We start from the raw sequence: 144,179 nt of genomic DNA, 5'->3' as shown, positions 1-144,179 counted from the left end.
TCGACCCTAACAAACAGAAAATCTGGCATCTGACGTATCTCCTTATGGACTCTTCAGTGTCCAACGGCTCCGCATCTTTGATACGTCGAACCCAACCAAGCTTTATATAGGATTTCGAATTACCACTGACTACTGGTTCACGTCCAAATACTGCCATGCTCTAACTATGAACGAAGTCACTATTACTGTCAGTCCATCCACTCACAGGTTCTCCATCGATTGGTAAGCCAAATATATGTGCGACATCTTCCAATGTCACTGTAACCTCACCCACCGGCAACACAAAAGTGTGACTCTCCGGCCTCCACCTTTCAACCAAAGCAGCTAATAAGGGGTGAAATCCTCTTATCACCCCAATCCTCGATACGTGGTAGAATCCCGTGGCGCGTAAGTAGTTTTCCACCATCGGATTCCACGTCTGTGGCGAATCCAGTTTACGCACCAACAAATTCCTGTTAGGCTGCATTAACAAAAATATATTTATTAGATAAATTATAAATATAAATTTTTTAATAAACAAATATTAACATTTATTTTAATATTTTATTTATTAAAATCATTAACGTATATTTCAAAAGTTTATGCATATATTTATTAAAACCGTAAACCATATATTTATTAGGATACAAAGTACAAACCCATTTAAATCGATATACGTGTATATATATTATTATTGTTAATAATAATAATAATAATAATAATAATAATAATAATAATAATAATAATAATAATAATAATAATAATAATAATAATAATAATTATTATTATTATTATTATTATTATTATTATTATTATTATTATTATTATTATATTTTTAAATTAATATTAATATAATAAATGATCTCAGGCGATATTTTTTTCTTCATGCAACTATATATTTTTTTAATATTTAATAACAATGCATATCTAATATTTATTTATTTATTATTCTAACAGTTATTTATTTATTTATTTACAGATTATATATATTTATTTTACTATATTATTTTTATATTTTATGGTAGAAAAAAATATTTTATTATAGAATTTTTATTATTATATCATATAATATACATTTTATTATAGTATATTTTTATAACATAACACTAATCTAAAATTAACAGAAAAATAAAATATAATTCTAAAATAATATGTTAAATAACAAAAAAAAGAAATTTAACACATAATAAAAATATAAATTACCAACTTACATAAATTGGATGATCCAAATAATTTATAATATGTTCCTCCGGAGCACAATAATTACGAACCATTTCTTCAAATAAAACCAAATTATTTTTTTTTTCTTATTTTCCAACCTTTCTCTTTTTTCTACAACAACCTTCTTCCCTTCTATGTTGAACCCAAAATCACCCTGATAGTGAGACACTCTTTTTTCTTCTACTCTCCCTAACACCTCTAATCTATCTATCACAATACGCTTCTACTGCTTTTACTGCTTGTATATATAAGCAGGGGAACGTTGTGAGGCTAGCTTCTTTGCTGTTTTCCAGGGAGGAAGACTGTTCCCTGCATGGACAGCAGTCAACATGCCCCCCCGTGGTGCAGAACATTGGAACTCCGCGACGCCACGTCCTCTACGCCCCCCCCCCCCGGTGGTGCTCGGTCTCCTGCATGCTTGCCGCATCACCATGCCCCTGCGTGGTGCTTGGCGTCTGACACGCGGCTGAGGAGCAAGTGCAGCACGCCCCCTGCGTGGAGGATGCTCCCTCCATCCTTCGGTAAATCACCCCATTCCCCCATAACCTGCAAATACACCAACACCTTTTCCATAACAAAAATAATTTCCGTGAGATCCTAACTCAAAATTTTTAGATAAAATAAATGGTGTTTGCTATAGTGCCTAAAAAGTATTGTCTAACTAGTAAAATAGGTAAAATAATTAATTTTAAATTTAAAAGTATAAAAGTTAAAAACCTTTAAATATTTTAAAATTACTATAAAAAATAACAGAAAAGCTCTGCATACAAGCCATTAGGGCTTGTATGCTTTACAAGTTCATTAAGCAATAAAACAAAAAAAACGCGCTGCTCCACATACGTTGTATACACGCGCTATATAAGATCCCGCGTATATCTAACTACCAAATTTAAAAGATTTGTTTCCTTATTCGTTTTCGTTATTTTGAGATTTGGTTGTTCTTCTTCTCGCACGTCTTCCCTCCTTCTTCTCCATCGTTCTTTTCCTCTCATTTTCTCACTGGTATGTTCTTCGTTTACGTTACTTTCCTCTCTCTGTGCAACTCGAGTTTCGTTTTCTATTTTGATTTGTTGTTTTCTGAAATCAAAGTTTGAACTCATTTTGAAGATAATGGATCATTCAACCTCGGATTGTCAGCTGAATCCAGGCGAGGTGGATTGTGAATTTGAATCTAATGAAGTTCCTGAGGTTTGATTTACATAGGATTAGTATGAATTTTCTTGCAGTAATTTGTATAACATTGTGTAGTTGAAAAATTGCTGAACATTGACTGTGAAACTAACACGTTAACATGAATCTGTCGATTCAATGTATTAGTTGTGATTAATTATCTGGAATTTATAGCAGACGCTCGGGTGTAGATCAGGTCTTTTTTGGGTGTATTTTTGCTAGAAGTGTGGGTGTATTTACACTTTATTAGTTTTTTGTTATTTTAATTGAGTTATTGTTGTTCAGGTGTATTATATCAGACATGATTGGGTGTGTTTTTAGTTTTTGACATGGTGTATTCTGCAGCCTGTGTATTTACACTATAAAGGCATTATAAAGGGATTCATTATCCTCTTGCTTAAAGCCTTGGATGTCCAGCCTTAGCTGTGTCATCCTCTTTGGAGGGTAAAAGTGATTCAGGAATTTGTCTGATAACTGTTTCCATGTCTTTATGCTTGCTGTAGGTTGGTTATTCAACCACCTCTTAGCTTGATCTTTTACAGCAAATGGAAATAGTAATAGTCTGTAGACATCCTGATCCACCTCTTTATCACGTACTGTGTCAGCAATTTGCAAGAACTGTGCCAGAAACTCAGTAGGCTCTTCTTGTGGAAGACCGGAATACTGGCAATTTTGCTGCACTATGATAATGAGTTGAGGATTTAGCTCAAAGCTGCTTGCTTTGATGGGAGGTGTACAGATGCTACTCCCGTATGCAACTGCAATGGGGTTAGCATATGACCCCAAAGTCTTTCTGGACTGCTCAATTCCACTTAGGTCCATGATGGAGAAAGGGAATATGATATGAATTCACAAGCAAAGTATTTTTATTTTTTTTTTTTGAATTAACCGAAAAACAGAATAATAAAAAAAACAAAAGGAGAATAAAAATAAAAAAAAATCGAAAAGTAAAAGAAAATAAGATCAAAACAAATTGAAAACTGGATCAATTAGTTAATTAAAAAGATTTTGAGATTAGCAATTAAAAAGATATGATTGAAAATTATTTTGAAAAAAAAAATTGATCTTTGAAATAAGGAAAGAGAAAAACACAAATTGACACCAAACTTAAAATTTTTAGAAAATCAAACACTAATTTTCGAAAATTTTAAAGGAAAAACACAAGGAGGACACCAAACTTAGAATTTTTAAGGATCAAAAAGGGACTAAAGACATGCAAATTCGAAAATTAAAAGAAAAACAAAAGCATGCAATTGACACCAAACTTAAAATGTGAAACTAGACTCAACTAAAAGACTCTAAACCAACAAAAATAAAACAGTCCTAATCTAAGCAACAAGATAAGCCGTCAGTTGTCCAAACTCGAACAATCCCCGGCAACGGCACCAAAAACTTGGTGCACGAAATTGCAATCACACTTTTGCAACCCCGCACAACTAACCAGCAAGTGCACTGGGTCGTCCAAGTAATACCTTACGTGAGTAAGGGTCGATCCCACGGAGATTGTCGGCTTGAAGCAAGCTATGGTTATCTTGTAAATCTTAGTCGGGATATCAATAATTATCAGGGTTGATTGTGAAAAGTAAAAGAACATGAAATAAGTACTTGTTTTGCAGTAATGGAGAACAGGTTGAGGTTTTGGAGATGCTACATCTTCTGAATCTCTGCTTTCCTACTGTCTTCTTCTTCAAACACGTAAGGCTCCTTCCATGGCAAGCTGTATGCAAGGGTTTCACCGTTGTCAGTGGCTACCTCCCATCCTCTCAGTGGAAATGTTCAACGCACCCTGTCATGGCACGGCTATCCATCTGTCGGTTCTCAATCAGGCCGGAATAGAATCCAGCGATTCTTTTGCGTCTGTCACTAACGCCCCGCCCTCAGGAGTTTGAAGCTCGTCACAGTCATTCAATCATTGAATCCTACTCAGAATACCACAGACAAGGTTTAGACCTTCCGGATTCTCTTGAATGCCGCCATCAGTTCTAGCTTATACCACGAAGATTCTGGTTAAGGAATCCAAGAGATATCTACTCAATCTAAGATAGAACGGAGGTGGTTGTCAGGCACACGTTCATAGTTGAGAATATGATGAGTGTCACGGATCATCACATTCATCCGGGTTAAGAACAAGTGATATCTTAGAACGGAAGCAAGCATGATTGAATGAAAAACAGTAGTAATTGCATTAATCCATCAAGACACAGCAGAGCTCCTCACCCCCAACCATGGGGTTTAGAGACTCATGCCATAGGAAGTACACAAAGAAACGTGTAAAGTGTCATGAGGTACCGATACAATGTCAAAAGATCCTATTAATAGTAAGCTAGTAACCTAGGGTATACAGAAATGAGTAAATGACGTAAAAATCCACTTCTGGGTCCACTTAGTGTGTGCTTGGGCTGAGCATTGAAGCTTTCATGTGTAGAGACTTTTTCTGGAGTTAAACGCCAGCTTTCATGCCAGTTTGGGCGTTTAACTCCAATTTTTATGCCAGTTCCAGCGTTAAACGCTGGGAATTCTGAGGCTGATTTGCAACGCCGGTTTGGGCCATCAAATCTCGGGCAAAGTATGGACTATTATACATTGCTGGAAAGCCCAGGATGTCTACTTTCCAATGCCGTTGAGAGCGCGCCAATTGGGCTTCTGTAGCTCCAGAAAATCCACTTCGAGTGCAGGGAGGTCAGAATCCAACAGCATCTGCAGTCCTTTTCAGTCTCTGAATCAGATTTTTGCTCAGGACCCTCAATTTCAGCCAGAAAATACCTGAAATCACAGAAAAACACACAAACTCATAGTAAAGTCCAGAAAAGTGAATTTTAACTAAAAACTAATAAAAATATACTAAAAACTAGTTAAAATATACTAAAAATATACTAAAAACAATGCCAAAAAGCGTACAAATTATCCGCTCATCAGCAGCAAACGAAACACGCCTCGCTTAACAAACTACATACACCCAACGTGATCAACAAAATATACCCAACTCGAAAAAGAAATTACACCCAAGTATGGTACTTACTTTTTCCCCTTTTTGCTAGGGTGTTTTCTTCCTGAATCCTTTGAGTCTTCTTGAGTCTCAGACTCAGAGGTAGAACTGTCACTGTCAGTAGTTGTTTCTGTCTCCGAAGACGATGTTGAACTCGCCTTCCTTTTTTTGTTTTTTTTTATTTCTTGTTTTTTTTTCTTTTTTTTCATTTTTTTTCATTTTTTCTCTTGTCTCCGCCATCTTCACAATCCCCTGAAAGATTAGATATTTTAGTTAGCAGCATTCAGGTAAATAAAATACATCCAACATATTATGTTTACTTACCAAAATTTCCTCTCTTTCTGCAGTCATTCTTTCCACCAACTGCTCCTTACTCCAGTTGGCAATCCATGGTTTTTGTGGTCTTTCAGCCCTCTTCTTCCCTTTGTTTTTTGAAAGATAAAAGTAAATTATCATCAGGGCAAAGAGGCAGCCATCAATTTCCTTCTTCTTTTTCTCCTTGTAGTCTGTGATGCCCTTGACGATGAAGGTCAAAACATGCCCCCCCCAGTTTCGCTCTGTGATGCTGTCCATCTGAAAAATTAAGGGCAGGTGGATAGGCGAGATTTTGTTTATCGTCGTTGCCAAAAGGAACGCCATCTGTATATAGAGGATGAATATCCTCTTGAACATCAGGCGTTCCTCTTCGTTACCAATGCCGATTTTCATCATCTCATCGGTAAGACTTTTGAGGGTCTTACCCTGAAATCTTCTAAAAATTATTTTGTCATCCTCAGAAAGTTTCTTATAGTCAACTTTCTCAGGAAATAGATCTCCTACGAAAAGGAAAACAACAAAGTATCAAAGTCAGTTCAAATACACCCAAGCATCAACTTAAAAACACCCAAGCATCAACTTAATATACACCTATAATTTTGAGCTAGTTACCTGTTGCATTGATGCCAAGCGCATGACCTATCTTTCTTGGTGTTATTTTGAAAGAACCATATCCTGTTTCCAGTCTGTTCTCCCCAAGTTTGAAGTTGTTTGCTAGCTCCCTTAATAGTTGGTGATGCACCCTTAGTGGTGGGATGTGCATCAACCCACCGAATTCGAGATCCCTCACAATCGCCTTCTTCTCCTCACTCATGTTTCTGAATTTATCACTTAGGAGATGTGTGGCACACTTAAGGTCTTTTGTTTGGTTTCTTGCTGCCATTTTCTCTGAAACGAAAAATACACCCAAAGAAATCAGTAAGATACACCCATATATATGAGTCAGATACACCCATTAATAACAGTAAGATACACCCATTGATAACAGTAAGATACATCCATATATATAAGTCAGATACACCCATTGATAACAGTGAGATACACCCATAAATATGATTCAGATACATCCATATATATCAGTCAGATATCACTCAAACATGCTTCAATATCAAGCAACATTACAAGGTCAAGCAGTATACACCCCCAATATACGGAATATACCCCCAAAAATTAGTTACCATAAGATCTAGAACAACAAGAATAACAGGAGAACTTAGAATAACAACGTAGAAGAACAGTGTAACAAAGAAGCAAGAATAATAGTAAACCCTAGAAAAACGACGTAGAAGAAAAGTAAAACCTAGTTCGTAATCTGGAAAATATACAGGAATCTTAATGAACTTACCTTGAGTATTGTTGCTTTGTTTTCTCTTCAGATTCTTGATGGAGAGTTTGATGGTGTGTTGATGGAGGTTTCGAAGGTTAGCGACGACTTGTATATTTTGAACTTTGATTTTCGCTCGAAAATGGAAGGGTTGCTTTGTTTTCGAATCACTTTGAGAAGTGGAAGAAGTGGAAGAGTCTGCCATTACTCGTAGCGTGCGTAACCGTTTGAGTGGCGAGCGCGTGAATGTGACGCTCCATTCAATCCGTCTTCATGCGCGTGAGTTGTATTTGGGCTGGGCCAACTTGTAAACTTGTAAGCTTGTATGTGTAGCAGGCCCGAAAAAATAATTTAAGCAAAAATTAGACACCAAACAAAAGACACCATAGAATTGGCCAAAATAAAGAGATTATACTTTTTGAAGTTTGAACTATAGCACGTTGCCCTCCTTCTATTATTATTAATTTGTTACCATCTTATCTTTTTAATTTTTGTTATAGACTAATGTAATATTTTACAATAACCTATTTCACTTAAAATAAATAAAAAATAAAATAAACCATATACTATAGGAAAATTCAAGTACTAAAAAAATTTTGATGTTCCAATGATTTTAGTTGCAAATATCGAGTTAATATTTAAAATAGCCTCTGAAATTTGATCCCGATTCAATTTAGCCCTTAAATTTTCAATTGACCTAAATTATACCCTGAAATTTTAACGCGTGCCTCAAATTGGCCCTTCTATCCATTTCCATCACCGCAAAGCTAACATGACACAATTAAACAATATCGTTTTGTTATTTGTTCCAAAACGACGTCATTTGACTCTCCCTCTTTTTCTTCCTCCTCCTCAAGCAACTATGGCTTGGGTACTGCTTCGAGCTTCAGAAACCTCAAGTATGGTCTCATCCTCAACTTTAGACTCATCTTTTCTTCTTTGTTCATTCTCTCTCCGAATAGCCGTTAAATCCATCACTCACACTCTCTCCTTTTTTCCATGGCTTTTCTCCAATCCGATTTCGGTGATCAAGTAATCATCATCACCTTCATCTACACATGCATGAGCAACTACTTCATTCACAATAATAACCACAACCGCAACCTCTTCTACTTCCTCCATTTCACTTCAATTGATTCTTAATTATCATTATTATTATTATTATTATTGAAAAAGAAAATACAAAATGGGAGATAGGGTTCCAGTGCAATACTACAACATCAACTCACCCTCTTACTTCATCGGGAGTTTCCTCCATGTTCTCAAAGTCGTCGACGCAGGAACCACTGTCCCCTCCCCATTATTCCTAAAGCTTTTTATGTGATTGAAGTGGCTGATTATTCTGGCCAAGACAAAATGGATAAGGAAAAAAAATAAGAAAGAGGTAGCAATGATTACGAATACGGCGGTGGTGGAAGGATGTTGCAGGAGCTTCTTGTTGGTTTGTTTGGATTTGGCACCATGGAAATTTGATACACCCCTTTAGTGATTAAGGAACAGGAAATTGGGGTTTTGGAAAACGCCGTCGTTTTTCTTGTGCCACTACAAGGTGTCAACTAAATTTGTCACATCATTTTTTTGGTGACGAAAATGAACGGAAGGGCCAATTTGAGGCACGCGTTAAAATTTTATGGTATAGGTTTAATCAATTGACAATTTAAGAGTTAAATTGAATTAGAAGTTAAATTTTAAGGGCCATTTTGAGTATTAACGTTGTGAATATCATTACCTAAAATTGTTCTTATACTATATAGTCTGTAACTAAAATTTATACATATGAATAATTTTAGTGTGAAACATGAGAATATTTGATTATTTAATTTTGACATTTTATCTTACTATAATGATAAAAAAAATTTAAATTATCAAAAAACAAAATTTTACTGATGTTTTGGAAAAAATATTATTTTAATTATTAAAACAAAATATTGCTGATATTTTGTAAAAAAAATATTATTTTAATTATGAAAAGATAAAAAGTCACTTACATTTTGTTAAAACCACAACTTATAACACATAACACATAATTAAGGTCACCTTTAAAAAGTTCATCACTTATAATCCAATATAAAAAAAATTCGTTAATTGTTTTTACTTACTAGCAATGGCTAATTATTAATAAGGGGGAAGAGCTCTTAACTACTAACAATATTCTTGTTCTTGTAAAGGTGAAGGTTGGCCGCCGTATAATTCGTCCACCGATGAGTAATTATAAGTTTTTTTCGTCGGAATGAGTTATACTTTGGCAACGAGAGAACAAGAGATGGGTACTTACAAAAAGCACTCCGACACTTAAGTTAGTAAGTGAATAATAAGCTTTGCAAATTGCAATATATCAAAATGATTTTCTTACCTTCCTTTTATATTTAGAATGAGATGTATTGGTTACTCACTTGAATGAGGAATAATAATGTTTTAGAATATTATTATACGTTTTGGTATTTTTGTAACCGAGTTATAACAGTTATATCATAACCCTCAACCTTGGCCTGGTGATATTCTGATAAAGCAGGTTGAGCTTTTTGAGTTATAACTCGGTGATATAAATTATAGGTATGAAGCCCTCAAATCAATTTACTTTATTAAAATAAAATAATTTAAAAATAGGAGATGATTGAAGTTAACGTGTATAGAAAAGTGTAGTAGTCTTTTCATTGATTGTACTCTTTGTATTTTCCAATGCAATCTAATTTGTTGACGTGAAAGGAAAGTAACAGTCAAGGATTTTTTATGGAACTGAATGGTTTCATTAAATATGGTATTTTGAGTTGTTATCGGAATCCTGAAGGGATTCATAAAGACAATTTTACTTTCTTTGAAGCGATTTGTGAAGTCATAAAATCATGAATAAAAGAGGTTAGTTTGCTTTATTTATTTCTCTGTTCTATCGTTTCTTCTTCTTCTCCATTTTTCTTTCGAACAAATTATGGTGAGAAAAAGAAAAAGGAGAAACTAAAAGATGATGACGATGGATCTTACAAATGGGTTAGCAAGGATATTAAAATTCGAGGTTCTCTTTTTGTGGATATGAATAGTGTGGGTGAGATTGGCATTTCAAAAATAGTTAGGAGAGATTCTGGAGTGAGGGTTGAGTTGCTACCACGCGCCAGGGTTGATCGTGTTTTTCATAGAAAATTAGATTTTGAGTATTTTTACATGCATAGTTGTGTTCTTAAAGAGTTTCGCATAAAATTGTTATTTACTGTTTTTGAATGTGATGTGTTGAAACAATTAAACTGTGCGTCTTCTCAACTTCATCCAAATGGTTGGGGTTTTTTTTAATATTTTGAAAATTTGATGGAGTTTTTGGAAATAAAACCCTCTATTGAGTTGTTCTTTTTTGTTTCAAGCTAAAGGGTTTGGAATGGAGTTTGGGTTAATCTGAATAGTGCTCCAGATTTTGCTGTTTTCAAACTCTATAAGTTATCCTTTAAATATTTCAAGGAAATATTTTTGAAAATAAAGTCGATCGACGAAGATTTTTCCTTCTATTTGGACGAGCACTTAGGTGAGAAGTTCTCTTTGTTTAAGAGTTAACAGTCACAACATATTTTAGGTCCAGAAGAGATAACTCCTCGGAATGAGTGTATAATAGGGTATTTGGTTGAGGTTGTTGATAGAAAAAACTTAATATCTATCTTTGATTTGCTTCCTTGGGAGGAAGATAGAACGTCGATGGTGAACTATCTCGGTGAGAGTTAATAAGTTATTTTTGAAGATGTGATAGTTGGCTATATTTTTTAGATTATTTCATTGTTTTATAGGTGAAAAGTATCCAGGTGTATCTACAGCGAGATTGAAAGCTTGTCTGAAGATGAGAAATTTTGAGAATGAGGGGTCGTCTTCAAATCCCAGAAAAATTGATGGAGAAGGAGAGGTAAATCAACCAGTCCCAAGAAGAAGAGCTTCATTTTCAAGAAAAGGAAAGCCGATATTATCAACTTAGGTGATGATATTGCTGAGAAAGAGAGGAAGATTCTTTTGGAAGAGATAACTATGTTTGTGAGAAAGCAGGAGAAGCTGCATAGTTTTTTCGAGGATAGGGATAGTTCCTCAGTGTGGGATAAGAAGTTTCCATTTATCGTCGTGGCGAACAAGGTATTGCAGGCATCTTCTGACATTTTTCTGATTGATGAGGTTGGAGATATCGCGGTTGACCAGTTTCTACAAGTATTAGATTGTATTTGTTTGTAGATGTTTGATAGTAATGAGTTATATGTTGTATAACTTCGATGATTGTGTAGGTTTTGGGATTCTGTTTGGCTAGCATTAGTCGGAGCCAGGAGAGGAGGCATAAGAAATTGCTACAGAAGAATGATAAATCGATGAGTTTGAAGGAAGATCTTGATTTAAAAGAAATTGTAACTGATGATCTGAGAAAGAAGTTGGCTGCAAATGAAGAAGAGTTGAAATCAGAGAAGAATAATCATGACAAAGTTATAGAATTGTTGAAGAAAAAGGAAAGTGATATTTCCAATATGAATAATCAAATTGGGAAGTGACTGTGAGTTGAAAAATATGGAGAAGAGTCGGGAGACTGAAATTCTCAATGCTTTTGCTAAAGACTTTGAGCGTGCTATTACCCAATCAACGCTATTGGTTTTAGATAGTGACCTTTCAGCGATGGACCCGGGTAAAGTTGTTCAAGATGGAGTGTTAGTAGATGACGATGAAGCGAGGATAAAGATGACAACCTGACAGATTAATATTTATTTATAATTTAGTTTTAGTACTTTTGATCATCAATGATTTGATAAATTTGGACTTAACTTTTGCCAATCTATTTTGGCTATTTTAGATTGTAATAAGTAGTTTTTTGAACTTATTTTGTTTGGATAATATCTAATGAGTGTTTGATATGTCATGAACTTTTGATTTGTGGATTGATTACTAGGAAATGACTATTTTAGATTGCAGGGAGTTGGTATCGTATTATACCAAACTTTTAGTCCCTATTTATCATAGGTTTGATGTAAACGCACTTAGATTTGACGAGAATATCTCGTTCGTTGAACTTTGTTTGATAATTGAGTATAATCAAGTTTGATTGCACATGTTTAATCATTGCAGTTTTGAATTTGAAGAGTTATCATTAGTGGATAAATCTTTGGGTATTTATTCGGTATGTGATTGAATGGTTTAGTTGACTGCAAATAGTCATAGGTCAGATTGATAGAGATCGGATGAAAGAAGATAATTAATATAGATCGGCCTTTCTTGAGCCATAATGGATTGTCATATAACTTTTGTTTACAAAGGTTCAAGTAGGCTTGCCTCGTTAAAACCTCTCCAAGCAAAACCTTCTTTGGAAAAAATCTTGTGACTAGAAAAAAGAGTGCAAGCTTGTCCCTGTCTTTTAAATGTAGTATTGCTTTAAATATGAAATATTCCAACTGTTAGGTAAAATTGTACCATCTAAAGATTGGAGTTTATATGCTCCATTTCCTAGGACATCAGCAATTTGGAGTGGGCCATCCCATTTGGCTGCAAGTTTTCCATGAGATGGAGGTCGTCTGGCTTGCTCAGTTTTCCTGAGTACCAAGTCGCCGACTTGAAATGAGCGAAGATTGACCTTGAGGTTATATCGCTGAGCTATGTAATGCTTCATTGTTCAGTGATGAAGAGTGGCTATGTCTCAGATCTCTTCAATTGAATCTAACTCAAGCCTCCGAACTTTATTGTGATTGATTGCTTGCGTTCTTAGCAAGAATTTAGATATCTCCAGAAGAATCATAGTATCAGACCTATAGACTAAACGGAACAAGGTTTCCTTAGTAGTAGAATGTGTAGTGATGTTGTATCCCCAAAGAATTTCAGGAATCAGCTCAGCCCAAAGTCCTTTTGCATCATCCAATTTCTTTTAGAAAGCATGTAAGACAACTTTATTGGAGCATGTTTTTGACAGTTTGTACAGTTTTTCATCTTTTGATAACAGTCTCTCTGTAAGCTCGGCCAAAAAAAGCCGATACGGAGAATTTTTTAGGATAGACTCTGTGCCCCTACATGCGTACCACATATTCCTTCATGGGCCTCGGCTAAGGCGAGATCAGCCTCTGACCTGTTTAGACATTTTAATAGGGGACGAGTATATCATCGCCTATATAAGTTATCATTTAACAATGTAAAGAATGAAACTTGTCTCCTGAACTTCTTCAAATTATTAATTTCAGGCGAAATATTTCCAGTTTTCAGATACTAGATATCAGGCCATCGCCATTCATTATCTTTATGAATGTTGCAAATATCAATGAAATTGATGTTTGGTGTAATCAGAGTGGATTGCAAGAGAGTGGCAGTGTGTGATTGTGTATTGGCAAGCTTTGACAAAATGTCAGCTCGGTGATTTTGTTCCCTTGGAATATGACGAATTTTAAATTTTAAAAAATAAGATATGAGTGATTTGACAACATCTAAGTATTTTATTAAGAGAGGATCTTTGACTTGAAAAGATTGATTTACCTGTTGTACTACTAATAAAGAGTAACGGTGTATCTTAATTTCAAAAATATTTAACTCAATGGCTAACCTTAAGCCTGCAATTAGTACTTCATATTCGGCCTGATTTTTGTTGGCCTTGAAGGAGAAGCGTAAAGAGTGTTCCAAAACAATTCCATTATCATCTTTAAGAAAAATTTCAGCTCCTAACCCTTGGGAGTCAGAGGTGCCGTCGAACGTATAGTGTCCATTCTGCTGGCATATTATTGGAATTGGGAGCAGTAAACTTGGCAATAAAGTCGGCAAGGTATTGTGATTTGATGGATCCTCGGGCTCGATATCTGATATCAAACTCAGATAGTTCGATGGACCATTTTATTAATCGCACAGCTAATTCTAGTTTTGTCAGTACTTGTCGTAGTGGTTGCTCAGTTCTAACATTAATGATATGACTCTGGAAATAAGGTCGGAGACACCTAGTTGAGAATACTAAGGTAAGGGCGAGCTTTTCTATCTTTGGATAGCAAAGCTCGGTATTTTGCAGAGATTTGATAATAAAGTAAACAGGCTTTTGCATCTTGTCCCTTTCTATAACAAGAATAGAACTAATTATCCAGTCAGTAATGGATAGATAAAGATAAAGTTCTTCTCCAAGTTCAGATTTTTGCAAAATGGTAGGTTTTGAAAGAATAGTTTTTAGATTTGAAAAGCAGTTTCACATTTATCATCCTATTTGAAGTTATTTTTCTTTTTGAGTGATTGAAAAAAGCAAAAAGTGTTGGAAGCCAAACAAGGTAAAAATCTTGATAAAGTAGCAAGTCTCCCTGTTAATCGTTGGACCTCCTTTACTGTTTGAGAACTTTGCATTTCTATAACAGCTCGACATTTTTCAGGATTTGCCTCTATACCTCGGCTCATAAGCAAAAAGCCGAGAAATTTACCTTCTTGAATACTAAAGACACATTTCTCAGGGTTTAATCTCATGTTGTATTTTTTGACTTGTGCGAAAATCTCCACAAGGTCGTCTATGTGAGACTTGCCGGTTTTGATTTTTGCGACCATGTCATCAACATAGACTTCCATGTTCCGACCAATTTGCTTGGCAAACATTTTATCATAAGTCGTTGGTAAGTAGCCCCTGCATTCTTAAGGCTAAAAGGCATAATTTTATAGCAAAAATTACCATATTTAGCTATGAAAGTAGTTTTATCTTGGTCCGATTGATGCATTAGGATCTGGTTATAACCAGAATATGCATCTATAAAACTTAAAGTGCCAAAGCCAGATGAATTATCAACTAAAGTATCAATAGATGGTAAAAGGTATGCATCTTTAGGACATGCTTTGTTTAAATCAGTGAAGTCGATGCATCTGCGCCATTCAGCATTATGTTTCTTTATCATTACAACATTAGCTAACCATGTTGTGAACCTTATTTCTCAAATGAAATTGGCATCAATAAGCTTTTTTATCTTCTCCAAGGATGCTTGTTTCTTTTCCAAGCCAAGGTTGTACTTTTTCTATGCTATAGGTCGGATTGATGAGTTTATTGCCAACTTATGAGATATTACAGAAAGATCAATGCCGGACATGTCGATGGAAGTCCAAGTGAAGAGGTCGGCATTTTGTTGAAGAAATCGGTTGAGCTTCTCTTTCTCGTCTTCCTACATGGCTGAACCTACAAAAGTGAACTTGTTTGGACCGTTAGTTAAAGGAATTTTTTGTAACTCCTCCATTGGGGTGGGATGATTTTGAAACTCGGCTCGTGGGTCTAACTCGGCTAAGGATGGAAGCTCGAGTGAGTTGTAGACGACATCTATTTTCGCACCTATAGTTCGGTTAGATATAGGCATTTTGAGACTAAAAGCGTGAGATAGAATCTGCAAGCAAAGAGAAAAACCAATCAAGTGCAGAATATTTTAATATGCTTTTTTGGATCTCCCATGCTATCATAAAGAGTTAGTGTCATCGGTAACATAAAGTTCCTGGGCAATTTAAAATCCATGACCTCGGCTGTGAATGGTCCAACTGCGTTGTCCGATTCATTGCATTCATTGTTTTGTTGATCTCCCTCCGGTTGTTGAGTTTCAGAGATATCGTTGGATCAGAGTTTTCTTCCTCGTCATCTTGTCGTTCATTGAGATCATCGTTATGAGCAATCCGAGCATTGGTTAGCTCGACTATTTGATTTACCATTATTTTGTTTTCTTCTTCCATGCGCTGATTAGCCTGTTGTAACTCTGTTACCATCCGAAGAACCTCGAAAGGTGTGGGAGGAGGTTAGTCAGCCATAGGCAGATCTTTTGGGACCTAAAGGAAAAAAAGGACTTTTATTTCTAGGCCTCATGGTGGGCGCCAATTATTCTTGTGGAGGTTGGCCGCTGTATAGCTCGTCTGCCCATGAGTACTAACTGTAAGCTTTTTTGTCGGGATGAATTATACTTCGGCAATGAGAGAACAGAGGGGTGATTACCTGCAAAAGGTACTCTGACGCTCAAGTTAGTAAGTGGATAATAAGTTTCGTGAATTGCAATATATCAAAATGATTTTTTTTTTACCTTCCTTTTACATTTGGAATGAGATGTATTCAGTTACATTTTCAAAAATCTCACTTGAATGAAGAATAATGATGTTTTAGAATGTTATTATACGCTTTTAGTATTTTCATAATCGAACTATAGTATTTATAGCCGAATTATAACGTTTTAACCGAATTATAACAGTCACATTAATTCTTAAATATGTTTGACTTATTATCACTGTTTTAATTGTCCAAATAAATATAATATTTTAGTATCTTTTATGAAAGGGCAAAAAATTGAAATTTCTTCGATGTTTATGTATACATTTTTATCTATTTTTATGCTGAAATTCTTTTTTTTTTCTATTTTTGTGATACTATTAAAAATTGATTGTACGCTAATTAACTTGATTTTTAACACCACCAGACTTGGACTTAATAATGTAATGCATACAACTAGAATTCATCGGTCATCGAACAATCAATAAAGAACGCCCTCACTTGATGATGAGCTTTAGTTATATAAATAAATATAAAAAATGTTATTTGCATAATGTATAGTTTGTAATTTATTAGTTATAACCCGACTTAATTAAATTTATAAATTAGAATCTGAATAAAATAAATAAAGAGGGATCTGCTTCGGTTAAAAAAAAATTCGACTATAATAAAACTATTTTAAAATAGATTGAAAATGATTACTAAAATATCAGAAAAATATTTCAATCACTTCCAAAAAATAACACTCTATAAATAATAAATACAGAACTTTAAATATGCAAAAGATACGCTATTCACTCTAAATAATATTATACTCATTTCTTACTCGTATTTACTCGAACGTCAGAGTATTTTTACAGGTGTACGCTGCCGCTGTTTTGTTCGAAACTGATGTACACCTCATCCAATTCAGGCGAAGATGAATTCAACCTTATATCAGACAAACTATACTTCTCTCAGCCTTATTACGCAAGAATATGGCATTCACCATGGGCCGAATTTACTTAATCCCACTACCATCTTTCTATCCGACTATTTACCCTATTTTACAAGTTATAAATGAATCATTGAGGGCTAAGGTATAAAGGATGATATGACCGAGCTTTTGAATAAAAAACAAAACAGACAAAGTGACGAGGAGAACCAAAAGTATCCTAATAATAGTGACAATGATGAGGACCACACTTCGGAAGTGAAGACCGTGGTAGTGATCACTCAAAAATTATCAACAGAAAAACTAATCCATTTTCAAAGGAGATTATGAGTTTTCAAATGCCAAAAATCTTTACTCTGCCAATAACACTAAAATTCTATGAGGGAATCGGCGACCCCAACGTCCATGTTACAAAGTTCTATTTGATGATGTTCATGAATGGGGCATCCGATCCAATACTCTATCGTATATTTTCAATTTTTTTAGATGGTGTTGTCTTGATCTAGTTTTCTGGTTTACCTGCAGGTTCTATAATAAGTTTCGACGAGTTGGCCAATTTATTTGTCAACAATTTCACAGCTTCAAAGATCTATGTGCACGACTCAAACTATCTCAGTACCATCCAATATTCTAAAAATCGGACCAGACTGACCGATCAAATCGGTTCAATCAAGAACCGACATAGAAAACGATCCGATCCTCCTGCTTAAACCGCCAATTACGAAACCGCTAAGAAATGTCAAGGGTCCATAGCAAAATTGTCAGTTTCTAGCGCCTTAAACTTGACTTGATCTATAGCCCTCTCGAACCTGACAACAAACATTTTCAATCCATACCCATCTTTACTCGTTTATGAGTTTTTCTTCTCTAAAGACAACTCCACAATGATTACAGCTTATTGTAAATGGGTAGCTTCTCTTCCCAACACCTTTCAAATCTATCATTTTTTTAAAAAATATTTAATTCTTTCAGTTTTTCTTCATCAATTTACCAATCTTAGCATACTTTTTTATAATACTAGTTAAGTTTAAAGATTCACCATATTATCATTATTCATAATAATTCTCAATTTTATTTTATTTTATTATTATTTAACTTAGACTCCTTTTTTTTAATATGACTATTATTTTTCAAGTATAACAAGTTGAGTTTAGGAACTATTATACTATTATCACGATTTTGATTTATAGGTCGAAAACTCAACTTATCTTGTTGAAAAATATCACAAATCAAACTTAGGAACTGTGATATGTTAGCTATAACATTTTCTAATTATACCTATAAATCAAAATCCGAATACAATAAATAAAGTGTGACCTACTTTTCAACTATAACATAACTATTTTAAAATAGATTGAAATTAGTTATTTGATTTGATGTGTTATATTTATTATTAATTTTAAAAAATGACATGATATATATTAATTGATGAAACAATGTCTAATATTAGATTATTCTTGGCTTGGTTTTCTGTTTTCATGTATTATATTAGGTTTATTTATGTGTTTTTTTTTAATTATATATAGATAATGTGAATCAATTGAATTACTGTAGAATAATTTGTTGTCGTTAAAATTAAATGCGATAATTATGAATTAATTAGGTTTTGTTTATAATTTTTATACGTACATAAAAACTAATGTTATTTTATATCAAGTTTAATAACCATTAATTTCATATACAGTTAAGATCGGATTTCTACCATTAATTTCATGATGATATAGCATGTTCTTGGTGATGTTTTCTTGATTAATCTAACTTAATTAATTAGAAATAATTAATTCTAGCAATAAATTCTAAAGATTATTTTATTTAATATAAATTAAAGGGACATACTAATAATAATACAAATTGTTCTTGTATGGATACATGGAGGGAGGGTTCGGTTTCTGGGAATCGACGCCGAGTTCTTATCTTCGGTGTTGACCTTTGAGCTTTATGGTAATCCGAGCTTTATTCCAAGGGGATGTCCAATCACATAGAGTTTTGAGCAAGAAACAAGGGGGGAGTGTATCTGCAAAGGCACTCCAAAGCTTAAGTCAGTATTGATAATTCAATGTGTCCATGATGATAGAAGACTATACCTTTTATGGGTGAAGATAGGTCGGTTACGTTTGTGTTTTACCGTTTGAATTGAAGAGTAATAATTGGGTGATAAAATCCCATAGGACGTTTCTGTCTGTTGATATTATTTTAAACTGCCGAGTTATAATGTCAGCTTGCCGAATAATAATGTACATAATGCTGAGTTATGATAGATAATGTCGAGTTATGATGTTAGGTTTGTAACGTCCGGATCATAGCCCCCAAGCTTAGCTTAGAAAAGTGTTTTAATGAAGCAGGTTGAGCTTTTAATGAAGCATAAATCAGCCATTTGAGTAGGTGTATAACCTCGGTAAGTGAATTAGGCTTGGAGCCCCTAGTTCAAGATGCTTAATTAAAAAATATTATAAGATGAAATGATGGTAAAAGTGACAATTTTTAATGAGGAGAGAGAGAGTCCATTAATGATAGCAATAAGTGTTTTGTCATTTTCAATATCTCTAGGGGTGGTTTGATGTGATTAGTAGTGGGTGTAGTGGAGTTGAAAGGGTTATGTAACTATTGGTTAAGTCCATTGGAAAACCAAGAGTTGGGTTCTGTGAATCAGTTTGGCGGTTTGAGTTAAAGTTGGTTTTGAAGGTTTCAAAGGAAAGAAAAATGAGTAAAAGAGGTATGTGTAACTCCTTTCTTTTTGTCTTTTGAATTTCGATTCTTAGTTTGTTATTTGTTCTTCATCTTCTTCATTTCTGAATTTGGATGGGGTATGAGAGGAAGACTGAAAGGGAGATAGATTGGTCTGATGACTGGGTAAACGACGATGTGAAAGGTCGTATTTCGTTGTTTCTGGATGTTGATGCTGTGAGTGGTATAGACAAGGCTAGAGTGGTGAGGTCTGGGTCTGGAGTTCGTTTGGAGTTATTGCCATGTTCAGAGGATGATAGGGTTTACCACAGAGGGGAGGGTTTTGAATATTTCTTTATGTATAGTTGTGTGTTGGAGGAGCTGAGGGTGAGGCTTCCGTTTAGTTATTTTGAGTGTCAAGTGTTAAAGCAGTTGAATTGCACTCCTTCGCAACTGCATCCCAATGGGTGGGCGTTCCTATGTGCGTTTGAGATTCTTATGGAATTTCTGGAAGAAATCCCATCAGTGGAGCTGTTTTTCTATTTGTTTCAGGCAAAGGGCGTGTGGAAAGGTGGATGGGTAAATCTGAATAGTTTGCCAAGGTTTGGCGTATTTAAGCTATACAAATCTTCCTTTAAGAATTTCAAGGAAATGTATATTGAGGTGAGGAACTTTGAGGGCAACTTTCTGTTTTATTTGGACGAATATTTAGGGAAAAACTTCCCTCTTTGGTGGTGTTCGGAGCCGCAGAATATTCTGGGGCCTGAAATTATAACTAATTGAGTATTTGACTAAGGTTGTTGATCGGAAGGAGCTAATTTCAGTTTATGATCTGTTGCCGTGGGAGGAAAGGATGTTGTTGTTGCTTATTTGTGTAAGAGTTTGAATTTTGTTTGTTGTATCATGTCTGAGGTTTTTTGAAATGTTTGTTTGTTTTATTTTCTTCTAGGGGGGTAAGTACCAGGGGTTTCTGCTGCGAGTTTGAGAGCTCGGGTGAAGAGCAAAGGTTTTGATAAGGAAGGTCCACGTCGAAGGCAGAAAAGGTCAACACTGGCGAGGTTGATAAATCGAAGCTGAAGAGAAAGAAGGTGATACTAAAAAGGAAAAAGGCTGACGTGGTTGATTTGTCAGAAGATTCTGATGAAGGGTTAGAAATTCCAGTAGAGGAGTTACAGAGTTTTTATAAAAATCAGAAAAAATTGCATGACATCGTTGAGAAGAGTGAGGGTTCCTCTCTATGGGGGAAGGATTATCCTTTTATGGTTACTGTTGATGAGGTCTGTTAGACCCCCTCCGATGTCGTCTTAGTTGAGGAGGTTGGGGATGTTGCAATTGACCAGTATATGCAGGTATTTTTGTTTTGTTGAGTAATGGTTTGAAATTTTGCTGTTTTATGGGATATTCGTGTGATAACGTATATGTTTCAGGTGGTGGGATTGCAGCTGGCAAGCTTAGGCCGTAGCCGAGAAAAAATACATCGGAAGATTGTTGAAAAAAAGGAGGATTCGAATTTGAGGAATGATTTGGCTGTAAAGACTGCTAAAATTTCAGAGCTTGAGGTGAAGTTAGCTGATATTGAGAAGCATTTGAGAGAGGTGAAGGATAGCTATGCCAAGGATGTTGAGGATTTAAAAAAGAAGGAATCTGACTTATCTGTTCTGAATACCCGTGTGATTGAGGTTACTGCTCAACTAAAGGAAGTAGAGAAAAAAAGCAAGGAGAAATTCTTGATTCCTTCCATGAAGGATTTGAGAGGGCTTCCCTTCAGGCAAGATTCTTAGCTCCCGAGGTGGATTTCTCAGCGATGGATCCATGTAAGATAGTTCAGGGCGGTGTTATGGTCGAAGATGATGGTGCTGCTGAGCAAGAAGATGAAAATGTTTAATAGGATTTTGGCTTATTTTTTGGATAATTGATGTTGTTGGTAAACTATTTTGCTCCTGTGGTGAGCTTATTTTGTAATGTTATCTTCCTACTGTTTTTTGGAGAAAAGCAAATTTTGATGCTGTTGATGACATGCGATTTGTGCGTGTTATGTCTATAATATGATATTATTGTTTGTATGATATGTGGGTGTTTTTCTGGTTTGTGACTGTGGCTTGAAGCCAAAAATGTTAATGGTGCTAATGGTGTAATGCCATTAATTTGATGGAAAAGTATCATGGAGAGGCCGAGTAGGCTGAGTTTATTTGAGATAACAATTAGTAGGCATAGGGTATGTTTGATAATATTTTGTGTAACTAGATTGTGTTTAATGATCGGCAGTAATTTTTTATGAAATTTGAATAGTCGGTTTCCGAGTATTGGTCGGTAATCGGTTTGAGTGATGAATTCTGAATAGTCGGTTTTGCGGTAGGGTTGGATATTTGTTTGGATGATGGATTCTGAATGATCGGTTTTAGATTTGGCTATTCGATTGAATGATTGTTGCCGAGTGGTCGGATTCCGATTAAGATCGGTTAGCTAACAGAGTGATTGTTTCCGAATGGTCAGATTCCGATTAATATCGGTTAGTTGATTTGAAGGATTGTTTCTGAATGGTTAGATTCAGATTAAGGTTGGCTATCGGATTGATTAATTGTATACGAGTGATTGGCTTTCGATTAGGATCAGGTATTTGCATAATTGATAAATTCTGAATGATTGGCTTTCGATTAAGATCGAATATTTGTATGATTGATAAATTCTGAATGATCGGATTTCGATTAAGATCGGGTATTTGTATGATTGATAAATTTTGAATGATCGACTTCCGATTAAGATTAGATATTTATTTGATAGATTCCAAATGATCTATTTTGGAATATAATCAGTTAATTGTTTATTTGATAGTATCCGAATGGTCGGAGTGAGAGTATAGGTCGGCATTATGAGAAGTATGGAATGGAAAAAATAATGATTTGATAAGGTAAGGAAATTATTTATTGATGAACCTTTGATTTCAAAGGCCCAGGTAGGCTAGCCTCATTAAAACCTCTCCAAGCAAAACCCTTGTAGAAAAAATCTTGGTAGTAGGAAAAAGAGTACTGGCCTGTCCCTGGTATTAACTGTAATATAACTTTAAAGAAGATACATTCCAAGTGTTAGGGAGATCTTTATCCTCTAAGGTTTGTAGTTGGTAAACTCCATTGCCGATGACTTCTGTGACTCGATAAGGGCCTTCCCAATTAGCTGCTAGTTTGCCATGGGTTGATGGTCTTCTAGCTGCTTCTGTTTTCCTGAGCACAAGATCGTTTACTTGGAAAGACCTTAGGTGAAGTCTTTGGTTATATTTTTGGGCTATGTGCTGTTACATGGCCAAATGTTTGACTGCTGTGGACGATCTAAGTGCTTCTACGAGATCAAGTTTGGATTGCCGAGCTATATCTTTTGTAGTTTGATCGGCCAATTCAGTGCGCAGTGAGAGTTGGGAGATCTCCACTGGTATCATTGCGTCTGAACCGTAGACTAACCGGAAGGGTGTTTCCTTTGTGGTTGAGTGAATGGTGGTGTTGTATCCCCATGTGATCTCTGGGATAAGCTCGGCCCAGAGGCCTTTTGCATCATCGAGTTTCTTTCTTAGAGCATGTAGTATTACTTTATTTGCTCTACTGATGAAAAGTGTTGTTTGATTTTCAAGCCCTGCAAGAAGGATGTGAATTTTTGATCAGCAAACTAGCGACCATTATCTGTGATAATGTGCCGAGGAATGCCGAATCGACAAATAATATATTTCCAGACAAAAGAAAGCATTTGTTGTGATGTAATCTTGGCTAGAGTTTGTGCCTCTATCCATTTGGAAAAATAATCAATTGCTACAACCAGGAATTTTACCTGTCCTGATGCTGTGGGGAAAGTGCCGAGGATATCTATGCCCCATTGGTTGAACGGCCAACTTACCTCGAAACAGTGTAGGAGTTCGGCAGGGAGACGTGTGATCGGACTGTGTTTCTGGTAGTTGTTACAGCTTTTAGCTTTTGCTTGACAATCATGTCATATTGTCGGCCAATATAATCCAACTCTGAGGATTTTTGAAGACAAACTTTGGGTTCCGAGGTGTGTACTACAGATCCCTTCATGCGCCTCGGCAAGTGCAAGCTCGACTTTTGTTCTGCAAAGACATTTTAGTAATGGACGAGAGAATCCTCGTCTATATAGGCAATTATTATAAATTGTAAAAAAAAGGAGGCTTGTCAGTGGAAGTGTCGAGCATTTTCGACATTGGCTGGCAAGATTCCAGTCCGAAGATATTCTATATATGGAGATCTCCAATCTGCTTCCTGTGTCACACTTAAGATTTGTGTGAGTTCAATGCTTGGCTTAAGCAGTGTTGACTGGTAAAGGGATGACCCATTTCGTTGAGTACTGGCGAGTTTAGACAGAATGTCAGCTCGGCCATTGCTCTCCCTTGGTATGTGCTGTATTTCGTATTTAGAAAATTTTGAAAGTAAATTTTGTATGATGTCCAGGTATTTAGAAAGCAAAGGGTCTTTTACTTGGTATAAGTTGTTTACTTGTTGAACGATAAGTAAGGAGTCGCAATATACCTTAAGTTCGGTGATGTTTAGGTCGGCAGCGAGTCTAAGGCCGGCAATTAGGGTTTCATACTCACTTTGATTGTTGCTTGCTTTAAATGAAAAATTGAGGAAATGTTCGATGACGTTGCCGTGGCTATCATCATGTATGATACCTGCTCCACATCCTTGTGGGTTGGAGGACCCATCGATGTATAAAGACCATTCGATGTAGTCTTCAGTTGTACTTGGTACTGAGAACTCGGCGATGAAGTCGGCTAAGAATTGGAATTTGATGGATGTTCGGCCTTCGTACTGGATATCAAATTCCGATAGCTCCACCGACCATTTTACTAGTCGGCCAGCCAGCTCAGGTTTCTGAAGGACTTGCTGCAAAGGATGATCTGTCCGAACATGAATTTCATGGCTCTGAAAATATGGTCGGAGTCTTCTAGTCGAGAAGACAAGGGCTAGGGCCAGCTTCTCAATGCTCGGATATCGAAGCTCGACATTCTGTAATGTTTTGCTGGTAAATAGATCAGGAACTATTTCTTTTCCCTTTCTGCAACAAGAGCGGAGCTTATAGCTCAGTTAGTGACAGATAAATATAAGAATAATGGTTCCCCCTGAAGGGGGGTTTGTAAGATTGGCGATTTTGAAAGATTTTCTTTAATAATTTTGAATGCTTGTTCGCAGTCATCAGTCCATTGGAAAGCTTTTTTCTTTTTTAAAGTTTGGAAAAAATATAGAGATTTAAAAGCAAGGCAAGGTAAAAATCTAGAGAGGGCAGCAAGTCTCCCTGTTAACCACTAGACTTCTTTGACGGTTTGTGGGCTTGTCATGTCTACAACAGCTCGCCATTTTTCTAGATTCGCCTCGATACCTCGGCTAGTGAGCATGAAGCCGAGGAATTTGCTGCTCTAGACCCCAAATGCGCACTTTTCGGGATTTAACCGCATGTTGTATTTTCTTAGTTGTCCAAAGATTTCTGCGAGGTCATCAAGGCGATTGTCGCCAATCTTTGTCTTGGCGACCATATCGTCAACGTAGACCTCAATGTTCCTGCCTATCTGTTTGGCGGAGACTTTGTCCATTAGACGTTTATATGTTGCACCTTCATTCTTAAGGCCAAATGGCACGACTTTATAACAATAGTTTCCATATTCAGTAATAAAGGCTGTCTTATTTTGATCGGATGGATGCATTTGGATCTGGTTATAGTCAGAATATGCATCCATAAAGTTGAGTTTTTCATAACCAGAGGCATTATCAATTAAGCAATCAATAGAGGGCAAAGGATAGGAATCTTTGGGGCATGCTTTGTTGAGATTGGTGAAATCAATACACATGCACCATTTACCATTATGTTTTTCATCGTGACGACAATCTGATTTCTCGAATGAAGCCCGTGTTGATGAGCTTCTTGGTTTCTTCCAAGAAAGTTTGTTTTTGGTCATGGCCGAGGTTTCTCTTTTTCTATGCTACTGGTCGAACAGATGGATCTAATGCCAACTTGTGGGATATGATGGATGGATTGATGCCTGGCATATCTGCTGAGGTCCAAGCAAACAAGTCGGCATTTCGCTATAAGAATGCTCGGAATGACAATTTCTCTTCTGAGGATAATGTTGAGCCGACGTATGTGAATTTGTCTGTGCTTCTGTGAAATAGATTTTATGCAGGTCTTCTGTTGGGGTTGGTCTTTCAAGGCTTCTCGCTTTGGGATCAAGATCAGCCAGAGCTGGTAGGTCGTCAATGCTGCCGATGTTGTGAGCATGGGCTTTTGTGTTTGAGTTAGGTCTTTTGAGACTATTGTTGTAGCATTACCTGGCTTCTCGGGCATCACTGTGAATGGTTGCAATTGTGTAATCCTACAGAGGGAACTTAACACGGAGATGAATTGTAGATACTATAACGCCGAACCTATTTAGGAAAGGTCGGCCAAGTATTAAATTGTAAGGACTAAAACAGTCAACCACTAAGTATTGAATATCTGAAGTTTTTGACGAGGGAAACTCACCAAGTGTGGTTTGTAGCCATATAGAGCCCATAACCGGGATTCTCTCACCTGAGAAATCTACCAGGTCACCAGTGGAGGGTTGGAGGATGTTATTGCTCAGTTTCATTTTCTAGAATGTGGAGTAAAAGAGAATGTCGGCACTGCTCCTGGGTCCAGCAACACCTTTTTTACAAGGAGATCCCCGAGCTGTAAGGAGATTACGACCGGGTCATCTAGATTTGCTACATTGTTGTTATGATCGGTTGTCTGAAATATTATCTGTGGAGAGTATGGTAGTGTCTGCTGTTGAGTTTGATTGGTGTCGATGGAAAGCATCGTTCGGTAAGATCGCTTTCTTGTCGAGCTTGTGGTTCCTCCACCTGCAAAACCTTCGGAAATATAGTTAATTATACGTATTGGTTGTTCAGGATGGTTGTTGTTAAGTCGGTCTTTGTCTCGGCGATGCTGTGTAGCCGAGCTTTGGTCGCCATAAGGGAGTGCTCGCCGCTGTATGTGGCCGCTGATGTACTTGTCCAGGTGACCTTGCTAAGCTAATCGCTCCAGAAGGTCTTTGGCGATGAAACAGTCGTCGGTAGTGTGTCCGTGATTTTGGTGGAAAGAGCAATATTTTGATCTGTCCGCGCTTTTTGAATCTGGGTAACTGCTGGCTTTTCTTGGTGGTTTGATCAATTTTGAGTTCAAGATCTCCTCGATGATGTCGTCGCGCTTGGTGTTGAATTTAGTGTAGGACTCATATCGTGGAGTTGGTTTGAAATTCTTCTTGTTGTCTCGCATTTTGTCGTCATCTCTGTAGTGAGGCTTTTCTATTTTCCGAGCTTGTTGGAGTTCCTCAATGTCAATCTGACCCTTAGCCTTTTCACGGAACTCGGCCATAGTCTTAGGTTTGGCTACAGCAATAGTTTTCTTGAAATTTTCCTGGTCGGAGTCCGCTTTTTATTGCATGCAGTTCTACCTCGGGGTGGAGGTCGGGTATACTTATGGCTATCTTTGTGAAGCACGTCATGTAGTCTCTAAGGCTTTCGTGCTGGCCTTGCTTGATTGTATTCAGGTAATCGGAGTCGTGTAGGTAAATGGCCGATCCAGCAAAGTGCTCCTCAAAGGGCTTTGATAGGTCTCAAAAGCGAGAAATAGAACCTGCAGACAAAGAACAAAATCAATCAAGTGCAGGACCGTCTAAGTAAGATGGAAAGCAACGACATAAAACTTTATCAGATGCACCGTTTACTATCATTATGGAGGTGAACTTTTTTATGTATTTCTTCGGATCGCCTAACCCATCATAGGGTGTTAGGGTAGTCGGCAAAGTGAACCTCCTGGGTAATATGAAATTCATTACCTCGGCCGTGAATGGCCCAGGTGAGTTTTCTTGATTGTTGTCTTCGTCGTCTGGTCAAGCTTCCTCATTATGCTCGGGTTGCTCCTCTTCATGCCGAGCAGTTTCAGAGACGTGTGTCGACCTTGACGGATGCTCGGTTTCTTCTGTCCGTTCTTGCCGATCGTTTTGTTTTCGATTCAAGTGTTATTCAAGTTGGCAATTTGATTTGCCATTCTTTGGTTCTCTTCGGCCATGCGCTGGTTGGCTTGCTGCAACTCGGTCACCATCTGAAGGAGTTCGGATGGTGTGGGTGGAAGTTGTTCAGCCATGACTTCAAGCGAGAACCTCGAGGCCGATGATATATGGAAGGGATTATATTCTCGGCCCCACGGTGGGCGCCAATTATTCTTGTATGGATACCTAGAGGGAGGGCTCGGTCTCTAGGAATCGACGCCGAGTTGTTATCTTCGGTGCCGACCTTTGAGCTTTGTGGTAATCTGAACTTTTTTCCAAGGGGATATCCAATCGCGTAGAGTTTTGAGCAAGAAACAAGGGGGGAGTGTACCTGCAAAGACACTCCGAAGTTTAAGTTAGTATTGAGAATTCAATGTGTCCATGAGGATAGAAGACTATACCTTTAATGGGTGAAGATAGGTCGGTTACGTTTGTGTTTTACCGTTTGAATTGAAGAGTAATAATTGGGTGATAAAATCCCATAGGACGTTTTTGTCCGTTGATATTATTTTGAACTGTCGAGTTATAACGTCAGCTTGCCGAATAATAACGTGCATAATGCTGAGTTATGATAGATAATGCCGAATTATAATATTAGGTTTGTAACGTCTAGATCACAAATTATTTTTAATTATATTAGATGTAATATTTTAGTGTAATTATTAAAATAATTAACTTATTTTTATTGATCATCAATCTCATTATTTTCTCTTTTGATATAAAATTGATTTGTTACATATTTTATTTTTAATTGAATTTCTCATTTTTCATTAAATTTTTTATTTTAATTCATTATGCATTTTCTTAAATTTATTGTCAAATAATTTTCATCTTATTGATTGCACGTTATCTTTTGTTATTGCAGGTTAATGTGTATTTCTTTAATTCGAATAAAGACACATGCATCATTTGAAGTTACACTATGAGAAAATTAAACTTCCATTTTGATGATTTCTATTATTTTATTAGAGGCCGAAAGACATTTTGTCTGAAAAATATACATTTTATAGAAATATGATGAAATTAGAAATAAATGAGGTAGAAATCATTATATCTGCACCATATAATATGACTCTTTGTGTTAGCCAAAGAGAGAGGTTATGATACCTGTTAACCTGTATGTCTGATAAATAAGGTAATATTATTCTAATAAATAAGACATTGTCAAATTGTCTGTTTTATAATTATTTTATAATATTTTTAAATTAAATCCTAGCTGATAGTAAAATAAATACTAATAGTTATATCATATAATAGTAAAATACACATATTAGTTTTTTAGAAAAAATATATAGTTATATAGTGGAAATTTTGTCTCTGAAAAAAAAAATTATATATATATTCTTTTAGAAGATAACTTTGATATGCAAAAGTTAAATTATTAATAGTTAAAAAAAAAGTTAAATTAACAACAAAATTTAATTTGATTATCGTAAAAATTAATGTATGGGATGGACACGTGAGAAAATTAAAATAGCTTAGCAATGAGAATGAAAATTAAGTGTGCTATAAGTTATTAATTACTAACAATTTTATAAGTGAAAAATTTTATTCGTCTCATTTTTTTATTTGAATTTGTCTCTAAAATTTAACTTAATTTTAAAATTATTTTTTAATAATTTTTATTCAATAGTTTTCTTTACTAAAATATTAATTTCCATTTGGCTATTTTTTCTTTTTTTTCTTTTTCATTTAAAATTTAGACTTTGTTTTTTACTGACACTAAAACAAATTTAAATAAAATTATTATTAAAAAAATTAAACCATCTTCAGTAACAAAAGTTTTCATAGTATCAGCAATAATAATAATAAAAGTTTTAACATAAAAATAAAAGGAATAAACAAAAAATACCAGCAGTAGCAGTATCAACAAGATAAAAAAAAAACAAAAATTAATACCAAGACGAGAGACCAACGACAAAAGACGGCAAAACTTGTTGGGAAGAAACAGCGAACTAGAGGAGCCACCTATGCGACTCTGACTCTACCGTCTAATCTGTTTGCGTCAACGCCATCTCCACCACACCCACTCATGGATGTACTGACGCAGGAGCAGAAACAGCAACGACAACGCGTGACATCTCTCTTACCAGCATCATCGCCACATTTCTTTTCCCCTATATCTCTTGCACACAGGAGCTCTCTCTCTTCGTTCCTCTATCTCTCATCTTAGTCTCTCTCTCCATCGCTCTTTTGTTCTAGGATGAGTGTAACGAAAGAACCGATAAAAAAGTTGCAGTGTTAGACAGTGCCTTTCTCTCTTTTTCCTTCTTTTTCTTCTCCCATGCTTTTTTCTTTCTCTTTTTAGTGATGGCTTCTCTCTTTTTCTCTATTTTTTTCTTTTTTTTTAATTTTATAATTTTTTTATTATGAATAATTTGGTCCAAAAATTTAAGTAAAAAAAATAATTTTAAAAATTAAGTTAAATTTTAGAAACGAATGAATTCGAATGCAAAAAAAAAAATTAAAAACAAATAAAATTTTTAACCTAATTAATACAAAAAACGTACTTAACCTTATTCATTCAGTTGTATTTCTATTGTTCGTGAGAGAATTTATTTTTAAAAAGCTGTGTCTAAATAATTCTAAATTTGATGTCAATATGAATCAAACATAATTAAATAATAAATCAAACATAATTAAATAATAAAAGTTTATATACAGTGAATAAATATCAATACATTTATTTTACGAAATTTCTTATGCTAATAATGCATAAAATACAAAAGATTAAATAATAATTGAAGCAGCAAAAGAAAATGGCAACATGATTAGATAATTTTTAATTATAGGAGTAATAAAAGAACCACTTACTTCTTCTCATTCATTGTTATTATTGTATACTATTCCATTTTTTAGCCTCAATCTATTACAACTAACTTTTAGTTTATCACTTGCATTTGATTCTAACAGGGACTCATTTTAATAAGTCTACTCGTCTCTGTTAAATAATGGTGTAATTACTTCTGGTCTTACCTAGATTTTATATTTTTAATTTTTATTGATCAATATTATATTATTTTTTTGGTGTACTTTAATTATTATTTATTTGTATGGTAGATTTATGTAATAACTGTCACTTATAAAATTTGAACAAAAAATATATGTTATTTTTAGTATAAAATTTATGGTTACTTTAGCTTTTTTTTTCTTTTAAAGTGAATATAAAGTGATTAAGAAAAATTAATTATAGTATTAAAAATTAATTATTTACATTGTCAAAATTGAATTGTAACACAAAAATATTTAAATGTATTATTTAAGAATTTTTGGTGTATGTGTACTGATAAGTTTTATATAATTCAAAACTTTTATTCTCCTCCTCCTCATCTTCTACTGTTTCTTCTTCTTCTTTTTCCATCATCATTATCATCATCATCTTTTTTTTCTTATTTTATCTTCTCAAGTTTCTTCTTGTTTTACTTTTTTAATATGAATAAAAACAAAAAAAAAACTCAAACAAAGAAGAAGAAGAAATACATGAAGCTACAAAATTACTTGAAAGATGATGAACTTATTACATTCATTCAACTAAAAGAAAGAAATAAATAAAAAAAGAAGAAGAATGTTAGAAAATTAAATCAAGTGGTATGCAAGTAACAAAAGTTTAGATAAGTCAAAGGCAAAATTCAATTTGAATTCAAAGTGGTTACAAGTTCATGGTTCATCACTAAGATTCTACAAACTTCTTGTGCTATCTGTCAACTTGCATGGATTAGAATTTTCATGAAGCATGATTAAATAATTGAAGAAGAAAAGTTTGAGTTGAATACAATAATCATCAATTGGCTAGATATTGCTAGAAGCTAACATATTGGAAGCTTGAAGATTTTTTAAGAACATTCAAGAGAATAGTACAACTACAACATTGAAGAAATTCAAAATCAAATTAAATTAAAATTAGAAGATTATGGAAACTACATGAATACAAGTTGAAAGATGATTCATGAAGCCAACTCATGAAATGGTGGTCATTACAAAATTGATTTGTGATTTATAAATTATTATTTTAGTAGGAAGTATTGCCTATATAAAGGCACATATGCCTTGTGTATTGTATGTTCCGTGAAATGAAAAAAAGATATGGTTATGTGAAATCCTTCTTTGTTCTATTATTTCATATGAGTGTTGGTGAGTTTGAGAGATTAAAAATATGATAGTGTTACTTAAGAGAGTGAGTGATCTTGGAGCCAATTGAAGTGTGGGTATTATACTTACATTTGGTATCAGAGTTGGTTAATCCAGCGCCTGGTGTTTGAGAGTTTGTGAGGTGTGAGAGAGATTTCACATAGTTGTTTATTCATAGAGTCGGTATGGCAAACACTTTCAATATTGTGTGGTCCGGTCCCAAGTTAGATGGAAAACTCGATTATAGTTATTGGCGCTATCTCAAATTCATCAAGGAGTAGATTATACGGTGTTTGGCAAAATAGCAAATGTCAAAAGTGCAAAAGAAACATGGAACACGTGAAGCTGTCATATAAAGGTGTAGATAAAGCTCAGAAAGCAAAGCTACAGTCTTTTAAAAGAGAATATGAAAGGTACGAGATGTCTAGCTCAGAAACTGTTGAGCAATATTTTACTCGTGTTACAGATCTTGTCAATAAGATGAGAGTCTATGGAAAAGATATGCCCGATAGCAAAGTGGTAGAGAAAATTCTCCGCACCATGCTGATGAAGTATGACCATGTGGTAACTACGATACTAGAGTCCCACGATATGGATATCATGATGATTGCAGAGTTGCAAGGAACCATGGAAAGTCACATCAGTAGAATACTGGAGAAGTCAGAAAAATCAATCGAGGAAGTCTTGAAAAGCTGAGTGAATTTAAACAATATTGCAAAATCAAGTCGTACGCAAGAAGGACGAGGCGTGGTTTCAATCTTCAAAGTAGAGGCAGAGGAAGTTTCAGAGGTAGAGGTCGTGGCAATTACAACCAAGGAAGTTATAATAATTTTACACCACCTAATCAAGGAAGAGGTGGAACGAATTTCAGGCCTGTCAACCGAGGAAGAGGTTGAGGCAATTTTTATCAAGAAAGAATCAATTTCAACTGCTTTTATTGTGAAAAGTATGGACACAAAGTAGCAGATTGCAGATTCAAAATGGTGAATAACAATCAAGCACATGTTGCAGAAAATCAGCGTAAAAATACTAATGACAATCCGGGTACTCAAACTTTATTTTTTACAAGTAATTCATGTGCTGAAGATGAAAATATATGGTACATGGATAATGCTTGTAGTAATCATATGTCTGGTAGAAAGGAGTTATTTTCTTCTCTAGTTGATTCAGTTAAACTATTATTAAAGTTTGGTAATAGTACAAAGATCCCTATTGAAGGAAAAAGGGCACATACCAATTAGATTGAAGGATGGTTCTCTGAGTTATATTTCTGATATTTTCTATGCTCCTGAACTTGATTACAATTTATTGAGTATGGGGCAATTATCTGAGAAGGGATATAAGATTATAACTTATTGTGGATATTGCACTGTATTTGACAACAATGAACAGTTCATAGATAAATCAAATATGACTTCAAACAGAATGTTTCCATTAAAACTTCAACATATTAATCCCTCTTGCATGAGTTCTATGATACTTAATGATAACTGACTGTGGCATATGCGGTTTGGACATTTTTATTTTTCTGGCCTAAACTACTTGTCAAGAAAAGGACTTGTTTCTGGTCTACCACGGATTTATATTCCCAACTGCGTTTGTGAGATTTGTCAACTGGAAAAGAAGCACAGAGAGTCAGAGATTCATTCCCTACAGGAAAGTCATGGAGAGTCAGAAGATTACTTGAAATTGTGCATTCAGATCTCTATTATGTTAAAGTTCCAAGCAATGGTGGTAGCAAATATTTTATCACTTTTATTGATGATTTTAGTAGATATACATGGGTATACTTTCTGAAACAGAAATCAGAACAGAACAGACAGAAGAACAGAATATCTTGCGTGTTCAGAATACTTTAAGCAACACGGAATTCAACACCAACTAACAACTAGATATACTCCTCAACAAAATGGAGTTGCTAAAAGAAAGAACAAAACCATCATGGATATGGTCAGATGCATGCTCAAGTCAAAACAAATGCCTAAAGAGTTTTGGGCAGAAGCAGTCGCAACAGTAGTTCATATTTTAAATAGGTGTCCAACAAAGAGAGTTCGTGATAAAACTCCAGAGGAAGCTTGGAGTGGAAAGCGGCCTTCCATCCATCATTCAGAGTCTTTGGGTGTATTACTTATGCCTACGTACCAGATCAATTAAGGAAAAAGTTAGATGACAAAGGCGAGAAGTGTATCTTCTTTGGCTATAGCACAGACTCAAAAGTATACAAGTTGTACAATCCAGAAACAAAGAAAGTAATCATCAACAGAGACGTGACGTTCAACGAGAAAGACATGTGGGACTGGAACACAAAGACAGAAAAGCAACTGACTATAATTCCAAATACATGTGATGAAGTAGAAGAAAGAGAACCTGACACAACTGAACAACCAGAATCATCTAGAAGATCACAAAGAGAGCGGAGACTACCTGCTAGATTAGCAGATTATGAAGTTGGCAATGACAACGATCCATCCGATGAAAAAATCATAAACTTTGCTCTATTTTCAGACTGTGAGCCGTTGAACTTTGAAAAAGCCTTTAAAGACAACACTTGGGAGAAAGCAATGAATGAGGAGATTCATGCCATTGAGAAGAATGACACATGGGAGCTGACAGATTTACCAGCATATAAGAAGCTGATTGGAGTAAGGTGGGTTTACAAAACTAAGTACAAACCCAGTGGTGAAGTTGATTGTTTCAAAGCAAGATTAGTTGCTAAGGGATACAAACAAAAGTCAGGTATTGATTATTTTAAAGTATTTGCTCCTATTGCAAGATTAGACACTACTCGTATGATTATTTCACTCTCGGCTCAAAATAAGTGGAAGATACATCAAATGGATGTTAGGTCTGCATTTCTAAATGGCACTTTAGAAGAAGAAGAACTGTATGTTGAGCAACCTAGGATATGAAGTTCTTGGAAAGAAGATAAAGTTTACAAATTGAAGAAAGCTTTGTATGGGGTTAAAACAAGCACCAAGAGCATGGTACAAGAAGATTGATTCTTATTTTACTCAAAATGGTTTTAAAAGATGTCCATTTGAACATACGCTTTATATCAAGTTCGTTGAACCTGAAGATATCTTGATCGTGTGTCTTTATGTTGATGATTTAATCTTTACTGACAACAATTTGAAGATAATTACAAAATTCAGGGAGGCTATGATAAAGCACTTTGAAATGACAGATATGGGCTTGATGTCTTACTTTCTTGGCATTGAAGTGGTTCAAAGAGATGATGGTATTTTCATTTTTCAAAAGAAATATGCAAATGATATTTTGAAGAAATTTCAAATGGAACATTCAAAACCAGTTCCTACTCCAATCGAAGAGAAGTTTAAATTGTTGAGAGAAGATAAAAGAAGAACAGTAAATCCTACATATTACATGAAGGTTGTGGTAAGCTTAGAGAAGGGGAGGTTGAATCTATGCCTTCCTTTTTGTAGCTGTTATAACCCTTTTAAACAAAACTTTCAATCTTGATTCTGTTTGTACTCAGCAGTAAAAATTTATGAGACAATTTATTTTTGTCTCATGAATATCAGAAAAACAGAACACAACAGAGAAGAGAAAAGCTAACACCAGCATATATCCTGGTTCGGTTGCCTTGTGCTATGCAACCTACGTCCAGTCTCCTCCACAACAATGGAGGAATTTTCACTATAGTTAAAAGTATTACATACACCAATTTCACACTCAAGTTTTAACCTAACTTGATATTGGCTATGCTAACACCTAACTATTCACTCTTAGTGCTAACCCAACTAAGAAAGGGATACCAAAACAGGTACAAGATATAAGACACTTAACCAACCTAAAGAAATCAGAAAATAACTCTAGGCTTTTCTCTCAAGTGTATCACTCAGCCTTTTTCCACTCATGGCTTTTACTTAAACTTTCTCACAATGTCTTTTCTCACAAGAAATTACAGAAAGATAAGCATAGAAAAGTAAATCACAATCTGTAAAAAACATGAAGGAGATTGACTTCATCAACAGCCTCTTTGCTATGTGCGAAACCAGATTTGCAAACCTTAGATACAGTTCTTTAGTATAGGCCGAATGCTTCTTTGAAAGAAAACATTATCCTAGTAGAGGAACTTCTTTGCAGAACACCACTTTCACACTCTGGTTTTCTCTCCTTGCCTTCTGAATGAACATCCAACTTCTTTTATCTCCTTGCATGTTCCTTGGTCCTTCTTCTACGGTCAACACCTTGAGCCTTGAGCTTCACCAACCCACAGATTCACTTTTTCTCCTTAAACCTTAGAGTAGAAACTTTTTCTTCTGACTCCTTCATATAGGCCGAAAGCCATAATGCAGCAACCACAAGACTTCTCTAGTGGTCAACTTAATCTGGACCCTTGAAAAAAACAACTTGGTCCCTGGTGGACGAAATTGTGATCACTACAACTTCGCACAACTAACCAGCAAGTGTACTGGGTCGTCCAAGTAATAAACCTTACGCGAGTAAGGGTCGATCCCACAGAGATTGTTGGTATGAAGCAAGCTATGGTCACCTTGTAAATCTTAGTCAGGCAGACTCAAATGGATATGAATGATGATATACGAATGAAACATAAAGATAAAGATAGAGATACTTATGTAATTCATTGGTGGAATTTCAGATAAGCGTATGAAGATGCTTGTCCCTTCCGTCTCTCTGCTTTTCTACTGTCTTCATCCAATCCTTCTTACTCCTTTCCATGGCAAGCTTATGCAAGGGTTTCACCGTTGTCAGTGGCTACCTCCCATCCTCTCAGTGGAAATGTTCAACGCACCCTGTCATGGCACGGCTATCCATCTGTCGGTTCTCAATCAGGCCGGAATAGAATCCAGTGATTCTTTTGCGTCTGTCACTAACGCCCCGCCTTCAGGAGTTTGAAGCTCGTCACAGTCATTCAATCATTGAATCCTACTCAGAATACCACAGACAAGGTTAGACCTTCCGGATTCTCTTGAATGCCGCCATCAGTTCTAGCCTATACCACGAAGACTCTGATCTCACGGAATGGCTGGCTCGGTTGTCAGGCGAGCACTCGGTTGTCAGGCGATCAACCATGCATCGTGTATCAGGAATCCAAGAGATATCCACCCAATCTAAGGTAGAACGGAGGTGGTTGTCAGGCACACGTTCATAGGTGAGAATGATGATGAGTGTCACGGATCATCACATTCATCAAGTTGAAGAACAAGTGGTATCTTAGAACAAGAACAAGCGGAATTGAATAGAAGAACAATAGTAATTGCATTAATACTCGAGGTACAGCAGAGCTCCACACCTTAATCTATGGTGTGTAGAAACTCCACCGTTGAAAATACATAAGAACAAGGTCTAGGCATGGCTGAATGGCCAGCCTCCCAATGATCTAAGAACTAGATGTCCAGAGATGAAAAATACAATAGTAAAAGGTCCTACTTATAGAGAACTAGTAGCCTAGGGTGTACAGAGATGAGTAAATGACATAAAAATCCACTTCCGGGCCCACTTGGTGTGTGCTTGGGCTGAGCATTGAAGTATTTTCGTGTAGAGACTCTTCTTGGAGTTAAACGCCAGCTTTTATGCCAGTTTGGGCGTTTAACTCCCATTCTTGTGCCAGTTCCGGCGTTTAACGCTGGGAATTCTGAGGGTAACTTTGAACGCCGGTTTGGGCCATCAAATCTTGGGCAAAGTATGAACTATCATATATTTCTGGAAAGCCCAGGATGTCTACTTTCCAACGCCGTTGAGAGCGCGCCAATTGGGCTTTTGTAGCTCCAGAAAATCCACTTCGAGTGCAGGGAGGTCAGAATCCAACAGCATCTGCAGTCCTTTTTAGTCTCTGAATCTGATTTTTGCTCAGGTCCCTCAATTTCAGCCAGAAAATACCTGAAATCATAGAAAAACACACAAACTCATAGTAAAGTCCAGAAAAGTGAATTTTAACTAAAAACTAATAAAAATATACTAAAAACTAACTAGATCATACTAAAAACATACTAAAAACAATGCCAAAAAGCGTATAAATTATCCGCTCATCACAACACCAAACTTAAATTGTTGCTTGTCCCCAAGCAACTGAAAATCAAATAAGATAAAAAGAAGAGAATATACTATAGACTCCAAATTATCAATGAAACTTAGCTCCAATTAGATGAGCGGGACTAGTAGCTTTTTGCCTCTGAACAGTTTTGGCATCTCACTTTATCCTTTGAAATTCAGAATGATTGGCTTCTTTAGGAACTCAGAATCCAGATAGTGTTATTGATTCTCCTAGTTAAGTATGATGATTCTTGAACACAGCTACTTCATGAGTCTTGGCCGTGGCCCAAAGCACTCTGTCTTCCAGTATTACCACCGGATACATACATGCCACAGACACATAATTGGGTGAACCTTTTCAGATTGTGACTCAGCTTTGCTAGAGTCCCCAATTAGAGGTGTCCAGGGTTCTTAAGCACACTCTTTTTGCCTTGGATCACAACTTTATTATTTTTTTTTTCTTTCTCCCTCTTTTTTTTTCTTTTCTTTCTTTCTCTTTCTCTTTTTTTCGAATTTTTTTTTGTATTCACTGCTTTTTCTTGCTTCAAGAATCATTTTTATGATTTTTCAGATCCTCAGTAACATGTCTCCTTTTTCATCATTCTTTCAAGATCCAACAATTTTAACATTCATGAGCAACAAATTCAAAAGACATATGCACTATTCAAGCATACATTCAGAAAACAAAAAGTATTGTCACCACATCAAAATAATTAAGCTAGTTTTAAAGATGAATTCGAAATCCTGTACTTCTTGTTCTTTTGTAATAAAAACATTTTTCATTTAAGAAAGGTGATGGATTCATAGGACATTCAGAACTTTAAGGCATAGACACTAAGACACTAATGATCACAAGACACAAACATAGATAAACATAAGCACTAAAATTCGAAAAACAGGAAAATAAAGAACAAGGAAATTAAAGAACGGGTCCACCTTAGTGATGGCGGCTTGTTCTTCCTCTTGAAGATCCTATGGAGTGCTTGAGCTCCTCAATGTCTCTTCCTTGTCTTAGTTGCTCCTCTCTTATGATTCTTTGATCTTCTCTAATTTCATGGAGGAGAACAGAGTGTTCTTGGTGCTCCACCCTTAGTTGTCCCATGTTGGAACTCAATTCTCCTAGGGAGGTGTTTAGTTGCTCCCAATAGTTTTGTGGAGGAAAGTGTATCCCTTGAGGCATCTCAAGGATTTGATGATGAGAGGGGTCTCTTGTTTGCTCCATCCTCTTCTTAGTGATGGGCTTGTCCTCATCAATGGGGATGTCTCCCTCTATGTCAACTCCAACTGAATAACAGAGGTGACAAATGAGATGAGGAAAGGCTAACCTTGCCAAGGTAGAGGACTTGTCCGCCACCTTATAAAGTTCTTGGGATATCACCTCATGAACTTCTATTTCTTCTCCAATCATGATGCTATGAATCATGATAGCCCGGTCTATAGTAACTTCGGACCGGTTGCTAGTGGGAATGATTGAGCGTTGGATAAACTCCAACCATCCTCTAGCCATGGGTTTGAGGTCATGCCTTCTCAGTTGAACCGGCTTCCCTCTTGAATCTCTCTTCCATTGGGCGCCCTCTTCACATATGACTGTGAGGACTTGGTCCAACCTTTGATCAAAGTTGACCCTTCTAGTGTAAGGATGTTCATCTCCTTGCATCATGGGCAAGTTGAATGCCAACCTTACATTTTCCGGACTAAAATCCAAGTATTTCCCCCGAACCATAGTAAGCCAATTCTTTGGATCCGGGTTCACACTTTGATCATGGTTCTTGGTGATCCATGCATTGGCATAGAACTCTTGAACCATTAAGATTCCGACTTGTTGAATGGGGTTGGTAAGAACTTCCCAACCTCTTCTTCGGATCTCATGTCGGATCTCCGGATATTCACTCTTTTTGAGTGAAAAAGGGACCTCGGGGATCACCTTCTTCAAGGCCACAACTTCATAGAAGTGGTCTTGATGCACCCTTGAGATGAATCTTTCCATCTCCCATGACTCGGAGGTGGAAGCTTTTGCCTTCCCTTTCCTCTTTCTAGAGGTTTCTCCGGCCTTGGATGCCATAAATGGTTATGGAAAAACAAAAAGCAATGCTTTTACCACACCAAACTTAAAAGGTTTGCTCGTCCTCGAGCAAAAGAAGAAAGAAGAGAGTAGAAGAAGAAGAAATGAGGAAGAAGGGAATGGCTTTGTGTGCGGCCAAAAAGGGGGAGAAGTGGTGGTTTGGTTGTGTGAAAATGAAGGAGTGAAGATGGGTTTATATAGGAGTGGGGGGGCTCATGGTTCGGTCATGTATGGGTGGGTTTGGGAGGGAAAGTGGTTTGAATTTGAAGGGTGAGGTAGGTGGGGTTTTATGAAGGATGGATGTGAGTGGTGAAGAGAAAGATGGGATTTGATAGGTGAAGGGTTTTTGGGGAAGAGGTGTTGAGGTGATTGGTGAATAGGTGAAGAAGAGAGAGAGTGGTAGGGTAGGTGGGGATCCTGTGGGGTCCACAGATCCTGAGGTGTCAAGGAAAAGTCATCCCTGCACCAAATGGCATGCAAAAATGCGTTTTGAGCCAATTCTGGCGTTAAACGCCGGGCTGGTGCCCATTTCTGGCGTTTAACGCCGAATGCTTGCCCTTTTCTGGTGTTTAATGCCAGTCTGGTGCCCCTTTCTGGCGTTAAACGCCCAGAATGGTGCCAGACTGGGCGTTAAACGCCCAACAGCTAGCCTCACTGGCGTTTAAACGCCAGCACGCTCTCCTCCAGGGTGTGCTATTTTTCTTTCTATTTTTCATTCTGTTTTTGCTTTTTCAATTGATTTTGTGACTTCTCATGATCATCAACCTACAAAAGAACATAAAATAACAAAGGAAAATAGATAAAATATAACATTGGGTTGCCTCCCAACAAGCGCTTCTTTAATGTCAGTAGCTTGACAGAGGGCTCTCATGGAGCCTCAGAAATACTCAGAGCAATGTTGGAACCTCCCAACACCAAACTTAGAGTTTGAATGTGGGGGTTCAACACCAAACTTAGAAGTTGGTTGTGGCCTCCCAACACCAAACTTAGAGTTTGACTGTGGGGGCTCTGTGTGGCTCTGTTTTGAGAGAAGCTCTTCATGCTTCCTCTCCATGATGACAGAGGGACATCCTTGAGCCTTAAACACAAAGGATTCTTCATTCACTTGAATGATCAATTCTCCTCTATCAACATCAATCACAGCCCTTGCTGTGGCTAGGAAGGGTGACAAACCCCAATTTGACGGTTTATCTTGTATTGATTTTAGGGGATTTTATAACCTTTTACCCACATTTATTCAATGAAATAGCATGGTTTTGTATATTCTCCTTTAATTGTGCTTAAGAGTGAAAACATGCTTTTTAGGCCTTAAAATAGCTAAATCTAATTCACATTGATTTCATTAGATGCCTTGATATGTCTGTTAAGTGATTTAAGGTTTAGGAGGCAAAGATTGGATCAAGGGAATGAAGAAAGAAGCATGAAAAGTTGGAGAACTCATGAAGAAATGAAAGAACTGGAAAGCTGTCAAGCCGACCTCTTCGCACTTAAATGACCATAACTTGAGCTACATAGGTCCAAATGATGCGGTTCCAGTTGGGTTAGAAAGCTAACATCCGGGGCTTCGAAACGATATAAGATTTGCCATAGTTTCTATACATATAAGGACGCGTACGCGCCCTGTACGCGCACGCACCGTTGGTGCACGTGATCACTTCATGCAAACTCGTGGCTAGCGAATTTACAAGCCTTGTGGGCCCAATCCAACTCATTTCTGATGCTATTTAAGCCAAGGATTGAAGGGGGAATGAACATACTTTCATACTTTAGATATTAGTTACCATTAGTTTAGTTTAGTAGTGAGAATTAGTTTCTAGGAAGAGAAGCTTTCTCTTCTCTCTAGAATTAGGATTAGGATTAGTTCTTAGATCTAGGTTTTAATCTTTGCTTTCTTCTACTTCTACATCTCAATTCCTTGTTATTAGATTCATTCTTCTTCCATTCTTTTATTGTAATTTCCTTTATGTTGTTCTTATACTTTGTTATAGATCTACTATTGTTCCTTCCATTTTCTTCCAACTCAATAAGAGGTAATTCATAATAATTGTTCTTCTTTGCTTTTCTATTGTTGATATCTTGCCTTTGTAGTTAGATCTCTTTTTAATTCTTACAATTTATGTTGTTTACTTTTATTGCCTTTCATGTGTTTGTTGAAATGCCTCTTCTAGATATAGTGTAGATTTTGTTCCTCTTGGCCTAGGTAGAGTAATTAGTGACACTTGAGTTATCTAATCCCTTTGTTGATTGATAATTAGAAGTTGCTAATTGATTGAATGCCTCTAAAGCTAGTCATTCCTTTGGGAGTTGATTAGGACTTGAGAAATCAAATTGATTCATCCACTTGACTTTCCTCCATGATTAGAGGTTAACTAAGTGGGAGTCATGAACAATTATCATCACAATTGAGAAAGGTAACTAGGATAGGATTTCTAGTTCTCACATCTTGCCAAGAGCTTTGTTAGGTGTTAGCTCATTTTCATTACCATTTACTCTTCATGCTTCCTATCCAAAACCCCAAAACACATTTCTAACCAATAACAAGGCACTTTATTGTAATTCCTAGGGAGAACGACCCGAGGTTTCAATACTTTGGTTTATAAATTTAGGGGTTTGTTTTAGTGACAAACAACTTTTTGTATGAAAGGATTATTGCTTGGTTTAGAAACTATACTTCGACGAGATTTTATTTGAGAAATTCTAAACCGTCAAAAATCCAATCGTCAAAGGGTCTGCCAAGGATGATGGATTCATCCATGCACTTCCCAGTCTCTAGGACTATGAAATCAGCAGGGATGTAATGGTCTTCCACTTTTACCAGAACATCCCCTACAAGTCCATAGGCTTGTTTTCTTGAATTGTCTGCCATCTCTAGTGAGATTTTTGCAGCTTGCACCTCAAGGATCCCTAACTTCTCCATTACAGAGAGAGGCATGAGGTTTACACTTGACCCTAAGTCACACAAGGCCTTCTTGAAGGTCATGGTGCCTATGGTACAAGGTATTGAAAACTTCCCAGGGTCCTGTCTCTTTTGAGGCAGTTTCTGCCTAGACAAGTCATCCAGTTCCTTGGTGAGCAAAGGGGGTTCATCTTCCCAAGTCTCATTCCCAAATAACTTGTCATTTAGCTTCATGATTGCTCCAAGGTATTTAGCAACTTGCTCTTCAGTGACATACTCATCCTCTTCAGAGGAAGAATACTCATCAGAGCTCATGAATGGCAGAAGTAAGTCCAATGGAACCTCTATGGTCTCATTTTGAGCCTCAGATTCCCATGGTTCCTCATTGGAGAACTCATTGGAGGTTAGTGGACGTCCATTGAGGTCTTCCTCAGTGGCGTTCACTGCCTCTTCCTCCTCTCCAAATTCGGCCATGTTGATGGCCTTGCACTCTCCTTTTGGATTTTCTTCTGTATTGCTTGGAAGAGTACTAGGAGGGAGTTCAGTAATTTTCTTGCTCAGCTGACCCACTTGTCCTTCCAAGTTTCTAATGGAGGACCTTGTTTCAGTCATGAAACTTTGAGTGGTTTTGATTAGATCAGAGACCATGGTTGCTAAGTCAGAGGTATTCTGCTTAGAACTCTCTGTCTGTTGCTGAGAAGATGATGGAAAAGGCTTGCTATTGCTAAACCTGTTTCTTCCACCATTATTGTTGTTGAAACCTTGTTGAGGTCTTTGTTGATCCTTCCATGAGATATTTGGATGATTTCTCCATGAAGGATTATAGGTGTTTCCATAGGGTTCTCCCATGTAATTCACCTCTTCTATTGAAGGGTTCTCATGGTCATAAGCTTCTTCTTCAAATGAAGCTTCCTTAGTACTGCTTGGTGCATTTTGCATTCCAGACAGACTTTGAGAAATCATATTGACTTGTTGAGTCAATATTTTATTCTGAGCCAGTATGGCATTCAGAGTGTCAATCTCAAGAACTCCTTTCTTCTGATTGGTTCCATTGTTCACAGAATTCCTTTCAGAAGTGTACATGAATTGGTTATTTGCAACCATTTCAATCAGCTCTTGAGCTTCTGTAGGCGTCTTCTTCAGATGAAGAGATCCTCCAACAGAGCTATCCAAAGACATCTTGGATAGTTCAGAGAGACCATCATAGAAAATTCCAATGATGCTCCATTCAGAAAGCATATCAGTGGGACACTTTCTGATTAATTGTTTGTATCTTTCCCAAGCTTCATAGAGGGACTCTCCTTCCTTCTGTCTGAAGGTTTGGACTTCCACTCTAAGCTTACTCAATTTTTGAGGTGGAAAGAACTTTGCCAAGAAGGCATTGACTAGCTTTTCCCAAGAGTTCAAGCTTTCTTTAGGTTGTGAGTCCAACCATATTCTAGCTCTGTCTCTTACAACAAAAGGGAATAGCATAAGTCTGTAGACCTCAGGGTCAACCCCATTAGTCTTGACAGTGTCACAGATTTGCAAGAACTCAGCTAAAAACTGATGAGTATCTTCCAATGGAAGTCCATGGAACTTGCAATTCTGTTGCATTAGAGAAACTAATTGAGGCTTAAGCTCAAAGTTGTTTGCTCCAATGGCAGGGATAGAGATGCTTCTCCCATAGAAGTCGGGAGTAGGTGCAGTAAAGTCACCCAGCACCTTCCTTGCATTGTTGGCATTGTTGTTGTTTTCGGCTGCCATGGGTTCTTCTTCTTTGAAGATTTCTGTTAGGTCCTCTACAGAGAGTTGTGCCTTGGCTTCTCTTAGCTTTCGCTTCAAGGTCCTTTCGGGTTCAGGATTAGCCTCAACAAGAATGCTTTTGTCCTTGCTCCTGCTCATAAGAAAGAGAAGAGAACAAGAAAATGTGGAATCCTCTATGTCACAGTATAGAGATCTCTTGAGGTGTCAGAGGAAAAGAAAAATAGAAGGCAGAAGTAGAAAATTCGAACTTATCAAAGAAGATGGAGTTCGAATTTTGCATTAAGGAATAGTGTTAGTCCATAAATAGAAGGATGTGAGAAGAGGGGAAGTAATTTTCGAAAATCAAGTAAAAGATTTTGAAAACATTTTGAAAAACACTAATTGATTTTCGAAAATAAAAGTGGGAAAGAAATCAAGTGATTTTTGAAAAAGAATTTGAAATTAGAAATCAAAAAGATTTGATTGAAAGTTATTTTGAAAAAGATGTGGTTAAGAAGATATGATTAGTTTAAAAAGATGTTATTGAGAAGATATGATTTGAAAAACATTTTAAAAAAGATTTGATTTTAAAAATTAATGACTTGACTAACAAGAAAAGATATGATTCAAACATTAAACATTTCTCAACAGAAAAGGCAACATACTTGAAATGTTGAATCAAATCATTAATTGATAGCAAGTATCTTTGAAAATAGAAAGAAATTGAATTTGAAAAAGATTTGATTGAAAAGATATGATTTGAAAAAGATTTGATTTTGAAAAGATTTTGAAAACTTGAAAAAATTTGCATTGAAAACAAAATCTTCCCCCTTGTGCCATCCTGGCGTTAAACGCCCAGAATGGTGCACATTCTGGCGTTTAACGCCCAAAACTCTACCCTTTTGGGCGTTAAACGCCCAACCAGGCACCCTGGCTGGCGTTTAAACGCCAGTCTGTCCTTCTTCACTGGGCGTTTTGAACGCCTAGCTTTTTCTGTATAATTCCTCTGCTGTATGTTCTGAATCTTCAATTCTCTGTATTATTGACTTGGAAAGACACAAATTAAAAATATTTTTGGATTTTTAATAATCAAAATGCAACTAAAATCAAATAACAATGCATGCAAGACACCAAACTTAGCAGTTTGTATACTACTGACACTAACAAAATGAGAATGCATATGAGACACATAAACACTCAAGTCAAGAGAATTTAAAAATCAGAGCAATGAAATCATCAAGAATCAACTTGAAGATTAATGAAGACACATGCATGAATGCAAAAGGGGCAGAAACATGCAATTGACACCAAACTTAAAATGAGAATAGAGTCTCAACAGGAAAAATATTTTTTGTTTTTTTTTATTTTGTAAATTTTTTTTGTGCTTTTTCGAAAATTAAGTGGAAAAAGAAAATAAAGATATCAAAATTCTTAATGAGAATTCCAGGAATCATGCAATGTTTAGTCTAAGACTCCGGTCCAGGAATTAGACATGGCTTCACAGCCAGCCAAGCTTTCAAAGAAAGCTTCGGTCCAAAACACTAGACATGGCCAAAGGCCAGCCAAGCCTTAGCAGATCACTGCTCCAATAGCAAGATTGATAGAAATCAACAAGCTCTTGTGATGATAAGTTGAAACCTCGGTCCAATGAAATTAGACATGGCTTCACAGCCAGCCAGATTTCAATAGATCATCATGAAACTCTAGAATTCATTCTTAAGAACTCTGAAGAAAAAAAATACCTAATCTAAGCAACAAGATGAACCGTCAGTTGTCCATACTCGAACAATCCCCGGCAACGGCGCCAAAAACTTGGTGGACGAAATTGTGATCACTACAACTTCGCACAACTAACCAGCAAGTGTACTGGGTCGTCCAAGTAATAAACCTTACGCGAGTAAGGGTCGATCCCACAGAGATTGTTGGTATGAAGCAAGCTATGGTCACCTTGTAAATCTTAGTCAGGCAGACTCAAATGGATATGAATGATGATATACGAATGAAACATAAAGATAAAGATAGAGATACTTATGTAATTCATTGGTGGAATTTCAGATAAGCGTATGAAGATGCTTGTCCCTTTCGTCTCTCTGCTTTCCTACTGTCTTCATCCAATCCTTCTTACTCCTTTCCATGGCAAGCTTATGCAAGGGTTTCACCGTTGTCAGTGGCTACCTCCCATCCTCTCAATGGAAATGTTCAACGCACCCTGTCACGGCACGGCTATCCATCTGTCGGTTCTCAATCAGGCCGGAATAGAATCCAGTGATTCTTTTGCGTCTGTCACTAACGCCCCGCCTTCAGGAGTTTGAAGCTCGTCACAGTCATTCAATCATTGAATCCTACTCAGAATACCACAGACAAGGTTAGACCTTCCGGATTCTCTTGAATGCCGCCATCAGTTCTAGCCTATACCACGAAGACTCTGATCTCACGGAATGGCTGGCTCGGTTGTCAGGCGAGCACTCGGTTGTCAGGCGATCAACCATGCATCGTGTATCAGGAATCCAAGAGATATCCACCCAATCTAAGGTAGAACGGAGGTGGTTGTCAGGCACACGTTCATAGGTGAGAATGATGATGAGTGTCACGGATCATCACATTCATCAAGTTGAAGAACAAGTGGTATCTTAGAACAAGAACAACCGGAATTGAATAGAAGAACAATAGTAATTGCATTAATACTCGAGGTACAGCAGAGCTCCACACCTTAATCTATGGTGTGTAGAAACTCCACCGTTGAAAATACATAAGAACAAGGTCTAGGCATGGCTGAATGGCCAGCCTCCCAATGATCTAAGAACTAGATGTCCAGAGATGAAAAATACAATAGTAAAAGGTCCTACTTATAGAGAACTAGTAGCCTAGGGTGTACAGAGATGAGTAAATGACATAAAAATCCACTTCCGGGCCCACTTGGTGTGTGCTTGGGCTGAGCATTGAAGTATTTTCGTGTAGAGACTCTTCTTGGAGTTAAACGCCAGCTTTTATGCCAGTTTGGGCGTTTAACTCCCATTCTTGTGCCAGTTCCGGCGTTTAACGCTGGGAATTCTAAGGGTAACTTTGAACGCCGGTTTGGGCCATCAAATCTTGGGCAAAGTATGAACTATCATATATTTCTGGAAAGCCCAGGATGTCTACTTTCCAACGCCGTTGAGAGCGCACCAATTGGGCTTCTGTAGCTCCAGAAAATCCACTTTGAGTGCAGGGAGGTCAGAATCCAACAGCATCTGCAGTCCTTTTTAGTCTCTGAATCTGATTTTTGCTCAGGTCCCTCAATTTCAGCCAGAAAATACCTGAAATCACAGAAAAACACACAAACTCATAGTAAAGTCCAGAAAAGTGAATTTTAACTAAAAAATAATAAAAATATACTAAAAACTAACTAGATCATACTAAAAACATACTAAAAACAATGCCAAAAAGCGTATAAATTATCCGCTCATCAGTCCCCAAGTCATGTTTAAGACCGTGGATACACAGCAGATTGGGTTTGATGGCAACTTTCCCTTGTAAGCCATTTTTGGACTTGCAGATGGTTGGGAAGAAGAAAAGAGGATTTGATGCATGGAAGATGAAATAGTTTACCTTTATTTCGGATGATTAGACTTCGGCCTCTTAGGTTTGATCTTTCTCTTTCTTTCTTCTTTTGTGAATGGCGTGAGGAAGAAGCTTTTTCTCTTTCTCTTTCTTACTTTTCTGAAATTTTGATTTGACTAAGATAACAGAGAGGAGAACGTTGCTTTGGTTGGAGCAAGATGGAGGGAATTGCTTTTCTGAAATCAGATCGGGCTTGGGTTGGATAGTGATATGCTTGGCCTGTTTTGATTTCTTAGTCTTCTTGTTTTGCTTTTCCTTGGGCTCTTAATTTTTCTTTCAGCCCAACATTCTTGCTAATTACATTTCATTTCATTTGGGCTATTGAATTTTGGCCTGCAATAATAAACAATTAGTAATAAGTAATTATAATTAATCAACACTAATTATTTATTTTGCCCAAAAATAATGTTTGTCATCACTTAATTAATTTAGTTAATTTCTTAACCTAACATTACAAAAGCTTGATTGCGACTAGACCAGATATTGTATTTGGAGTTGGTTTTCTTAGCAGATTTATGGAAGAGCCTTATTCCAACCATTTGCAAGCGGCAAAAAGAATTCTTCGATATATCAAATGTACTTTAAATGATGGTATTTATTATGAAAATACTACTGAAGTGAATCTTGTCGGTTACACTGATAGTGATTGGGCTAGAGATATAGAAACAAGAAAAAGCACTTCAGGATTTGTATTTCATCTTGGTTCTGTAATTTCATGGTCTTCAAATAAACAACCAATAGTTGCTCTCTCTACAGCAAAAGCAGAATATATAGCAGCAGCAAGTTATGCAACGCAAGTAGTTTGGCTAAGAAGAATTCTTGAGGAATTGAATGAGAAACAAAGTACTCCAACAACAATATTTTGCGATAACAAGTCAGCTATTGCACTTTGCAAAAATCCAATATTCCATGGAAGATTGAAGCATATTGATATTCGATTTCACAAAATCAGAGAGTTGGTGAATGAGAAAAAAGTTTTTATTGAGTGCTGTCCACTAAAGATCAAGTTGCTGATATCTTTATAAAATCGCTGAAAACCGAGTTATTTTACAAATTGAAGAAGATGCTTGGAACGATAAACTCTACAGTTTGATTTAAGGGAGGCAATGTTAGAAAATTAAATCAAGTGGTATGCAAGTAACAAAAGTTTAGAAAAGTCAAAGACAAAATTCAATTTGAATTCAAAGTGGTTACAAGTTCATGATTCATCACCAAGATTCTACAAACTTCTTATGCTATCTATCAACTTGCATGGATTAGAATTTTCATAAAACATGGTTAAAGAATTGAAGAAGCAAAGTTTGAGTTGAATACAATAATCATCAATTGGCTAGATATTGCTAGAAGCTAACATATTGGAAGCTTGAAGATTTTTTAAGAACATTCAAGAGAATAGTACAACTACAACATTCTACAACATTGAAGAAATTCAAAATCAAATTAAATTGAAATTAGAAGATTCTGAAAACTACATGAATACAAGTTGAAAGATGATTCATGAAGCCAACTCATGAAATGGTGGTCGTTACAAAATTAATTTGTGATTTATAAATTATTATTTTAGTAGGAAGCATTGCCTATATAAAGGCACATATACCTTGTGTATTGTATGTTCCATGAAATGAAAAAAGATATGATTATGTGAAGTCCTTCTTTGTTCTATTATTTCATGAGTGTTGGTGAGTTTGAGAGATTAAAAATAGGTTTAATTACTCTGTTGGTCCCTATAGTTTAGCGAAAATTTTAATTAGGTCCCTACATTTTTTTCCTTTCAATTGGGTCCCTGCCCCCAATTTTTTTTTTCAATTAGGTCCCTACTGTGACCAAACAGTTAGAGTTAACAGAATATTCCGTTCCTAAGTTAAAGATTCCCTAACTTTATGTGAAATCCCTAATGCTCTTTCACTCATATTTTTCTGAAATACCATTTTACCCTCTCAGACTTAGAAACTGTTCAGTCTCTTCTCCCAAACTTAGAGAAGAAAGTCGTTTGCATTCCTTGCTTTCCAACTCGCTCAGCTGCAGAGATCAACTCCACCGGAATATTGCGGGAGGGTTTGGCGTCTCCGGTATAACTGTCGTCGTCGTAGGTGTTGCTTCTTCATCTAGGTAAGACAACGCTCAACGTTTCACTCGTTGAAGGGTTTTTGTTCTTTTCTCCTGGAAAAGTTTGTCATTCTGTTTATTAGAGCTTCCTTTTGTTTCTGAATGTGTTTGAAGAGGGATTTATGGCATTATTTTTTTTTGGTATGCAGTTATGGGTGATTTGGATTTCAGTATCGAAATCCATCATGGTGGCAAATTTGTTGACAGTGGACAACGATTAGAGTATTTAGGAAGAATGGTTGTGGAGGATTTACATTTTGAGGTTGATGAATGGTCATTGCAAGAGATTGTCAGTCAGATAAAGCAACTAGGGCATAAGGGTTTCGCTAGGGTCTGGTACAAGGAACCTGGGATGGATTTGAAGTCAAGTCTTAGAGAGTTGAAGTCCGATGGGGATGCGATGAGAATGGCTAGGTCACTGGTGTCAAATTCCTGCAAACATTGTGAGCTATATGTTGTCGATGGAGCCAGAGAAAGTAAGGGGATTGAGATCACTTCAACTGATGCTGATTATGTGACAGAGGAAGGTAAGGACATTGCTGATGATGATGGGTTGCTAGAGGTTGAAGTGGATGCTGAGTCAGAGCCTTCTACTGAAGAAGAGGTATTTGATGATAGTGCTGATGATGGTGACCATGATGATCAGTTTGGGTTTGAGGTGGAGGATAATGATCCACCATCAAATGCATTTGGGGGATTTACTGGCCCACTAAATGATGAGAGAACTGCAGCAGCTGGAACAGCTGAAGGTGATGAAGGTTTAAGGGAGGGTGATGAGTAGCTTAGGGGCTTATCTGATGGATATGAGACTGATGACATAAATAGTTATGAGGGGGACTCTGATGATATGATAAAAAAGAGGAGGTTCCCTAAGTACAATGAGGCAGAGATGAACAGAGAGTATGAATTTCAGGTAGGGCTAGAATTTAAATCACTTAGTCAATTCAAAGAGGCTGTTAAGGAGCATGCCCTATTGAATGGTAGGGACATTAGGTTTCGAAAAAATGATAAGGTGAGGTGTAGAGTTGTTTGCAAAGGAAGAAAGGGAAAGTGCAAGTGGGTTTGTTTTGTGAGTAAGGTAGGGGTTTCTGACTGTTTCCGGATCAAGACGTTGAATGGAAAGCATACATGTGGAAGGAACTATAGCGGAAGACTTACATCAAGTAGTTGGATCTCAAAGAAGATTGCCAACAACATCAGTAGAGGGGAAGAGATGAAGCTTGCGACATTTATTCAGACTATACAAGACAAATACATGGCCAATATCAGTGTTGGTAAGGCTTACTGGGCAAGGAGGAAGGCAAGAGAAGAGGTACATAGGCGGGCAATCCAACAGTATGCTAAACTAAGGGATTACTGTGCAGAGATTCTTAGGGCAAATCCAGGATCTAGTCTGACCATATTGGTTGATAGGCCTTCTCTTACGCACCAGCCCCGATTTATGAGAATGTACATGTGCCTTGATGCAGTCAAGAAAGGCTTCTTGGCGGGGTGTAGACCTATTATTGTTGTGGATGGATGTCACTTGAAGGGCGACCATGGACAGCAGCTGCTAGTTGCTGTTGGCAGAGATCCAAATGACAATTACTTTCCGATAGCCGTAGCTTCAGTAGAGGCAGAGACTAAGGACAGTTGGAGGTGGTTCTTGGAGATGCTGTTAAATGACATTGGAGAATCAAGAAAGTGGGTTTTTATGAGTGACCAACAAAAGGTATTACTTTACTTTTTTGCAACTAATTTTATCTAAATATAATTCTGCTATGTTTGTGATGATATATGCAACTGATATGAGTTTGTGAATATAAGTTTGTGAATATAAGTCTGCCATGTTTATGATGATATATGCAACTGATATGAGTTTGTGAATATAAATGGTTGTGAATCTAAGTCTGCTATGTTTATAATGATATATGCAACTGGATGCTTGTGAATATTAAGCTGATATATATATGATCATATATGCATTTGATAAGTTTGTAGATATAAATCTGAAATTTATATCATCATATATGCAATGCCTAAGATTGTGATTCAGAATTTGATATGTTAGTGATGCTTTGTTTAGATGCAATGGCTAAGCTTTTGAACATTAATCTTCAAAATTTGATATGTTAGTGAACATGTACCTGACCATGTTGTGTATATTGTGTTCTGGACTGAATCAATAAAATAGGGGCTGATGCAAATCTTTCAAGAGGCATTGCCAACAATGGAGCATAGGCTTTGTCTGAGGCATTTATATGCCAATTGTAAGAAAGCATATGGGGGTGGTACTGTACTAAGGGACCTAATTTTGTCTATTGCCAAAGCTACCTATGTGGAAGAATGGGAAAGAATGATGAATCAACTAAAGGAGCTCAACAGAGGCTGTTATGAGAAGTTGTTTGCTTTGGATCCAAAATTGTGGCAAAGAGTCACTTTACATTTCTGGCCAAGAGTGACATGCTGATGAACAACATCTCGGAGGCATTCAATGGAAGAATCCTAGAGGCAAGAGACAAGCCAATTCTGACAATGTTTGAATGGATTAGGTGCTATTTGATGACAAGGTTTGCAGAGAAAAAGAAGGAGACAGAGAGGTATGAGGGTACACTTTTGCCAAAACCCAAGAAACGGCTAGATATCATCGCGGTTAGAGCTATGGAGTGGCAAGCTAAATGGGCAGGAGACCTGAAGTTTGAAGTCCACCATAAGAACAAGATGATAATGGAAAGGTTTGTGGTCAATTTGATGGCTGGCAGGTGTAGTTGTAGGTTCTGGGGTTTGTGTGGTATGTCGTGTCCCCATGCTTGCTGTGCTATCTTTGAGAAGGGTGACAACCCAGAAGATTACTGTAATAACTATTACAGCAAGGCAGCATACCTTGCTACATATGGACAGTCAATATCACCAATCAATGGAGAAAATATGTGGCCAAAGATACAATGCGATACCATCATCCCTCCAATTTTCAGAGTTAAACTAGGAAGGCCAAGGATGGTTAGGATAAGGGAACCCGATGAAAACAGATCACAAACAAAATATAGAAGATCTGGAACTTCTGTTACCTGCAGTAATTGTGGCCAATACGGACACAATAGGAGACTTTGTCCAAACCCTATAGTGACAGGTATTGTTTGCCAAGTTATTTTGTTCATATGTTGATGTACTATTATTAACTGCTATTTCATCTTGTAGCTCCTGAAGACACACAAGGATCTGATGCTGCAACTGGAACTGCTGCTAATGAACCTACTACTGCTGATGAAGCAAATGGATCTGCAGCTACTGCAACTGCTAGATCCAGGATGGTTAAAGGGAGAGGCAGAGGAAGAGCAGCAGGAGGGATGGCCAGAGGAAGGGGTAGAGGGAGGGCTACACCCATGACTGCAACAGCATCAAGGCCTTCAAACACCCCTACACCCATATCCCAACCACCACACACCCCTGCACCCCCATCCCAGCCAGCACACACCCCTGCACCCACATCCCAGCCACTACACACCCCTGCACCCACATCCCAGCCACCACACACCCCTGCACCCCCATTCCAGCCACCACACACCCCTGTTCCACCCTCACAGCCTACAAAAACTCATTCACCACTATTACACCCTGCACCACCATCACAGCCTACCACCTTACCCACACCCGCATCACTGCCCACCACTTTGCCTACACCTGCATTATTGCCCACTGCACCAGCATCTCAACCTTTGCCCAAGACCAAAATATTTGGTGTTAGAAGAAGTGGAAGACTCAAGATTGGAGTTAGGAAGGAAACAAATCAGCCGCCTGAACATGTTGACCTTACACTTGATTGAGGCTGAAGAGAGTTTAGGGTTTCTTTTTTATATCTCTTGTGTTATGTAGGATTTGTGTTCACCTGTGACTCTGGTTTCTTTATTGTTTGGACCACTGTTATTATGTGTTGTGGACCACTTTTGTTATGTGGGTAGAAAACTGTTATGAGTGGGTGTCACATTTATTTTGTTGCTATCTAGGTGTCCTACATTATATAATGTAAAAAACAATGGTATCTATTATAATTCAATGGCATCTTTTGTTTTACCTACTTTTTTCTCAGTATCATACTTGTATGCATATTAAATAGCAAAGGAACAACTTTCATTTACAAAAATTAAACATTTCATATAACTTCATTGCACCCAACATAAACAGTACACTATTGTCTTATATAGACTATTACATTATCATAACAGCCATGCTTTCTACATCTTTACATATAACACTGCAACAATCAAAACACCTAATATCAAGCCCAGCATAATTAGCATCTTGTATTACTTTTTCATACTATCTTCCATCTTAGCAAATTGCTCCTCCACTGAACTCAGCTCAGCACATAACCTTCCTACCCAGGCATCTACTTCTCCAACCTCTGCAATTAATCTCTCTAGATCCACACTTAATCTGTTTATCTTCCTTTCTTGTGCCTCAAATTCTCTAACCCTTCTAGGTACTTGCTGTGAACTGTTCACTGCATCTTCTCTAGATATCTTTTTTTTCTTTCCCATCAACCCACTCAAAAAACTTGCATCTCCTATTAGGGCAAGAAATGAATCTTCTGTTTGGATTTTTTGATGTACTTGAACTACGAAGAATCAGAGTGTCTCCACAAAAGCACCGAACCCTCCTTTCCTTTTGCTTCAACCATCCGCTCTTCTTATCTTCTTCATCATCAATCCACTCGAAGGACTTGCATTTTAGCATTCTCCCACAACCAACATACCTACTTCCATGGCTTGCTACTGCCGAAGAAGACATCACAGCAACTGCCTCACCACAAAAACAAAGATGTCTCTTCTTGACAAGGGTTCTGGAACTAGAGACTCCTGAAGATAACTAACTCTGCTCTATGAGTATTGACATAGTAAGGGTAAGGGGTTGCAAAGAGAGGAGCAGAAGTTTGAGGAAGAGGCGAAAAGAAGAGAGTTAGAACTCAGATCCTACTGACTCTCCTTCATTTGTAAGGGATAAGTGAGGGTTATAATGGTCAAATCACTCAATCTTAACGTTTTTTGTAACGTTTACCGTCAATAGGGACCTAATTGAAAAAAAAAATTGGGAGCAGGGACCCAATTGAAAGGAAAAAAGTGTAGGGACCTAATTGAAAATTTTGCTAAACTATAGGGACCAACAGAGTAATTAAACCTTAAAAATATGATAGTGTTACTTAAGAGAGTGAGTGATCTTGGGGCCAATTGAAGTGTGGGTATTCTACATACAGAAAAAAATTATAGTATTAGAGGAAACATTTTTCTGTATTTGCAGTAAATTTCAGTGTAACACGAAGATATTTAAGTGTATTGTCTAAGAATTTTCGGTGTTTTTGTACTGATAAGTTCTACATAGTTTCTGCATAATTCAAAACTCTTCCTTTTCCTCTTCCTCATCTTCTGCTGCTTCTTTTTTTTTAATCATCATCACCATCTTCTTCTTCTTTTTTTCTTATTCATCTTTTCCTTTTTGTTTTACCTTCTCAAGTTTATTCTTGTTTTACTCTCTTAACAAGAATAAAAACAAAAAAATCAAACAAAGAAGAAACATATAATGCTACAAAATTACTTAGAAGGGGATGAACTTACATTCATTCAACTAAAAGAAAGAAAGAAATAAGGAAAAGAAGAAGAAGAAAAAAAATGCAGCATTAGAGGAAATATTTTTCTGTATTTGCAGCAAATTTCGGTGTAACACAAAGATATTTAAGTATATTGTTTAAGAATTTTTAGTCTATGTGTGCTGATAAGTTCTGCATAATTCAAAACTCTTCATCTTCCTTCTCTTCATCTTCTGCTGCTTCTTCTTCTTCATCTTCTTATTTCATTTTCTCATAATTCTTTTCGAATTCAGCTTCGCAACTTCCTTTACTTTTCACGAAGATTTTGAGAGATTTTGATCCTTGTTTGAATTATGAGCATTGCAGTTTTGATTGAGGGAGAAGAACTGTTTGCGCTATTCAAGAGTTAGAGAAGTGTTTGCGCTATTCAAGAGTTAGAGAAGTGCGTGTTTACACGCAATCTAACTTGAGAATTGTTTTTGTTGGATTTGAGCTAACTTGTATGAACTTGTATACCAAAAAGACTTGTATGTGTAGCAGCCCTCTATTTCTTTCTACAATGAATATCTACTTTCTTATAAATACATTTACTAACAAAGGGGATATAAAGTGTACACAAAAGATAAAATGTACACCAAGAATTTCTGATTGATTACCACCTCATGTTGTAGTTTAGGCTCAAGTACAAGAGCAGCACAAAATTTTACAAGAACAAATTGGAACAATCTTTGAACACATAAGGTAACTAGAATAGGTATTATACTATTTATTTCCATGTCCAATAAGAAGAAACAATACACACAAACAGTATCACATGCTTTATCGTTTACACTGTTTTATATAATATAATACTTTTATATATACAGTAAAAAATATCTTTAAAATGGTATGATGCTGCACTAGCGACAACTAAAAGTGATAGACAAGCCAAAACTATTGAAACTCCACCAAAGCCAATGACATCTAAGAATCTAAATCCAATAAATAAAAATTGAAATTTGATGTAGCTGCTTTGTTCCTTAATTTTGTTAGTGCTTTCCTTTCTATCTTCCTCACACATTCTTTGCTAACTTTGAAATATCTCCCTATTTCTTCAAGTGACTTTGAATGGTGATCTCTAAGACCAAAACGGAGGGTTAATATTTCTCTTTCTCTTGAATCCAAGACTTTCAAGAGATCATATAAGTCCTTTCTCATGTGTTGCTTCATCACAGCTTCTTCAGGATTCTCTATTGACATATCAGGCATAAATTCCTGCATAACATTTATGCAAAAAACAACTTATGACTTAACAAACAAGTAACAACAATGTTTAAGGATATATTTCTTGAGATTATAATGCTCTACTCTACATGAGAAATATTTTGTACTCGTTCTGTCTCGTACATTGAACTGATACACACCTGTCGATAGAGAATATGATGATCAGCTAAAAAATTTAGTCAAATATATCAAATTCTTACCGTATACTTTACACTAAGAGAGTCTCCCATCTTCTGATTGGTCGAAGCAACAACTCTCAGACAATTTCCAGCTGATCTAATTTTTTCCAAAGAAAGACCTGTCGCCTTTGCGATTTCATGATCATCTGGGCTTTTCATGGAGGTCATTTTCAGGGATTTTTGTGCTTTCTGTATCTGATTCATGGCCCTGCTCAATGACCACTAAAAAGAATAACAAATATGAAAAAATAAACAAGGATCAAATCAAGGTTTCACAAAACATTGACATTGGTATAAGGAAACAAAACAAACCAGCTATGCAGAAGAGGAACATACAGGAACTACGATTTCTCGAGCATATCGTTCCACCATTCTGGAAATTGATTTCCTTATCCAATACTGCACATAAGTTGAGAATCTATAACCCCTTGTATAGTCAAATCTCACAGCTCCCTGGAGAACACCTATATATCCTGCCTAAGAAATACGGTGACAAAAGTTACAAATTTAGTGAAAAGCTAAATGAAAGAAGCAAAATTTCAAATAAGTATATTCCCTGTCTATTCTAAAGTTTGATTTTATTCATACTTCTACTTTTGGGGTAGCACCTTACAAATCAATCTGTTATACACAGAATTCAAAGCCCCCTTCAATTAAAGTTCTTTGTTTGCACTTTACCCGCAAAACAAAATTTCTCCCAAGTTTATCTAGTTTCTTCTGATTCATTTTGGTAAGATTTGTGTGTCTTATGATATCAATTAAAGATCCAGCACAAAACTCTTGCTCAGGCCATTAAAATGATTAAATAAAACGGCATATACAATAACCAAACAGACCTGAAGTAGATCTTCCAGTGCTATTCCCATACCCCTGTACTTCCTTGCAAGGTAAACGACCAAGGAACGAGTACTTCGTATAAGCTCGTCACGACAACGTTGGCAGTAATGCAACTTCTGCTGTAGCACCTTCTCATGAACTCCAGCTGCTTCTGCCCAGCTTTTCAAGCTTGCTACTTGATTTGTACTCTCTTCTATTCCTTCTCGAATTTTCTCCAACTCTGCTAGAACCTAGAATGGCACATAATTATAATATTTAACCAAAAGATCCAAATCATGATATCAGTTGAACCTATTCTACTTGACAATAACATACTCCTTTTAGTTTACAATATCTTCCACTTTAGTCATTTTACAGTCTAACCTAAACCCAAAATAAAAAATTGGCTGTTTTCCTCCAGAATACCTTCTATTTCATTACTAATTTGTATGATAAACCTTTCATTCTTTATTGTGCTTAAGATTGAAAAGTGGTTAAAGGTCGATGATTTAGTAAGTGTTACCTTGAAATATGAGAATGACAGATATATGTAAATGTAATCAAGAAAGTCTCTGTAAAGTAATCAAAGATAGTATAAAGTATAAACTAACCTTTACTCCTTTTGACATTTCTGCCTCCCTTCTAGCAACCATTATTCTTGTATTTTTACGATTTGAAGCTTTCTTTACAGAAGCAGGAAGGGAATGCAATCTATATTCCTTATCATCAACTTTTGAAGTCAACGGCTGCAGCCGAACTTCCATAGCAGTAAATGCTTTCCGAGTTCTTCTTTTATTCTGTTTTTTCCTGGTAGACTGAACAAAAACTTTATCTATCTTCTCATCTATTTTCCTGTTTTCCTTCTGGTGCTCTCCAAGTCCAACGGCATGTGACGACAGTTCAAGAGATCTCGACAGACAGACATTGAACAATTCCAGAGCTCCAAGCTTTCCAAGTTGCAAGACAATGTCACTTGTCAATTTAATTGCTTCAGAATCAGCGAAAGTTTGTTCCAAAGTGCCTAGATTTTCCATTAACAAACGATAATGTATCGCTCTAAAAGACTGAAATTTGAGGCAGGCTGTTGATATCTCCTTTTCAAAATGCCTTTGTCTTTGTGTATTATTAAGCATTTCTTGCACACTACTAATAGACCTCTTACCCTTCTTCACCTGGGAAATATAAACCTTGTGAGAGTTTACAATAACACACACACTATGTATCTATGTCTATGCATAGAAACCAAAATATAATTATTAAAGGGAAAAAAAAGGCAGCTTAGTGCACAAACATCCCGCGTCGCAGCCGCACCTAAAGGGGGGTAATGTACCAGCTCAAGCTGATAGTTACATCCGTGACTGTTTTCATGGCTTAAACTCACATGGAGACAACTCAATCATTGCTCTAAGGCTTCCCTTCATACCAGAATATAATTATATAGCTTGATTAAAAGGCCTATGGTGTACCTTGATTTCTTCTATGTATAAAGAATCATTGTCCAAGGTTTCCAATTCTGATGACAAACAACTGAATGCTGTTGGAAAGCTTCTCTGGGATGCTTCTCCTTCTTCATTTACGGTCGAAAGCGAAGATAGCCTCGCTGAGTTGAAAGTTGCTTCCCTGCCTCCAGCTGGATAAAATTGTAACCAAAATTCAGAGCACAGCAATTGAGAGAAAGGCTTCAATATTTTTGTTTATTTTTCTTTCTTTTTTTGTGTATTTTTTTATTTTGTGCTAGAAACTTGAAATTGTATTCCCCTACTTCTGGCTAGAAAAACCATACATAAATAATCATAATTAGACCATGAGTTAATTCTAACAATAAAACCTAAAACTTGAACAAACAGACTTTGTCATAATTCATAACAGCTATTAAGTATGCAAATTGTAAATTATTAATCAAGGAATAAAAACAGAGCAATTAATAATGAAAAAGGGAAGGAAAATTGAGCTGACCAGAAGAAAGTGCGATACATGAGTGATTGTTGAAAGAGAAAGGAGAGTGAATAGCAGCAGAAGAAGCATTATAATTGAGCCTCAGGTTAAGCAAACCCATGATGCTGTTTCCAGAATTCAAGAGAAAGAGGAGATTCCATTAAATGAAGTTAGTTAAATTGCTTCTGTTACAACCACCACCAGTTATTCATCTTCCCCCTGCAATGCAATGGCTGCCAAGTTTTTGCGTCTATTTTCCACTCTTTATCCTATTTTACAATTTATTCTTAATTACAAAATACTTAAATTGCCAATTAGCATAAAAATGAAAAAAAAAAGGAAGTTAGTCTTTTTTTTTTTTTTTTATCCATAGTATTTCCTATTTCGACAAGTAAATGATTAATTTGTTAGGATCAGAACTCTATTTAAGGGTTTTTTGTTGACTAATGAATTATTACATGATTCAAATCACTAACGCTTTAGCAAACTAGTAAGTTAATCATTCGATCAGCCCAACTTGATTTCTTTTTCTTTCTCATATTTTTCTAGTAAAGAAACATTTCGTGGGGAGAAAATACTCGGTTTGTGAAGTTATACTCAAGTCTCAATTTAGTCCTTAAAGTTTTAATTGCCTCAATTTAGTTCCAAACTTTTTCAATTGATTCTGTGATGGAAATTATCGTAGGGACTAACGTGATTAAAATTTAAAAATTTTAAATACTAAATTGAGACAATTAAAATTTTAAAGACTAAATTAAAGTTCGAATGTAATTTTAAGGACCAATACTCCTTTGTGATAAAACCGTTCAAACATGAAAAGTAAGTTTATTAGGCCCAATATAGTGATCAGGCCCAATCTATGATCAGAGCTTAAGTAACATTTTGTTGTGGCCGAGGCTTGTCACAATAACAAATACATTTGCCTCTTATAAGTGTTACATAAATTCGAATCTCTTTTGATGAAAAAAAAAAATATATTTAATGGGTGTCTATGTTGTATTGACTAAAAAAATAAAATATTTTTTTAATGAAAAAAATATTTTTAGATTTCCTTATCCTCATATTAGAGCTTAAATAATAAGAAAATAGGACCACCAAATATGTATGTACGGATCTGACAAAAAATAAAAAGTCTAAATTTTCTGTTGGTTTAGAAAATTTTTTGTGTTATTTTAAAAAAAAATTATCTGCTATTATTTAATATATATATATATATATATTTTAAAAAATACTGTATTTTTAACTTTGTTTTGAACTGTTATTATTGACCATTATTTCTCCTTTATACTTAGGCCAATGTTACTATCTTGAGGATTTTTTCTTTACATATGTGATGAAGAGACGTGAAGTAGCTTTTTTACGATGCGTGTTTATCTTGTCTACACACGTGCAGTCATTATTACAGATTTAAAGGTGGAGATACAGAAAATGTAAGTTGTATCAGCACAAATTCAAATTATGTTAAATTAACGTATGATTAATGATATTAATTAAGTTGTTAGACTTTTTTTTTTTAAATACGAGGCTTGTTATACATATAAGTCTTTTTGGCTTACAAACTATACAAGTTGGCCAAGTTCAAGAAAAAGAGAAAAATACGCACACCACTCCTTTAAAATCGAGTGTACAACGCATACGTTCATTATGCGCACTCTTCCTCTTCTTCCTCAATCAAAACGCAAACCGTCAAGATTCAAGCGACTTCGAAACAAACTACGATTCTGAAGACACGTTCCAACTTCTTGCAAAGAGTAGAAGAAATCAAGAAGGAAAGATACAAATCTCCATAAAAAATCACCAGAAAAACGAAGAAACATTATTTAAAGTATTGTTTTACTATTCTTCTAGGTTTTTTTTAAATTGTCTCTGCCATGTGCCTCGTCCTTAACTAGTAAAATATTAAAAGATTTCAAGAAGAAATATACTGTCTCCCCATGTTTTGGGTGTATTTCTGTAATCATTTGGGTGTATTTCTGTAATCCTTTGGGTGTATTTATGTAACCGTTTGGGTGTATTTCTGTAATCCTTTCGGTAACCGTTTGAGTGTATTTATGCGATATTTTGGGTGTATTTCTGTAATCGTTTTGGTGTATTTCTGAAGTTCCATTATCTTCAAAATAATTTCAAAACTTGATTTCAGAAACCATTAAAATCGAAAAAAAAGAACGAAACAAGAAGGAGATCCAACAAATTCGAAAAAAGAAATGAAATCTTCACCAAGATTTGAACCCAAATGCAGCATATTAAGAGGCACATGGTGTTACCAATTGAACTAAGCCTCAGCTGCAAATTTATAGTTTATCAGTTCCATTAACTAGAATGATGGGCATCTTTATTTTTGTGATCTAGTGTTTTTTTGGCATAAGTAACATCATTATTTATTTTTGAAAAAGTGTGATCCCTGGGTTTTTTTGTTTTATACAAATAAGTTTATTTTTATGATGGTATTAGTGCGTGTTTTCGTGCAGTATACATAAAAATATATAAAATTCTTTGTTAAAAAAATAAACAAAAAATATATAATAATTATGAGTATAAATATTTATATAGTTATAATTAAAATCAAAGTTTAATAATTTTTAATATTAAAGATATTAAATTAAAAATAATTAGTATTTGTTTTAATTAATTTGAGTTGGTTGAGTTTGTTCTCTTAAGTAAGTATTAGGAATTTAAATCTCGTATTGTATATATAATAATTTATTGACTAACAATATATTCTTAATAAATGGAGCTTTAATTTATGGTGAATTAATCTTCAGGCTATTGAGATGAAAAATACTATAAGAAAAAATAGTAATTTGTCTTTAATGTAAAATAATTTTTCAATGATAGCAATATTTTTTTAAATAAATTATTAAAATTTAGTCGTAACAATTTTATTTGTTGGTATCATATTTATTTTTAAAGTCAAAATAATATAATCAATGTTATTACCTGTTAAAATTTTATATTTGATGACACAATTTTCAAGTTTTTAAATTTATAATTTCATGCCATTAAAATATTAGAAAAAAATTCTGATGAATGTTTAAGGTTTTAAAATTAATTCATTAAGAAGTCCTAATGGAGGTTTAGGGTTTTAAAATTAATTAATTAAGATCTCAAGAAAAAAAGTTGATATTAAACTTATGCCATTAAAATAATAGAAAAGAATTTTTAATAGATGTTTAGGGTTTTAAAATTAATTAGATAAGATCTTAAGAAGAAGTTGATGTTGAAGAGGAAAAAATAATGGAGAAGAAGAAGTTATGAAGAGTAAACTGTATAGTTATTTATTGTTAAAATAATAAATGCAGTTAAATGATAAAAACATTGGTGCAAAAAATTTTTTTTATTATAAAATCTTTATTACTAAACTAATTCAATACATACCGCCACAAAAATTCCTAAAAGCAAGATAGTTTCCATGCCTTTTTAGAAAATTACTAAAAATTCAATTCAACACATCCGGCCACAAGAATTCAAAGCTAAATATAGTTTCAATCGAGTGAGGAACACGCAAAGGATGATATTTTAGTCTATCAAAAATCTTTATTTATATAAATTTTGAGGTAGCTTACAACCTCCGGGGAGAGAGGTGAGTATATTTTGAGACTTATAACATATTATTTTGGTCAAGAATAATCTCTTGTGTATATTTCGAGACTAAATATAGTTTCAATGAGTAAGGAACACTCGATGAATGATAATTTAGTCCTCGTTTTGACTGAAAATTTTTATTTACATGAGTTTTGGCGTAAATCGTATACCGTAAATTGTAAATTCTAAAACCTAAGCATATGATGTAAATCCTAACATATTGATTTTTTTTCTAACTTTGCTAAAAAAAAACAACTCATTTATTCAATTAAAGGCTTTTAAGTTATTACACTTTTATTCTTGCATTTTAAATAAGTCCAAAGCTTAGTTTGATAAAATTTTTATTTTTTAAAAGTAGCTTATAAAAGTTAACTTTTAAAAGATAATTTTTTAAAAAGTATAGTATTTATATTTGGTAAATCAAACTAAAAATAATTTTTAATAAACACAAGTAACAACAATTATATTTAATAAAATAAATTTTAAAATTTAAAAATACTATAAAAGACATAAATTTAAGCGTTAAATTTAAAAATTAGTTAATATATGAAGTTATATTAAACTTTTAAATTTTAAAAAGTACAATACAACTTTAAAAAATTCTACCTTAATTACTTTCAAAAGTACTCCCAATCTTTCAACGAAAAGTTTGTGGTTTTAAAAAGTATTTCTCTGTTTGAGAGTTATATCCACAACTAACATTCACAAAAATAATGGCCCAAGTCGAAAATGTGCATGTCAAAGTAGCAAAATGGGAAACCAACTTGGGTTGGTCGAGTGGTCAGCTCACTCGTCCGCTTAAGCAAGTGTCGGGAGTTCGAACCCCGCCTTGTGCATGCAGCAACTCATTGGCCAGCGACAGACCCTTAAATGGAGCTCAGATTCGCGACGGATTAGTCTTCAACCTGTCGGGTTGGGGGATACCGTTTGGGTAAACCAAAAAAAAAGTAGCAAAATGGGCATAAACAACAAAATATTCCAGCACCATAATTATCATCATTAACAACACATTAATCCCTGCTAATTAAACTACATGCTTGTGACAAAATCTACATTTTCTGTGTTTTCATAAATGTTCCAGCAAATACCGTCTGCGCGTGCTCAAACAACTTCAACACACGTTAAACTTCAATTATGCCACGCTTTTTTAACACCTGCTAAATAAAAAAATGTTCTTTTACATCATAGCACTGCCCTTATAATTATTGTTGTTTGCTAAACTAAAACTGGTGCAGCAAATTAAGGTTTAGTTTGGTAAATTTTTTACTTTTTAAAAATAGTTTATAAAAGTTAACTTTTAAAAGATAACTTTTTAAAAGTTGTGATATTTATGTTTGGTAAATCAAATTAAAAATTGCTTTTAATAAACACAAGCAACAACAATTGCATTTGGTAAAATAACTTTTAAAATTTAAAAATACTATAATAAACATAAATGCAAGTATTAAATTTAAAAATTAGTTAACATATGAGGTTATATTAGACTTTTAAATTTTGAAAAGTACAAGCCAACTTTAAAAAGCTCTATCTTAGGGCTTAGTTTGGTAAAACTTACTTTTCAAAAGTAACTTATAAAAGTTAACTTTTAAAAGATGGCGGTTTAAAAGTTATAACATTTATATTTGGTAAATCAAATCAAAAATAGCTTTTAATAAATATAAGCAACATCAATTGTGTTTGGTAAAATAGCTTTTAAAATTTAAAAATACTATAATAGATATAAATGCAAGCATTAAATTTGAAAATTAGTTAACATATGAGGTTATATTAGACTTTTAAATTTTGAAAAGTACAAGTCAACTTTGAAAAGCTCTATCCTAGGTGCTTTCAAAAGTACCTGATCTTTTAAAAGTTGCAAGCACAATCACATGATATTTTTTATTTACTAGACACAAAATGAGGAGTTTAAGCTTTTAAGAAGTACAAGCACCTCTTAAAAAAGCTTTACCAAACCAAACCTAGGTGTTTTCAAAAGTACCCCGATCTTTTAAAAGCTGCAAGCACAAGCACATGGTATTTTTTATTTACCAAATACAAAATGAGGAGCTTGAACTTTTAAAAAATACAAGCACATATTCGAAAAGCTTTACCAAACCAAGCCTAAAAAGATGAACCCAATTTTTCAGTAGAAGAATTTTATATACATTATCGATATATATTTTATTTCTATATTCTTAATTTTTGTGCTAAAATTAATTGGTAAAAAGTTATGATGTATGAATACTAATATGGATACGGAATACGATATAATATAAGATACATCAACATAAGGATTTTAAAATTTTATAAGACACGAGAATATGCATATATATAAAATATGATGTATTTTTTAGAAAAATAGTAATGATATATTGATATTTTATTGATATTAAAAGATAAATTAATTTTTTAATTATTTTTAATATCTTATTTAATTATATAAAATATTTAAAATATTTTATTTTAATAAATAATAATATATACTATTTCTAAATTTATTTTAAAAATACATGTTAAGAATAAGGTTGGATATGCTGACACATGATATAAAATATTTAGATATATTTAAACATGTTCGAATTTTTTTTATTTTTTATTAAGACATGGTTGGACACGGCCGACCTGTGTTCTCTTATTAGAAGAAGAATATCTCCAATAAAGAATTAGAAGAAGAATTAGTATCAACAGGCATACCTGTGTTTTTTGATTCATTCTCATTTTCTGCTCTAGAACCTGAATTGGCAGCAATTTTTTCATTATTCTGGTTTTTCTGATCATCTTGCACACTCAATTTTGAGAAATTATCAAAAAGCTAAACAGGTGGAGATTTTTTCTCCGGTTGAGCTGGAATAGTACCATTCCGAGGTTGGTTTCTCTTTTCAGTTAAACCCCTACCAACTTGATCTGCCTTAAGCCATTCACCAACTTTATCTTTTTTGATATTTTTTGGGCAGAATCATCAATAAAAAATTGACCGTTCTTAGATTTATGTCCCAATTTTGCACAATAAGTACAGAACACACCTATACGTTCATAGCGTACTACGATTTTTAATATTTTCTGATTAGGATCAAGCAATTTCAGTGTATCCCTCACTCTTTTATCATCGCCACTTTAGCTTTCACTATGTGTGTATCTTTGCTTCTAACTTCAAATAGAGCAACATCTTCAATTTGACCAAGTCTCCCACCCAATTTTCGGCCAACCTCAAGCGTTTTGTATTGTTCAGGCAATCCCCAAAATTGTGCCCATACAGAAAAAGAAGAGATGTGATTATCCTCCATGTTTATTTATTGCTTCCATCTGTGAACATGAATAACAAAACTCTTGAATAACTAAGACGAACCCCTTTCAATTCGAGTCACATCAGAATCATTCTCAAAGAAAAATTGAAATTGATTCCTGAATTTTTCAACTACTCTGAATCCTTCTAGTTTATTCCATATTGTATAGAGAGCTCCCTCCATAGTACCTACGGAAAAGATCCTATCTAAGAAAATTCTTTCGCACAAGCGCCGTGTACAGGCTTGAATTCTTTCGGAAACATCTTCATACGCTAAAACATCAAACGTGTACAGGCTTGAATTCCTTCAAAAATATCTTCATACGCTAAAACATCAAATCTTTCTCCTGATCACTATCAATTATACGAGGATTTTGAGTCTTTGATTTGTTGCTCATGGTGTAAAGAAAATCAGAATCGGTATTTAATGCTTTCAGAGAGAAATAAGATATATGGCATGAGTAAATTGGAAAATGAAATGAATTAAAAGAGGAATGAATTGGAAAAAGAAACGAAAATTAGGGAACTAAGTGGGAAAGAAATCAAAAGAAGAAAGTAGAAGAAGATAGAAAATACTTTGACGAAAAAAGACAAAAAAAAGGTATAAATATAAAAACGGTACAGTAAAATCCTAGCAGAGCGTGAACGAACTCATGGGACACTAGACAAGAATTGCGTACTCCCGCTTAAATTTTTTTCTTTTCTTTGTTATTCTTGCAAAACAAAGAATGAGAATTATATCACAACTAACTTAAAAAAAATAACAATCCAAGTTAAAAATGTGTAAATCAAAGTAGCAAAACATGTATTAACAATAAAAATGTCTGACACCATAATTATCATCATTAACAATACATTAATCTCTAGCAATTAAATTACATGTTTGCACACAAATTGGCACAGATAGTGAAAATATGTGTTTTTTAAACTTTAACCATCTCTTCCAAATTTGAATTGTCCACATTTATGCGTACACCGTAATTCAGTGAAATATACTTCATTAGTAAAAAATAAAAAATAAAAAAAATAAATGTATAAAAAATAGTACACTTTTATTTTTTAAATATATTTCGGGTAAGTTTGCCAAAAAATAATTGTATTTAATGTAAACAATGGCGAAGACTTACGTGTCAACTGTTTTATTTCTAGATGCTGCTTTCATAAATTCTAACTAACATAAATAAATAAATACTAGTGTTACAATAGTATATGGTTTCTAGAAGGCACGTTGAAAATGGTATGATTCTTCTAGTGTTACCTCATATAAAATATCATCCGGGGTTAATTCTTAAGATTTTGTTAACAAAAATTATAAAAGTACTTATTAAAGTTACTAATATGATAAGTTTTCATAGGAGGAATCAAAAGCTATCATCTTTACACAAAATTAGACAAGAACAAATATTCTCAATAGTTGCATATATCATATATGATTTAGGATTTATTTTTTGTAGAGTTTATTTGAAAACTATTTAATCTAAAAAAATTTTATTTTTTTAAAATAATTTATTTTTATTTAAAATTTAATTTTATAATTTAAAATAACTATAATATATTAATAGAATAAAATTTAAATTAAAAGAATGTATAAATAAATTTGAAAATCGGACTTTTTTATTTAATTTATAAATGAATAAAAAATTAAAATTAAAATTTTTAAAAGAATTTAAATTATTCTTAAAAAAAATTCAACTCTTAAATAAATTATAATTCCTAACCTTCCAAAACAGTTCTTAATAATTAAAAACAAAGAAAGTAGACAGAACTGTGATATCTGAGAGAAGAAGAAGATGGAAATTGAAGAAGTCAGAGTCAAGTGGTTTGACCACACACACAAAGTCATTGATGAAAGGCAGCTTCCTCATTCTCATTCATTTAAATTCAACAACTTTGGTTTCAACATTCCAAAACACTATAATCTAAGCACTTACATGTTTATGAGTTTTAACTTGCTTTAAGTTTCAAAGCTCCTACACAGTTCCATTGTTTTTATCTTAGTTTGTTTGTTGTTCTACAACACCATGGCTTCTGAGGATTCCAAACAGAAACCCCATGTTCTAGAACAAGACAAAGGTGTGGTGGTGGTGGAGGAGGAGGAGGAGAAGGAGCTCAACAATGAAACAAAGAACAGGAACAAGAGCAAGAAGAGAAGGAGTAGTTCTTACTTGCCTAAGTTTTGTTTTAGAATCGAATATGGTGCTAAAGGGGAGGGTTTTGATATGGAAATGGTGGATGCTTCTGATTCTCAGCGTCCCAAACCCACTCATTTGATCATCATGGTTAATGGTCTCATTGGAAGGTTTGATTTGGTTCCTTAATCATTCATTATTTTAGCTTAATTAAGTTAAACCCTTCTGGTTTAATATGATGAAACTTGTGTTTAATATGTTTGCAGCGCTAAGAATTGGAAATTTGCTGCAAAACAGTTTCTGAAAAGGTATCCACATGATGCTGTTGTACATTGTAAGTTTCTATTTTTCTCTAATGTTTGTTTTTGAGTTTGATCCCAATTTTCTAAAGTGTGAATAGTTTAGTCCTCATAAATTAACTTTGGATTAAGTGAATAGTCTATGTAAATTGATAGTCGAGAATTATTAGACAATAAATTTAGACAAATTGTCAAATTATCTAACAGTCTCAACTATTAATTTCATATAAAGATAACTGTACTTGAGTCTTCGTCTTATGCAGGCAGTGAATGTAACCCTGCAAGGTTGACATTTGATGGCGTCGACGTAATGGGAGACAGATTAGCTAAGGAGGTATGTCATAAATAGCCAATTCGGCTTTGGCTTTGGCTTTGGCTTTGGCTTTTGGTTGCATCAAATTCAAATCCAAAAACATAACCATTTTGTTTTCCCTTTTTACAGGTGATTGTAGTTATAAAACGTCACCCAAGTGTTAAGAAGATTTCATTTGTAGGTCACTCCTTAGGTGGATTGGTTGCAAGATATGCAATTGCCAAGCTTTATGAGGGAGACATTTCAACGGAATTTTCTCATGAGAGCAAGAATTGTGAAGGACAAATTGCAGGATTGGAGCCTGTAAATTTCATTACCTCAGCAACACCACATCTTGGTTCTTGTGGTCATAAACAGGCAAGAATGATGGCAATTTTATCCATTACTTTTTATTTGACATTGTGAAAATTTCTTGCATTCTTGAATCCATGTATCTGGAAGTTACTCAAAGTGATTTGAATTCAGGTGCAGTTAACTTCACATGAAGTTGATAACTAAGAGTCGTTAGATGAAAATTTAGTCAAATCATTCAAATCATTTAACGGCTCTCAACTATCAACTTCACGTGAAATTGACTGCACCTGAGTTTTCACCATTAAATGATGAAAATTCAGATGCAGTTAACTTTATATAAAGTTGATAACTGAGAGTCATTAAATAAAAGTTTAGTCAAATCATTCAAATTATTTAACGGCTCTTAACTATCAACTTCACGTGAAGTTGACTGCACCTGAGTTTTCACGGGTATGAGACACTGATAAATGGTTTTGCAATGTTGCATACTTCAGTGTCCAATGTTTTTCGGATCGCGCCACGCTGAGAAAGCAGCAATTCGGGTTTCGGGGCTTCTTCGTAGAACAGGAAAACATCTCTTTTTAACAGATGGTATCAATGGAAAGCCTCCTCTTCTTCTCCAAATGGTTCGAGACTCTGAAGATCTTAAATTCATGTAAGGTTCTTACTTTGCCTAACTTTCATGTTTATGTGACAATTAATTGATGTTACTCTGCATCTCTTTCTTTGCAGCTCTGCCTTACGATCCTTCAAACGCCGTGTTGCCTATGCAAATGTTCGCTACGACAGTATCCTATGTTTTCTTGGACTATCTAAAGACACTTTTTAAGTACTCAAACTATTTAACAGTTCCCAACTATTATCTCTTCACGAAGACATCTTCATATTAATAGTAACGAAATAATTATAATAATGACAAGTTATTATCTTATTTGTATCTTTTGTTATTACAATGCATGAAGGACTTAACTTTTAACTAGAGCTTGTTGGATGGAGTACATCATCTATAAGGCGAAGAAATGAGCTTCCAAAGGTGATGATTAAGTTCTCAACTTTGGTGTCATCATCTAAAAATTACTTAGTAAAAAAGACTTAATTAATTGTTATTGTGGTTAAATTGTAATTAAATAGTTTTTTTTATTCAGCGCCAGAATCTTTCGAGTCACGAGAACTATCGACATATAGTAAATGTTGAGACAGCAACACCTTCTTCGGATCCAAATCAAATTTCTACAGAATCCCAAGTGAATAATAATGGATCTCGTAGACTTGATATGGAAGGTACTTTCACCCATTTTGAACTAGGTGAAAACTCAGGTGCAGTTAATTTCACGTGAAGTTGATATCTAAGAGCCGTTAGACGATTTGACTAAATTTTCATCTAAAGGCTCTCAGATATCTAACTTCACCTGAGTTTTCACCTTTGAACTAATATGCATTCTATAAATCAGACATTGCAACATGACATAAGCATTTATGATAACATGCTTATGCTTCTAATTTAAGACAGAGCATTGATTTGTCTCAAAAGGAAGATGGAGCATTGATGATTTGTAGTCTTACAAATAATCTTTTCTTTTTAATTTTTATTTCATAATAATCATTTTTCATAATTGCTTGAACTATTGGATAGAGATACGTAAATATTCTTAGAGGTAATGCCAGTTTGGTCTCTAAAATTTTTGGTGTTTATCAAGATCAATATAAATCTAATTAACTCAAATGAGTCTAATAATTAATTAGGACATTTATTTAATTATACTGAAATCTTAGTCATATTAGTGTGTGATCTTACTATTGAAGATGTTACGCTGATACTTTAACGTTCTATGTCAGTATCATATTAATAGCAATTGAATTAAGAACGAAATAGATTCACAATCTGTAAATTTAAAAGACTCATTTCATCATTTTTAGAAATAGACTGTTTGAATGAATGTTGAGAATTTGAAAGACCAAATCATTTTATATCTAATGCATATAACAACATTGGACAGAGGAAATGATAAGGGGGTTAACAAGAATGAGTTGGGAGCGCATTGATGTGCGGTTCAAGGGTACCATGCAGAAATTTCTGGCTCATAGTACCATTCAGGCAAGTTATCAAAAGCTGCTTCAATGTTCAATCACATGATATATTATTTTGTGAATTTTATAATTTTTTATTGTAATATTTAAATTGTTTAACTTATTTTTATAAATAAAAAATAAAATATATAAAATAAAAATAAAATTTTTAAAATTTATTAAATATTTTTATTTATCTTTTTTAATAAGCTAAGCAATAGACAATAGCCAGTAAGAGTGTTATTGGTTCAGTTTAGTTCGGTTTTAGATAAAAAACCAACCGAATCAATCTGTTCAGTTTTTACAGAGTACCAACTAATCGGTTTGTTGTTTGTGCAACAACTGAATCGAACTAAATCGAGCTAAAAGTAGTTTGGTTCGATCGGTTTTTTTATTTTTAAATCCTAACTAATAGAAAATTAATCTCAATAAAATGATGTTTAAAACAATCAATAAACTGAAATAACATTACATTACATTTAAATTCAACACAATTTTAACTCATTCCAACAACTAAACAGAAAATAAACACATTTGTTAAGTCTAAAATTTCTATTTCACTGTATTACTAAGCCACTTCTTCAATTCGGTTCGGTTTGATTTTTGCCGAGCCAATCAAAAACCGAACCAATCGGTTTAATTCAAAAAACCAAAAAACCGTTCGATTGTTGTGAATTTCAGCTCCTAGTAAATTTCGATTTAATTCAATAACTTATGGCTAATTTTTTTTTGTTATGGAAGTAAGAGTGGTGATATACTTTAACATGGTAATTTTTTGTGTTTTTCAAAACTGTAGAAGTACACAAATTCCTAGGTCTGATTTTTGTACTTAAAATTTTTTAATTTTTTTTAACACAAATTCCTGAGACTGATTTGTGTACCTCTCACAAATCCTTGGGATCGATTTGTGTACCTCTCAAAAATCGAACGGTCCGATTTCTGTACCTCTAACAAATCGGACGGTCCGATTTCTGCTTCTTTAGTTAAACGATCCCACATTTAAATATAACACTCCAACAATTCACATTTAAGAAAAATACCACTATCACTCTAATATTAAAAGTAAAAAATTCGTAACTTACACCCCTAGTAAACACAATATCTTAGATACTATAATATTCACTATATTATTTTGAATTGAACACTTTGAGATGCCAATGTTATTTGTACACGAATGAACTCTTGCAGGTGACACATCACCTCATCAATTCTGCTGGAGAAGACGTGATCCAACATATGGTTGACAATTTTCAGTTGTAGAATTATTCACAAATTTGCCCAAATTTTTTATTTTTTAATTTTATTATTGAGGAGAAGGGTGGTGAAGGTGTTTGTGGACTTCTTCACCTTTTGCGGCTACAAATACACAAGAATTTGGGGGTTCCATGATATTTTTGTAAAACTTATTAGGATTATTAGAGAGATGAGTAATATGTGTTTGAAATTGATGTGAAATCTTAATAAGTGTAATAGAATGAGATGGTGAAATTGTCTATAAAAAAGTTAAGTTACTATATTTTCTTAATTTTGATATATTGATATTATATAAAAAATTTATTTTCTCACAAGCTTGTTAGATTGTATATTATATTAGAGATTAGAGAACCATCAATTAACTTCATTCCAAATTTTCCAATGAAACGTGATGAATACTTTAGTTTTTTTCATTAACATGTTAATATTCATAAAAATACAAAATATAATAATTTATATGTATATATTCTCTATTATTAAACCTCTTTTGCGTATTAGGTGGTCCATCTAGAAAACAATAAATTTAGCATAATTGTTAAGATTGTGTTTGCGAATACGCCAGAATGGAGATGGAAAATGTTAAGATGTTATTGGTAATGCTTTATAATAAATTAATATATAATCAATAATGAATGGTCACTATCTACATGACTTTAGTGACCGATTGAAAAAGAATGATGAAACATGAAACGAGAGGCAGTTCCATTTGACAAATCATGCCACGTGAATGAGACATACATCATAGATCATTAGATCCAATATTTATTTGAAGTTAGGACATGCATGGACACAATATGACACAAAATATATAAAATATAAAATATTTTTTAAATAAATTATAATAATTTTTATTATTTTTTAATTATATAAAACATTTAAAATATTTTTTATTTTAATAATTAATAATATTTACTATTTTAAATTTATCTTAAAAATATCTATTAAGAATAAGATTAGATATACTTATGCATGATAGTATTTAAGTATGTTTAAGTGGAGTTAATACTCAAATTGGCCCCTGAAAATTTGACTCCCGACTCAATTTAGCCCTTTTGATTTCAATTGACTCAAATTGTACCCTAAAATTTTGACCCGCGCCTCAAATTGGCCCTTCTTATGTTTTCCGTCACCGGAGAGCTGACCTGGCAATTTTAAATGACACCTGGCAGTATCAAAACGACGCCGTTTTATTATTGGCGCCGAAATGCTTAGAACGACGTCGTTGACATGAAAAAAGGGGTTAAATGAAATCCAAACAGTAACCACTTTTGAAGTGAAACCCAATTGACTCTTTCTCTTCCTTCTCTTCCCGTCGTATACGTTCCTTGCCTTCAGAGAAGCACCATGGGTGTCTCAGTAATGGAGGTTTGAAAATTTTCTTACTTGGTTCGCTCTCCATTGTGAAGATTAATTAACTGGGAGTCATCTTTTGAAAAACAGGTTAGTAATAAAAACGCTGCTCTCAACTTTCATGCTCTGTTTTTTCTCAAAATGTTGGTTGTGGGTTGTTTTCAATTTTTTCAGTCCACTTCATCAGTGTAACTTTGGGAGAATGTGGTTGATTGTGGTTGTTGATGATAATAGAGTTTTTGTTTGTTAGGGTTTAATTTTTTTGCATGTGTGTGACTGTGATCAACTGAATCGTTCAGTTCTTTGTCCGTTTGAGCAGTCTTTGATTCTTCATATTCTATTTTAAAATAACAAATTTACTCCTTCATATCCCACTACTAATGAACACACCTAACAAATTTGCTTTCATGTGTTTCCTTGTTTCTTCTTGTACTATTGTTTACAAGAGTACTGATATAGTGTAAAGAGAGTACTGGATTATGTAATGATCATAACAAGAATATAATTTTGATTAAAAAATCCTATTTTTATACATGAACTTTAAAGGTGTGATTACTAGTTGGAATCTTTGAGGGAAGGAATGACTTACTGATTAAAGTGGAGTCTATTTTATTTATCAAGAACCCTTCCTTTAAAATAACAATTTTACTCCTTCATATTCCACTACTAATGAACACACCTGACAAGTTTGCTTTCATGTGTTTTCTTGTTCCTTCTTGAACTATTATTTACAAGAGTACTGATATAGCGGAAAGGGAGTACTGCATTATGTAATGATCATAACAAGAATATAATTTTGATAAAAAAAAATCCTATTTTAATACATGAACTTTGAAGGTGTGATTACTAGTTGGAATCTTTGAGGGAATGAATGACTTAATGATTAAAGTGTAGTCTATTTTATTTATTAAGAACCCTTCTCTTAAGCTGTTAAATGGGAAATGAAATGTTTTTTTTGCTTCTGGTGTCTGAATTACTCTGCCATTAATTATCCTTGTAAAAAGCATAATCCTTCATGTTTAGGTATTTCAGACACTTTTTAGGGGTTAAATTGATGTCTTCAAACATTTTGCCATGTCATCTAACTGCAAGGGTGCTAGGTGTCAACGAAAGTTGACAGCTCAGCTTTCCGGTGACGAAAAACGCCAGAAGGGCCAATTTGAGGCGCGGGTCAAAATTTCAGGGTACAATTTGAGTCAATTGAAACCAAATTGAGTCGGGGGGTCAAATTTCAGGGACGAATTTGAGTATTAACTCGTTTAAGTGTGTCTAAAAAAATTTATTTTTTATTAAGATACAGTTAGATACAAAAGACACGTATATCAAATAAGTGTTAATAAGTATGGTGTTTCAAATAGGTTTAATTATTCTGTTGATTTATATAGTTTCACCAAATTTTTAATTAGGTCTCTATACTTTTTTTTCAATTGGGTTCTTATATTGTTTTCGTAAAAATATTAGAGTTAACTAAATTTTTTTTCGTAAATTGAAGGTATTTATAATTAAAAACTTAATTAAATTTTTAACCATATATATTTTGATAAAAATATTATGTTAATTTTAATATTTTTAATATGAAAATAACGTAATTATAAAATTAAAACAATGTAAAAATTTAATTAAAATTTATAAAAATTTAATTAAAAATTTAATAAAATTATAGAGATTAACAAAATAATTAAACTTTTAAAATATATCCGACAAAAAAAGTGTCTGTGGTTCACAAAATTGAAAAATGAATAAAAAAAATTAAATCATTTAGGACGTGCTTTGGCCTTGATGTCATTAAGATAATCATAGGATTTACTTTTTTTTTATTTAATAAATAGGAATATACTAATTATTACACAGATTTGTTTTACGCCAAAAAAGTAGTTGGGATGCACCTTCGTGTTCTGTCCCTATTTAAGTACTTTAAAACCTGTTGATGGAAAGACCCACTAAAATTTAAGGACACGTTATATTAACATGATTATTATATAAAAATATTCAATAAATCTAACAACGAACTACCAATAAGAATATATTTATATTGGTTTAATTATATATTTTTTACATAGTTTTTAAACAAAACAATAAAAATGAATTTATAACTTAATAATTTAAATTTTTTACAATTATTTAATCAAATTTTAATCAATACAAAATATCAATTACTACGATATTTTTATTTTTTATTTATATTTTTTATTACAAATAATAATTAAATTGTATTGTATTATTTAAATAATTGGATATTTTAATATATTAGTTTAATTAATTAGTGACTCATTTTTACTATTCATATAATATAACTAAGTTAGTTATAACTTTAACTAAAAATAATTATAATTGATAAAATTGTGAAAAAATAATAAAAGAAAAGAATGCGAACTTTTATTAATTGTTGATTGATTGAATTGAATTGTAAACTATGAAGGTAAAAGTAAATATATATAAAGCATTGTCTTACGAAAGATAAAAGCAAATAAAGATAAGATAAGAACAACTAAAGATAAGATAAAGATAAGATAATAAAGACTAAAATTATAATTGAATTTATGTATTCTGTTGGGCTGAATTTATGAGTCATGAAACTTATTTATTGTTGTCATGGGTTAAGATAAAAGAGTAGTTTAATAATAATTATAATCAATTAAAACAAAATAATAAATATAAAATATTTTTTTGTGACAATAAATATAAAATCTAATCCTAAATGAAATCAAATGTAGGATTCACTCCATTTAATTTTCATTAATTAATAATTAATTAAGTAATTAACTGCTTAAACTGCCGGCTCCCTAGTCCCTGCACTACAACAGTAATCACTAATCCTTCGATTGAGTTTCGAGCTTCTTTAAAGCTTCCATGGCTTCCGGGGAACAACGCCAACAAGGTCTCCGTGACAGTGGGGGAGAGGGAGGGATCCACAAGGAAGAGATGGCGGTGCAGCTCAACAACAATGAAACTAAGAAGAAGAAAAAGAGTTATTATTTGCCTAAATTTTGTTTTAGGATTGAGTATGATGCAACTGGAGAGGGCTTTGATATGGAGATCGTTGATGCTTCTGCTTCTCGGCCTCCCAAACCCTCGCACTTGATCATCATGGTTAATGGTCTTATAGGCAGGTTTGATTCCTTTCAATATCTAACTCAATTAACTTTAATTTTATGATTATGATAATTAATCAAGTATTAATTAATATCTCAATAATTTGCATAAACTTGTGTAGTTAGGGTTAATTAATGTGCTTAGTAATGTGGCTCTTTTTTCTCAGTGCTCAGAATTGGAAATTTGCTGCAAAACAGTTTCTCAAGAAGTATCCACATGATGCAGTTGTACATTGTAAGCTCCTAATTACTATGATAATCATGACATTTATATTCTCCATTGATTTAGTTTGATTGTTTTGAGTGTAGAATAGTAGTCTAGTAACAAACTTGGTTGGCTGAGTGGTCAGCTTACTTGTCCGCTTAAGCAAGTGTTGGGGGTTGAATCCTGGGTTGTGTATGCAGTAACCTATTGGCCAATAGCAGATCTTAAATGAAGCTCAGATCCACGATGGATTAATCCTTATAGCCTGTTGGGGATACCGTGGGCAACAGAAAAAATAGTCTAGTCGTATGGAACTGTGCAAGCTGAAATTGATTAACTTATGATACCATCAATTGAATTTGAATATTTAGAACAACATAATGGGAATTGTGCAATGCAGGTAGTGAATGTAATTCTGCAATGTTGACATTCGATGGTGTCGACGTAATGGGAGACAGATTAGCTAAAGAGGTATGTGAATGTTCATTGTCATAATTTCTTTGCCTCTGCATTCAATTTTGGGAAATTGATTTGGCTTTAGCTCCAATTGCATTAACAGGTAATATCAGTTATAAAGCGTCATCCAAGTGTTGAGAAAATTTCATTTGTAGGTCACTCGTTGGGTGGCTTGATTGCAAGGTATGCAATTGCCAAGCTTTATGAGAAAGACATTTCAATGGAATTTTCTTATGAGAATGGAAAAAGTGAAGGCCAAAGTTCTTTAGTTCAAGAGTTTCATGATAGGAAGAAGAATTATGAAGGAAAAATTGCAGGATTGGAGCCTATAAATTTTATTACCTCAGCAACACCACATCTTGGTGCTAGTGGCCATAAACAAGTGATTCCTTTCTACCTTACAAAAATTATTGACCTGATTATCCATTAATTTCAGCACTGTTTTGGAAATTATGTATTTTGGTGATTTAATTAGTACTAGCATTGTGTGACATGGGTTTTTTTTCAATTCTGCACATTTTAGTGTCCAATGTTTTTCGGATTTCGCTATGCGGAGAAAGTGGCAACTCGAGCTTCAGGGCTTCTTGGTAAAACAGGAAAACATTTGTTTTTAGCGGATGGTAGCAATGGAAAGCCTCCTCTTCTTCTCCAAATGGCTCACGACTCTGAAGATCTCAAATTCATGTGAGGTTCAGCTTTGGTTGGCTACATAATTTTCTTGGTGACACTAAACTTTAGACTTTCAACAAAGAAGAATTTAGAACAATCTGCACCTCTTTCTCTGCAGGTCTGCTTTGAGGTCCTTTAAACGTCATGTTGCCTATGCAAATGTTCGTTACGATAGTATCCTTTGTTTTCTGAATTTATTTTAAGGCATTTGTTAACGAAATGTTCTAATTACAATCATTACAAGATACAGCTGCTCTTATCTTTAGTTCTTACATGAACAACTTGACTATTAAACAGAGCTGGTTGGTTGGAGTACTTCATCTATAAGGCATAGGAACGAACTTCCAAAGGTAACTATTAACTTCCTTAGAAACAATATTCTTCAAGTAAATTGTATCTAACTTTTGTATCATCAGATCCTGTTTAGCTTGTGAAAGTTATTGTTGTTTAACTGGGTCTAACTTGTTTTCTAATTCAGCGCCGGAATCTTTCCAGTCACGAGAGGTACCCGCATATTGTAAATGTTGAGACAGCAAGATCCTCTTGTGTTCCTACCGAACGGGGAACGAAGAATAGTGGTTTGCATAGACTTGACATGGAAGGTCTCTTCACCTTTTTGAAACTATGAAAGTTTTCTTGAGTAATTGCTAATGTATTAGAACTCAAGACATTTCAAAAACACATTACTATGATATAAGTGACAAGGTTTTGGTATCATGTCCTTGGCTGAATCTCAAAAATAGTGGCATTATTTTAGATACTAGACCTTGTTTTGAGACTCAATTGTTGCATGCATATATTTCTGCTTCTCAATGAAGATGAAGAAACTGATGAATTATGTTTTGGATGTTTACTAAAATACATTGCAGAGGAAATGATCAGAAGCTTAACAACAATAAGCTGGGAACGTGTCGATGTCCGATTCAGTGGTACCATGCAGAAGTTCCTTGCTCATAGCACCATTCAGGCAAGACTAATCACATTCCATACATACAAATACAATTCTGTTATTTGAACACCAAAATCAATTGCAATTCAAATCACTTTGAATTCCTTAACATAAATTATTTTCTCTTAGTCTATCATTTTATGTCTCCATCCTTAACACAAGGTGGACCATGATGGGGTCTTCCAAGTTCCAACATAAATTATTTACTCTTTATACAACTTTATAGTAGTGAATTATTGCTATTATATATTATAGTCTGCTATACTGTACATACATTGTATCATTTGTCTTAAGTCTCAACAACATTAAGCATGCTTGAATTTCGTTTTATATATGCAGGTCAAGACTTATTCTATCAATTCTGCTGGAACAGACGTGGTCCAACATATGGTTGACAATTTCCAACTATAGATTTATTTTTTTTACCATATTACCCTCTTCCAACATGAAAGTTGATAATGTGAAGGAGGATGAGGGATGAGGGTGTTATGATCTTTTCAACCTGCCTCAATCTTTTGCAAGTGATGCAGGAAAATTGGTTAGATCACAGAAGTAGCAAAATCAAAGGGTAGAATGAGAGGTGTATCTAAAGCATAGTATCATTGTTATTTCAAAACTTGAAAAATAACATTTTACATAACATTTTTATATAAGAGTTTAATTTTGATGCACTGACATTCGTGTAATCACATCCTTCTTTCAGATGATCACTCACACGGTCAATGTAAAAAGTAGTTATTGAATATATGTTTTTACAGTGTATCAAAATTAAATTTTTTATATAATAGTATATAAAAATATAATATTAGATATTAATTTGGCCAATTTTCTAGTACCTATTATTTGTGTGTCCAAAACTTACTTTTTAAATATACTAATTTTTATACTTTTAAATTAAATATTAATTATTTAACAAATAAATTAGACACCAAAATTTTATACACTATAGCAAAAACTATTAAAATTTATCCTATGGTATCTAATACTACATGGGTTTGGGTTTGAAATATCTGTACTCCATTTAAGTCACTGTAAATATATGTCTGAAATATTTTTATTATTGCACGAATTCAAATGATCACCAAGAAGTAAATTTTGAGGAGTGAGGAGTGAGGACACATCAAACATTTGAGTGAAAAAAAAAAAAAGGGGCCCTAGGTGGGTCACAAAATCAAATTGTATATTCTTATCTCTTCATGAAAATAGCCAAGCCATGGGATATAGTAATTCAGTAGGGTCCATGATAGTTATTACTGTTTCTTTGGACAAACCAATGCAAAACATTTTAATAAGCTACCTTGAACTGACCCACCATTCCAACATCTTTTCATGGACTTAATGACCAACAACACATTATTATTGGAAGGAAGGAGATGCATTTATGTTTTTGTCCAAGTAAAAATTTTACCCTTTTTTATTATTTTGTTTAATTTCATTTTATTTTTAAGAGTTTTGCTAACAGCTAGTGTCATAGGATTATTTGTTGACAATACAAAAATAAAAATTATTTTCCTGAAGCACCTGACAGAAAGAAAGTAGTGAAAGGCTAAAAACACCAAACAAAGTTCTTCCCAAAACCCAGTTATGAAAGACAAGTTAGCCAACTTTAACAAGAATATCCAGAACTACATGGTTGAAAAAGTCGATCTTTCTACAACTTATTGAAAGCAAAAAATGGGAATAGGGGTGGTAATTGATAGGGTAAGGTAGGGTTTGAATCCAACCCTAACTCTATCCGCGAGTTGAGAATATCTCAACTCTAATCTTACTCGTTTTTAACCTGCGGGTTACAGAAAAGGTATATTATTATTATATAACTTGATGATAATTTAAAATAGAACTGATTTTTATGTAAAAAATATATTAAATTATCAATTAATGATTTTCTTTTAGTGGCTAAGAATCTTTTGCATTTACCGAGAGGCTTTTGGTTTAACATTCACTTAAAACATATTTTTATATAAGTATATAACATATACATATATAGAGTGCGGGTTGATCGGGTAGAGTTGAAGCTCAATCCGCACCCTACTCTACCCGCATGCTACCCTATCCACTGCGGATCAGATTGACAACCCTATCCGATCGATTGGATATCCGCAAGTAGGGTATATATTGTCACCCCTAAATGGGAATGCATACTTTTTATTTTTCCAGATAATATCTCATTATTATACCTTTTTAAATGAGACTAATAGAAAATATGTGAGAGATGTTGTCTAATACTTTATAACATTAATTGAGAGGGAAAAAAATTAAAAGAAGTCATTTTCTATTACAAACTAGTCATAACTATTTTTTTGTCTACTAGTTGAGATTGGACAACTTCTCTCCAGGCATAAACTAATAGAAAGAGACATATAAATGATTATATTTTTAATATCTTCATTCAAGTAAGAGCATCTCTTAAAGTTTATTTAAATTTTTATATTGACTTTCTTTTTATTCTTTTTATTTTTTTGTGCTGAAATTTGGTTTTTTTTTTAGGGTTCAATAAGAATCAAATTCTACATCTTTCAATTATAAAAACTCTAATATTATACCATGAAATTACTCTTCTCAAAAGTTACATATCAAAAACAAAAAATATTATGTGTACTAAAAACCAATGATTTATATATAGTTTAATATTTTAATTATAATAAACTTTTTTTATACACGTAACATAATTAATTTAAATTCGCATACCCAATTACCCGGGGTAAAAATTACCAAAGACAAATAGTTTTTGTTAGCAAAACCCTATTTTTAAGACAACATGTTAATGGCTAAGGTATATAATACAATTAACACAAATATGTATATGTTTTAGTTTCTACTTTCTAGTGGCTTTTTCCAGTTCCGTGACTTCCTTGGAAAAATATAGACATATTTGGCGTGTTCGAATGAAGCTGATGATAATTTTCCACCCTAAAAATGAATGTTAGAAAACCAATGAATTTGTACCAAAATGCAAAAAAAGAAGACATGCAAGAAGAAAATAAAAAGGAAAGCAAGCAATAATTTAATATACTAGTTGTCATTTGTTCTTTCCCTATTAGTATTTGTTTTTTCCTTTGTATCTTGGCATTTGTAACTTTGCTACAACTTTAACACACATGATCATATTTTAGTTAAGGATCTCTTTATGCAAAACTAAGAGTTCTCTATGGTTCACATAACGAGGTAGCTAGCTATGCAACAAGAACAACACATATATGTCTGAATTTGTGAGGGTCCATCTCTCAACATCCAACAGAATTCATAATCTCCTTTTGCAGTTCATGTTTTATAAATTCATGGGAAAAATTAAATGACAGAAATAATTCAGTAATACCAAAATTTACATAAATGTGTATTTGAACTGCTTGTTATATAAGATTTATATAGTATATAATTGTAGGGCTGGAATTGAGTTGAGCTGAGTCGAGCTAGATAAAGTTTAAGCTCGACTCACGAAAATTAAGCTTGGCTCACGACTTGACTCATTAACAATCAAGCCTATTTCGTAAGCTCAATGAAAGCTCACGAGCTGGCTCAAATAATAAGAGCATAATCTATAATTCTATATCAATAAATTATAACTTATATATATTAAAAAAATAAATTTAATATATTGTCTATCTATCAATTATAATTTATAAATTTTTTATTTATATCTTACATCAAAATTATATATAAAAAATAATTATAAAATTTTAAATAATTAAATAATTAAGAACATTAATATATATGTAAAATTATATATTACTATTATATATATATATATATATATATATATAAAATTATTAATACGCATATCCTATATGCATTTTATCTATACTTTTAATATTACATATATATATATATATATATATATATATATATATATATATATATATATATATATATATATATATATATATAATCGAGCCAACTCACGAGCTAATGAGTTGAGCTTATCTAAGCTCAAGCTGAGCTCATTTAATTTATGAGCTCAAATCCAAGCTCAAATTCGGCTCATCAGTTCATGAGTTCAGCTTATTGAGCTATTAATGAGCCGAACTCGAATTAACGCATAAACTAGCTTGACTCATTTTATCTATACTTTTAATATTATATATATATATATATATATATATATATATATATATATATATAATCGAGGCAGCTCACGAGCTAATGAGCTGAGCTTATCTAAGCTCAAGCTCAGCTCATTTAATTTATGAGCTCAAATTCGGCTCATCAGTTCATCAGTTCAGCTTATTGAGCTATTAATGAGCCGAACTCGAATTAACGCATAAACTAGCTTGACTCACTTCTAGTCTTATATAATTGTATATACTTGTCAAAATTAATTCTTCATCTAAACATTTTTGTAAGATTAACCATAATGTCAATAAAATGTAATTTATATAAGAATTTAATTTTCATACAATAATAATATAAAAATAATTTTATATAAAAATCTAATTGTATATTATTATATTATTAAAAATAATTAATTTTTAAAATTATTATTTTTAATTTTTTACCCTATTTCTTTTCAGCAAACCAAAAAACAATTATGTGACAAATTAAAATTTTATTTAAGAATTTATTATTAATTAATAAATTATAGTATGTACAAAATAATATTTAAACCAACAAATAAATTAACAAATTGATTTGACTCATCATTTTGGTTTTCAAATTTACTACTTAAGAATAATGATCTAAATACATATAAAGTAAAATAAAAGGAGAATTTAGTTTTCTTCTATTGTGAAAAATAATTCGTGTGAGAATCAATAAATGAGGGGTTACATGACCTTACCATTACATAGGGTACACGCATTAAATAAGGTGACCCATCTTAGGACACCTTTTCAGAATTTCACCCTTCTATACTGCCACATGCACATATATCTCTCTACTATTCTAGGGTGAGTACCATTCATTTACCATACCATTCATTTATCATCATAATAAGGTTAATGGGAGTGGCAATAGAATAAGGTAGTAGTGACTAGTGAGAATATATATATATTGGTTTTTTGTTGTGTGCAGCAGTCTCTTTCAATTGAATTGTGCCCCTTCCTTAGAAGATGGGAATGAATGGATCCTCATGTTGGCACAAATATAGACAAACCACCTTCATCAGCATCTTCATTCTCTTTGCAGCTTCTTCTACTTCCTTATTCATGGCTCAAGGTTAGTAATAACTTATTAGCTTAATTAGCTTCTAAGTTAGTTAATTAATATATTAATATGTGCATGCAGGAAGAGCAATGTCCAATGTAATTGAAGTTTCCCAGGTACATACAAAATAATCAAACTTAATTATTAGCTAATTAATGTTTTAATTAATTAAGTGTATGTTAATATATATAAGAATGTTGTTGTGAAGAATAAGGTAAGAGTGATAGGGTCAAGGCCACCAAGGTGTGAAAGTAGATGCAGCAATTGTGGACATTGTGAAGCAGTTCAAGTCCCCATTGTACCTACCTTTCATCATCATCATGAAGCAGCCATTGTTGCATTCTCATCAAGAGGAGATGCACTTTCCAACTACAAACCCATGAGTTGGAAGTGCAAATGTGGGGACTACTTTTTCAACCCATGATTCTTCTTCCTTCTGATCTTCAATCAAATTCTATCAAATTATTTTGCTCATATATATATATATCTTTGTTTAATTTGATGGTATGAAGTATGAAATGAAATTAAATGAATGGGAGTGTAAAAAGGAGATAAGAAGAAGAAGAAGAAGAGAGAAAGGTGTGTGTCAGATAGTGGTGTTTTCGTATGAAACAAGATTAAGATTTTGTGTGATGATGTGATGAGATCATATGTCATGCATATATGATATGATATGATATGATATATAACCTCGAAATGATGGAGAGGGAGAGGGTCATGTCCCACCACACCATTCCTTTCATTCTTCAATTCTCAGTTACAAAGTCTCTTCTTATTAGTATAATTAATTGCTTTTCTTTAACGTAACACAATGAAATGGAAAGTATAGTAACTAATAATATTTTTGAACAATGTGTGAACAATATGAATTAATAGAGTTAAAAGAGTAAATTTAATGAGTAGCATTAAATTAAAATATAATATACTTATATTTGATTGGTGATTGTTCATGTTGTTCAAGATAATCATTATTTATCTACTACTCCCCAAAATGGAATTAACTAACACGTACAAAAGTATTTACAAAACAATCACCAAAGCAATCCTTACATTATTAACACTGAAAAATGAACTCAAATCATCCTAGGATTCAACTTCAATTCTTACCATATATGCTCTAACTATCATTACCAACAAATTGTAATTCATGGTATTGAGTGTAATACCTATCAAATGGCTACAAATATTATGCCCATAATCAAACATGATTAAAAATAAAAACATCAAGTCCATCCAAACACAAATAGTTTTTCTAAGAGCCACCAACATAAACCAAATCATTAACATTACAATTAGTTTGTACTAATATTTTTACTTGAAATAACATTATGAGAATATAATTTTTTGAAATTATGTTAATTTTGTCTTAGTATTATGAATTATGGTAAAAAAAATTTAGAATCAAATTACTTTTCCAAAAAAGTAGTAGGGGATAAAAATTTTCGTCGACTAAGAAGACCAGAGTTTCTGTAGATAAAAAAATTAAATAATAAATTTTTTAGTTATTATTTTCATGTAAAAGAGTTTAATTTTTTACTAATAATTAATTTTAACATTCATTATCTAAAACATGAAAGAATTTAACGTGTATACTTTTACATTTGATTAGATGTTAAGTCCGTTACATAAATAAAAAATAGTTAATTTTTATATTTGTTATTTAAAAATAATACTTTTTTCTCTGTATATGTGTGTATATATATGTAAAATTAGATATTGGTATAAAAAAAATTATACTGACAGTTATAAAATTAACTAAAAATTAATTTTTTAAACAATTAAATTTTTATTCTAATTATTAATCACGACATTAGTATTCTTTTCAAATTATATGTAATAAATATTTGAACAAAAAAAGTGATAAAAATATAAATCAAAAAGATAAACGTGAAAATTTAAAACTAAATAAAAAGCAAAAAAAATATGAATATAATAATAATGATAATATATTTTTTTATATGATATTATATTAGGGAATTCTTTTTTTATGAACGTACTAAACACATTGAAATTGATTGTCACTTTATCCAACAATGTCTCTTTATTGATGTTGTTCGTCTTATAGCTGTTGGAACTCTGGATGGTATCCTTAGCTCAAGATGGTATCCTTAGCTCCCACTTGAGTTTGAAGGGGGATATTAAAGTATAATTAGGATCAATTAAAATCAGGTAGTATCAATTATATTTATTTAACATATCTGTATATTTATTATAAGATATTACACTTTTATTGTTTTGATTTTTCTAGTACTTATATATACTCTTATATATTATATCATTTCAACACACTCAATAATACACAATCACTTTCTTTAAATTACTTTCTTATTTCTAACATGTATGTTATAGCTTTTGTGTATATGTTGGTTATGTTGAATTTATATTTTTTTATTGTGTTTAATTTAATACATTTTATTGAATTGTATTAAATTTTATTATGATTATATTAATTTTTTTTTTTTTAAATTTAATATCTACTAACACGTCTCTTTTGCGTTGCTACGAAGACGGATAAAATCTAACCGTCAACAAGCATCACAAAAAAACACCACTTTTAAGACAAAAGAAAAATAACATATATCCATATATTGTCTCACCATCTTTAATAGATGCAATTTTTAGTTATACTAATTTTCACGGTTAGGACTAGCATGTGATATTATATATGACCAATCATATTACATGAACATTTAAAAATAATTGTTTTTAGTGTAAGTAAATTGCAGCACAGGTTTAAATTTTGTAAATTAGCAAGCAAATTACAACAATTTTGGAGGGATTTATTTTTTGCCCAAATAAGAGTAAATCATATATACCAAAGGAAGAGAACTTAGAACGAAATGTAAACCCTCCTTATCTCCTGCGATTTAAGCTCAAATTTCACAGAAATAAATGAGCTTAAATCACACTAGTAGTGCGAGTTAAGAACAAATGGCGAGACTTCTCAAGAATCAATGTGATTTATTGCGAAAATAATTAGTATGACAAATTATTCTGTCAAAGCCCATGTTAAGTAGACGAAATAAATATAAGTCAAGTAAACATTCTCACGAATAAATTAATCTATTAATTGATTATTATTATTATTATAAACTTACATGTTTATACTCTGAGAATTTGGTGGGTGTTGCAGGTTTTTGTAAGGTTTATAGAATTTTTTCTACGACTTTGCATGATTGTGAAAGTTAATTAGTATATGAATAGGCTGTCGGTGATGTGATGTTGGAACGGTGGGAGGCAAAGTGGTAGCTCAAAGATTAATGTAAACAATAAGCATTGGACATTTTATAACGCTTGGGGAAAAATTCAGTATCTCCAATTCTTCATTCTATGTACCCAGGCCCAGGACCAGACGGACATCTATGTGTCCTACACGTAATGATGTAGTTATATAATTTATAGGGTTAAATTCGATTTTGATCTTTAATACAGAGGTTGAAAATTTATTTTGTCTTTATCTTTTTTTTTTTGCTACAAAATAATTCTAAAGGTTTTATTTTATTTTAAAATTATATTTTTTATCAAATTTTTTATTTTTTATTCCAAAAATATCCCTAACTATAAAAAAAAAAAAGAAAAACGTTGAATAAGGGAAAAACGGGAAAGGGGAAAGGGATAAGGCATTCGCGGGGGGATGGGCGAAGGATCTTGTCGCTTCAATCCGCCTTCGTTGCTCGTCGTCGTTTGGTGGTTGAATCTCACCACTGCTCTTCTGTTTTCGGCGGAGGTGCTTGATGGCGGTGGGTTCTGGTTCGAGGCAAGAACAGGGAAGGATTCGGTAGTGAGCCGAGGGAGGAGAAGAGGTCGCGTTGTGACGGTGGCGCTAGGGTAGTGCGAAGAGAGAAGAAGAAAAGGGTTGCGCCACAACTCGCCCTTACTTCCGATTCGGCTTCTTCTTCTGATTCTGCTTCCAATTCTGCTTTTGCTTCTGCATTTGCTTCGACTTCTGCTTCTGATTCGGTTTTTGCTTATGCGTCTGCTTTTACTTCTGCTTTTGCATCTGCTTCTGTTATTTTTCTGATTTCATTATTGTTATGTGTTGATTTTTTTTTTTGTTGAATTTGATATTATTGTTTCTGAATTTGAATAATGTGTTATTATTGTTGGTGTTGAATATTGTATTCTTGAATCTGACTATTGATATTTGGTGGGAGTAAGGGAGATGGCGGTGGTGGTAAAGGTGGTGGTGGTGGTGGTGGATGGTATTTTTATCTGTAAAAAATCAAAAAGACGATTTTAATACAAAAAAATAACGTTGGGGACGATTTTAAATCCAAAATAACGCTGGAAACGAATTTGATTTTGATACTAGACCTTAGGGACCAAAACAATACGTATCCCTATAATTTATAAGTTTTGCATATGGTTTTATTTAATGTTTTTTAAGTGAGAACAACTAGAATTATGTGTTTCAGAGGTTATTTAAAACAGTAATTTAGGTCTGAATGTGAGGTCCAACTCCCTTTAGGAGTTGTGTTCGGCGTCTTCTAATGCTAAGTGCTGTCGTCTGACGTTTGGGTGAAGGAGGTAGGAGGTGGTACCTGCAAGAGACTCTAATACTTAAGTTAGTAAAGATTTTAGGCAGGATTTTAGTAGATTGGAGTTCGAAGAATACCTAAGAGTGTCAAGGTATTTATTTATAAGTATAGAGGTGGAGATGTGGAGTCAATAACCACCTTTTGAGTAGTTTCACATTTTTTTAGTATAAAACAGGAGGTCTAATGCCTCCAAAAGAGAAAACCAGGAGTTTACAACTCAGAAACTAAACGGGAGCTATTTACCCCTCTTACATCATCAACTAAAAGAGTTTTTATCCCTATTGGAGAAAGATTAATAAAGTGATACCCAAATTTCGTCTTCAAGCTTTCTGTTGTTAACCAGTCCACACTTTTGTTACTTTCTCTGTGTGTGTGATTTTGATGTCTTAATCTTTCTGAAGTTATCTTTCAATTCTCCTTATGCTAGTATTAGGGTGTTTTTTTTTTCTTTTTGACAAAATTTTATAAATACTCATAGAGTCTGTTTCCAGTATCAAATGTCTAACTTCCAAATTCTAGATTCTCAACGCGTTACAAACTTTTCAAATTTCTGCCTGAAAAGCGGTGCAACATCCTAAATTCACCATGAACTCCGCCAGTCATCTTTCATGGCTATTTCTCAACAGACCTCCACATCCTGCCAATCCTAAATTTCCATTCGATGACCCATCTGCCATGTGTACGTGCAAATTGGGATTCATGCAAAAGATGCATACACGTAAGGGATGCGTGCGCGCAGCTTGGGATTCATGCGTATGCATAAGGCATGCCGTGCGCATGACCATGAGAAACTCCACACTTCATTTTTTCGTGAATTCTCCACTTTTGCATACTTTTTCTTCATTTCTTTAAATCATTCTTATCTTTTAAGCCTGAAATCACTCTACAAACATATCAAGACATCGAATGGAATTAAAGTTAATTAAATTTAGCAATTTAAGAGCCTAAAAAGCATGTTTTTAATCATTAAGCACAATTAAGAGAAATTTACAAAACTATGCTATTTCAATGAATAAACGTGAAAAAAGTCGACAAATTCCACTCATTTAAAGTAAATAAATACCATGAAATGTGAATTTATCAGTGAGTTAATACTCAATTTAGTCCCTGAATTTGCATGCAAGTCTTAATTTAGTCTTTGAAGTTTCAATTGCATTTCTTTAATCCCAAAACTTTGCAAATGTAATACTAAAAATTTTCTAGCACAAAAACGTGAAGCGTTGACATGGACAACCAAATATATGCTAGAACTTGTAAAATGATGTCATTTTGATTTTAACGCTCAAATAGCTCAAAAATGATGCCTTTTAAGAGAAAAAAATTTTAATAATACATAATCTAACGTGACATCCGGTTATCTACATTAGCAAAATGTTAATGTTTGAGTGTTGAAAATGATTTCAATGACTATATGAATTATATTCATAAAATTTGAAAACTAAATAAAAATAATTTAAATTTTAGAGATTAAATTAAAATTTGTATGCAAATTAAAAGACCAAATTGAATATTGTGTTGACACCAGATGTAAGAATAGAAGAATGAAATGATGACTGCAAGTATGGCGTGGCACATGCATTAAATATTGAAAATCTTGGTTAACAACCTGTAATAAATAGCCTCTCTCATGAGAAGGAGGCAAAACGACGCCGTGTTGCCACGTTGAAGGAAGCAGCAGGTACATACATGTGTGGCTGCCCCGTGACTTTCATGTCACTCACGAGCTTTCCACATCTTCTTTTCATCCACTCACTCACTCGCTCACACTTCCTCATTTTCTTCGGTTAGTTGTTATGTTTCATTTCCAGTTATATTTATCTTTAACTTTATGTTTTTTCATAATCCATCTGCCTTCCCTATGTTTCTGTCACACAGGTTCTAAAGTTAAACCATGTTGAAGCAATCACCAAGCAGAAATCAAAGGACTAAAAGCTTCAAGGTAAAGCAGGGTTTTCAAATATTTACTTTGATTGTTGTTGCTATCTGGTTGATTTACCAACTCAAGCACTCGCATGAAGATTCTCCTCGTGATGATGAAGTCGCAAAGCTTGGAAGAAAAGTTTTGAATCCGTACGAACTGATCGATGATACAGAAGAAAGCAAACCCCAAAGAGTTGAAGAGGAAGAACATGAGGAAGTAGAAGACCTCATTGACGAAGAAGATAAAGAGAAGGAGGAGGAGATCCAAGATGAAGAAGAAATCATTGAAAAACAAAACTTGTTGCAAGGTCAAGGTCAAAGTCAAAGAGAAATAAACACAGGTGTTTAATGTTACCTGTGGAAAATGGAAATAGAATACTCTTCTTTTTCAAATTCATGGATTATTACTAAACAGAACATGCTGTGCTTAACTCTAATAATTCTACAAATGGATTAAATTCTAATTCTTTACTTCATTGACAAGGCAGTATTTGATTTTATCAGAATGATACATATATAGGGCACTGAAATTGATTAATATTCATCTTTTGTATATGTAAATAATAACAAAATGGGACGAATGAGTTATAGCTCAAATGATATAGTCTCTTCATACTCATTTAAGACGTTGCGGTATGAATCTCCTATTTTTTATAAAAAAAAAAATCATAATATATAGAAATCATTTTCATGTTTAGTGCATGACAATGATTTATGTCATATTGTCCAAAGATATTTACTGAATTTTACTTTAATCTGTCAAGAACATGTTATTGGTAAAAAAGATGATAAATACTTAAAATTTTGTTTATTTTAGTATTTTTGGCTTTTTTTTGGAGACTATATTTTGGAAGAGTATAAGAAAAATATTATGTCCACATGTTATATGTTAGATATGGTAGTGATTTAGTGCGGCTGCTGTATTTATGGGATAAAATATGAATCTAATTTAAACTCTCTATATTTCTGTTTAAATGTATATTACTATTTAAGAGATTTAAATATTTTGATTGTATAACAACATAATGGAAATTTAGAAGATGGTGTAAATTATAAAATTCAAGTGCCTTGGTCAAAGTGGAGGAGTGTTTCCAAGTTCGAGACAAAGTAATAAAAAACTTCTCTATGGCCTCCTCGCCCAGGAAAAGCATCTCGACTGCTTCAAAAATAAGGCCTTCTGCGGGCAAAAAAGAAATTCCACCACCACCACCACCACCATCATCATCATCATCATCATTATTATTATTATTATTATAAACAGAATATAGTAGAAACAATGACAATATTTATTTTGTGGTATATTTATATTGAACAATTATTGAAATTCCTTTGGTAAACCACGGTGGCAGAGGGTGGGTTAGTGTTGGTTTTTGATATGGGCCTCAAATCGCTGTTTTCTATATTAAAATCAGCCCAATTGATTGCTCATAATGGTAAAGTAATACAACAAATTTGTATGGTGGGCCTCTTAGGCCCTGTCCAAAAACTATAAACCCATTGTGTGAACATTAAGCGAAGCTTGACCCAAAAAAACATTACACGAAGTACTTAGGTTGGAAGATTGAAATCATTGAATAGAGGATTTGCCTGATTTATTTGAGTCATTCTCAAGTCTTTTCAAAGTAAATAAACTCTTTCCAATTAATTTATGATGCATTTTGTTGAGAGCAGCAGTAATTGTGAAACTAAAATTACTGCTCATAACTAACAATACATCAAAGAATTCAAAACAACCTTAAAAATCACATGATCTCACTTGACTTGTCTCTTTGCTCACTAATCCTTTCTAAGAATGCTTCAAGTGGACTCTCCCATGCGAATTCCATTGCAATAGCATCCACATAATCGATGTTCCTGTCAGTAAAATGAAGTTAAGAGGCAAATAATAAGCAAAAAGAATTAGCTCCAAAAGTAGCAATTAGTTCCTACAACTACAAGCAAGGTTATCCAGATCGAGTTTCTGAGTTTAGTTTTACCATTCAAGACTACCTATAAACTTCACAAAGTTTATGTGAATGTGAACTCTCGAGTTTGATAACCTTGACTACAAGTAAAATTTCAGTGGAAAAAGATAATGAAATTTATCATACCTGCAAAAAAGGCAACAGCAGACAGATTTTGAATCTGCATTGTTTGATAAATAAAGTATTCAGTCACAAAGTGACCAAGAGCATAGATAAATGATAAGAAAGTAGCCAGGTAAATGGGCTTATTGTCAAGGTTGAATGCACAGATATAGCAAAGTGTGCAGGTCAACAGTGTCCAAGTTCCAAATGTGCGTCCATGAACTTCAGTCACTATAAAAATTTAACAAACTCTTATCAGTGCTCGGAGTTAAAAGCTAAAATAAGTGCAAAACAACTTACAGATCATAATTACTTATTGAATTTCCTTTAGTTCAAGATCAACTTGAGAACAAACCATTGTCATTGCGCCTAGTAAAGACACTCAACCAAGCTTTAGAAGAATGGCAAGTACAATTAATTTCATTCCAATTCGGCACCCTGGTAAGTTTTCTTCATCCCCCTCTCTACATTGCTAAAAAATTGGAATATATAAATCATTCAGATACATTGATCCAAACATATACTAAAGGAGAACCGGAGGAAGTATACTTTTTCAGATTCACTGTTTTGACTGCGAAATCAAATTTGTTTACTTGTTTAGTCAAATTCCACCATATTGAAATTGGAAAAGAATCATTGTTTGCTTCTCTTGGTTAGAACAATTAAATTCCAACTTGCTCAAAAAAATCCATATTTTCTCATTTAGTAATGCAATGCAGGGATAGCATCAAGATTAGCATAACTATGAAATCTAAGTGCCTAGAAAACATCAAATCATATATGACTTGCGTGAATGCAAGTGTATTAGACTACGTATTTATAGAATAATCAATTAGTTAGTAATAACAATTAGGTGCTAGTTAGTTATCTTTTTTCTCTTGTTAATGTTTATATATATAAAATGTACTCCTTTGTACTCTTCCTCAAGTTCTGTATTAAAATTTTAAGAAATAGTATATAGAAATACATTATATATATGCATACATGTGCTAACAAGAGAAAGAAAAATAACTAACTAGCACCGAATTGTTATTACTAATTAATTGATCATTCTATAAATACATGTCTAATAAAGTGGCAGAATGAACAACTGGAACAGAAAAAGTAGAAAAGACAGTTGAGAAGGCGGTATACTTTGGCTCCAATATTCCGGCTCCGTTAGCTTCTGCTTCTGTGGCTCCCTCTTAAGGATCCCCCGGTGAAGGTACCCAAGCTTCTCACACGGTGACTCCGATTTCTCCCTTGAAACCAAGCAGTTCTGCTAAGGGAATGTCCCTTATCCTTAATTTAATCTTGCCTGAATTTGCCAGTATTCTTACGTATACGAACCTTCTTCCTCAGTTGCCCCCAATCAGTTCGGTCTCTACTTCGAGTGGCTCCTCGTGCCTTGCGCGTCGTGCATTGCTCGGTTCTCTTAAAAACCTACTCGGTGCTCTGCCAATGAGGGTTCCCGGTCTCAGAGCCTAAGTATTGTGAGGCCCTAATTCTTGACTGGAGGGGACACCAAAGGCCTCTGCCCTTCCATCCCTTGGATAGATAGAGGGGGGGCAGAGCTTTTGGTCATATCTCATTGTTTGTGAAAGTGAAAAAGTGGAAGAAAAACTGATGTTTGTTTGGATCTAGGTTCAATAAATTCAGAATATACACTACACAAAACTAGAAAGATCTCAATTCTATTCGAATTCATATACATGCTTACAGTAGATCTCCTACATTCACTTCTTACACGATTCAGAGTAACAAAATCAAAATCAAAATATGTCTGAATCTCAAACACGCAAAAGGAACTACACAAGCATAAGCAGCTACATGAGGAACATGAATGCCTTCACATTTCAATGAATCCATAGAAATTAATTTAAGAGAGAAAGAGAGAGAGAGAGTTAGTTAGTTACTGGTGGTGTTGGAGAAGACGCCGAGGCGGAGAGCCCAAATGTTGAAGAAACCGAACCAAACAGAGGCAAGTCGGAGAGTGCCAACTGCTAACAGCCACCATCCTAAAGCCTTCATTTTCTAATTATAATTTCTATCGATGTTTGTGAAAGATGCAAGATTGTGAATTAGAAACGTTCGTTACTGTTGTCACTGGTTAGGAAATTAGGGATTAGGGTTCAAACATGAAGGTGAAGACTGGGGAGTGAGGAGTGTCCACATATTCCAATTTCAGGCTACTAATGTCAGATGAGAGTCAATACCCCCTCCGAAAAAATAAAAAAACACCCGATTTAGCTTCTAATTTTTTTATTTTAAGATTGAATAGTTTCTGTGTCAAAAAAAAAAAATATTAATTTTTTTTAATAAAAAGACTAATTCGTCTCGTAAAAATAAACTTTTGGAATCAAATTTATATTTTTTTTATTTTAGATTTTATTATCTTTTAAGATAATTACATATATTATTTAAAATTTAAATACTCAAATTCGTTCTAACTATCTTAATTAAATATTTTAATATTTTTTATTTGATAAAATTTTAAAAATTATTCTTCAAATTATAATATCTAATCTAAAATTACTTAAAAAATAATTCGAATATTTACCTTTTTAAAATTATTAGAATTTATGAATTCGAATAATAAGACTATAGATTTATTAGATTTTAATATATTATTTATTTGTGCACCAAATTTTTTGATTTATTATGAATAATCAAGACTATAGTTACCGGTGGTGTTAGAGAAAGAACTAATTTTTTTAATATTATAATAAAATATGTGTTATACCGTGTTATTTTTGTTATTGTGAATTTTATATTACTATAAAACTTTTTTATTTGTCAAAAATATAAAATGTCACTTATGTTTTGTGTGTAAAAAATGATTTTTTATTTTCTGAATCACAAGACGGCAATCGCGTTTTTTGTTAAAAAAAAAATTAAGCTTTTCAACACAAAATGGCATTGCCGTGTTGCTTCTTTTAATTGTTTTATTAAAATATAAAAAACCTATCAGTGCATGTTAATAATTAATATAATTCAGTTATATTATTAAAAACTAAATTCACTACAAATATAAATTAACTAAAATATAAATTAATCATAATTGAAACTTCTAATCTTTTATGTAAAAAAAATTCTAAAAATAAACCCTAGTCATTAAATAATAATCAAGGCTAATATATTTCAATAAAATTTTAACACAAAAACCTAAATTACTAAAAGATATATACTAACAACTATTAAATGAATAATTCAGTTTTTAAAAAAATAAAATAAAATAAAACTAAAATTACTAAATATTTTTTTAAATATTTAAAATAAAATTAAAATTATTAAATAAATAATATAATAATAGAAATAAAATTATAAGTTAGTTAAAATAAATAAATAATTTTTTTAAATTTATAAAATATTTAGTAAATGATAATAATACATAAATAGAATAAAAATATATAACAAATTAAATATATTATAGATAAAATTTTAAATATAATAATAAAAGATAATATTATATCACATTGTATAGTTTGGATTAGATTTGATTGTATCAATTTTAGAAAGTAGATTCAAAATCTAATTCAATCTATACAATTTATTAAAAATATAATAATTTAAATTTATTCAGCTTTAATCAATTTTTAATTTGTATTGAATTAAATGAATGATTTAATTTAGATAGATTTAAATTTAAATCAGAACCTTCTAGATCTTTCGAGGTGAATTCAGGTTCTATGATGACAAGGACTACGTGTTATTCTTTTTTCGATTTTTAAGATAACCATAAATTTTGTCAAAATGTCAATTTCTAATAGCACATACACATACATACTCCTATCTAATCTAAGCGAAGCAATTATTAATCAGAAATAAAAAATAATAATAATAATTTTATGGTAAATATGATACATATAAAAATTAATAATACTATTTAATCTATATAGTTAACTTTATCTTAAAAAAATAAGTTTTTGTTGTTATTATAGTATTATTATATTTAAAAAAATGATAAATAGATTTTTGTCTTTTTAAGTTTTTTATAAATATATTATTAACAAAATTTAAATACAAAAAAAATTTTCTAACTTTCATAAACGAAAGACAATTTCATTCTTCTATTTATTTGCCTCTCACAAATCAAATAGTATTGACTAACGTGGTTGTAATAGTGTCTAAGTATTCGTTACGATATCACATTGAAAGGAGGCTAAAATTTGCTGCTGATATAATGTCAGTTAACATGCTAAAGACTGCATTCACATCAGGTAAAGACATCATGAACATGATTTGAGACTTGCCATTCTCTTCATTCAAACTTCTCAGGAATCTCACTAATTATCGATGTTTTCTGTATTTTCTTATCACTCTTAAACCACATGTGCATTCTACGTCACAGACGCAATTTAGAATAGATAAAAAAGTTTCCAATTCTTCCCAAATAGTTCGCAGTTTAGTGAAATAGGTAGTATACTGAGGTTTCTCTGTTTAACTGTGTACATTTTTTCCTCTAGATCAATAATTTGAAACAAGTCTCTTTGATGGTATCTGTGCTTGAGATCATTCCACATGTCATATGCGTTTTCATTCCAAATAACTATCTGGGAGATTTCATTACTCAGGAACAGATTAAGTCAAGCTACTACATAGGTATTATATTTTTTTCAAGTTAAAAAATTAGGATCAGTTTCTTCAAGTTTCGTTAGGGTTCCATCAATGAACTGTATCTTGTTCTTTGATTTTAATGCAAGTCTCATATTTCTTGACCAAGAATGATAATTCGAAACAGTTAAAGTCACATTCATTATTGAGATTTCAGGATTCTCACCTGGATAAAGATAATAAGGGCTGTACAAATCCAAGATCGAATTGGTCGAGGGATTGCAAGAGTCTGCACCGTTCAAAGATATAGAGCGATTTATTCTGCATTGAGAGTTCTGAAAATTGGTGAGTCAATTCAAGAGTCTTGTGAAGTTACGAATGTTATTTGAAAAGAGAACTCATCCTCCATATCTGAGTCTGGACTCTCCAAATATTTCTCATTCGTCATAGACGGACCGAATCGGAAACCTTTAGTAACAATCTCCTTCTTTCTCTTAGCTTAACTCAGATTCTCATCGCGATTGCAACTTCCACACTCACCGCACTATGATAAAATCCAGAGCCATGAAGAGATTGCAGGTTGATGATGAGTGCAAGAGAAGAGAAACACAGAGAAAGAACATGTGAAAATGTGAGATTTTTTACTAAAAAAATAAGAAGAATCACAAAAATGTTAATTACCTCCTAACTAAAGATATATACAAGTGCTAACTAAAAGCTAATTCTAGTTAATTGGTAACTATAGTCGATTAACGCTTCTAACTAACTATGGTATAAATATTTAGACTAACACTATGTAAAGTGACATTCTATCAGCTAACAGTTGCAGGATAAAAAAATTTATGTTCATGAAAATGACGTCGTTTTACAAATTTCAAATTCTTATTAAAAATCTTTTTAAAAGACATAAATTACCATATATTACTCTAATCCTTTCACAAAAATTAAAGTTTTCTTTTTTCCAAAACAAAGCTAAAGTGTCATAAAAAAAAATAGAGTAGAAAAAACAAAACTGATTTGCTTGAGTAGTTCTTATTATTTAAAATGTGAATGCTTGAGTAGTTCTTATTATTTAAAATGTGAATATTATAATGCTTTTAACATTGTACCTAAGTTATTAAAAAATAAATAAATAATATTTAATATATTTTAAATAATTTATTTTTTATTTTTTATTTTAAAAAATAAATTAGACAATCCAAACCCAACAAAAACATTTTCAAATTACCTATTTAAAAAAGCATAAAAAACTTTGGATTCTCGTCCCCGTCCCTTCAGCATCCCCATGTTGTATTGATGTGTTTGTTATGCACGGCCTGGCAATTGAATCAACTCATGAGGATTTAAAGTTTGCTTCTTTTAAATTTGCAAATTAATTTAATTGGGTTGTCACATTTCTCTGGAGTTGTTAAGATATAAATAAATATATTTATAATTTTTTATTATTAGAAAAAGTTATTGTGAAATTTGATATATTTTATTTTGTTATATATATGTATCTGTAAGTTCTTATAACATAAAAATCAATATATGTGATATATTTTTAAATTGGTTTAATAGTTCATTTAATCTGCATGCTTTAATTATTATTATTAATATTATTATTAGTAGTGTTATTATTATTTGTTTTATTATTGTATACAGCCTGGCATGCCATATCATAAAATTTTAAAAAATATTTGTGTAATGTTCCATGGCTTTATAAATTTCTACTTCAGATTGTTTGGTGAACAGATATCTCACCGATTAATATTATAAAAAGATTATAAATTTAATTTAATTTAATTTCCTAATATTATAAAAATTTTAATTTTTAAATTCTCATTAACAACTTTACTTAATTACCATGATTATATTTGTGTTCCAAAATTGTGCTATGAATTGAAAATTTAACAAAAGATAAGTACTATGTGAATACAACGAATCTAGAATAGATTTGTAACATAAGATTGACAAGTTGTTTAATAAAAGCCTGAGACATGGAACCGTAAATGATGTTGGATGCTTACAAAACAAGGATTACCAACAAAAACAGTACCTAGATTTTTATGTTTATGCTTCAGTCAATGTCAATTGACCTAACTTTAATTTGATCAGCCAAACAAAAAAGAAAAAAAAAAAATTTGATTTAGGATAAACAGTAATATTAGAGAAATAAAAAAATTAAAATTTATTTTATTTAATATTCATTAATTATTGTAACGATTAATAAATATTAAATAAAATAAATTTTAATTATTTTTTTATCAAACGACTACCACTTTAACAAAAAAAAAAAAAAAACAAAGCTTCAAAGATTATTAAATTTAATTTATGAATAAACTAGTTCTAATTCATTCTAGATATTGAAATAACTTAAATGAAGTACTACATAATGTCATAATAGCATTCCTATATTAATACAAGAGTTTCATTTACCCCCTTGACAATCGTGGCATTGATTTTTTTTTCTCTTCACTCGAAGTCTTGAACCATATAAATTAAAAGGGTAAATAATCTCTCCAAAATTTAAAATGATTCTGTATCCACTAAATGAGTTCTTCCTTCCTCATTTAGAAAAGGTTGATATATTAGACTATTAGTCTAACTAATATGTGATTTTAAAATTTCAAGGGTTATCTTATTCAATAATTTATAGGACTATAGTGCAAAAGAAAAAAATAATACCAAGGATAATTTATTTTAATAAAATTATTAAAATTTAAAATTACTTACATGTTCTGATTAGAACTTGGTTACACACATATTCTATTTGAATTTATGTAAATTAAATTAACTAAGTTCGATTTACATATATACATTGAATCACATAAATTCAATTTATGCTCAAAATTTATAATTTGTGTATTCGATTTAATAGTGCAGCAAAAAATGTGCTTCGTTTTTTGAGAATTTAGAGTTTTGATCATGGTAAATCGAAACATAGTGGAAATACTCAAAAAAGTCAGTGAAAATAAATCGATTTATCATATAGTAAGAATGTTTCAAAACACACTTATCTCCTATTTTTTAAATTTTGAAATATTTTATATATCTCGAAAATAAAACTCTTGAGCTAATATTCTATCAAAATTGACAACCACTATAAATCAAACTTATATATTGAGCTTATCATAACTAATACCGAATGATCCCAGTATTAGACTAACCGCTGTCTTGAGTATTACACCGGAAATTGATTGGCGAGACCCATTCATCAAATATCGACAAACAGGAATAATACCAGAAGATGTCAAGAATAAAAGAAAATTCAAAAGACAATCCGATTTTTTCACTATGATGGGAGTTGAACTATACAAACGAGATTTTACAAAACTCTTGCTAAAATGTTTAAGCAAGGTCGATGCTAAACTCGTCATGGATGAGGTCCATGACGGAGTATACGACACACACATAGGGGATAGAAGCCTAACATCTAAAATTCTTAGAGCATGATACTACTAGCCTACACTACAAAGGGATTGCATGAACAAGGCCAAACATTGCGATTGTTATCAACGTCATGCCCCAATCATTCACAATCCGGTCGAGCAGCTACACTCATCGGAGGTAAGCTGACCCTTTAGTAAGTGGGGGCTAGATATCCTCGATCTTTTTCCACAAGCACTAAGTCAAGTCAAATTTTTAATCGTTACTATAGACCTTTAGCAAAAATCAATTCTAAAAAGATGATATCTTTTGTTTGAAAAAATATAATATGCAAATTTAGTATACCTCATTCCATTATCACTAACAATGGTAGACAATTCATTAAAAAAAATTTAACAAGTTTTACAAAATATTAAGATTGTTCATCAATTTTCATCTGTAAAACACCTTCAAACTAATGGTTTAGCTGAGGTTGCCAATAAAATTATATTGCAGGCATTACCAAAAAAATTGAATGATTTCAAGGGACAATGGACCGAATTTATTGCTGAAATATTGTGGAGCTATAACACAACTAAATACTCAACAACAAAAGAGACTCATTTTTAACTAGTATATGGTTGTGAGGCCATGATATTCATTAAAGTCTCTCACATCAGTCTAGTTGAACAAATATCTTCAATGATGAAGCAAACGTCGAGTTAAGAGCCACCAAATTAGACTCAATAAAAGAAATACAAGATCAAGCAATAATTCAATAACGCACAACACAACTTGCTATGGCTCAAAAATATAACAAAAAGATCAAGTCAAGGTCATTCCATGAAGGACATCTCATTCTCAGAAAAACAGAAGAAGCACAAAAACCACAAGATCACGGTAAACTCAATGCCAATTGGAAATGGGAATATCAAAGGTCATTGGATGAGAAGCATACAAATTACAAATATTAGAGGGCAACAACCTGTCAAGCACATAGAACATCTCTTTTTTAAAGATATATTATAGCTAATTCTATAAGTCAGGATAAGATAATGTACTCTTTTTTTTTTACTACTTAAATTTTATCCCTAAATTAGGTTTTGCCATGAAAGATTTTAACGAAGCACACCCCTATCCTTCAACCATAAAGGATCCTCATCAATACAACACTATTCCTTAAACTTGCTCATCTTTATTATTATTTTCTATTTTTCATTCTCGCACCGACCTATAGGTCGTACGGCTAATAGGACAGATTACCTACGTTCAAATCGATATCACTCATTCGAGCAATTGCAAATTTTTAAAATAAACTATTAACAAATATCAAATTCAAACCAGCTGGTATTACCTTTTGCAATATATTTTGAAACTAATCAAACTAACTATACAATCCAAAACCGAATAACAATTCACAAAATTTCACAATTAAAACATGCAATATACTAGAACTGTATTCATTTAAAATATCACAAATCTCAATACTGAGCCACTCCTACATCACCCATATTGTGAATAAGTTTCATATCGGCAGAAAACTAACCATACTCATTAGATGTTAGTATAAAAGGAAAATGCTCACTTCACATGAATGTGAGATCTTCAGCTCCTTTATACCATTATAAAGCTTTCTAATTTTCAGTAAGCCTTTCCACTTCTCCTAAATTAACCTCTTTATCACCAAATTTAGTCTCAGTCAAATCCATCAACTTCTCTTTATCTCTTTCATCTTATAACTAACCTTCTTTCAGGGAGAAGGTTGGTCCACCTCGGCTCCTACCTCAGTTTTTACATTAGTGGATTTCTCCCTCTCCATGTTTTTAGCTTTGAAAAAGACACGTGCGCCTCCTCACCTGCAAACATACAAAAACACAAATTAATATGAACTCCAAAAATTATATCCCACAAATAAAAAACTTTTTACATTTGTACCTAAATACTCAATCATAGCCTCTTTATCAGTCTTCTACTCGAGCAGATCATCTATAGCTAACAAACTTGATGAAGATATATTATTTACTAAAAGCTCTACTATCATTTTATCTCTATATTTTCATTCGATTTGGGGGCCTATGATCCGTTCATTATAGCTCGTACCCGTTAATACTATAAATCGACAATATGCTAAATAAAACAGAAAACAAAGGGATCCTTATCCTAACACGGAGAAAAGAAAGGAGATGGTTATATGCAACCTTCAAAATATATTGAATCGGGGAGGATAAGGTCAAACAAGCTAGCCACATTATAGGGCAAAAATGAAACATAATCCATTATATAAGAAGAGGCAAAAAAAAAAAAATACGCTGTTTATTCTAAATTGCAATATATATTCTTCTTATTCTTTTTTTGACTTGAACATTAGAGTGTCTATGCAGGTATCTACTGCCGCCGTTCTTTAAAAACCGATGTATACCTTATCCTACTAGATTAAAACGAGTTTAACTTAAGCCAGATGAATTATACTTCTTCCGAAATTTACTAGCAGGAATGATACCCAATGCAAAAATTTTGTTATTAACATTTAGGAGAATTACGAAAATTTTGTTATTAGCATTTAGAAAAATAACACTCACCATACTCTATACAAAATAATCAAAATGAATTGAAAAAAAAAATATTATGGTGTCTAAAAAATAGTACTTACTTATTAAAAAAAATTAAAAATTAATATTTAATTTAAAAATATAAAAGTAAATAATTTTTAGAACATTAAAATTTATTAAAAAAATAAATTAGATAAAATTTAAGCACCATAAAACTGGCTATTGAAAAATTGGAAAACCAAAGATGAAAGGCCAGGGTGAATCACATGACGAAGTCAATAGTCAACAAGAATATTGAGCATTGCATCCATTGGTTCATTTGATTTTGATATGGTATTACTATTTAGTTTTTATTTTTCTGTGGGCAGTGGCAGAGAAGAGACTCTTTGAATCACGTGAGAACATAGATCATGTGTTTGTTCAGTGAAATGGTTCCTTATTAGTTATTTCTCTTGCAATTACACCTCATCACTTTCCAATAAAAGGCTGTGACAAACAAGTCCCTCCATAACACTCACAAAGGGGACCAAAACCCATGCCACACACAAACAATACAATACAACACACCATATGATCGATACTTAACTACCAAGCCTTCAATTTCAATTTTCACTCCCCAAACAGGCCCTCTCCAACTCACTCACCCCCACACCTCTCTCACCTAACCTATCCTTTTACTAACATAGTAATGCTTGTCAAATTTCATTTTCCTAGAGTCTCACCATGCTCTATAATAACGTTTGGTGGAGAGACAGAGACAAAAAGATTAAGATTAAAAAATAGAGACTAAAAGACAGAGATTGAAATAAATTTCAGTATTTTATTTGGTGTAAAATGAAAGATAGAAACTGAAACAAGAATGAAACTCTAATTTAATTTGCACAAAAGATAAAATTAATTAATTAATTAATTAATTAATTGAAATAAAAATATTTTAGATATAAAATGTTATTAAAATTTTAGTCTCTATTTCTAAAAATTTTAGTCTCCTGTGTCCCTATTTTTTAGAGGTACTGAAATTGTAAAAACAGAAACAAAAACTTTAGTACCAATCTCTGAACCAACAAATATGATACTAAATTTAAATCTCTCAATCTCTGTCTCAATACTTAAAACAAACGCTACCTATATACACTAACTAGGGAACAAATACATTTTCAAATTAATTAGTATCAACCGATATCGTAAACTTAAAGATTTAAACAAGTTTTTTGTCCTCTATTATATTTATTTTTACAACAATATTATAGAGTTAGTAAAATTTATTATTTTCAACTAATAATTAACTAACAAATTTACTAATGTAAACAAAAATTCGAATAAGTTAATAGTATTAGTATAAATAAAGTCATAACTAAAAATGCTGAATGGCATAAAAATTGTTAGTCTTAGAATTTTTTGTTCTTATTTTTATTAAACATGACAAATTAAATGTCATGTCTTGTCACGTCAACATTTAATATTTAAGAAAATTATTATTATAACATAGGAAATATTTCAAGTGCTCCAAAGAGCACCAGTGCACCAATTATTTTAATTATTGATTTCAATTAATATATATTATATATATTTTTTATAATTCAATCAACGGTTAAAATAAGTGGTGCACCGATACTCCTGGTGCACTTGAAATACTTCCTATAACATATGTGGAATGTAGTGTTATATAGGAGTGTTATTGGTTCGGTTTGGTTTGATTTTAGACCAAAAACCAACCGAACCGATATATTCGGTTTCTATAGATACACAACCGTTTGGTTTGTTGTTTTTACAACAATCGAATCGAACCGAATCGAATTGAATCAACAATGGTTTGGTTCGGTCGATTTTTTCAGTTTTTAATTCTTAATGAACAAAATATGAATCACAATAACTAGAGGTTCAAAATAGTCAATAAATTAAGATAATAAGAGTAAAACATTGAAATGGTTAGGGATTGAAGATTTTTGTTATTAGGTTAAAAGTTAAAATGATTAAAACATTAATATGGATGCATATTTTTTATTTGGTTCGGTTTCTATCGAGCCAACCGAAAACCGAACCGAACCGATCAGTTTTGTTAGAAAAAGAACCAAAAAAACCAATTTTTCGATTTTTAATTCGGTTGTTGTAATTTTCGGTCTGGTTCAATAACTTACACCCCTAGTGTTATATAATTAGATGAAGAGGTAATAAAGTTCCAATGTTAATATTCAAAATAAATCAGTAGAAATTCTCAATAAAAAAAAACCTACATGGCTACATATGACAATAAGTTTAGGTGAAAGTTTTCAGCTTCAGAGATTGTATCCTAACTAACCAATGTTCACCCACCATAAACCTACTCTGGCTACATTCATAAAGACATAAACAAATGGCATTGTTATTAATATTTGAATATAAGTGGGTTTCTTTTTAAGCTTTGGTTGTATCTACTAAAATATGTATTTGGATATGAGATTGGTCCCTGGGAGCAGTGGGCAAAGTTTGGTGCCAAAAGTGATGGCATGGTATGGTATATCATAAAAATGCATTGGACCACCCTATACAGCACACATACACATCAGTGCGCCACCACCAACCTCAATGCTCTGTGCCCTACAAATGCGCTGCCCAATCATCTCACAGTAATGATTATTAATTATTTGAATAATTAAACCATATTTGAAATGCGCTCGTGCACCAAAGAGAATCCGATATGAATTCAAATTAGTAAAAAATTAGTATTATAGTAATGTGCGTAATGCATACGTGCTTTGGTGGCAAGTCAAGGTAGGAGTAGGAGGTAGCACTTTACGGTTCCCCGCCAATTATTAATAGAATAGCACGAACCACTCCAAATCCCATGAGTTATGCCACAAGAACTCATATGATTATGTGCCTAATTTCTCATTATTTTATATCCCTTAAACCACGCCGGAACTCAATCTCAGTCCGCACGTTACACTGCGTTACAGCTAGCTATCCTCCATTACCCTATTGCATAAACCCTCATTAATTACTCCACCAGCACCACTTTAACAGCTGTATTAAGGAATAGTAAAAGTCACTACTTCGTAGTAATTCGAAATGAAGATTCACGTGTCTGTCCGTGCTTGTAAATTTTACAGAATGATTGGTATGAATATCCATATCAATGTACTAACAAAGCAATATATTCCAAAATTACCAATGCTTACAGCTAAAAGTGACTCCAAATATATACAGCAAAACATTTTAGAAAAAATAGAAGACTATGACACACGTGAGTGATGAGTCAGTTCAAGAGTTGTGCAAAAATTACATATACGTAATAACAAGAAAAAAAAATAAAAAAGCTTTTTCTTGATTTCCCATAATTGACGAAAAAAAAAGGGAGAGAAAATCAAAGAAAAAAGCCACACGTGAATACAAAGAGCGCACTCTAGTACTCTACTAGTCTGTCTTTCCCTGTACAGCCTGTAAATTGTTTGTTAGTACCCTCCTCACTCAAAATGAAAAACCCCAATTAAAAGAACAAAAAATACAAAGGAATAAAACGACAGGGGGCAAAAGCACGAAACGACAGCGCAATGCGGAATCAGCCAAGCAACTCCACTTGCTGGCACAGCTCCTTCCTCAGCCGCTGAGAGAAAAGCCTGCAGGCATCCACGCTCAGATCAACGGCGGCGGCCAACGCCACGAACGCTGCTGCATCCTCCGTGCAGTTCACGTGCGGAACGCTAACCTCCACCGTTGGCTTGCTGCACCTCCCTTCACCCTCCACGCTCGCCGACATCACGAACCCTCTGTACATGCAATAAGGCCAAAGCCCGTAACCATAGTCACCGCTACTCCTCGGGCTGCACACCGGCGACGTCGCGCTCCCCGGCGTAGCGCGACCGTTAGAACCGCCGGACCCGACGCGCGAGCTTAAATCGATGACGAACTTCCCTCCCTTGTTTGAACTAAGCGTTGACTCGGCAAGGACTATTCCGGCAGCGCTCATGCCGCCGTTCGTGTCTGGAATAAGCTCGAATCGATAACCGAGGCCGTCGGAGCCGCCCCGCTCGCGCCACGCCTCGAGTCTCCCCCACGGCTTCCACGTACCATCACCGGGCCGAAGGATGAGCCACGAACCGGGGTTTGAACAGCTTACCCGGTCCGAACCGGGCGAAGCGACGAACGGCGTGACCATTGAAGCTGCCGCGACTGGCGAACCGGAGAGATCATGAACCGTTATCGACCATCCCTTACGCTCCTTCCCAGGCCGTTCTCTCTCACTCCCAAACGAGCTCAACCAGCTTCTAGAACTTCCCGCCTCCGACTGTAACGACCTGCGAGTAACAGAATTCATAACCGCCACGTTAACAAAAGCTGTTACTGTGTTCTAAAATCCCTAAATTGACCATCAAAACAGAATTCAAAGTTTGAAACTAAGTTAACTAACCAATCACATTTATAATTCGTGAGGGTAAAAGTGGTATTGTGCTAACCTGGACCGTTGATTTCGGTCGCCGGTGTTTCTAAAGCTAAACTTGCAGGTGAAGACAGGTTGTGAAATGTTGCCTTGGATCTGAAAAACTTGCGGGCTGCATTCTGGTTCGCCGTCGAATTGGAAAACGAACCTAGGATCGGGTTCAGCCTTCACATTCAGATGGAACTGCGCGGTAGAGCCTTTGGTTTCCTTTCCCACGCTGATCCACCCGCTGTGGAACACCGTGGCCTTCGACGCCGTTCCGGCCAGTTGGTCGAGCGGGACAGAAACTTTTCCTAGCAGCCTCCCAGCGTTGACGCCGCAGGTGGTGCCTCTCCGGCCGGTGTAGATCGAGATTTTAAGGCAGAGCTTGCCGGCGAAGATGGATTTCCCAGCGAGACGGTCGAGATCGAGCTTTCCGAGGTGAAACGTGGCAGCGATTGGCTGAACCTGGTTATCCGGGAAGTTAGTATCCGGTGGAATAAAGGGAACGACGGCGGACTGTACTGGAAAATTCTTGAGTTTGATTTTGCAGAAACATGGAGAAGAGGAAGGATGAACAAGGGAGCGAGCAGGTTTGGAAGCAACGGGAATCTTGAGAGCAAGGTTGCCGACGGTGAGGCGGACGAAGGGGCAAGGATCCATTAGTGAGAAGAGAAAATGAAAAATGCTATTGAAGGAAATGGCAAAGGGTCATGGAGGAAGTGGCGTTGGGGAGTGATGGGTTCATGGGTTTGGAATTAGTTGAAAAGAGGAATGCATAAAGAAATGCGGAAAGAGAAGAGAAGAGAAGAGAAGGGGGAGAGGGTGGGATACAGCTGGGTACAGGGTGTCGCTATTCTAGTGGCTGGGGAACCCAAGTTGAGGAGCGAGGTCCCCCTTCTGCACTTTTGTGGGCTCCACTTTTTCTCTCTGATATCAGCACTGGCTCTTGTGTGTAATCTGTTACTGTTACTGTTGCCAGTACGACTATATCTCGCTCTCTTTCTCACATGCCACCACACACACTATCCTCTCCTTCTCTTTGGATTTATCGTCATCACATTCATATTCATTCACTCCTAATTGCCCTTAACGGCCACTGCCACGCTTCGGCTTATTAGAGGTCTCAAACTGGTTAAGCTCATCCAATTAAGTAAAGAGTAAATTATATATTACAGAAATTATTTTTCATATAGAGATCAAAATAATATTTTGGTTGAATATTAATATTTAGAATATGTTACAGTATTTTAGAAGTAAAAAAAAAAAGGTGTCCAATATACATCTTACGTCTTATTAAGATAATAACACATATTCATATGCATTCTATGTGTGCAAGTTAACAGAATAATGACACAGTCCAATGTACTTTATGTGTTGATTCTCTACTTACAAAATTTACTCATATATAATTATATCAAATAATTTTATTTTTAATAAAAATATAAATATTTTTTTATATATAAAAAATTAACCTATATATTAAGCATATACAATTTTTAAAATAAAAATTCAGTTCATTTAAGAGAAATTTGTCAAATATGGTCTGTTTTTTCTTTGTTGTTTTTATTCTTTGTCAAAATAGATCATTTTAAATAAAAAATTACTTTTGGAACCAAAATATCAACTTTGAAACAAATTTTTGCCTTTTCAATCAATTATTGGATTGAAATTTAATACATTTAAGTTGGGTGATTAAAATGTTAAGAATTAAAAAAATGAGAAACAAAATAGGAAAAAAAATTAACAGACTACAGATAGTTTATCATGGAAAGTTAAAATTAGAATATTAGTGTTATAATAAATTTAAAGCACATCTTTTTTTAATTGATCTAATTGTTAACATTTATTGAATATGATAGTCAATTCTTAATTTATATAAAATTCTAAGTTTGGTAATTTTTAAAAGAATGATGTAATATTGTTATTAGAAATATGGCGTTTGCTATGGGCCTATGGGGTATTGTATTTTTTTAAAAAATCTAAAAAAAAAATATCCTAGCAAACTGTATTTTAAAAGATTATAAATTAAAAAAAAAAAGATAATTTATTCGAACAAATTCTTTTTTTGAAAATTAAAATAAAAAAAAAATCATCTCGAACGAATTTATTTTTTGAAAATTAAATTTAAATTTAATTATTTTGTTAGTCTTATAATCTTATTAAATTTGTACTTAACTTTTTATATTTTTTAATTAAGTCTCTAAATCAATATAATTTTTTTTAATTAGGTTCCTATTGTAACAAAATCATTTGAGTTAACAAAATATTTCATTTCCATATTAAAGATATCATGAGTATTTAGATTCTTTTAAATTGAAAGGTGTTTATCTCACAATAAAAGAAGTTGTGGCTCGTATTTCATCATTCTGAAAAACTGAGGCTTCATTGTTCATAAATGGTGTTCTAAGATAAAGAAAATAGACATTATAAAAGCCGTTAAATTTTTAGAACATTTGGAATTTTTTGCATGCTAGAATTGCTCTTGTATTCAGCTCTTGAGACAATCTAATTTGTTAGTAGGAGAAAGAGCAAGCAGAGAATAGAAAAAAAAAACTTAAAAAATGTAGGACTTGGTTCTTTTAGCAATTTTGGCATTTGTTAGAAAGAAAGAGCATCCAAGAGAGATGTTTTGATGATTTAATTTGGATAAAAAACTAAAATAAGTTAAGGAGAGATTCTTATTACTTGAATTAGCCAAAACGAAATCTAATTTACCAATCAACCAATGCATAAATATATGTAGTTCGAATCAAACCGTTTCGAACTTGAGTTGAATGTAATTCGAATTGTACTAGCTCGAATTACATGCAAACTTGAAACATACATAATTCGAATAGAGTCAATTCGAATTACTATAAAAAGTAAAGTCAACATAATTCGAATTGTATAGATTCGAATTACTACCAAACGTGAATAACTCCTAATTCGAACTGAGCTGGTTCGAATTACATATATATAGTGCGAATGAGGATGATTCGAATTAGTGTGGACCAGACCTGTATATATATGATGTGAATGTGAGTTGCTCTCATTAGAGGGGTTAGATGGCTAGTGAGGACAGTTTTGTAGTGTTGGTTCACCACAGAGGATCGATTAAGAGAAAAACTCGTTCTGGTGTGAAGTTCACCGATAAGGATCCTTTCTGTATTATCGTGAGGCCTACGACGAGCTATGATGACCTTGTGGGCTCTGTACTGCTGAAACTTGGTCTGGAAGGTGTGAAACGGGTTAGGAAATTTTTCTATCGCATTCCAATCACGGTGCTCCAAGAAACCGTGAAGTATGATTGTTTCACGATCGGGAGTGATGAGGACTTGTAGATCATGTTTCATTGTCGCCAGCTGCTTCCAGAAGTGAGGACACCAGAACTGTTGGCAAAGTTGGTTGATGTGGTATCCAGCTCGGGGGGTTCGAACCGGAATACCACCACTTTAGCCATGGTGGCCGGTTCTAGCTCCAGAGCTGCCGTTGCTTCTTCCTATGTCCCTGCGTACGAGTCACCCGTCCAGCCTATCGCCTCCCCTTCGTTCACTGTTGATCTCAACGGCAGTGTTGGCGACGAGGTTGGAACAGGGGAATTATTGCCGACCTCTCTACAGTGTGCTGCACCGGCTGGGGTTGGAGATGGATTGTTTGATGATCCAGAGGACGATGATGTTGAGCCGGATGTGATTGCTGATGACAGTGGCGATGATATTGGAGCGAGTGAGCCTGCAGGGGCGAGAGGTGGTTCTAGCTCTGGCACACAGCAGTACCCTCCACATTTTTCATCTTTGGACCTGGATGCCATGAGGTAGGAGGGGGTTCCTAAGCAGCCTGCTGGATTTGGCGCTAGAGATACGAAAGGGTCTGCTGGTCTGACAGAGTTTCAGGTTGGTCAGCAATTTTAGGATAAAGATGAGGCACTGTTAAGTGTGAAGACTTACAGCAGATAACGAAGATAGGTAACATACAACACTGATCATGAAATAACACTGGTAACGAAACAACACTGATAACGAAATACATAAACGAAGATAGGTAACATATAACACTGATCATGAAATAACATACAACACGATACACAAATCATCTAAATAGGTGCGACCCTGTGAAGCAACGACGTGGAACCCCTGTCCTCTGACCTCTCAGGATAAGTGACTCCTCATCCTCGATTTCATCCTCGATCTCATCCTCCTCGTCCTCCGGGGCTGGCTGAGCAGGCGTCCTAGGCTAGATATGTAACGGTCGGGATGAAGACGGCCCAGCAATTGAATGTGACCCAGCAGTATGTGCAGAAGGTGGGGTACCACCCAAGGCGAAATAGTCAGCTGGAGCCACGGACGGAGGCTCATTCAGATCGACATCTAACGGTGCCTGTGTCCCCGTCGTCTGACTCTGTCGACAGGCAGCCTCATCCTCCTGCATGATGGCACTGATCTCATCTAGGAAGTGTGATCTACCAAAATCCGCATCAAGACCATCACCGGCAAGAAAGTCTGATAACATGGATCCCGGACTCACCCATGGCGTACTCTCCTGAAGTGTCTGGTCGTCACCGGGAACACCAACGAAGTAATCTCCGAGCAGCCCCTCTGCAAGTCTAGCGTCACCATGGGCAGAAGGATCTCCCATACCGGACCCATACCACTCTCCACCATGCCCGCCATGATCGGGACTAACACCCCCACTGCAGCCCCTTCTCCAGCGGCATCTCACCACGATCACCGTGATCGTGCCTCGCAGCAGGCGCTCTCCGTCTACTTCCACGCCCTCGTCGCCGACCACCACTCCTACTTGCCTCGTCACTCTCCTCCATAGCCTGGTCCAGCCAACTCCACTCACGCTGGCTTCGTCGTGTCCCGACACGAGCTCACCTGTCAACTTGCGCCTATCAGGGACGTCGTCAACACGGTCCATATCAGGTACTTTCCCGGCACCCCTCTGCGTTGCCTAAACCGAAATAGGAATGGCTCTAGGATCTCCCAAGTACATCTCCGGTGACAAGAACCTATTTCTGTGCTGACGCCACCAGTCCAAGAAGTCATGTGAGGGTCCCGGGTCGGCAACAACATCGAACCGGAGAACGTGATCTGCACGTCTCCCAGTAAAGATGCCAGTTCTGCAAGTGGTACGGAAACCAACGATCACCTCCTCTTCTGTCCTTAGACATCAAGAAGTCGATGTTTAGGGCGGGATGTGGGCGGGGCTGAACGCTGTCGAACTGCGGTAAGACCCTATCAACCTGGCGCCACTCAACCACCGCAAAATATATCAGTGACGTCACACACCGCCATAACGTCGTATGACGAGGCTCCAACACCTCTGGATAGACAACCTGAAGGACGTCGGCTGTGCTATAGGACATCCATATAAACTGAAAAAATGATCTCAAATTCATTAGCTCGATTCGTTTTGAGAAGGTTGAAGCTATAGTTAACTATAATTAACTATACATTAACTATATATAGGAGGTTAGTATACTCACATCCCTAGTCTGTAACATGTCTATCCTCAGCCGAGTCATCTACACCCGAGGTCCCTTCTCGCTAACGGAAGGATTGTAACCTGACCACCTACATATGATCTCAACATGGTAGCGCGTTAAAGACGTGACGAAGTAGTATAACATTACAGGCGGTAATGGAAATGAATAAAATAAAGATACATATAAAACTGCGATAGTGGTACCTCGAGGCCAGGGGCCAGCTGAACGCATCATACCCAGCAGGCCTAAATCTAGAAAATCGCCAAAAGATCCAGGACTGAAGTAACTGTAATGGCCTAGCTAACTTCACGACATGTCTGTTGGCCATTCGGCACATGCACCGGTACAACCATGCTAGTGCCGCGACCCCCAACTCTAGCCACCCATCTCCTCAAGCCTAGCCACATACGATAGCCATATGATGTGAATACGGTTGCTGGACTTGTTGGCAAACAGCTGGGTGCCCAACAACATCATGATATAGGCATGGGCATAGCGTCTCACTGTCTCCTCATCAGCCCCCTCAGGGCACTCTCCAAAACTCTCTTGGAACCAGGTGCAGTTCACTGCGAACTTTTGAATTTGGTTCGCAGGAGGTAACACATCGAGTAACTCCTGGAACTATTGCCAAGGTGGCCGGCCACCCTGTATGTATACTTGGAAATCTGTTAGGCAACCACTGACGTAATGTCCGTCCACTGGCAACCCCAACTGGTACGCCACGTCCTAAAGTGTGATCGTGCACTCTCCGAACGGCATATGAAACGTGTGCGTCTCCGGACGCCACCTCTCCACGAATGCACTCACAAAGGGCTCGTCTAATCAGAACCATCTGTCGCTCAGTCTCACAAAATGGTATAATCTGGCCATCTGCAAGTATGGAATGTACCTCTCATCCAGTCGCCTCCCCTGCTGCCGCCGCATGCTCGATATGCATAGCTGGGGCTGCGCATCAGATGGACCGCACAATTAGAACGAATTACAATACCACTTACAAATACAATTCATGACATAAACAACTAATAAATACCACATGCAAAAGAATATATAGTAAACCACTAGCAAAATCGCATACGAAAACCACTAATATAGACCGCTTCAAAAAACCACATGCAAAAGCAAAATATAGTAAACCACTAGCAAAGTCGCATACTAAAACCGCATCCAAAAAACCACTAACGTAAACCACTTGCAATACCACTAACATAAACCGCCAATAAAACCACATGCAAAACGATACAGCCTTCCCGGATCGTCCCCCATCGTCTGAATATGCTGCTCGAGTCTTTCTCGAACCGATTCTATGTCGTTTTCTCTGGGATTTGGTGGGGTATGAGAATAGAAAACTGAATCGAATAACCTTGGTTCGAACTCCTTATATAGGAGAAGTCCTTATAATTCGAATCAATTAATTTCGAATTACTATATGTTGCCAATTTGTGAGTAGTTCGAATCTATATACTTCGAACTCCTTCAATCACATCCTGCTACTAATTCGAATTAACTTTTCTAAAATTATGCTATTATAATTTGAACCAGGTAGCTTCAAACTACCTGTAGACATAGATTGAGCGTAATTCGAGCTAGCTTGTTTCGAATTATGTGAAAATGTAATTCGAATTTAGTTGCTTCAAATTACATTATAGTGTGCTTTAGTTGATTACTGAATCAGATTTCTAGTTGGCTGATGATTTGTGTAGTAAGATTTTTTACTTGGCTTAATTATGTTTTTTGCCCATTTAATTTTTAAGATTTTTAATTTTGAGTTTTGTGCAACATCTTACAAATTGGGACAAGTAATAGTGAAAAACATATAGAAAAGAATTAATAAGCTACCTAAACATTTAAAAACTATATAAGAAGTTAAAAAAATAAATGCATACATCATTGTTAAGATTATTATCACCACTAAAAGCAAAAGATAAGCCATTATCTCCTTCTCTCTTTCTCTTCTGTTTCTTCTTTATCATCGTGAATGGTGATAATAGAAAGAAAAGAAGTAGAAGAACAACAATAACAAAGGTGGCAAAGAGAGAAGGTAATGGTGAGGGAAGGATTAAAAGCCTTCCAGAGAATGGTCAATGGCAATGACGACAGATGAGCACTATGACGTATTTCACGATAAAGAAGTTAGGTATAATAATAAATTCGTAATTTGTAAACTTTTTTTAATGTTTGCTGTCAATAAGGACCTAATTAAAAAAATAAGATGGTTTGGAACTTATAAAAATCTATTTATAAATTTAGTAGAACTATAAAAATCAATAAAGTAACTTAACATTAAATTTATGTTGTGTTTGCCTTTCTCGACTTGTCAAACTTGTTTATGAATTGCCATATTTAACTTTAATTTTAGCAACTACGACTAAATTTTTTAATTTTAATATTTTTAAAAAATATATAACGAATTTCATATTTTACACCTATGTAGAGAAATCTGACACAAATACAATTCAATAATGTTAAATTATCACTTATTATATTTTTTATTTAAAAAAAATACAAATCAACAATAATATTTTGTCTTTTATCTTTTTTATTTTTTAAAAATACAAAACATTAATGTTCATTTGTCATTTATCATTTTTAAAAAATAAAAAATAAAACAACAATATCATATTGTATTTTCCCATATCTTTGTATAACACATAAGTTCAATTATATTTGAAAATTTAATTCTTTTAGAACTTGTTCACTCTTTGCTTCATATGATGGCCAGTCACAATTTAACACTTTATAAAACTTTTATAATATCTTGATCAACTCTTATTTATTTTTTTCATGAAATTGTTATTATTCACTAATAAAGCTTTTATCAATCACCATTGGTTATCAACTAAAATTAATAAGCTTGTAATTCATTATCATTGTAGCAATTTATAAGATTGTTAATGTCAATTGAATTCTTCAACTTGGTTACTCATAATTAATACATTTAATTTAATTATTAATATTCTTTCTTAAACTAAACTTGACAAAAATTTCTCTTTTTCTCTCTCTCTCATTTTCTCTCATTGTCACATGATGATTATTATTATGATCTCCAACATCAAATGTTCTCATAAACTTATATCAATAAAATTTTAATAATTATAAACTTTTTAGTGGATAAACTATTACTTTTCAATTGTTTTATTTTTTTATTTAAATTTTATTTTAATAATTATAATTAAACCAACATAAAAATACTCTTGATTCTTATATTTTTTATTAAAAACTTTTTTACTTAATAATTTATCTAACAAAAACATTTGTATTTTTATAAATTCCTGCAAATTCTTTAATGAGAAAAGTATTCTACCAAACTCTTCTTACTTTCCTTTTTAAATATAGCTTAATTGATAAAGCCAAGAAGCTTTTTAATATATAAAATTTGGTCTATTGGGTAGTGTTTGGTGAAAAGACAGAGACTAAGAGACAGAGACTATGAGACAGAGATTGAAATAAATTTCAGTATTCTGTTTAGTACAAAGTGAGAGACAGAAATTGAAATAAGAATGAAATTTTAATTTAATTTGTACAAAGGATAAAATTGGAATTAATTAATTGAAATGAAGGTATTTTGGATATAAAATATTATTAAAGTTTTAGTCTCCATCTCTAAAAATTTTAGTCCCCTGTATTCTTACTTTTTGGAGGTACTGAAATTCTGAAATTTTGGATACAGAGACAGAAATTTTAGTACCAGTCTCTCAACCAATAAACATAATACTAAATCTCAATCTCTCCATTTCTATCTCAGTACCTCAAAACAAACGCTACCTTAAAGAACTGTGTCCGTAAGCACCGCACCTATAACCTAATAATTAATCTCCTTATGCATGCGATGAAGCAAGTTTTTTATTATATGAAACTTTGCATTTTGATGAATTTCTAAGGAATGGCTAAAGCTTTTTGTTGGGGTGAACTTGTATTGACTGCTCTAATTATTAATTTATTACCGTTAGCATTCAGACAAATAATGGTAAATAGTTAAATTAGCTTTAAAAGATTACGCAATCTTTATTTTAATTTTTAAAATTTTTTTCATTAAATTTATGTCTAAAAAATTTTTAATTAATCACGGTCGTCCTTTCATAACTTCTCTTGTTAATAGTATTAATAGTAACTGACATGGCACATTAAGATACACATTGACATTAACACGACGTTCTTTTCGGGTTAGGTGCTGTCAGTGAAACGAAATTATATACATTCCTTTGTTCAATTAGTCAAATAACGGTATGACACCTTCACTCTCACTCTCACAATCTCACCTCGCTTTACTCTCAAAAAATCAGTCTTTGTGGTTCGACTTTGCAAAAGAGAAGACAAAGAACCTTTGTTCATCGTCGATTGTTGCATTCGGCCGAGGTTGCGAGTTCACCGATGATGATTGGGTCCGGCTTTGCACACATTGACGATGAGAACGACGGCACCTTTCTAGCGTTGTTGAAAGTAGTGATTTTTTTTGAAAGCTTCGTTTTTATTTCGATTGTACTCCCAATAAAAATAGATTTTTTCTCATTGTGTGTTACTGAATTTAAAATCATTTTTGGGGTTAGAATTTTGTGTCTATTGACTAATTCTCATTGTGTAAATGAAGTTCATTATTTCCGCTGAATTTTTGTTCTTGTGTTGGTTTAAGATTTTTGCATTTTATTTGTAAAATTACCTTATGTCTTTGTTTTCCTATTGACTCTATACCATATGTGAAGAATGGTCCCTTTCATCTCTATTTTGAAGTAATTAAAGCTAAGTTTCATAATGTCAATGTTTAAAGTGAGTGGTTGAGGGCATCCAACAATCATCTTCCCCATTTGCTCTAAAGAAAATAACCAATCCTTAAGAAAATCAATATGTTTCAGCATATGTCTTTTGGTGAGACTAACTACTTGCTGTATCTTCTCAACAATTCTTCTAAAATCATTAGGATACAGTACAGAATTGAGTAAACTTTTCTAATTCACAAACTTTGACTATAGAAACCGCTGGAATTTCATTTAAAAGAAAGGGGATATATATGCACTAGTTTGAGATTAGGATTTATCATTTAGAAATTAATTAGATCAAATTTTATAAAATTAGTAGCCAACTAAGCATCATATGTGGCTGCTAACATGTGACTTAACATATTATGTCAGCTTCTGTTAACACTATTAATAAAAAAATAACAAAAAAGATTAACGTGATTAACTTAAATTTTTTTAAGAATAAATTTGATTAAAATTTTTTAAAAAAAAATCAAAATAAAAACTACATGATCTTTCAAAAACTAATTTACCTATTTGCTCAACAAATAAAGTTTGATTAGGTAGCCAAAATAATATTTATCTTTCAGTCAATAATCAAAATACGATTGGGTGATCAGTGCACAACTTTTGGCTTAGTAAAACTCGTTGATGTTACAATTAACCATTAAAAAAGATTATATTGCTATTTGGGCCTAACTGTCTATGATCATAATATAACACTTTGCGGTCTAATATGTTATTTTTGAGAAGACATAACAGCCTGCCAATTACCAAAAGTATAAGAAAGGTTTAGTAATTAACGTACTATTATTATTAGAAAAATATACTCCTTCCTCCTCTAAAATTAAAATAACTTATATTTTAATTTATTTAACTCAATATATTTTAGTCAAATAAAATATATTATTTTAATTTCGTAAAAAATATATATTTTATAAATAAAAGAAAGAAGAATATATTCTCCATTATTATTATTATTATTCTTATTATCTAGGAAGAAAATTTTTCTAAATCCTAATCTGAATTTGTGTGGTGACAAAGGGGCGTATTTGTGTAGTTGTCACGGTTATTGCGTAATTAAGCGGTTTGCTTTTTCTTTTAAAAATATAACCCACAAATTAAAGAAAACAAACCATGGGCAGATGATTTGCTGCTTTAGTACTTTTCTAATGTGCACACATTTAATAAAAATTACTATAAACTTCCCCTTCGATGATACACAGGTGTAATAGGATTGATTCTAAACAAAGGGTTTTACACTATTCAAGTGACTTTAGGAATTTCATTATATATATATATATATATATATATATATATATATATATATATATATATATTAAAAATTCATATGTAGTCAACTTTACATAAAAGTAATAGTTAAAAATTATTAGATGAAAATTTAGTTAAATTAGTTAAATTATTTAACGATTTTTAATTATCAATTTTACATAAAATTAACTGTATCTGAGTTTTTACCTATCTATATATATATATATATAATATTATATATATATATATATATATATATATATATATATATATATATATATATATATATGGTTATGCATAACAAGATTCTCTGTTGACTAAGATGTTTTTACTAAGATGAAGATAAACGTAATGAATAACGTTGATGTAAGATTTTAAGCCGTTGTGTGATATTCATTATTTTTACATGATTTCATATTATTTTGTAAGTAAGAGACAACAAAAAAAGTTTTCTATTGTTTTTCAGTCAGATACGATAAAAGATTGTAGAGGGAAAAAAATTGGATGGCTAAGGAAATGGGCTATCCAAAAGTATGCTAGTTTCGACCTTCATAATAATATAGAATGGCTTCTCACGACCACAAATTAAAAAAAAAAAAAGAAAGAATGGGTTTTCACTTTTCAGCCTGCAAGAAATGTGGATTAACTAATTGCAGAAAGAAACCCCGTGACCAAAAAAAAAAAACCAAAGAAAGAAACTGGATGTCAATTTATTTGCCTTGTGAGTAACTATTATTAATGAGAATAGATTATCTCAATTGTTAAAAAAACATTAAAAATATAAAATATGATCTTTAATTTTTTATTTTTTTATATTTATTTTTAATTTTATTTATAAAATTAATAATAAAACATCATATTTTACTCTCTCAATTATTAAAAAAAATTAAAAAGATTTATTTTTACCGCTGGCCACACCCAAATTTAAAACTTAGTTAAATAAGAATTCTTCATCTTGCGGCGAGTATATCTAAAAATGTTAACATGGAGGGTTGAACTTTACACGACTTTTTAATTATCCTTTTCTATATTATATTATAAAAATAATTTAAGCATGATATGTTGTTATTGATTTTTTGAAACAAAAAATTTACCAACATATAAAAAAATCTTAGAAAATTTTTTCAATAAATTTGTTTTTAATATACCAGTTAAATAAAAAAAACACAAAGATTAAATATAATTTTGATTTCTAAGATATAAGTTAAAAAAATTTTTTGTCTCTAACTTTTTTTTTCATACAAAATCATCCTTAAATTTTAAAATTAAGTTTTAAAATTATTTTTTTACTTAAATATTAAAATTTTGGATTAAATTACTCATAACAAAAAATTATAAAAAAAAATTAAGAGAAAGAGAATATTTCTGTTCTTGCGGAGGGAAAAGAAAAAAGAAGAAAGAGCCGTTCACGATTCACTTCTGTCTCCGTTTCTGCCACCACCTCCATACGATTTTAGTCCAGAGGTAACGATAATTTTAAAACCAAGTTTTTTTTGTGACTATTTTAAAACCAAGTTAAACCTTAAGAACGATTTTGTATGTAAAAAAAAAGATTGGAGACAACAAAAATTTCGACTTATACCTTAGAGACCAAAATTGTACTTAACCTAAAACATAACAATATTATTAGTAATATTTAAAATTACAAAATACTAATATTTTCATAATGTGTTTAGTTAAAAAAAATATTTTAAAAACTTGAAAAAATCTTAAATTGTTAATTACTTAAAAGATGCTAATATCTTAGAGTTAGAATACAAGATATAAATATAAAAATAATTAATCTAAATTAAATAAGATACGAAAAAAAACAAGATAAAAAATTTTTCTTTTAACAATATAAATTTAAAAGAAAAATTAATATTTTTGACAATAACAAACATCTAAGATATAAAATGTGATTATCAAAACATAAAGTTGTAAGTCATTATCAATTTTCTATATAATAATATGAATGTTAAATACATTACTATTTTAATATTTTTAAAAAATCAAATGCTTTTTAAAAAAATAAATATAGAGAAAAGTATATAGAAATTAATTTTAAAAATTACAAAAATTTGAATGTATAATATTAAATTAGTTAAATAAAAATATTTGTAAGTAAAACAATTATAACTTAAATCCTTTGCACAATAAAAAATAATCACGTATAAAACCACTACACCACGTATGATTTATTATTTCTTTAGACACATATCTTGTAACAGATATAGGGTTTGAATGCTTCAATTTTTGGTTTGGCTAATTTTTCTATCTATCAAGGCAGAAGTAATTTTAATTACAAAACCACGTTTATAAGAAGTAAGAATTTTTAGTTTTTGCATTGTACTAACTGGCTTTTAGCCATTAACATTTAACTTTTATTTTTCTTTTACCAACCTTATCTTTTATACATAATATTGTATTATTTATAAAATTTTTATTATTTCTTTTTACATGAGCTTTTTTTTATTATTTATTATTTATATTTTTTATTAATTTTTTATTTGACATTATATATTTTTATAATGATAATTTTTGTGCATTATATTGATTATTATATTTTATAATATAATTTATTGATCCTATTAGGTAAAATAAATTAAACAAAAAAAAATTAACCATAAATAATAACCATAATAAAAAGTTATATAGCGTACTAAAAAAGAGTACTAAGAATACTAAAAATATACTATATAAAAACATATAAAAAAAATATAAAAAAATTAAATATATATAAAAAATAACATTATAATTTAATGTCACGTCCTTTTTAATAATTATCCATCTAAAAGTGATTTTAACTAATATTATCTAAATAATATTTATTTTATCAAAATCAATTTTAGTATAGAGTTGCTAAACATAAATTATGTTGACATAAAACTTACTTTTACCCAAAATCAATTTTATAAAATCACTTTTATTCAAAGTCCAGTTTGACCAACCACAATTCAAATACACATAGTTGTTCAAAATTCTTAGGGCCCAAGCCATTACCCACTCCTATGTATCTGTGTCTCTCAATATGAATGAATTTGTGATTCTATAAATTATAATGCCTAAGATAAAAAATTGTTCAAGCCATCCGATAAAAAAAGAAACTCAATGAAAATAATAGATCCTAATCTATAAGATCAAATAATAATAATAAAGTTTAATTATTTTATTCATCTAACTAGTTTTATTAAATTTATAATTAAATTTTTATTTTTTTCAATTAAATTTTTATATTATTTTTAATTTTATAATTAAATCTTTATTAATATAAAAAAATATTACAATTAATAAAATATTTTTTTACAAATTGAAAGATATCTATAATTAAAAATTTAATTAAATTTTTTACTACATTTTTTTTAAAAAAATATTTTATTAATTTTAACGTTTTTTGATAAAAAAAACCGTAATTATAAAATTAAAAGTAGTATAAAAATCTAACTAAAAAATATAAAAATCTAATTATAAATTTAGTGAAATAATAATAATAATAATAATAATAATAATAATAATAATAATAATAATAATAATAATAATAATAATAATAATAGATAACTAAGTTAAGTTGGTCAAATATCTAATTCATTTTTTTATTTTAACAAGTATAGGGTAATTTTTTTTAAGTTGTTTTGAGTTAAGTCTTGGATGAAAAAAAAATAAATAATATTAGACAGTAATATACCATTTATAAAATCGTCAAATGAGAATAAGATTATTTTTAATAGCACCATAAATTAGTTTTCCTTAGATTAAGTATTGAATTGAACGTCATTAAGTAGAGTAATGGCGGTAAAATTTTAGTAGTTACTTCATGAGAAAAAATGTAAATAGAAATAATATTATATTTCTTTGGCTAAATAATGTTGGGAAAATTCAACACAGGTTTAAATCAAGAACCTGTCTAATAGCGGAAGCACCAAAAATAATTTTTCCACAACTTGTGCAATTAAATGGGCAACACCAAAGATACTCTAAGTAGCAAATATAATGACAGAACTTAAATAATCAGACACCAGAATTTTGACGTGGGAAAACCCCCAAAAGAGGGACAAAAAACCCACGAGACCTAGTCCAGAAAAAATCTTCCACTATCAGAATAATGGGTACACAAACAGTCTTCCTAATAACACTAGGGCATCTCAACAATCAACAAAATACATCACCAAAACTGGTGGAATCAACATAAATCCTCCACAAAGTGGGTATCTCAAATCAGGCAAAAGAGAAGGCAATACAACAAATAAGTTATATCCTAATGTTCATCTCTACACCAGGAATAACATACTAAAATTTCATAAGAAATGGAGCAAGTTTACCAAGTCAATGTGATCAAGGTTGGCATGCCCTTTTCTCCCAAATTTTCTCTTCTCTTCGACGCCGAAACCCTACTGCTTCTTTTCTTTCATTAAAAAAAAAAATGAATGAGGCTTCCTAATCTCTCTCTTTTTCTCCCGTGGCAATTAGCCACTTTCATTCTTAATTTTTTTTAAAGTCATGGGCCCCACTTGGTTGGGGACCCACCAACAAATCTCCCCCTCACCAACTCAAGTGTGGATAGGCTGCTCCACTAAGCCCGCCTTTTCTTTGCAGAAATCAAACTTCACTACAGGTAAACTCTTAGTCATCATATCTGAACCATTATCATCAGTATGAATCTTCTCAAGTGCATATGACTTCATCTCAAGCGCTTGACGTATCCAATGATACCTCACCTCTATATGGTTCGATCTAGAATGAAACGTCGGATTCTTGCTGAGATGGATAGCACTCTGACTGTCACAAAATAACACAAACTTCTCTTGATTGATGCCTAACTCTTGTAGGAATTTCTTCATCCACAAGAGTTCCTTAGAAGCTTCAACAACAGCAATGTATTCTGCCTCTGTAGTAGACAAAGCAACACATTTCTGAAGTCGAGATTGCCACGACACAGCTCCCCCTGCAAAAGTCATCATATAACCAGAAGTAGACTTTCTTGAATCAAGATCCCCAGCCATATCCGCATCTGTGTAACCATCCAACACAGGTTGGCTACTCCCAAAGCATAAACAAACTCTGGAAGTACCATTAAGGTATCTGAGAATCCACTTCACTGCTTGCCAGTGTTCCTTGCCAGGATTAGAGAGAAACCGACTAACAACTCCAACAGCATGAGCAATATCCGGCCTGGTGCAAACCATAGCATACATCAAACTGCCAACTGCAGATGCATATGGAATCTTCTTCATTTCTGCTTTCTCTTTCTCACTTGTAGGACATTGCTGCGAACTCAGCTTGAAATGACTAGCAAGTGGAGTACTAACAGGTTTGGAATTACTCATGCTAAACCTCTCTAAAACCTTCTCAATGTACTTCTGCTGTGACAACCACAGTTTCCCATTCTTCCTGTCACGAGTGATACTCATGCCAAGGATTTTCTTTGCAGGACCCAAATCCTTCATAGCAAAGGATCTGTTCAAGTCTTTCTTAAGACTTTCAATCTTCTTAGTGTCATGACCAACAATCAACATGTCATCAACATAAAGCAAGAGAATTATAAAATCACCATCAGAAAATTTCTTAACATAGACACAAGGATCAGAAGAAGTCTTACTGTACCCATGACCTTCCATGAAGGAATCAAACTTTGTGTACCACTGCCTTGGCACTTGCTTCAACCCATATAAGCTCTTCTTCAACTTGCATACAAGGTGCTTTTTTCCTTTAACCTGAAAACCCTCTGGTTGCTCCATATAGATTTCTTTATCTATGTCATCGTGAAGGAATGCAGTCTTCACATCAAGCTGCTCAACCTCTAAATTCAAGCTAGCCGCCAATCCAAGCACAACTCGAATAGAGGACATCTTCACAACTGGAGAGAAAAAAAAAAAATAAATGAGGCTTTCTAATCTCTTCTCTTCGACGCCGAAACCTACTGCTTCTTTTCTTTCATTCAAAAAAAAAAATAAATGAGGCTTTCTAATCTCTCTCTTTTTCTCCTGTGGCAATTAGCCACTTTCTTTCTTTATTTTTTTTTTTTTGAAGTCATGGGCCACTTAGTTAGGGACCACCAACAAATAAAACTTAAATAGGATTATTATTATTATTATTATTATTATTATTATTATTATTAACAACTCAGGAAACCCTTGGCATGGTCGATCCAAACTACCCTGGCATCCTCTTAGTGGGCCTTCGGTCTGTTTGGGCCAAAAGTGTATGGGCCTGTTTGGGCCGAAACAAACAAAAAAAAGCTTAACAAGACAAAAAGAAGGGTAGTTAAGGAATCTCAAAAGGATTTGATGGTAGAAAGAAAGATAAGGTGGGAGAATTGGGAAAAACAAACCACAGAAAGAAGAGTGTGATATAGTAGAGAAGCATGTCGACGGTGTCAAGCATATTCGGTGGCAGATTGGTGGTGGCGCCGGTAAGCAGCGGCGGAAGTCGGATTCCGATTGGAGTAGGAGGAGTGGTGATAGAGTGCTCTTCTCGGCCGAAGAAGAAGGCAACGGCGCACCACATTAAGACAAGGCCACGTAAGACCCAGCCATGGGACATCAAGCGCAAGCCCACCGTATATCCTCCTCTCCCTCCTCTACCTCCTGAATGGTCCGTTGTTATTCCCGCCGCCGATGACTCCGACACTCCTCCTCCTCCTCCGCCTCTTGCTGCTTAGGTGTTGTTGTCTTATTGTACTTTTTGTTGTGTATTTTGAAGCCTTATGCCTATGTTGCTGCTACATACTCTGTTTTATTTGTTAATTAAATTAAACTATGGTGCTTCTTTACTTTCCCTTGTTTGATTCATGAATCTGTTAATTACATTGATGATTAAAGAATAAATTTGATTTTTAAGGAAGAATTGAAGGGTGAATATGAACACACTAGAATAGATAATGAACTAGCTCATGACTACAAGTGTGACAGCCGTGAGGTCTTACTCAAAGTTAAAAAAAAAAACACTATCCATTTTAATCAATCTATACTCCATAGTGGTAAATTGATGACTTTAGAGTGAAACCAATCCAAATATTAATTTGGTCGTTAAAGCCATTTCTATACTCAAAATTTCTGTCCAGAGTTTTAATTTTATATCAAAAGGTCAAAAACAGTTCTTTTTCCACGTTAAAAAAGGTAAATGGAAAGATAACAAAATGTTTTTTTTAGTGAGAGCTCTAAGGCTAGTAGAAAGTTTGTAAACCTCATAAACAACACTCTTGAGTTCAAGTCTCAATGGAGACCGTGAAAAATCTTTAGATATTTCACAAGAGTAGGTAGCAAAACAAGGCAAAGCTTTTAATATATATATTTTTTTGGATATTAAAACGGGGGCGTAAAGTCCAAAATTTGCATCAAACTAATCATCCGAGATAAAGTCCTACAATGATCATTAAAGATTTGATACAAGGAAGAAGGGGTTATATCAACGAAATGGAAACTAAAACTCTTTTGTAAACCATTCTTTGCTAGCCAATCAGCTGTCCCGTTTCCTTGTGTGTGTGTGCTTAATGATCATTTGCCAATCTCGAGTTAACCAATTCTGGATCTATCTAGCCAAGGTACTTGAGAGCCCCTGAGCTTTCTTCTTATTACTCAGCAGTTCTACCAAGCCTCCTAATACCAAGGTCCCCAGCACTCAGCTTGGAAGGCCGAGCAAACTCCCAGGTTCGAACTGAACCCAGCAATCCATCTCCCCCACTCCGTCCTTGAACTACCCAAAAGTGTAAATTTATTTGCGATTATAGCAAGTGTGCTGGTTAACATCTCAATTAAATGAGCAAGGGTGATTTTTTTTTTTTTGGTCATTACACTACTCACACACCCACACTTTGAGGTTTTACTCAAACCTCATTCCAGTCTTAGCTGAGATTCGAACTTGGTGCAGCTTGATTTATGTAGGTTAAAGAATTTTTAAGCCTAACCCATCTAATTTTGACTGGTAATCGGGGTTAATCATATAAATCTCACACACTTTAACCTCTATTTGCTACAGGACTTCGGATGCCCCGTATTGAATATATACAAAATAATCGGCTGTGAAAATCTTATGAAAGGTAGGAATATTAACAACCTAACGTTTTACATACCGAATATACAATCTACTACACGAGAGAGAGAGAGAGAGAGAGAGAGAGAGAGAGAATTTATTATAATTAACTTACGCGCGAACGCCTATTGTGCTCAGCCATTTAGCTGAGGTAATAATTACAACGAGATATATAGCAATAATAATTAAATTTGATTTCATGAAATCAAAGATTCGGTTGCTAACGTGAAGAATCTACATGTATATACAGCAAAGAACAATCAGTAGTGCACTTGAAACCCTGTTAACTTGTGCTACAAAAAAGGTCGTCTCTCTCTTTCATATTATCATCAGCATTGGTGGTGAGGCACCACCACCAGTCACCATTTTTTCCACGGAGACGAATCCTTCAAGAGTTGCAGAATTAGAGCTACAGTCTCCTATTTCTTATCAAGGCTAAGCTAGAAACTTCAGGATTTAGCACTCTGCTATGTACTGATGCTGAATGCAATAGCTTCTGTTACTTTTCAGTAGTAAGAATATCGGTTTTCTGTACCGGCTGATGTTCCCGCCACGCTAAGCGTTCCGGAAGTTGTCCTATGACTTCTCCACACAGTGCAAATGAAGAAATTGTTAGTAATAGGGACTAAGAAAGATATTGCCTCTAGCCATAATCTGGAGCCTCAAATGAGAGGCAATTATGCTTACGTTATGATGTCAATTTCATCACTTAGCCTGATTTTTTCTTGTACTTCCCATTCCCCAGCTTCAACAAGAAGTCTGTAAATATGTGTTCATATTCTGGCATTTTGCCATATCCTGCAACAATTTAAAATATCACTTTAAAACAAATACCAATGCCATTTCAAGGTAATTAAACAAACTCAAGGAGAAGTATGTTAACAGTAACATATATTCATTTTTACCAGGAAAGTAGTTTATGTCGATGACGTAAAACCGATCTCTAGTTCCATACTCGCGGATCATATCCAAGTTGAATAATCTAAGACCCTGAATGTGAAAATTAGGACAATTCATATAAAACTCCTAATATGAATAACCATGAAAGCTTTAACTGATAAATTGAGAAAATTACCAATCGCCATCGGAGTTCTGTAGCCAGCTTCTCAAGTAGGGGTCTTGGAGGCAGCTCTGCAGGGTGAAAGATGGAGAAAATCAGGAGAATAGTAAGTAGCATTTTTTTTTTTTTGTTAATAACCTAAATCGTAAGTAGGGCTCAGATTTCCAAATGCAAGCATGAATTATGCCTATGACCACCTAACCTCATATTAGACAAATTAGGAAAGCTGTACCACAAACAGGTAAGATATTAGCACATTGTCTAACAGACTGGCACAATCATTGCATGACAACTATGCAAATTGCAAAGAACAATGCGTCAGCCCAGAGGCACCAATCAGGACAAAGACAAATTTGTTTTGGGTATCTCTTCTTTTAAGGGGAGAATAAGAAGCCTGCTTGAGTCCACAATTGAAGGTCTATTGAAAGCCTTGGATCCAGAATCATCAATTTTACCACATTTAAAGGAGGTCATGCATTGCATTTCATACAAAGCAGAGCACTTTCTTTCTTTTACATAACTATATAAGAGCCTCCTCACGGAAGATCAAATACAGACCAAACAGCCTGCCAACTCAATCCTTTCCTGAAGTATATCTATTGCACTTTGAAAGCATAGTCAATTGGCATTTAGGACATGATAACTTACCACCAACAATGGGGTCCAGATCCGCATCATCTGCTGAAGCTGCAGCACAAGAAACCCTTGGAAAACGATATATGCCAGCATCCTTGGAGTGCTCCCACTTGGAAACATCAGGTAATGAAAACCGTCTGACAACCTTTATTGCATCACCAACTATATAAACTTTAAAGAGAACACCTCCTACACCAAAATAAACAGCACGTTATTCACTTGGGATTCAAATAATGTAAAGAGTAAATCATTGCCAAACAATGGAAATTTGCTTACCATGGTTGACAAACTCCTGAAGAACAAAAGGAGGTTCAAGTTTTTGAAGAGAGTATGGCTCATAAGCAAGGGATAATTCATGAGACTTTGCACTTCCATCGGCAACCAGTGGCTTTGCAACTGAAATGGTTTGGAATTAGAAACATATCAACGAGAGTTCAAATTTAAGCATCACATATTTACGTGATAACTAAGCTGACCAGACACAATAAAGTTAGGATTACAATGCCTATGTTCACTAGTTTTGATGACTTTGTCTCAGAAATCCCTCATGTACAAATGGCCATTTGCCCATGCTGTGAGAAATTGCAACTGCAGCATATAAAAGTAGTTTAAGAAAATACCAACATATAAATACCTAGAGGTAAATTCAGGCCAGCTCTGTTGACCAACTCTGGGACGGCTGAGGCATCTCTCTTGATAACTAATTGCCGAGGAACACCAACTTTCCCTGAAAGGATGTTTTTATGAGCAAGTTTATTATTGATTAACTTAATAGCAATTCTCTCCAGCTGTACTTAATCAAAGTTGAGGGAAGAAATAGAAATACCATAAGAATCAGAAAAGTTCATCTCAGCAACAGCCTGAAGCATGTGTTGACGGTTACGTAAATGTTGTATGCAATCAGGAGGATCCAGAACAGTAACTTCTGGGTGTGATTGTCTATAATCCTATAAAAAAGTTAGTCAAAAAAGAGTAGCCAAAGGAGTTAAGAACTGGAAAGCGAAGCCAATGGATTCCAAAAGTTACAAAAATAACTAGAATAGGATTGGCTGTGAATTAAAAACAATTAAACATGTATGAAGCAGCAGTGATATTCCCCAAATGAATTATCAGAATATTTATTCTTATATATACAAGCACAGAAACGAAACATACACCTCGCTTTTAATTAATACCTAGTAAACTTAACATTTTCTTCTAAACAAAGCATCCACTCCAACAAGAAATATTCAACATCCATGTTCCTTTCAATTTTGGGTACATTGCAATGAACACTTGAATGCTATGTCCATTATACAAGGATTCTGGACACAAAGCAAAGAGGATGTCTTTACTAAACTTTCATTCATTCAAACATGAGAGCCGCACTCTACTTAATGATTAACTGACTAAGAAATTACACATTCAATGATTTAATTATATGGCATTTTGGAATGTATTTACAATTGTTTCTTAAGTTATAGAATAGACCAAGATATTAGAGAAATGGGTTCTCATCTATATTCTATACTGCAATAAAATCTTCACTCAACAGAAGAGAACAATTCTGTAGGATAAAACGATGTTTTTCTTGGAAAAAATAAAAAAGATAAATGAATAGCAGATTAGCAAGCTTTCGAGAAGAACAGGTTTTAGTCTGTGGGCACTAAGTGACATTAGCAGAATAACACAATGTGAACTTAAAAAGAATGTCCCAAGAAGAACAACCAGATATTAGCTTCTTGGGCTATGCATGAATCCTATTTTAATATGTCATCTTAATTCCGGCAAGCATTCCTATTCTACACTACACATCCTTTGAAGAATTTGTGCCCGTATCTTTATTTATCAATGCTACTATGTTTTTCTTTGTTCTGTGTGTATGCTTTAACCGAACAATAAGGTTTAATCAATTCAGGGATTACTATAAATTTCCATGAAGAGTTATAGACACAATCATTCAGTTGGTAACATTTTATACCAGGCAGCACTCATTGGTTACTAACAGGCCAGACAACCCAACAATCTATGTTGACTGATCAGAATAGTGAGGATGGAATAATTAGCAAAATTTATACGTACTTGGGAACTATTACACCTAAATCTGATCCAAAAGTACAGCTAGCACTATATGGCCTAGAGGATCAAACACAAGATTGGAATTGGTATGGCATCTCTCTTAGGCCTTAGCCATGCAAAAGTGTACCAAGGCACCAAGGAGAAATGAATCTAGCTCAGAGTGTGTAAAAGAAGAAAAAACCTTTTGAAAAGACTTGTCAAGAAAACCTGAGAGAATGAGCTAGATGACCATGAAAATAGTAACATCCTCACTTGCAGGGACCTTGAGGCCTCTACCTCAACTACTGGACCATGATTCATAACGAGTAATTGAGGAATCACTCTGCAAATTGTGTCAGGCAGAAGTTAAAAATGCTAGTCAAGTTAGTTGGTGACGATTGACCAGCCTTTCCAGTGATTTTTTTTTAAAAAAAATCCCAATTATCAAAAGTTACATAAGAAAACAATACCAGCAACAAGCATTAAGCCATTAATAATGATGATCAACACAATAATTACATACGACGAGAAAATTAAAGGGACCAACCTCAAGAACCTGGCGCCACTCTTTGCATGATAACTGCATTTGTACAATGGAGAGCCAGAAAAAAAAGGGTAAAAACACATAAGAGTGATCAGTAATCAGTCCAAACTGAACAGGGATGGTTAATAGTTAGAGCACGTGATGTAGTACTATAAACAGTGAGCACAATAAATTGAACTTTTTGTGTGTCAACAACAGCAGATGAGAACCAATTAAATTTTGATTTTACTTGAAAAAGAAAAAAAAAAGTTGGGAAGGAAGTTCATGGCAAAAGGAATTATAACCTTATGTAACACTATATCAAAAGGACCTTGCTCTGAAAGAGGCCTATTCTGGTCAATGGCTACAAAGAGTATCCCCTTGTTCCTGCATAATAATTTGTAGTAATTCAAATCAGTAACAAGCTAAAGACTACAAAGAACAAAGATATACCAGAGAGAAAAGCAAATACAATACAATCCTTTATTCAGTGTTCTTAAGGCTCACAGACAACTCTTCCATGCAAAATCATAACCAAAGTTTGCAATTATCATTTTTTTAAACAGAATATAGTTTCTTATAATTTTTATGCAGGACACTCAACAAAGGAAGCATACAACTATCATATCACTAGTACAATCAATGAATCAGCATCTTATGTATGTTTCTAAATAAGTCAGTAAAATTTAAATCCTTCCAAAAAGCAAATTATAATTAAGTCATTTGAATCCCTCCCTCCTCCTCCTCCTCCTGTATAATAGCTTTGTGTAAGAGCTTTTGTTTTGATGCTACACTTCCCACTTCCCAGATAAACATAAAAACTGTTCAAGAAAAATAAAAATATCTTTGGGGTCATTATAGCAGATGCTCCTATGGTTAGAAAAGTTCCTTTCACTTTCTCGCCAACCAATTGAAAACGACGCATGCTGGAGGAATCTCATCGGATGAAATGAGCAACACATTTAACATTCTTTGTCCAAACTCGAATGTGATCATGAAAAGCCACTTTTTCCTCCCAACATATTTTTTCAAAAAATGAAACTGTTAATTACAGAAAACAACAAGAAGAACCAAGTAGAAACTAGAAACTTTTATTGAGAGAACAAATTTCTTCGTATTTTGTTTTCTGTTATTTATTAATTAATTTATTTTTTTATTTATTATTATTATTTTCTTTTACCTAGCTAATCCTTCAAGCTTCGGCTGCATGAAGCTCTTAATCTTCTTTGAAGTAAGAGCGTAACCAACAACTACGAATTTCTTCGGCGAAGCGAATCCAGCATTCACCACCAGACACCATTGATCTTGAACCTCCTCCACTACCTTCTCCTCCTCCTTCTCAACCTCATCCATCAGCCTCATACTCACGCACCAAAGAATCAAAACCCTAACACCTTAATCAAAATTCCTGAAACAATTTCCCGATACTCGAAACCGCGCAGCGATAATCAAAACAAGTGTCACGAAAAATCGGAATAGAAGGTGAGAGAAGAGAACGAAATCAATCTGATTAGGGTCAATTTTCTGGAAGAAGGGGGAGAGAGACTCGGAAAAAGGTGAATTGGAATTGGTTGGCACAAAATAAAGAGAGAGAATAAAAGAAAAATAGAGAAATAAAGCGTTTTTTTTTTTTTGTGAGAAGTGAAACTGAAATGTTTGTGGGGAGAACAGAGAAAAAAAAAATGAGAGTAGAGTGAGGAAATGAGAGTAAAGAAGGAATGAATGGCAGAGGAAATGAATGATGGGGTATTTATAGAGAGAGAGAAGAATAGAGTGAGGGATCGTGTGATAGTGAGGTGTATGAAGTGCTGATGCAGGTGACTGGAAATAAAACGTGATCATTCCACGCGTTGGAATCACGCTGGCTGCTTCTGCTTATTCTTATGCTTTCTAGTTTGATATAATGTTATCAAATTAATAAAAATAATTATTTTTTATATTAATTATATAAATAATTATTTTAAAAAATAATTATATAATTATTATAAAATATTTTACACTATTAATATATTACAATTAAATTTTAAAAATATTATATTATTCACAATTTTTAAATTGAGTGAATAAATTATTATTTTTAATTATAAAAAATTTTAGTTCTAATATTTTATTAATATAAAATCTATGTAATACATTTTTATGGAGCATTCGAATTTTATAAAAATATATTAAATTTTTATGTTATAATTTATTTATATAACACATTATATTTCTAGTTTTTCCCTTTTTTTCTTTTTTTTTAACCAGGTAAGAGGTAAAAAACTACACATACAAATAGGTTAAAAATGATTAATAATATAAATAGTTTTTTAAAAAATTATATAATGAATTTATAGCTCTTGAGAAAAAATAAATAAATAAGTTTCATCCCGATGAACAGCAATAATAAATTTATAAGTCTAACAGAAAAATGAGTTGTGCATAGTATCGCATATAATAGACTTATAAATTTTGTATTTTAATTTTTCAATAATTTATTTTATATTTTTCTTAGAAACTTATAAATTTATCACAATTTATTTTCCTGACTTTTTTAATATTTTATTTTTTTTGTGAAAACTTATAAATTTATAACAAATTTCTCAAAATATCTACTTGTCTTACTCCTTGTTAAATAATCTTAGGTAGTTTAACTAAACAATTTGCCATTATATTCCCTCAACTATAAAAATAAAACAAAAAATAAATAAATAAATTAGTTTTTTTTTTGTATTTCTTGTTCAACAAAATAAGAATTAATCTGTTATGAATCTGAATTTTATTTAAGAGTTTGTTACTAATAAATTAATATATGCATATAATAAAATTTAAATTTCTCGATATTTATTTAAGCAGACTAATAAATTAATTATTAAACTAATTAAATTGAGTAAAAAATCCAATCAATATACTAGCTAACCAAGTTTTCTACATGTTTTCTAGGGTCAAATAGTATTATATTTATATTCATTAAAAGAGGAAAAATTTGCAAACATAAATAAAGTGGTAACATTATATAATTCAAATTGGTGGCTACGTAAAATTTGGTGGGACATTATTGATTTATCGTGAAAATAATAGTTTAATAGATATGTGAAAAAATAAAAAAATAATTACATTATTTAGCAAAAAAAAAAAATTACATACAAATAACAAATTCTAAACATTTAGCAATGAAAAAGTTTAAAATGCATTTTTTTTTCCTCTTTGGCATATGAAAAGTAAGTTTTCGAGGATTGTGATATATGCAAGACATGTGTGTGGCTCTTGGCACTTTGTCCTCTTTTTGTGGATTGTCCGAATGTACATCTTGATTTTTGTCTTTTACATCATCAAGTTAAAATTAAAATAATAATTTTTTATTAAATAATATTTTTTGAAGTATTATTTAAAAAAAAAATATAATTTTAATTTTAACAATATTTATATAATCATCATAGTCATCATAACATATTGATACTAGAATCCATCTTTTTAATAATGATGTGATTTTATTCTTTTCAATATTCAATCATCAAAATAGTGATAGTGGATAACAGATTTATTTTATTTTGATCTTGTATAAGGGTTAAATTTATTACGAATATCATTGTAGGTTGAGATATAAATTATTTGAATGATAATAGGTAAGTTTGTTGAAAAAACCAACCATTAAAATTTTCACCTTTTTCATTATATGAGACAGAGAGAAGAGTGAATTCAACTACACAAGAGCATTACTGTAAATAAAAGAATATAATAAGAGTAATTAAAGAAAAAAAATCACAAATAATCCTTGTTCAACTCGTGTACTCCTTTATTTCTTCAATTTGATGATATAAAAAATTTCTCAAATTTGTACCACCATATCTTAATATATCTTAATATAGATCAACACCTTCTAAAACGAAAAAGTTAGTAAAATAATAAAATAAAAAATTAATTATTCTTAAATTGAGATATTAAGATACAATTTTATAAAAATTATAAAATTAATAGTAATTAATATTTTATTTTATCATTTCATTAATTTTTTATTTTAAAAGACTTAAATTCATCTTAATATATCTCTATCTTATATATAAAAAGAAAAAGAGAGTTTAATTTTAATACATTAACAGTGTAAAATATTTAATATAATCATACAATCACTTTTATTTTTTTAGATAATTATTCCCATAGTCAATATAAAAAATAGTTATTTTTGCTGATATAGCATTATATATACCGCACCCTTTCTTTAATTGGGATTTTCTCTCTCTCTTTTTTTTTTTTAAATGTTTTAATTTATGCTCTTCTTTTCTTCTTTTTAATTATGGAAAAAAGTGATATGCTCAAATAACTTAAAACATGAAAGAATCAGCACTTTGAAAAGCAAAAAGAATAATTAAAATAAACCAATGCAAAGACATAGGAGATTCTATTATTCTTTATCCAATAAATTGAATGTGAGCATAAGCATATTTATCCATAATGGAATGTTCTGCACTCAAATAATAAGTTTATAAAAAAATATTTGCAATATAATAGAAAGCCAGTCGAAAATAATTTTAAATTGCTTTATTTTGTATTTTTTTAATTATTGTTTGCTTTATTTTGTGTTTTTTAATTATTATTAAAATAATTAAATAATATCAAATATAATAAATATGTAATTATAAATATCATAAATATTATAAATATAAAATTATGAATATTAAATAAAATAATATAATATAATATTATTATTAGCTCCCTAAAATTATATCATACAATTGGTAGTAATTAATTTTCTTCACATATAGAGAAGAGATGCTTATCTAGACATCTTTCGTCAAATTGTTTTTGTTTATTTTCAATGCATTATTAATATCGAATAATGGAAAACACATATGCCACTTAGTAATGTGCTTTTTTTGTGTGACAAATAACATGGATAAAAATAACAAGATCAAGTAGAACAAAAATATATATTTATTAAAACAATATTGATATAGTAGTTTTAACGCTGTATTTCTGCCACTGTTTTAATAGTAATTAACAACAACAACAATAATAATGATAATAATAATAATAATAATTCTACCAACATACTGATTTTTTTCTGAATGTATAAAATTTATAATGATAGATTTATTATAGAATGGATAATAAAAAAAAATTGACCATAGAAAAAAAGAATTTGATATATTAGATATTACTTTTGTCTCCCTACAATATGGTAAAGAATGAAACCTAAGTTATAAATTTCAAAGTGTGTAACCCCGCCATTAGAATAATCTATTATTCTTTTAGGATGTGATATACCTTGATTCCTCTATTAACACAAATACGTTTATATATAGGTTGTATAAATAATAATAATAATAATAATAATAATAATAATAATAATAATAATATAGCCAACGAGCTATAATTTAAATGGCATAGTCTTCTTATTCTCATCTAAAGAAAATAATAATAATAATAATAATAATAATAATAATAATAATAATAATATAGTCAACGAGCTATAATTTAAATGGCATAGTCTTTTTATTCTCATCTAAAGATTTTGGATTCGAATCTCACTTCTAACTTAAAAAAAAATAATGTGTAAAAATATTTTTACATAATGATTTAATTATGCTTACAATATAATAAGGTAAATTAATTTTGATATTAAAAAATTGTTGGTGATTCGGTTCAAGAGTGAGATGAAGAGTAAATTCTCTATTTTTTCTAACTGACTTTGATGTGATTAAGTTACAATGTTGCTACTTCCATTTTATTCATGCATTCGCAGCATGTAGGTCATAAAGTTCTATGCCCAGTATGTCATCCTCCCCCCTTCAAGCTCAGGAGTGTGGAAGTCAAACAATCTGAGCTTGGAAATGCAGGTCTAAAACGGGTCAGGAGGTAATAATTTAGTGAATACATATGCAACTTGTTTGTTGGAACGAATTGGCAGCAATTTGACTAATCCATTGTGAGCCTTCTCGTGCAAAATGTGACCCACTTCGATGTGCTTGGTATGTTCATGGAAGACTGGATTAGCAGTGATGTGTAGTGTAGATTTGCTGTCAAGGTATAATGGTGTAGACTTCGAGAGAAATATTATGAATTCAATCATCATGAAAGCTAGCCACTATGACTCACGAACAGCCGCTACTAGTGCTCTGTATAGCTGTATTATGCCTCAGAGGAGGAGCATGACACAGTCACTTGTTTCTTTCTCTTCCAAAAGACAAGAGACAATCCCAAAAAGAAACATGTCCCCGTAACTGATCATCGTGTGTCCAGGCAGCCAACCCAGTCTAAGTCAGAGGATGTAGTTAGGTTCAAATCGGAAGATGTAGGAAAAACTAGACCTCGGGTAGGGGCAAGCTTAAGGTATTTCAATACGCGAAGCGCAACTTTGATGAGTAATGGTGGGACAGTCGAGGCATTTACTCAGCTTCCCAACAACAAAACTGATATCAAGCCTCGTGTTGGTCAGATATAGTAAGCGACCGACGAGTCTTCGATAGAGGAAAACATCTTGGAATGGTACAGCACAATCTTTGGACAGTTTGGTTGAACAATTCATGGGTGTGGTGACAGGCTTGGCATTGGTCATGTCATATTCAGAGAGCAAGTCTAGAACGTATTTGCGGTGGTACAGTGCAATGCCTTTGCTGCTGCGTGAACACTTCCATCCTAATGAGGTACTTTAGTTTTCCTATATCCTTAATTCTGAATGCATCATCAAGTACCTTCTTGATCCTGTTAATCTCCTCTAAACAATTTCCAGCAAGCACTAGGTCGTCGACATACACAAGTATTGCTGTGAAAGTTGAATTTGAAGCTCGAGTAAACAAAGCATAATCATGCTTTGATTGTGTGTAACCGGAAGCACTAAGTTCGGAATATAGATTTTTATGCCACTGCCTACTAGCCTGCTTTAACCCATATAGTGATTTGTCCAATTTGCACACTAAGTTGGGGTTTAAGACAGACAATCCTGGTGGAACTTTCATGTATATTCTTTTATGCAAATTTCTGTGCAAAAATGTGATATTGACATCTAGCTGCTGGACAGCCAATCCTTTGCAACAGCTATGGAGAGGAGGATTCGAATCGTTGCACCCTTCACAATTGGGCGGAACGTGTCGAAATAATTGAAGCCCTGTGTTTGGGTGAATTCTTTAGCGACTAAACGCATTTTATGCCTCTTGATCGTGCCATTCGATTTGAATTTGATCTTAAAGATCCACTTGTAACCAATAGCATGTTTTCCTGTTGGGAGTGTGGTTAGTGTCCAAGTTTTATTTAATTTCAGTGCATCTAACTCAGTTTTAATAGCATCCTTCCAACAGGAATGTGCTATGGCCTCATCATAGTGTTTAGGTTCATGCAACTCTGAAACTGCTAGGGATAAAGCTTTGTGTGTGGGTGACAGCTGTGAGTAAGAGACATAATTTGAGATGGAATATTTGTTAGATGATTGGTGTAGTAGTGTAGTGTTAGTTTGCATGCAATGATAATCATTTAGGTTTGCAGGTCTTCTTCTCTCCCTATCAAATCTTCTAAGGTAAGGTATAAGTGATGAACATGAACTTCTAATGGGCAATGTAGCGGATGATACATGAGGTTGTGCTGTACTATGAATTGTACATGTATGTGACTCTAATGTAATTTTCCTTTCATGGTTTAGTGCATTTATGATAATGTCGTGATTAAATGATGAATGATATGGTGGTATTGTATTATTATTGGCATATATATTTGTAGAAATATGTGTGAACACATCATCATACAAGTGATTAAAGCTTTGGTTTAGTGGTTGGCATGACTTAGTCTTAACAGTAACTGTGTCATTAGAATAGGTGAAGGACATTTCATGTTCATAAAAAACTGCATCGTGTGATAAGAATATTTCCTTAGTTTCCTAACTTTGGCATCAAATTTTTTTCTACCAACTTGAAGAGTGGAGACGCAAGCCAAGCATCCAAACACTTTGAGATTTTTAAAATTTGGAAGTTAATTATGCAAAATTTGAAATGGTGACTTATCTTTTAAAAATTTGCTTGGCATTCAGTTTATTATATGACCAACTTGAGCTATAGTCAAATTTTAGTAACATCTTGGAATCATAGATTAAAACATACATGCTATAGCAACGTGTAATATGTGTTAATGCTTGTGCTCCACCCTCCATTATACCTTTTTATTGGAGGTTTGTACACATGATGTTTGATGTATGATTCCTTTAGACACATAATAACTATTTACCTGAAATTTCTTGCCATATGTTCTTATTATCTTGACATCTACTTCAAATTGGGTTTTAACTAATTGAACAAATTGTGGGATAATTATAGCAGTTTTTTATTTTAATTTTATGAAGTATATCCAAATGTGTCTGCTACAATTATCTACCACTGTCAAGAAGTACTTGTGTCCTTCAATTGATGGTGTGGTAATTAGCTCCCATATATCTAAATAAATCATATCAAAACATTTATTTGAGTGTATTATTTAACAATTTTCGGTGTATGTATACTTATAAGTTCTGCATAATTTAAAACTCTTCTTCTTCCTCCTTCTTATCTTATACTGTTTCTTCTTCTTCTTTTTCATCATCATCATCATCATCATCATCATCATCATCATCATCATCATCATCATCATCTCTTTTTTTTCTTTTTTTATCTTCTCAAGTTTCTTCTTATTTTACTCTTTTAACAAGAATAAAAATAAAAAAATCAAACAAAGAAGAAAAAGAAACACATAATAGTACAAAATTACTTGGAAGAGAATGAACTTACATTAATTCAACTAAAAGAAAGAAAGAAATAAGGAAAAAAGAAGAAGAAAAATGCAGCATTAAAGGAAATATTTTTCTATATTTGCAGCAAATTTGGGTGTAACACGAAGATATTTGAGTGTATATTTTAAGAATTTTTTTTGTATGTGTACTGATAAGGTCTGCATAATTCAAAACTCTTCATCTATCTCCTCCACATCTTCTGCTGCTTCTTTTTTTTCATCATGATCACCATCTTCTTTTTTTTCTTATTCATCTTTTTCTTTTTATTTTACCTTTTCAAGTTTCTTGTTGTTTTACTCTTTTAATAAGAATAAAAATAAAAAGATATAACAAAGAAAAAGAAGAAACACATAATGCTGCAAAATTATTTGGAAGAGGATGAACTTACATTCATTCAACTAAAAAAAAGAAAGAAATAAGGAAAAGAAGAAGAAGAAGAAAAATGCAGCATTAGAGGAAATGTTTTTCTGTATTTGCAGTAAATTTGGGTGTAACATGAAGATATTTGAGTGTAACACGAAGATATTCAAGTGTATTGTTTAAAAATTTTTAGTGTATGTGTGCTGATAAGTTCTACATAATTCAAAACTCTTCCTCTTCCTCTTCCTCATCTTCTGCTGCTTCTTCTTCTTCTTCATCTTCTTATTTCATATTCTCATAATTCTTCTTGGAAGGAAAAAATCAAACAAAGAAGCAAAAAATACATACGCTTACAAAATTAATAGAAAAAGGAGGAGGAAAAAAATGCAGCAACAACAACAGTAATTAAAAAAACGACGATAAAGATGAAACACGCGAAAAAAAAGAAAGAGAATCGCAAAGAAAAAAGAGAAGAAGAAGAAAGAGGAGGAGGAGGAGGAGGAGGAGGAGAAGAAGAAGGAACATGGGATATAAAAAGAAACAACATGATTTCACGCGCGTGTTATATAAGTGATTTGTATGACTTATCTGCCAAAAAAACTTGTATATGTAGCAGTACTCTTCTAAAAATTTTTAGATATATAATATTTATTATGTGATTTTTTAGAATGTGATCATCATTTTATAGTAGTAATCGAAGTCCGTCATTATTTTTTTATCTCTAAAATACAATATACATAAAGTTGTTTATGATTAAAAATAAATTTTAGAAAATAAATTCTAACTCTAAACCCTAAATCATAAGAAACCCAAACTCTAATAATTGAGGAAAAATCCTAAACTCATTCTTTCTATCAATCCAATAATTTCATGAAAAAACTAACATTATAAAAAATAATATAGACATCAATATTAATGATGTTTGAACAAATAAATATATTAATATTTAAAATTATAAATTCTAAATTTTTAATCTTAAATCTTAAATTCTATAAAACAAAAAATATCATAAGATATTCAACACCTTAAACACTAATAATTTAAATATAAATGAAATCTTAAATCCTAAATTTCTCTTATAAATAAAAAAATGCCATGAGGTGTTCAATGCCATAAACACCAATAACTAAAAAAAACAAAACCATAAATCCTAAATTTTTTCCATCAATCCAATAATGCCTTGAAAATTCATAAACTAACATTAATATCTATTAATTAATTGTTTGAACAGATGTATTAAAATTAAAAATTTTAAATTCTAAACCATAAATCTTAAATACCTCCTTTATGTTCAAAAATGCCATGATGATCTTAGCAAATATTTAGGGGTCCCTCTCCTTCAGTCTAGAGTGTCGAAGAATACCTATAGTGGAATTATTGATAAGCTGAATACTAGGCTCAACAATTGAAAGGCTTCATTTTTATCATTGGCCAGAAGGACAATACTGATAAAATCTGTTTTATCTTCTTTACCTAGTTATACAATACAAACTGCTATTTTACTAGTTGCTACTTGTGATATAATTGATCGTAAATACAGGTCCTTCTTTTGGGGTGAAATTGATCAATCAAAAAAGGTTCATCTTATTAGTTGGAAGAAGATAAATAGTCCTAAAGAATCAGGAGGCCTTGGTATTAGACATGCAAAGAATTTGAATCATGCATTTATGATAAAAATGGGATGGGGTCTAATAGAAAAGAAGGACTCTTTATAGACCAAAGTTCTGAGATCTAAATATAACTGTGGAGAAGATCTACTTCCAAAGGTCTCTAGAAAAAATAAGGCTTTCAACTTGTGGAAAGGCATATGCACAACCTAGAATGGGGTGAAAAGAAATACTATTTGGCGTATTGGAGAGGGAACAAACATAAATTTTTGGAAGCATAATTGGGTACCAGAACTTGGGAAACTTGAGCATCATGTAACTCAGGTAATTAGTCCTTCAGATACTTGTTGTAATTTGACGGACTTCCTTACTGTTTCAGGATCCTGGGAATTAACGAAGCTCAACGAATGGCTCCCGGACTCAGTAATCAAGAGGATTAGTGCAATGGCGCCTCCATTGCCATGGAAAGGAATGGATAGCATTACTTGATCTGGTACATCAGATGGTTCTTTCTCCCTCAAATCAGCATACAAATCAATTATTGATGATGCAACACCCTCGGATGAACTCTTTAAATTGGTTTGGAGATGGAAAGGAACTGAAAGAATCAAATACTTCATTTGGTTAGCGGCCCACAACGTGCTTCTAACAAATGTAAAACGGAGAAGATGACATATGTCCAATTCTGCTCAATGTCCGATTTGCAATGCAGCGGATGAAGATATTCTCCACGTGCTTAGAGATTGTCCATTTGCCAAAGCGGTTTGGAACTTCTTTAAGGCTCACGACATTATTACAGATTTCTTCGACATGACTATTAGAGATTGGCTCTTTGCCAATTTATCTAATACAACTAATTGGTCATGTATTTTTGGAGTGGCAAGCTCATGTCTTTGGTTCTTCCGTAATAAATATATTTTTTAAGGTAAGAGGATGCACCCAATAGCAGCTTTTGAAGTTATTAAATCCCATGGAAAAGAGATGTTAAGCGTTATGAGGAAATTAAAAGCTCCCAATTGAAAAGGAATCATACTATAGCTATAAGCATGATAAAATGGTATCCTCCTGTAGAGAATTGCATGAAGTTGAACGTGAATGGATCATTTTTTAAGTGAGAAAATAATGCAGCTTGTAGAGGAGTATTTCGTAACCATCTTGGCAGATTTGTTGTTGGCTTCTCTTACAATTTAGGTAGTTGCTCCATCACACAAGCTGAGCTTTGGGGCATTGTAAAGGGTCTGCACATTGCGGTAGCAAATAAATTCTCTCATGTTCTCATTGAGTCTGATTCGGCCATGGCTATTAATTTTATAAGAGAAGGTTGTACTAATTCTCATCCTTGCAAACCTCTCCTTGATGATATAAGCTTGTTAAGTAGCCGCATTCATAAGGTTGAATGGAAGCATACCCTGAGAGAAGCGAATACTGTAGCTGACACTC

General features: G+C 33.3%; 9 protein-coding genes and 1 long non-coding RNA gene across 15 annotated transcripts; 5 read left to right on the top strand and 5 right to left on the bottom strand.

The window, feature by feature from the left end:
* Positions 1 to 23,721: 23,721 nt before the first annotated feature.
* On the bottom strand, positions 23,722 to 25,499 carry LOC140174669 (uncharacterized). The gene is made up of 3 exons (XM_072200159.1): positions 24,997 to 25,499; positions 24,076 to 24,604; positions 23,722 to 23,946 (listed from the first exon to the last, which is right to left on the bottom strand). The coding sequence occupies exons 1-3, from the start codon at positions 25,497 to 25,499 to the stop codon at positions 23,722 to 23,724; spliced, it is 1,257 nt and encodes a 418-aa protein (XP_072056260.1).
* Positions 25,500 to 50,993: 25,494 nt separating this feature from the next.
* LOC112705065 (uncharacterized) lies at positions 50,994 to 52,595 on the top strand. The gene is made up of 2 exons (XM_025755925.1): positions 50,994 to 51,857; positions 52,320 to 52,595. Exons 1-2 carry the CDS (start codon positions 50,994 to 50,996, stop codon positions 52,593 to 52,595), a joined length of 1,140 nt encoding a protein of 379 aa, XP_025611710.1.
* A 3,853-nt stretch (positions 52,596 to 56,448) lies between these two features.
* On the bottom strand, positions 56,449 to 60,194 carry LOC112706317 (RNA polymerase sigma factor sigC). Its single transcript, XM_025757568.3, has 7 exons — positions 59,921 to 60,194; positions 59,431 to 59,594; positions 58,576 to 59,136; positions 57,985 to 58,215; positions 57,485 to 57,625; positions 57,170 to 57,370; positions 56,449 to 56,960 (listed from the first exon to the last, which is right to left on the bottom strand). Exons 1-7 carry the CDS (start codon positions 60,018 to 60,020, stop codon positions 56,670 to 56,672), a joined length of 1,689 nt encoding a protein of 562 aa, XP_025613353.1. The 5' UTR covers positions 60,021 to 60,194; the 3' UTR covers positions 56,449 to 56,669.
* An 8,316-nt stretch (positions 60,195 to 68,510) lies between these two features.
* Positions 68,511 to 73,361, top strand: LOC112705064 (putative lipase YDR444W). Its single transcript, XM_025755924.3, has 10 exons — positions 68,511 to 69,042; positions 69,139 to 69,206; positions 69,435 to 69,505; positions 69,614 to 69,841; positions 70,273 to 70,433; positions 70,511 to 70,566; positions 70,759 to 70,811; positions 70,924 to 71,059; positions 71,776 to 71,873; positions 73,034 to 73,361. The coding sequence occupies exons 1-10, from the start codon at positions 68,765 to 68,767 to the stop codon at positions 73,103 to 73,105; spliced, it is 1,221 nt and encodes a 406-aa protein (XP_025611709.1). The 5' UTR covers positions 68,511 to 68,764; the 3' UTR covers positions 73,106 to 73,361.
* Positions 73,362 to 77,168: 3,807 nt separating this feature from the next.
* Positions 77,169 to 80,491, top strand: LOC112706316 (putative lipase YDR444W). Its single transcript, XM_025757567.3, has 10 exons — positions 77,169 to 77,559; positions 77,709 to 77,776; positions 78,147 to 78,217; positions 78,306 to 78,584; positions 78,726 to 78,886; positions 78,990 to 79,045; positions 79,169 to 79,221; positions 79,350 to 79,473; positions 79,741 to 79,838; positions 80,160 to 80,491. The coding sequence occupies exons 1-10, from the start codon at positions 77,300 to 77,302 to the stop codon at positions 80,229 to 80,231; spliced, it is 1,242 nt and encodes a 413-aa protein (XP_025613352.1). The 5' UTR covers positions 77,169 to 77,299; the 3' UTR covers positions 80,232 to 80,491.
* A 4,261-nt stretch (positions 80,492 to 84,752) lies between these two features.
* LOC112708346 (EPIDERMAL PATTERNING FACTOR-like protein 2) lies at positions 84,753 to 85,648 on the top strand. Its single transcript, XM_025760517.3, has 3 exons — positions 84,753 to 84,971; positions 85,041 to 85,075; positions 85,168 to 85,648. The coding sequence occupies exons 1-3, from the start codon at positions 84,866 to 84,868 to the stop codon at positions 85,381 to 85,383; spliced, it is 357 nt and encodes a 118-aa protein (XP_025616302.1). The 5' UTR covers positions 84,753 to 84,865; the 3' UTR covers positions 85,384 to 85,648.
* A 5,457-nt stretch (positions 85,649 to 91,105) lies between these two features.
* Positions 91,106 to 91,893, top strand: LOC112706314 (uncharacterized). The gene is made up of 3 exons (XR_011864595.1): positions 91,106 to 91,280; positions 91,373 to 91,436; positions 91,516 to 91,893. It is a non-coding gene; the product is annotated as an uncharacterized lncRNA (long non-coding RNA).
* Positions 91,894 to 92,984: 1,091 nt separating this feature from the next.
* On the bottom strand, positions 92,985 to 95,710 carry LOC112706313 (ergosterol biosynthetic protein 28). The gene is made up of 3 exons (XM_025757566.3): positions 95,379 to 95,710; positions 93,508 to 93,714; positions 92,985 to 93,271 (listed from the first exon to the last, which is right to left on the bottom strand). The coding sequence occupies exons 1-3, from the start codon at positions 95,491 to 95,493 to the stop codon at positions 93,204 to 93,206; spliced, it is 390 nt and encodes a 129-aa protein (XP_025613351.1). The 5' UTR covers positions 95,494 to 95,710; the 3' UTR covers positions 92,985 to 93,203.
* Positions 95,711 to 107,029: 11,319 nt separating this feature from the next.
* On the bottom strand, positions 107,030 to 109,370 carry LOC112706312 (uncharacterized). The gene is made up of 2 exons (XM_025757565.3): positions 108,347 to 109,370; positions 107,030 to 108,187 (listed from the first exon to the last, which is right to left on the bottom strand). The coding sequence occupies exons 1-2, from the start codon at positions 108,970 to 108,972 to the stop codon at positions 107,452 to 107,454; spliced, it is 1,362 nt and encodes a 453-aa protein (XP_025613350.1). The 5' UTR covers positions 108,973 to 109,370; the 3' UTR covers positions 107,030 to 107,451.
* Positions 109,371 to 127,875: 18,505 nt separating this feature from the next.
* On the bottom strand, positions 127,876 to 133,773 carry LOC112706310 (inositol-tetrakisphosphate 1-kinase 3). Of its 6 annotated transcripts, none has more exons than XM_025757562.3 (11): positions 133,225 to 133,773; positions 132,350 to 132,431; positions 132,069 to 132,101; positions 130,311 to 130,431; positions 130,119 to 130,211; positions 129,761 to 129,880; positions 129,497 to 129,673; positions 128,864 to 128,919; positions 128,694 to 128,778; positions 128,476 to 128,586; positions 127,876 to 128,370 (listed from the first exon to the last, which is right to left on the bottom strand). In XM_025757562.3, exons 1-10 carry the CDS (start codon positions 133,404 to 133,406, stop codon positions 128,498 to 128,500), a joined length of 1,038 nt encoding a protein of 345 aa, XP_025613347.1. In that variant the 5' UTR covers positions 133,407 to 133,773; the 3' UTR covers positions 127,876 to 128,370; positions 128,476 to 128,497. The 6 variants fall into 6 exon arrangements, with proteins under 6 accessions (XP_025613347.1, XP_025613348.1, XP_072056879.1 ...); XM_025757563.3 differs by having other exon boundaries at positions 130,311 to 130,423; positions 133,225 to 133,768; XM_072200778.1 differs by having other exon boundaries at positions 127,876 to 128,586; positions 133,225 to 133,769.
* Positions 133,774 to 144,179: the final 10,406 nt, after the last annotated feature.

Source organism: Arachis hypogaea, chromosome 8 (assembly GCF_003086295.3).
Source record: "Arachis hypogaea cultivar Tifrunner chromosome 8, arahy.Tifrunner.gnm2.J5K5, whole genome shotgun sequence".
NCBI lineage: Eukaryota > Viridiplantae > Streptophyta > Magnoliopsida > Fabales > Fabaceae > Arachis > Arachis hypogaea.
Note: the sequence above shows the minus strand (reverse complement) of the source record. Positions and strands in the feature narration are given on the sequence as shown.

What these genes read in the sequence shown, in the direction of transcription:
- LOC140174669 (XM_072200159.1), bottom strand. Translation starts at nt 25,499, where the DNA reads ATGACCAAAAACAAACTTTCTTGGAAGAAACCAAGAAGCTCATCAACA. An exon ending in CTAAGAAAATACAACATGCG is followed by an intron (nt 24,605 to 24,996) that starts GTTAAATCCCGA and finishes CTCTTGTTGCAG; the next exon opens with AAAGGGAAAAGAAATAGTTC. An exon ending in TAAACATCACCGAACTTAAG is followed by an intron (nt 23,947 to 24,075) that starts GTATATTGCGAC and finishes TACGAAATACAG; the next exon opens with CACATACCAAGGGAGAGCAA.
- LOC112705065 (XM_025755925.1), top strand. Translation starts at nt 50,994, where the DNA reads ATGATAAAAAAGAGGAGGTTCCCTAAGTACAATGAGGCAGAGATGAAC. An exon ending in TTATGAGTGACCAACAAAAG is followed by an intron (nt 51,858 to 52,319) that starts GTATTACTTTAC and finishes TCAATAAAATAG; the next exon opens with GGGCTGATGCAAATCTTTCA.
- LOC112706317 (XM_025757568.3), bottom strand. Translation starts at nt 60,020, where the DNA reads ATGGGTTTGCTTAACCTGAGGCTCAATTATAATGCTTCTTCTGCTGCT. An exon ending in ATGTATCGCACTTTCTTCTG is followed by an intron (nt 59,595 to 59,920) that starts GTCAGCTCAATT and finishes AATTTTATCCAG; the next exon opens with CTGGAGGCAGGGAAGCAACT. An exon ending in TATACATAGAAGAAATCAAG is followed by an intron (nt 59,137 to 59,430) that starts GTACACCATAGG and finishes TATATTTCCCAG; the next exon opens with GTGAAGAAGGGTAAGAGGTC.
- LOC112705064 (XM_025755924.3), top strand. Translation starts at nt 68,765, where the DNA reads ATGGCTTCTGAGGATTCCAAACAGAAACCCCATGTTCTAGAACAAGAC. An exon ending in TCTGAAGATCTTAAATTCAT is followed by an intron (nt 70,434 to 70,510) that starts GTAAGGTTCTTA and finishes CTTTCTTTGCAG; the next exon opens with CTCTGCCTTACGATCCTTCA. An exon ending in TCGTAGACTTGATATGGAAG is followed by an intron (nt 71,060 to 71,775) that starts GTACTTTCACCC and finishes AACATTGGACAG; the next exon opens with AGGAAATGATAAGGGGGTTA.
- LOC112706316 (XM_025757567.3), top strand. Translation starts at nt 77,300, where the DNA reads ATGGCTTCCGGGGAACAACGCCAACAAGGTCTCCGTGACAGTGGGGGA. An exon ending in ACATGATGCAGTTGTACATT is followed by an intron (nt 77,777 to 78,146) that starts GTAAGCTCCTAA and finishes TGTGCAATGCAG; the next exon opens with GTAGTGAATGTAATTCTGCA. An exon ending in TCTGAAGATCTCAAATTCAT is followed by an intron (nt 78,887 to 78,989) that starts GTGAGGTTCAGC and finishes CTTTCTCTGCAG; the next exon opens with GTCTGCTTTGAGGTCCTTTA.
- LOC112708346 (XM_025760517.3), top strand. Translation starts at nt 84,866, where the DNA reads ATGGGAATGAATGGATCCTCATGTTGGCACAAATATAGACAAACCACC. An exon ending in TTCCTTATTCATGGCTCAAG is followed by an intron (nt 84,972 to 85,040) that starts GTTAGTAATAAC and finishes ATGTGCATGCAG; the next exon opens with GAAGAGCAATGTCCAATGTA. An exon ending in ATGTAATTGAAGTTTCCCAG is followed by an intron (nt 85,076 to 85,167) that starts GTACATACAAAA and finishes GTTGTTGTGAAG; the next exon opens with AATAAGGTAAGAGTGATAGG.
- LOC112706313 (XM_025757566.3), bottom strand. Translation starts at nt 95,493, where the DNA reads ATGAAGGCTTTAGGATGGTGGCTGTTAGCAGTTGGCACTCTCCGACTT. An exon ending in CGTCTTCTCCAACACCACCA is followed by an intron (nt 93,715 to 95,378) that starts GTAACTAACTAA and finishes AAATTTTTATAG; the next exon opens with TGACTGAAGTTCATGGACGC. An exon ending in TGCTGTTGCCTTTTTTGCAG is followed by an intron (nt 93,272 to 93,507) that starts GTATGATAAATT and finishes TTTTACTGACAG; the next exon opens with GAACATCGATTATGTGGATG.
- LOC112706312 (XM_025757565.3), bottom strand. Translation starts at nt 108,972, where the DNA reads ATGGATCCTTGCCCCTTCGTCCGCCTCACCGTCGGCAACCTTGCTCTC. An exon ending in GACCGAAATCAACGGTCCAG is followed by an intron (nt 108,188 to 108,346) that starts GTTAGCACAATA and finishes TGTTACTCGCAG; the next exon opens with GTCGTTACAGTCGGAGGCGG.
- LOC112706310 (XM_025757562.3), bottom strand. Translation starts at nt 133,406, where the DNA reads ATGAGGCTGATGGATGAGGTTGAGAAGGAGGAGGAGAAGGTAGTGGAG. An exon ending in TTGATATAGTGTTACATAAG is followed by an intron (nt 132,102 to 132,349) that starts GTTATAATTCCT and finishes GTACAAATGCAG; the next exon opens with TTATCATGCAAAGAGTGGCG. An exon ending in CGACATAAACTACTTTCCTG is followed by an intron (nt 128,587 to 128,693) that starts GTAAAAATGAAT and finishes AAATTGTTGCAG; the next exon opens with GATATGGCAAAATGCCAGAA.